Below are 144179 nucleotides of genomic sequence, written 5' to 3' on the forward strand. Positions count from 1 at the left end.
CTAACTCCTTTTTGAATATATTTAGTGAATTGGCCTCAACAACTTTCTGTGATAGAGAATTCCACAGGTTCACCACTCTCTGGGTGTAGAAGTTTCTCCTCATCTTGGTCCGAAATGGCTTACCCCTTATCCTTAGACTGTGAGCCCTGTTTCTGGACTTCCCCAACATTGGGAACATTCTTCCTGCATCTAACCTGTCTAAACCCGTCAGAATTTTAAACGTTTCTATGAGATCCCCTCTCAGTCTTCTGAACTCCAGTGAATACAAGCCCAGTTGATCCAATCTTTCTTGATATGTCAGTCCTGCCATCCCGGGAATCAGTCTGGTGAACCTTCGCTGCACTCCCTCAATAGCAAGAATGTCCTTCCTCAAGTTAGGAGACCAAAACTGTACACAATACTCCAGGTGTGGCCTCAGCAAGGCCCTGTACAACTGTAGTAACACATCCCTGCCCCTGTACTCAAATCCCCTCGCTATGAAGGCCAACATGCCATTTGCTTTCTTAACCGCCTGCTGTACCTGCATGCCAACTTTCAATGACTGATGTACCATGACACCCAGGTCTCGTTGCACCTCCTCTTTTCCTAATCTGTCACCATTCAGATAATAGTCTGTGTCTCTGTTTTTGTCACCAAAGTGGATAACCTCACATTTATCCACATTATACTTCATCTGCCATGCATTTGCCCACTCACCTCACCTATCCAAGCCTCATAGAATCCTCCTCGCAGCTCACACTGCCACCCAACTTAGTGTCATCCGCAAATTTGGAGATACTACATTTAATCCCCTCGTCTAAATCATTAATGTACAGTGTAAACAGTTGGGTCCCAGCACAGAACCTTGCGGTACCCCACTAGTCACTGCCTGCCATTCTGAAAAGTACCCATTTACTCCTACTCTTTGCTTCCTGTCTGCCAACCAGTTCCCAATCCACGTCAGCACACTACCCCCAATCACATGTGCTTTAACTTTGCACATTAATCTCTTGTGTGGGACCTTGTCGAAAGCCTTCTGAAAGTCCAAATACACCACATCAACAGGTTCTCTCTTGTCCACTCTACTGGAAACATCCTCAAAAAATTCCAGAAGATTTGTCAAGCATGACTTCCCTTTCACAAATCCATGCTGACTTGGACCTATCATGTCACCTCTTTCCAAATGCACTGCTATGACATCCTTAATAATTGATTCCATCATTTTACCCACAACCGATGTCAGGCTGACCGGTCTATAATTCCCTGCTTTCTCTCTCTCTCCTTTTTTAAAAAGTGGGGTTACATTGGCTACCCTCCACTCAATAGGAATTGATCCAGAGTCTATGGAATATTAGAAAATGACTGACTGTTTGTTCCCCATTATAAATTCACCTGATTCTGACTTCAAGGGACCCACTTTTGTTTTCACTAATCTTTTTCTCTTCACGTATCTATAGAAGCTTTTTCAGTCAGTTTTTATTTTCCCTGCAAGCTTCCTCTCATACTCTATTTTTCCCCTCCAAATTAGACCCTTTGTTCTCCTCTGCTGAATTATACATTTCTCCCAGTCCTCAGGTTTGCTGCTTTTTCTGGTCAATTTATATGCCTCTTCCTTGGATTTAACACGATCCCTAATTTCCCTTGTTTGCCACGGTTGAGCTACCAATTCCGTTTTATTTTTACTCCAGACAGCGATATACAATTGTTGAAGTTCTGCCATGAAATCTATAAATGTCTGCCATTGCCTATCCATTGTCAACCCTTTAAGTATCATTTGCCAGTCTATCCTAGCCAATTCATGTCTCATACCATCGAATTTACCTTTCCTTCATTTCAAGACTGTTGTCTCTGAATTAACACTGTCAATCTCCATCTTAATAAAGAATTCTGCCATATTAAGGTCACTCTTCCCCAGGGGGCCTCGCACAACAAGATTGCTAATTAGTTCTCTCTCATTACACAACACCCAGTCTAGGATGGCCAGTTCTCCAGTTGGTTCCTCAACATATTGGACTAGAAAGCCATCCCATATACACTCCAGGAAATCCTCCTCCACCGCAATTCATGTGACTGGCCCAGTTAAGTTTCTGGTCAATGATGGCCCCAGGATGTTAATGGTGGGGGATTCGGCGATGATAATGCCATTGAATGTCAAGGGGCGGGAGGCAGTGATTAGATTCTCGCTTTTTGGAGAGGTGGAGAGACGTGAGTCCGGGGTCGGTGAGAGGCCTGCAAAAGGCCGTGAGAGGCGTCGGGAGGTGCGCGGAGAGACGTGAGTCCAGGGTCGGCGAGAGGCCTACAAAAGGCCGTGAGAGGCGTCGGGAGGTGCGTGGAGAGACGTGAGTCCGGGGTCATCGAGCGGCCTACAAAAGGCCCAGCCGGTGCAGCTACAGGGAGAGGGCAAAAAAAAGTAGAAAGAAACAGAAAGGTGACGTCACAGCCAAGGGGGTAAGTGATTGGCTGGAGATTGGTGAGTAGCTTTTCTTTTTCTTTCTTATTTATATCAGTCAGTAACTTTTAACATTGTTGTTGCCAATTTAAGTGTATCTAAGGGTTAAGTCATGGCAGGGGAGCTCGGTCACGTGATATGCCCCTCCTATACCATGTGGGAACTCAGGGAAACTTCCGGTGTCCCTGACGACTACGTGTGCGGGAAGTCTATCCGCCTCCAGCTCCTGACTGACCGCGTTGCAGAATTGGAGCTGAGGGTGCATTCACTCTGGAGCATCCACGATGCTGAGAACGACGTGAGTAGCACGTGTAGCGAGTTGGTCTTACCGCAGGAGAAGGATCCACAGCCAGCTAGGGAATGGAAGACCAGCAGGAAGAGTAGTGCAAGGAAGGTAGTGCAGGGGTCCCCTGTGGTCATCCCCCTGCAAAACAGATACACTGCTTTGAGTGCTGTTGAGGGGGATGACTCATCAGGGGAGGGCAGCAGCAGCCAAGTTCATGGCACCGTGGCTGGCTCTGTTGCACAGGAGGGCAGGAAAAAGAGTGGGAGAGCAATAGTGATAGGGGATTCAATTGTGAGGGGAATAGATAGGCGTTTCTGCGGCCGCAACCGAGACTCCAGGATGGTATGTTGCCTCCCTGGTGCAAGGGTCAAGGATGTCTTGGAGCGGGTGCAGGACATTCTAAAAAGGGAGGGAGAACAGCCAGTTGTCGTGGTGCACATTGGTACCAACGGCATAGGTGAAAAAAGGGATGAGGTCCTACAAAACGAATTTAAGGAGCTAGGAGCTAAATTAAAAAGTAGGACCTCAAAAGTAGTCATCTCGGGATTGCTACCAGTGCCACGTGCTAGTCAGAGTAGGAATCGCAGGATAGCGCAGATGAATACGTGGCTTGAACAGTGGTGCAGCAGGGAGGGATTCAAATTCCTGGGGCATTGGAACTGGTTCTGGGGGAGGTGGGACCAGTACAAACCGGACGGTCGGCACCTGGGCAGGACCGGAACCAATGTCCTAGGGGGAGTGTTTGCTAGTGCTGTTGGGGAGGAGTTAAACTAATATGGCAGGGGGATGGGAACCAATGCAGGGAGACAGAGGGAAACAAAAAGGAGACAAAAGCAAAAGACAGAAAGGAGATGAGGAAAAGTGGAGGGCAGAGAAACCCAAGAAAAAGAACAAAAAGGGCCACTGTACAGCAAAATTTTAAAAGGACAAAGGGTGTTAAAAAAACAAGCCTGAAGGCTTTGTGTCTTAATGCAAGGAGTATCCGTAATAAGGTGAATGAATTAACTGTGCAAATAGATGTTAACAAATATGATGTGATTGGGATTACGGAGACGTGGCTCCAGGATGATCAGGGCTGGGAACTCAACATCCAGGGGTATTCAACATTCAGGAAGGATAGAATAAAAGGAAAAGGAGGTGGGGTAGCATTGCTGGTTAAAGAGGAGATTAATGCAATAGTTATGAAAGACATTAGCTTGGATGATGTGGAATCTATATGGATAGAGCTGCAGAACACCAAAGGGCAAAAAACGTTAGTGGGAGTTGTGTACAGACATCCAAACAGTAGTAGTGATGTTGGGGAGGGCATCAAACAGGAAATTAAGGGTGCATGCAATAAAGGTGCAGCAGTTATAATGGGTGACTTTAATATGCACATAGATTGGGCTAGCCAAACTGGAAGCAATTCGGTGGAGGAGGATTTCCTAGAGTGCATAAGGGATGGTTTTCTAGACCAATATGTCGAGGAACCATCTGAGACTGGGTGTTGTGTAATGAGAGAGGATTAATTAGCAATCTCGTTGTGCGAGGCCCCTTGGGGAAGAGTGACCATAATATGGTAGAATTCTGCATTAGGATGGAGAATGAAACAGTTAATTCAGAGACCATGGTCCAGAAATTAAAGAAGGGTAACTTTGAAGGTATGAGGCGCGAATTGGCTAGGATAGATTGGCGAATGATACTTAAGGGGTTGACTGTGGATGGGCAATGGCAGACATTTAGAGACCGAATGGATGAACTACAACAATTGTACATTCCTGTCTGGCGTAAAAATAAAAAAGGGAAGGTGGCTCAACCGTGGCTATCAAGGGAAATCAGGGATAGTATTAAAGCCAAGGAAGTGGCATACAAATTGGCCAGAAATAGCAGCGAACCCGGGGACTGGGAGAAATTTAGAACTCAGCAGAGGAGGACAAAGGGTTAGATTAGGGCAGGGGAAATGGAGTACGAGAAGAAGCTTGCAGGGAACATTAAGACGGATTGCAAAAGTTTCTATAGATATGTAAAGAGAAAAAGGTTCGTAAAGACAAACGTAGGTCCCCTGCAGTCAGAATCAGGGGAAGTCATAACGGGGAACAAAGAAATGGCAGACCAATTGAACAAGTACTTTGGTTCAATATTCACTAAGGAGGACACAAACAACCTTCCGATATAAAAGGGGTCAGAGGGTCTAGTAAGGAGGAGGAACTAAGGGATATCTTTATTAGTCGGGAAATTGTGTTGGGGAAATTGATAGGATTGAAGGCCGATAAATCCCCAGGGCCTGATGGACTGCATCCCAGTACTTAAGGAGGTGGCCTTGGAAATAGCGGATGCATTGACAGTCATTTTCCAACATTCCATTGACTCTGGATCAGTTCCTATCGAGTGGAGGGTAGCCAATGTAACCCCACTTTTTAAAAAAGGAGGGAGAGAGAAAACGGGTAATTATAGACTGGTTAGCCTGATATCAGTAGTGGGGAAAATGTTGGAATCTATTATTAAGGATGAAATAGCAGCGCATTTGGAAAGTGGTGACAGAATCGGTCCAAATCAGCATGGATTTATGAAAGGGAAATCATGCTTGACGAATCTTCTGGAATTTTTTCTAGTAGAGTGGACAAGGGAGAACCAGTGAATGTGGTGTATTTGGACTTTCAAAAAGCCTTTGACAAGGTACCACATAAGAGATTGGTGTACAAGATCAAGACACATGGTATGTACTGGCGTGGATAGAGAATTGGTTGGCAGGCAGGAAACAGAGAGTTGGGATAAACGGTTCCTTTTCGGAATGGGAGCAGTAACTAGTGGAGTACCGCAGGGGTCAGTGCTGGGACGCCAGCTCTTCACAATACACATTCATGATTTGGATGAAGGAATTGAGGGTAATATCTCCAAGTTTGCAGATGACACTAAACTGGGTGGCGGTGTGAGCTGTGAGGAAGATGCTAAGTGGCTGCAGGGTGATTTAGACAGGTTAGGAGAGTGGGCAAATGCATGGCTGATGCAGTATAATGTGGATAAATGTGAGGTTATCTACTTTGGTGGCAAAAACACGAAGACAGAATATTATCTGAATGGTGACAGATTAGGAAAAGGCGAGGTGCAACGAGACCTGAGTGTCATGGTTCATCAGTCATTGAAAGTTGGCATGCAGGTACAGCAGGCGGTGAAGAAGGCAAATGGCATGTTGGCCTTCATAGCTAGGGGATTTGAGTATATGAGCAGGGAAATCTTACTGCAGTTGTACAGGGCCTTGGTGAGGCCTCACCTGGAATATTGTGTTCAGTTTTGGTCTCCTAATCTGAGGAAAGGCGTTCTTGCTATTGAGGGAGTGCAGCGTAGGTTCACCAGACTGATTCCAGGGATGGCTGGACTGACATATGAGGAGAGACTGGATCAACTGGGCCTTTATACACTGGAGTTTAGAAGGACGAGAGGGGATCTCATAGAAACGTATAAGATTCTGACGGGGCTGGACAGGTTCGATGCAGGAAGAATGTTCCCAATGTTGGGGAAGTCCAGAACCAGGGGACACAGTCTTAGGATAAGGGGTAGGCCATTTAGGACTGAGATGAGGAGAAACTTCTTCACTCAGAGAGTTGTTAGCCTGTGGAATTCCCCGCCGCAAAGAGTTGTTGATGCCAGTTCATTGGATATATTCAAGAGGGAGTTAGATGTGGCCCTTATGGCTAAAGGGATCAAGGGGTATAGAGCGAAAGCGGGAAAGGGGTACTGAGGTGAATGATCAGCCATGATCTTATTGAATGGTGGTGCAGGCTCGAAGGGCCGAATGGCCTACTCCTGCACCTATTTTCTATGTTTCTCTATTTCTATGTAAGAGAACTGGGAAGTGGGCTGGAAATCAGTGTAAACGAGTTCTGATAAGACGGTCGTGGACCTCCCTTGCAGGATCGCGATGGAGTCGCTGCCTCCTCCAACACAGGTGTTGCTGCTCCTGCTCCTCCTCGTCCTCCTGCTATTGCTCCTCCTCCTGAGGTGATGTGGCTATGCCTGGTGCAATAGGTGTAACCTCATGATGGCCAGCTTATGCAGCATGCAGCAGATGACGACAAATAGGGACACCTTCTCAGGCGAGTACTGGAGGACTTCTCCTGGGTGGTCAAGGCAACAGAAGCATTGATTCAGCACTCCGATGGACTGCTCAATGATGTTCCTGGTGGCAGCATGGCTTTCATTGTATGAGTGCTGGGCCGGAGTGGTGGGGTTGCAGAGGGAAGTCATGAGCCAGGTAGATAAAGCGTGGCCCTTGTCTCTGAGCAGCCAACCGCAAGCTTTATTTGGGGGCTGGAAGAGAGCTGGCACACCGGTTTGGCGCAAGATGAAGGCATCGTGGCTGCTGTCAGGATAGCGGGCAATAATTGTGCGTATTTTGCGTGTGTGGTTGCACATCACCTGGACATTCAGTGAGTGGTAGCCTTTGCGGTTTTGGTAGAATCTATTATTAAGTGTACTAAGAAAATAATAATAGGATTGGACAGAGTCAACAGAGATTAATGAAAGGTAAAACTTGCTTGACAAATCTGTTTTGAGTTTTTTGAGGTTGTAACTAACAGAATAGATAGGGGGAACCAGTGGATGTTGTTAAGTCCTGACTCTAATGTACTGACTTACATGAGACACATGCTGAAGTCAAGGTCACTCAGGACCTGCACCTTTAATTCCAGCTCTCCAGTGCTGCACTTGCCTGAGACCTCCCTTTATATACCACAGTGGGACAGGTATGGAGTGTCTCCTGCAAGTGCACCCCTGGTGGTAAGGTATGCTTATTGTTACAGGTCATATCCAGTTACAGTCATGTATAGCATGGTAAGATACAGTTATATACAGTAATGTGAGATACATGACATCACCCTCCCCCAAGGTCTTATTACCTTTATAGATTCAGTCTCCCAGATGGTCTGCGCTTCCGCGTGGAGCGTCTTAGTTGTGGTTCAGTTGTTTGCCTTGGTGCCTGTTTTTCGTTCGGTGTGATTGCTGATATCTTGCCTGGGCTGTCTGTTGAGACTGCCCTTTCCTCAGGTTTTTTCACCTGTCTGTCCACCAGGTGTGGTGTGAGTTCCACATTGTAGTCTGCCTCTGGTTCTTCAGTGTTATCAGTGAATCTACTTTTACTTGGTCTACATGCCTCCGGTAGGTTTGGCCATTGTCCATTTGTACAACCAGTAGCCTGTTTCCCTCTTTGTCTGTTACTGTCCCTGCAAGCCATTTGGGACCCCGGCCACAGTTTAGCACACGTGTGAGAGACCACCTGAAGCCAGCGAGCAGCCTACACATGGCCAGACACAGGTTCTACAATGACAAATGCTGTGTGGGCCAAAGCATACCCGACTTCGTAGCGAAACTTCGGAGGCTGGCTAGATCATGTGAGTTCCCCGATGAACTAAGGAGAGAAGTACTGAGAGACTTTTTTATTGAAGGAATAGGCCACGCAGGCATATTCTGAAAGCTTATAGAGACTAAGAACTTGACTCTAGAGGCAGCAGCACTGGTCGCACAGACGTTCTTGGCAGGCGAAGAAGAAACGAGGCTGATCTATACTTCAGGTACGACAACCAACGAGGCATTGGAATGAGGGGTTCACATTGTGAAACAAACCACTACCCCCACACACAGACAAAGGCAGGAGAGCAGGCCTTCAACAGCAGACAGTGGCACCAGAAGCCATTAAAATCAAGGGCCACATGAACGGCCGATCACATCTCATCAACCCACAATGCGAGCAATCAACAACAGATTGAGAGAAGCTCAAGGGAGATCAGCCAGACGCAGCTCATCCTTCGGAAACAATGGAAATGGTCTGTGTTGGAGATGTGGGGGAAGGCACTCAACCAGGGTGTGTCGATTTCAGCATGCCATTTGCAGAAAGTGCAACTACACAGGCAACCTGGCTCGCATGTGCAGAAAAACAGCAGCTCAGCTGGTATACGAATCGGAAAGGTCAGAAAGCGGACCAGAAGACGGTTGGAACAGTTCACGGGCTGCCGAGGTACAGCGGGTTAACACGATCAATGTCCACTGTTCTTACACCAAGACGCTTCCAATTATGATGAGGGTTCTACACAACGGGATACCCATCAACATGTCATAAAGAGCACATTTGGCGAAACTAATGCCCAGGAGATCGCCCACCGTCACTTTCACCATCTCGCAGACATATCGCCCACAATATCGCTCGCCCAAAAAAACGCCCAGAAAAAGTAGAACTGTTCTGAACGAACGCCAGCGGTGTGGCTGGCATTTTTAAAATCACAGGTCTCTTCATTCCAAAGGTGCCTCAACTTCGGGGGAGTTTGCATTGACTCTCGAGTTCTTCTCAGGTGAAGTGAACATCTCAACAGACATATCTTGAAACTCTGGACTATTGGGGTTTTACTCCAGGTGTATTTTGGTGAGGAAATCATTGCTTCTGATCAATTGCTATTATACTTTCAATGTAATGGGGCCACCAAACAATAACTGTGCTTAAACAACGCTTCAGATGCCTTGACGACTCAGAAGGGGAGCTACAATACAACCCTGAGCAAGTAGGTAAATTCGTGGTTGTGTGCTCTATGCTGCATGACCTGGCTATCATGAGGGGCCAAGAATTGCCAGAAGGCACTGATGCTCCACCTCAGGAGAGAGAGGAAGAGGATGACCAGGGGCTGGACGCTGACCTAGGGCCAGACAATCAGGCTGGCTATGCAACCATGCCCACGACCCTCTCCACGGGCAGGAAAGGGCCCGTGGTGGCTACATAGCTGCAAGACTCTTACTTGAGGAGCTGATATCTGAACAATTTGCCTGAAAGAACGTTGATGTGAGTGACAATTCTGACACACTGCTGTGTGCGTGCAGCTCAGACACCTTGGTGCCAGTTAAAGTTTACATTATTGATGTTAATTTGTATTTAACCCTTTCATGGTAAGGAATCACCAGTGTTTAACGGTCCAGCTATCTGAGACACTGCACAACAAGGTTATGTTCAATAAAAAAAAATTTATACCAACATTGGTCTGAAATCATAAGTATCACAAGCAATAACATCCAACCCCCGCCTCACTTTTTCCACCATTGACATCAATCAAATATTCAACATGTCCAGCAACACAGAATACAAAGGCAAAGCAGGAGGGTGGTCCCCACCCCCCATACATTACAACAAATTGCATACACCCAGACAGAGATATAATATAGCCATCACCTGCGGACATGCACCTCACTTTCTTCCACCCTCCCCTTCTTCTCCCCACCTCTACCCCTTCCCCTCCTCGCTCCATGGCGCCTGACCGAGGAGCTCCTCAGGTGGTGCTACATTGGGGGGGTGTTATGTCTTGAATAAAGAATCTGACTAGATGCTGTAAGCTCAAAGTAATGTGTGACCGTAGTCCTTTATTACAGGTCTCCTGAGTACCTCTCCAGCCTGTGAGGCCTCCTTATGTACAGATTGTGGGATCCCTTGGGGCTCCAGGGGATGAGCCCTCTGGTGGTTAGACAAGGTATTTACAGGTTTACATAGAAACAACACTCACCCCCCCAAAGGCAATAGTGTAACTATTTACAATGTGAGTCAATCTGGGACCTTTCTTTCCCTGGTTGATGGTCTCGGTGCAAATACTGGTTTTGGTGAGTCGTTTGTCGGCCCCTTGCGGGGCTGCTGCGCAGCTGGCCTTGCCGGGCTGCTGGGTGTGGTGAATCCTGCTGGGCTACTGCAGGTGATGGGTTCTGCTTCGTGGTCAACTGCTGGGTCGATTGCCACTTGTGTGTCTTGGGGAGTCGAAAAAGGTAGAGTCTATTGTGGGTTGTTCTGGATAGTCCGTGAATCTGAGTTCGGTTTGGTCCAAGTGTTTTCTGCAGGTGAGTCCATTTGAAAGATGGACCAGAAACACCCTACTTCCCCTGTTGGCCACGACAGTGCTGGGAAGCCACTTGGGACCTTGTCCATAGTTCAACACAAATACAGGATCATTAATCTCAATTTCGCGTGACACATTTGCGTGATCATGATATGTATTCTGTTGAAGCCGCCTGCTCTCTACCTGTTCGTGTAGATCAGGGTGGACTAACGAGAGCCTTGTCTTAAGTGCCCTTTTCATGAGCAGTTCAGCTGGGGGATCCCTAGTGAGCGAGTGGGGTCTTGTGCGGTAACTAAGCAGGACTCGGGATAGGCGAGTCTGCAGTGAGCCTTCAGTTACCCTCTTCAAGCTCTGCTTGATGGTTTACACTGCTCGCTCTGCCTGACCATTGGACGCTGGTTTATATGGGGCAGATGTGACATGTTTGATCCCATTGCGGGTCATGAACTCTTTGAATTCAGCACTGGTAAAGCACAGCCCATTGTCACTCACAAGGGCATCAGGCAGGCCTTGCATGGCAAACATGGCCCACAGGCATTCAATCGTGGCAGCGGATGTGCTTGCCAACTTTATCTCACATTCAATCCATTTGGAGTACACATCTACAACCACAAGGAACATTTTTCCCAAGAATGGGACTGCATAGTCGACATGGATGCTGGACCACGGTTTAGAGGGCCAAGACCATAAACTTAGTGGTGCCTCCCTGGGTGCATTGCTGTGAACATGTATTACATTTGTGCACGCAGGACTCTAAGTCTGCATCGATACCGGGCTATCACACATGGGATCTGGCTATCGCTTTCATCATTCCAATATCTGGGTGGGTACTGTGGAGGTCAACAATGAAAGTGTCCCTGCCCTTTTTTGGCACCACTACCACAGGATGCAGTCTGCCTGTATGGACATTTCATCACTGTGCTGCTGGTACGGCTTTATTTCTTCCTGCATCTCTAATGGGACACTAGACCAACTCCCGGGGAGCGCACAGTTTTTTTTACTAAGGACAGTAAGGGGTCCTGACTCGTCCAGGTTCTAATCTGTCGGGCGGTAACAGGTGATTGCTCACTCTTGAATGCTTCCATTACCATAACTAAATCTGCGGGCTGTGCCATCTCCACCCCTGTGGTGGGCAAGGTAGTCTACTGAGAGCATCGGCACAGTTTTCTGTGCCAAGCCTGTGGCGGATGGCATAGTTGTATGCAGACAACATGAGCACCCATCTCTGAATGCAGGCCGATGCATTCGTATTTATCCATTTACTTTCAGAAAAGAGGGATATCAGTGGCTTATGGTCAGTTTCCAATTCAAATTTGAGCCCAAACAGATATTGATGCATTTTCTTTATCCCATAAACAGACGCTAACGTTTCTTTTTCGATCATGCTGTAGGCCCTCTCAGCCTTAGACAGACTTCTGGATGCAATTTCCCAGATTCATTAGCTTGTTACAATACACACCCGAAACCGTATGACGACACATCACATGCTAGTACCAAACGCTTACATGGATCATACAACACAAATAATTTGTTTGAGCATAACAGTTTCCTAGTTTTCGCAAAGGCATTTTCTTGGCTTTTACCCCATACCCATTCATCTCCTTTACGCAGTAAAGATTGCAGTGGTTCTAACAATGTGCTAAGACCCGGTAAGAAGTTACCAAAGTAGTTCAGGAGTCCTAGAAACGACAGCAGCTCCGTCATGTTTATGTGGTCTCAGTACGTTCTTGATAGCCTCCGTCTTCGAATCGATGGGCCTGATGCCGTCCGCCGCGATTCTTCTCCCCAGGAACTCCATTTCAGGAAAATGCACTTTAACCTGAGCCCCACACGATTAAGCTGACTAAGAACCTCCTCCAGGTTCTGCAGGTGCTCGACGGTGTCCCGGCCTGTAACCAAGATGTCGTCCTAGAAGACCACGGTGCGTGGGACAGACTTCAGCAAGCTTTCCATTTTCCTCTGGAATATAGCCGCGGCTGATCGGATCCCAAACGGGCATCTGTTGTAAATGAAGAGATCTTTGTGCATGTTGATGCAGGTAAGGCCCTTCGATGATTCCTCCAGCTCCTGCATCATGGAGGCTGATGTCAAGTCCAGCTTCGTCAACGTTTTTCCTCCCGCCAGCATCGCAAATAGGTTGTCTGTCTTTGGTAGTGGGTATTGATCCTGCAGGGAGAAACTATTGATAGTTACTTTGTAATCACCACAGATTCTGACGGTGCCATCTTCCTTGAGGACTGGAAGAATCGGACTAGCCCATTCATTGAATTCGATCGGCGAAATGATGCCCTCTCATTCCAGCCTCTCTCTCATCATGTACGGTACCGCTCTCGCCTTGTGATGGATGGATCGCGCCCCCGGAATCAAGTGGACCTGCACTTTTGCTCCTTGGAACTTCCCAATGCCCGGTTCGAACAGCGAGGGGAACTTGCTTAGGACCTGGGCACATGAGGTGTTGTCGACGGACAAGAGCGCTCGGACGTTGTCTCAGTTCCAGTGTATCTTTGCCAGCCAGCTCCTGCCGAACAGCGTGGGGCCATCGCCCAGTACCACCCAGAGTGGTAAATTGTGCACCACTCCATCGTAAGAGACCTTTATGGTAGCACTGTCGATTGCGGGAATCAGTTACTTTATATACGTTCTCAGTTTAGTACGAACTGGAGTCAGGACTGGCCTTGAGGCCTTGCTGCACCACAATTTATCGAAAGTCTTTTTGCTCATTATGGACTGGCTCGCGGCCGTGTCCAGCTCCATTGACACTGGGAGTCCATTCAATTCAACCTTCAGCATTATCAGGGGACACTTTGTGGTAAACGTGTGCACCCAATATACTTCTGCCTCCTCAGTCTGAGGCTCTGGTTCATCATGATCCACCGTGGATCTGTCTTCCTCTGTAACATGGTGGTTTGCAGGATTAGCAGGGTTTGCAGCTCACCTGCACACACATTGGAGGTGTCCCATTGTTCCACAGCTCTTGCAAACGTATCCTTTGAAGCAGCATGAATGGAAATGATGATCACCTCCGTAGCACCAACAAGATATTATTGGCTTTGCATTCACCACCCTTGATGGTGGACTCTGAGACATCTGTGCACACGCAGCTGCAGGCATGTGAGTCCTGCCCTGTACTTTACGATTCGAAAACAACATTACTTTGTTCACAGTACTTGCAGCAGCACTCGTGAGCTGAGAGATTTGTTTGGTATAATCACTGGTGGCGATGAACGCCTGGGTTATCGCAATGGATTTACTCAAGGTTGGGGTCTCTAAAGTCAAAAGTTTGCGAAGTATTACTTCATGCCAATGCCAAGTACAAGGAAGTCCCTGAGCATGTGCTCCAAGTGTCCTTAAAATTCGCAATGTCCTGCAAGGCATCAGCTCGGCAACGTAGCTCGCCACTTCCTGGCTTTCAGACCTCTTGGACATGTAGAACCGATACCTCGCCATCAGAATGCTTTCCTTCGGGTTTAGATGCTCCTGGACCAGTGTGCACAAATCATCGGACAACTTCTCTGTGGGTTTCGCTGGGGGAGCGAGCAGATTTTTCATGAGGCCATACGTTGGTGCCTTGCAAACGATGAGGAGGATCTCCCTTCGTTTGGCAGCATTCGCTTCTCCTTCCAGCTCGTTGGCCACGAAGTATTGGTCGAATCGCTCCACGAAGGTTTCCCAATCATCTCACTCTGTAAATTTCTCCAGGATGCCCACGGTTCTTTGCATTGTTGCAATTGGGTCCATCATCTATATCTCGTCGCCAGTTGTTATGTCTTGAATAAAAAATCTGATCAGATACTGTAAGATCTAAATAATGTGTGATCGTAGTCCTTTATTACAGGTCTCCAGAGTGCCTCTCCAGCCTGTGAGACCTCCCAAAGGAATGTGGGATCCCTTGGGACTCCAGGGGATAAGCCCTCTGGTGGTTAAACAATGTATTTACAGGTTTACATATATAACAGAGGGGGGGATGCAGGCAAATGCGGTCGTTGCACAGGTACGGGAGCGGGGATGCCGAGGGGGCAACATTCACTGATGCAGAAGCAGGATCTTGGTCCTTGCTCTCATCTGTCATTCGCAGTGGTGGTGCGGAACTTAGGGGTGGAGTGCCGCACTTGGGGACTACTGGGAGGCCTGTGCCAGCAGTGTTCCTGGCTATCACAGGAGGGCAGGAAAAAGAGTGGGAGCGCGATAGTGATAGGGGATTCAATGGTGAGGGGAATAGATAGGCGTTTCTGCGGCCGCAACCGAGACTCCAGGATGGTATGTTGCCTCCCTGGTGCAAGGGTCAAGGATGTCTCAGAGCGGGTGCAGGACATTCTGAAATGGGAGGGAGAACAGCCAGTTGTCGTGGTGCACATTGGTACTGACGACATAGGTAAAAAAAGGGATGAGGACCTACGAAACGAATTTAAGGAGCTAGGAGCTAAATTAAAAAGTAGGACTTCAAAAGTAGTAATCTCGGGATTGCTACCAGTGCCACGTACTAGTCAGAGTAGGAATCGCAGGATAGCGCAGATGAATAGGTGGCTTGAGCAGTGGTGCAGCATTTATTTACCACCAAAATAAAACTTTTAGCTCCAAAAAATGGAGCTAAATCAATCCTTACAGTGGCAAATTTCAGGCCTGTTTGTTCACGTTAAATCCTGGAAGGCTCTAGTAATGAGGATTTTTTTTGTGTGTCAGCTATGGCTCAGTTGGTAGTGCTCTCACCTCTGAGTCAGAAGGGTGTGGGTTCAAGTTCCGCTCTGGAGACTTGAGTACAAAATCCTAGGTTGACACTTCAGTGCAGTACTGAGGGAGTGCTGCATTGTTGGAAGTGTCATCTTTTGGATGAGAAGTTAAACTGAGGCACCATCTGCTCTCAGGTGGATGTAAAAGATCCCATGACACTATTTCGAAGAAGAGTTGGGGAGTTATTCTTAGTGTCCTGGAAAATATTTATGCATCAATCAACAGAACAAAAACAGATTATCTGGTCATTATCACATTGCTGTATGTGAGAGCTGGCTGCTGTATTTCCTACAATACAACAGCCCAGAAGAGGCGAGGTCCCAGGGGTAGCACGGGCCTGCCCACACTGTGATATGTGTGTGCACTAGGTCCGTGCAGCAGAGCTGATCTCCAGTCTTCCTGGTTAACCCTTGCCACTGGACCAAGACCGAGCTCTGTGGGGGAAAACAGCCACACACGTTAAAAAATCCATGCACAGGCATCTTCCACCCTTCAAGATTTAGTTCAGGACCTGGAATATTAGGCCCTTCATTGAAACACCTGTGACCTTTTTGGTGTGGAAGCAAGTCATCCTTGACTCAAGGGACTGCCAATGATGATGACAATAAAGGTGCAGCAGTTATAATGGGTGACTTTAATATGCACATAGATTGGGCCAGCCAAACTGGAAGCAATACGGTAGAGGAGGATTTCCTGGAGTGCATAAGGGATGGTTTTCTAGACCAATATGTCGAGGAACCAACTAGGGGGGAGGCCATCTTAGACTGGGTGTTGTGTAATGAGAGAGGATTAATTAACAATCTCATTGTGCGAGGCCCCTTGGGGAAGAGTGACCATAATATGGTGGAATTCTGCATTAGGATGGAGAATGAAACAGTTAATTCAGAGACCATGGTCCAGAACTTAAAGAAGGGTAACTTTGAAGGTATGAGGCGTGAATTGGCTCGGATAGATTGGCGAATGATACTGAAGGGGTTGACTGTGGATGGGCAATGGCAGACATTTAGAGACCGCATGGATGAATTACAACAATTGTACATTCCTGTCTGGCGTAAAAATAAAAAAGGGAAGGTGGCTCAACCGTGGCTATCTAGGGAAATCAGGGATAGTATTAAAGCCAAGGAAGTGGCATACAAATTGGCCAGAAATAGCAGCGAACCTGGGGACTGGGAGAAATTTAGAACTCAGCAGAGGAGGACAAAGGGTTTGATTAGGGCAGGGAAAATGGAGTACGAGAAGAAGCTTGCAGGGAACATTAAGTCGGATTGCAAAAGTTTCTGTAGGTAAGTAAAGAGAAAAAGGTTAGTAAAGACAAACGTAGGTCCCCTGCAGTCAGAATCAGGGGAAGTCATAACGGGGAACAAAGAAATGGCAGACCAATTGAACAAGTACTTTGGTTCAGTATTCACTAAGGAGGACACAAACAACCTTCCGGATATAAAAGGGGTCAGAGGGTCTAGTAAGGAGGAGGAACTGAGGGAAATCTTTATTAGTCGGGAAATTGTGTTGGGGAAATTGATGGGATTGAAGGCCGATAAATCCCCAGGGCCTGATGGACTGCATCCCAGAGTACTTAAGGAGGTGGCCTTGGAAATAGCGGATGCATTGACAGTCATTTTCCAACATTCCATTGACTCTGGATCAGTTCCTATCGAGTGGAGGGTAGCCAATGTAACCCCACTTTTTAAAAAAGGAGGGAGAGAGAAAGCAGGGAATTATAGACCAGTCAGCCTGACCTCAGTAGTGGGTAAAATGATGGAATCAATTATTAAGGATGTCATAGCAGTGCATTTGGAAAATGGTGACATGATAGGTCCAAGTCAGCATGGATTTGTGAAAGGGAGATCATGCTTGACAAATCTTCTGGAATTTTTTGAGGATGTTTCCAGTAAAGTGGACAAAGGGGAACCAGTTGATGTGGTATATTTGGACTTTCAGAAGGCTTTCGACAAGGTCCCACACAGGAGATTAATGTGCAAAGTTAAAGCACATGGGATTGGGGGTAGTGTGCTGACGTGGATTGAGAACTGGTTGTCAGACAGGAAGCAAAGAGTAGGAGTAAATGGGTACTTTTCAGAATGGCAGGCAGTGACTAGTGGGATACCGCAAGGTTCTGTGCTGGGGCCCCAGCTGTTTACATTGTACATTAATGATTTAGACGAGGGGATGAAATGTAGTATCTCCAAATTTGCGGATGACACTAAGTTGGGTGGCAGTGTGAGCTGCGAGGAGGATGCTATGAGGCTGCAGAGTGACTTGGATAGGTTAGGTGAGTGGGCAAATGCATGGCAGATGAAGTATAATGTGGATAAATGTGAGGTTATCCACTTTGGTGGTAAAAACAGAGAGACAGACTATTATCTGAATGGTGACAGATTAGGAAAAGGGGAGGTGCAACGAGACCTGGGTGTCATGGTACATCAGTCATTGAAGGTTGGCATGCAGGTACAGCAGGCGGTTAAGAAAGCAAATGGTATGTTGGCCTTCATAGCGAGGGGATTTGAGTACAGGGGCAGGGAGGTGCTGCTACAGTTGTACAGGGCCTTGGTGAGGCCACACCTGGAGTATTGTGTACAGTTTTGGTCTCCTAACCTGAGGAAGGACATTCTTGCTATTGAGGGAGTGCAGCGAAGGTTCACCAGACTGATTCCTGGGATGGCGGGACTGACCTATCAAGAAAGACTGGATCAACTGGGCTTGTATTCACTGGAGTTCAGAAGAATGAGAGGGGACCTCATAGAAACGTTTAAAATTCTGACGGGGTTAGACAGGTTAGATGCAGGAAGAATGTTCCCAATGTTGGGGAAGTCCAGAACCAGGGGACACAGTCTAAGGATAAGGGTTAAGCCATTTAGGACCGAGATGAGGAGGAATTACTTCACCCAGAGAGTGGTGAACCTGTGGAATTCTCTACCACAGAAAGTTGTTGAAGCCAATTCACTAAATATATTCAAAAAGGAGTTAGATGGAGTCCTTACTACTAGGGGAATCAAGGGGTATGGTGAGAAAGCAGGAATGGGGTACTGAAGTTGCATGTTCAGCCATGAACTCATTGAATGGCGGTGCAGGCTAGAAGGGCCGAATGGCCTACTCCTGCACCTATTTTCTATGTTTTTATGACACCCTTTGTTGAGTGCCTTCCCCCACATCTCCAGCACAGACCGCTTCCATTGTTTCCGAAGGATGAGCTGCGTCTGGCTGATCTTTCTTGAGCTTTTCTCAGTCTGTAGTTGATTGCTCGCATTGTGGGTTGATGAGGTGTGAACGGCCGTTCATGTGGCCTTTGATGGCCTCTGGCGCCACTGACTGCTGTTGAAGGCCTGCTCTCCTGCCTTTGTCTGTGTGTGGGGGTAGCGGCTCGTTTCACGCTGTGAACCCCTTGTTCCGATGTTTCGTTAGTTGTCGTACCCGCAGTACAGATCAACCTCGTTTCTTCTTCTCCTGCCAAGAATGTCTGTACGACCTGTGTTGCAGCCTCTAGAGTCAAGTTCTTGGTCTCAATAAGCGTTCGGAATATGCCTGCGTGGCCTATTCCTTCAATAAAAAAGTCTCTCAGTACTTCTCTCCTTAGTTCATTGGAGAACTCACATAAACTAGCCAACCTCCGAAATTCGGCCACAAAGTCGGGTATGCTCTGGCCAACACAACGTCTGTAGTTGTAGAACCTGTATCTGGCCATGTGTAGGCTGCTCGCTGGCTTTGAGGTGGTATCTCAGTGTGCTCAACTCCTCAAACGACTTGCTTGCTGGTTTCTCGCGTGCCAGCAGGTCCTTCATTAAGGCATATGTTTTCGAGCCACAGCTGGTCAAGATATGGGCTCTTCTCTTGTCTGCCTTATCGTCGCCCAACCAGTCTTTGGTTACAAAGCTTTGCTGGAGCCTTTCTATAAAGTCCTCCCAATTGTCTCCAGTATTGTATTTCTCATCTGAGCCGTTGGTAGCCATTCTGTGGATTCTGTGATCCCATCCTCGTCGCCACTGTAAAGTCCTGACCCTGCAGTACAGACTTACACGCGGCACATGCTGAAGTCATAAGAACATAAGAATTAGGAACAGGAGTAGGCCATCTAGACCCTCGAGCCTGCTCCGCCATTCAACAAGATCATGGCTGATCTGGCCGTGGACTCAACTCCACTTACCCGCCCGTTCCCCATAACCCTTAATTCCCTTATTGGTTAAAAATCTATCTATCTGTGACTTGAATACATTCAATGAGCTAGCCTCAACTGCTTCCTTGGGCAGAGAATTCCACAGATTCACAACCCTCTCGGAGAAGAAATTCCTTCTCAACTCGGTTTTAAATTGGCTCCCCCTTATTTTGAGGCTGTGCCCCCTAGTTCTAGTCTTCCCGACCAGTGGAAACAACCTCTCTGCCTCTATCTTGTCTAACCCTTTCATTATTTTAAATGTTTCTATAAGATCACCCCTCATCCTTCTGAACCCCAACGAGTAAAGACCCAGTCTACTCAATCTATCATCATAAGGTAACCCTCTCATCTCCGGAATCAGCCTAGTGAATCGTCTCTGTACCCCCTCCAAAGCTAATATATCTTTCCTTAAGTAAGGTGAACAAAACTGCACGCAGTACTCTAGGTGCGGCCTTACCAATACCCTATACAGTTGTAGAAGGAGCTCCCTGCTTTTGTACTCCATCCCTCTCGCAATGAAGGCCAACATTCCATTCGCCTTCCTGATTACCTGCTGCACCTGCAAACTAACTTTTTGGGATTCATGCACAAGGACCCCCAGGTCCCTCTGCACCGCAGCATGTTGTAATTTCTCCCCATTCAAATAATATTCCCTTTTACTGCTTTTTTTCCCCAAGGTGGATGACCTCACACTTTCCGACATTGTATTCCAAACCTTAGCCCATTCGTGTAACCTATCTAAATCTCTTTGCAACCACTCTGTGTCCTCTACACAACCCGCTTTCCCACTAATCTTTGTGCCATCTGCAAATTTTGTTACACTACACGCTGTCCCCTCTTCCAGGTCATATATGTATATTGTAAACAGTTGTGGTCCCAGCACCGATCCCTGTGGCACACCACTAACCACCGATTTCCAACCCGAAAAGGACCCATTTATCCCGACTCTCTGCTTTCTGTTAGCCAGCCAATTCTCTATCCATGCTAATACATTTCCTCTGACTCCGCGTACCTTTATCTTCTGCAGTGACCTTTTGTGTGGCACTTTAATGAATGCCTTTTGGAAATCTAAATACACCACATCTATCGGTACACCTCCATCCACCATGCTCGTTATATCCTCAAAGAATTCCAGTAAATTAGTTAAACATGATTTCCCCTTCACAAATCCATGCTGCGTCTGCTTGATTGCACTATTCCTATCTAGATGTCCCGCTATTTCTTCCTTAATGATAGTTTCAAGCATTTTCCCCACTATAGTTGTTAAACTAACTGCCCTATAGTTACCTGCCTTTTGTCTGCCCCCTTTTTGAAACAGGCGTTACATTAGCTGCTTTCCAATCCGCAGGTACCTCTCCAGAGTCCAGAGAATTTTGGTAGATTATAACTAATGCATCTGCTATAACTTCCACCATCTCTTTTAATACCCTGGGATGCATTTCATCAGGACCAGGGGACTTGTCTACCTTGAGTCCCATTAGCCTGTCCAGCACTACCTCCCTAGTGATAGTGATTGTCTCAAGGTCCTCCCTTCCCACATTCCTGTGACCAGCAATTTTTGGCATGGTTTTTGTGTCTTCCACTGTGAAGACCGAAGCAAAATAATTGTTTAAGGTCTCAGCCATTTCCACATTTCCCATTATTAAATCCCCCTTATCATCTTCAAAGGGACCACCATTTACTTTAGTCAATCTTTTCCATTTTATCTATCTGTAAAAGCTTTTACTATCCGTTTTTATGTTTTGCGCAAGTTTACCTTCGTAATCTATCTTTCCTTTCTTTATTGCTTTCTTAGTCATTCTTTGCTGTCGTTTAAAATTTTCCCAATCTTCTATTTTCCCACTAACCTTGGCCACCTTCTACGCATTGGTTTTTAATTTGATAATCTCCTTTATTTTCTTGGTTAACCACGGCTGGTTATCCCTTCTCTTACCGCCCTTCTTTTTCACTGGAATATATTTTTGTTGAGCACTATGAAAGAGCTCCTTAAAAAGTCCTCCACTGTTCCTCAATTGTGCCACCGTTTAGTCTGTGTTTCCAGTCTACTTTAGCCAACTCTGCCCTCATCCCACTGTAGTCCCCTTTGTTTAAGCATAGTATGCTCGTTTGAGACACTACTTCCTCACCCTCAATCTGTATTACAAATTCAACCACACTGATCACTCATTCCGAGAGGATCTTTTACTAGGAGTTCGTTTATTATTCCTGTCTCATTACACAGGACCAGATCTAAGATAGCTTGCTCCCTTGTAGGTTCTGTAACATACTGTTCTAAGAAACAATCCTGTATGCATTCTATGAATTCCTCCTGCAGGCTACCCTGTGCTATTTGATTTGACCAATCGATATGTAGGTTAAAATCCCCCATTATTACTGCTATTCCTTTTTCACATGCCTCCATTATTCCCTTGATTATTGTCCGCCCCACCGTGAAGTTATTATTTGGGGGCCTATAAACTACGCCCACCAGTGACTTTTTCCCCTTACTATCTCTAATCTCCACCCACAATGATTCAACATTTTGTTCATTAGAGCCAATATCGTCTCTCACAACTGACCTGATATCATCCTTTATTAACAGAGCTACCCCACCTCCTTTCCCTTCTTGTCTATCTTTCCGAATCGTCAGATACCCCTGTATGTTTAATTCCCAGTCTTGGCCACCTTGCAACCACGTTTCTGTAATGGCCACCAAATCATACCCATTTGTAATGATTTGTGCCGTCAACTCATTTACTTTATTTCGAATGCTGCATGCGTTTAGGTAGAGTGTTTTAATACTTGTTTTTAAACCATGATTTTTAGTTTTGACCCCTCCTGCAGCCCCTTTATATTCGATGGCCCTTTTTGTTTTTTGCCTTGGGTTTCTCTGCCCTCCACTATTACTCATCTCCTTTCTGTCTTTTGCTTTCGTCTGCTTTTTGTTTCCCTCTGTCTCCCTGCATTGGTTCCCATCCCCCTGCCATATTAGTTTAACTCCTCCCCAACAGCACGAGCAAACACTCCCCCTCAGACATTGGTTCCTGTCCTGCCTAGGTGCAGACTATCCGATTTGTACTGGTCCCACCTCCCCCAGAACCAGTTCCAATGCCCCAGGAATTTGAATCCCTCCCTGCTGCACCACTGCTCAAGCCACTTATTCATCTGAGCTATCCTGCGATTCTTATTCTGACTTGCACGTGGCACTGGTAGCAATCCTGAGATTACTACTTTTGAGGTCCTACATTTTAATTTAGCTCCTAACTCCTTAAATTCGTCTCGTAGGACCTCATCCCTTTTTTTTTACCTAAATCGTTGGTTCCGATGTGCACCACGACAACTGGCTGTTCACCCTCCCTTTTCAGAATGTCCTGCACCCGCTCTGAGATATCCTTGACCCTTGTACAAGGGAGGCATCATACCATCCTGGTGTCTCGGTTGCGGCCGCAGAAACGCCTATCTATTCCCCTTACAATCGAATCCCCAATCACTATCGCTCTCCCACTCTTTTTCCTGCCCTCCTGTGCAGCAGAGCCAGCCATGGTGCCATGAACTTGGCTGCTGCTGCCCTCCCCTGATGAGTCATCCCCCTCAACAGTACTCAAAACAGTGTATCTGTTTTGCAGGGGGATGACCGCAGGGGACCCCTGCACTACCTTCCTTGCACTGCTCTTCCTGAAGGTCTTCCATTCCCTAGCTGGCTGTGGACCCTTCATCTGCGGTAAGACCAACTCGCTACATGTGCTACTCACGTCATTCTCAGCATCGTGGATGCTCCAGAGTGAATCCACCCTCAGCTCCAATTCCGCAACGCGATCTGTCAGGAGCTGGAGGCGGATACACTTCCCGCACACGTACTCATCAGGGACACCGGAAGTGTCCCTGAGTTCCCACATTGTACAGGAGGAGCATATCACGTGACCGAGCTCTCCTGCCATGACTTAACTCTCGTCCTGCACCTTTATTTCACAGCTCTCGAGTGCCACACTTGCCTGATACCTGCCTTTATATACCTATTTGGAACAGGTATGCAGTGTTTCCTGCAAGTGCACCCCAGTGGTAAAGTATGCTTGTGGTTACAGGTGATATCTAGTTCCAGTCATGGTAAGATATAGTCATGTACAGTCGTGAGATACATGACACATTTCATCTTTGCGCTGCTGGTACGGCTTTATCTCTTCCTGCATTACCACTGGGACACTGGACCAGCTCCGGTGAACACACAATTTTTTACTAGGGACAGAACCTGGCTTGTCCAGATTCTAATCTGTCGGGCTGTGATGGGTGATTGCTCACTCTCAAATGCTTCCGTAACCATGACTAAATCTGCACCATTTCCATCCCCGTGGTGGGCAATGGCAGCCTACTGAGAGCATCAGCACAGATTTCTGTGCCTGGCCTGCTGCGGATGGCGTAGTTGTATGCGGACAACGTGAGCGTCCATCTCTGGATGCGGGCCGATGCATTCGTGTTTATCCTCTTACTCTCGGAAAACAAGGATATTAGTGGCTTATGGTCCATTTCCAATTCAAAATTTAGCCCAAACAGATATTGATGCATTTTCTTTACCACACAGACACACGCTAATGCTTCTTTTTCAATGATGCTGTAGGCTCTCTCAGCCTTAGACAGACTTCTGGATGCATAAGCAACCAGTTGTAATTTCCCAGATTCATTAGCTTGTTGCAATACACACCCAATGCCATACGACGACGCATCACATGCTTGTACCAAACGCTTACATGGATCATACAACACAAGCAATTTGTTTGAGCGTAACAATTTTCTAGCTTTTACAAAGGCATTTTGTTGGCTTTTGCCCCATACCCATTCATCTCCTTTATGCAGTAAGGCGTGCAGTGTTTCTAACAGTGTACTGAGACCCGGTAAGAAGTTACCAAAGTAGTTCAGGAGTCCTAGAAACGACCGCAGCTCCTTCACATTCTGTGGTCTCGGTGCATTCTCAATTGTCTCCGTCTTTGAATCGGTGGCCTGATGCCATCCGCCACAATTCTTCTTCCCAGGAACTCCAGTTCAGGTGCCAAGAAAACACACTTCGAGCATTTCAACCTGAACCCCATGCTGTTGAGTCGACTAAGAATGTCCTCCAGGTTCTGCAGATGCGCAACTTTGTCCCGACCTGTAACCAAGATGTCGTCCTGGAAGACCACCGTGCCCGGGACCGACTTCAGTAAGCTTTCCATGTTTCTCTGGAATATCGCCGTGGCTGATTGAATCCCAAACAGACATCTGTTATAAATGAAGAGACCTTTGTGCGTGTTGATGCAGGTGAGGCCCTTCGATGATTCCTCCAGCTCCTGCGTCATGTAGGCCGAGGTCAAGTCCAGCTTCTTGAATGTCTTTCCTCCTGCCAGTGTAGCAAAAAGGTCATCAGCCTTTGGTAGTGGTTATTGATCCTGCAGGGAGAAATGATTGATAGTTACTTTGTAATCACCATAGATTCTGACGGTGCTATCTCCCTTAAGGACTGGAACAATCAAACTGGCCCACTCTTTGAATTCGATCGGCGAAATGATGCCCTCTCATTGCAGCCTGTCCAGCTCGATCCCCACACTTTCTCTCATCATGTACGGTACTGCTCTCTCTTTGTGATGGATGGGTCGCGCCTCCGGAATCAGGTGGATCTGAACTTTTGCTCCTTGGAACTTCCCGATGCCTGGTTCGAACAGCGGGGGGAACTTGTTTAAGACCTGGGCACATGAAGTGTCGTCAGCGGGCGAGAGCGCTCGGATGTCATTCCAGTTCCAGCGTATCTTTCCCAGCCAGCTCCTGCCGAGCAGCGTGGGATCATCGCCCGGTACCACCCAGTGTGGTAGCTTGTGTACGGTTCCATCGTAGGAGACCTTTACAGTAGCACTGCTGATTATGGTAATCAGTTCCTTTGTGTAAGTTCTCAGTTTTGTGCGAATGGGAGTCAAGACTGGCCTTGAGGCCTTGCTGCACCACAATTTTTGGAAAGTCTTTTTGCTCATAATGGACTGGCTTGTGCCCATGTCCCGCTCCATTGACACCAGGAGTCCATTTAATTCAACCGTCAGCATTATCAGGGGATACTTTGTGATAAATGTGTGCACCCCATATATCTCTGCCTCCTTGGTCTGAGGCTCTGGTTCGTCGTGATCCACCGTGGATCTGTCCTCCTCTGCAACATGGTGGTTTGCAGGATTAACAGTGTTTGCAGCTCACCTGCACCCTCGTTGGAGGTGTCCCATTGTTCGATTGCCCTTGCAAACGTACCCTTTGAAGCAGCATGAATGGAAACAATGATCAACTTCGCAGCGCCAACAAGGTGTTGGTGGCCTTGCATTCATCACCCTTGATGGTGGACTCTGAGACATCTGCAGACGTGCGGCTGCAGGCAAGTGGGGCCTGCCCTGTATGTTGGAATTTGAAAACAACATCACCTTGTTCACAGTACTTGTAGCAGCACTCATGTGCTGAGAGATTTGCTTAGTATTGTCACTGGTGGCAATGAATGCCTGGGCTATTGCTATGGTCTTACTCAAGGTTGGGGTCTCGACAGTTAAAAGTTTGTGAAGTATCACTTCATGGCCAATACCAAGTATGAAAAAGTCTCTGAGCATGTGTTCCAAATGTCCTTCAAATTCGCAATGTCCTGCAAGGTGTCTTAGCTCGGCGACATAACTTGCCATTTCCTGGCCTTCAGACCTTTTGTAGGTGCAGAACAGGTACCTTGCCATCAGAATGCTTTCCTTCGGGTTCAGATGCTCCTGGACCAGTGTGCACAAATCATCATATGATTTCTCTGTGGATTTTGCTGCTGCAAGCAGATTGGTGCCCCACAGCTGGTGAGAAGAATCGCCCTTAGTTTGGCAGCATTCACTTCTCCTTCCAGCTCAGTGGCCATGAAGTATTGGTCGAGTCGCTCCACGAAGGTTTCCCAATCATCTCCCTCCGAAAATTTCCCCAGGATGCCCACTGTTCTCTACATTGTTGGATTCATCATCTGTAGCTCGTCACCAGTTGTTGCATATGAATAAAGAGTCTGACTGGATACTGTGAGCTCAAAGTAAAGTGTGAACTTAGTCTTTTAATGCAGGTCTCCAGAGTGCCTCTCCAGCCTGTGAGGCCTCCTTAAGTACCTGTGCTCCCAAGGATTTGTGGGATCCCTTGGGACTCCAGGGGATGGGCCCTCTGGTGGCTGTACAAGGTATATACAAGTTTACATACATAACATAATCCATATGTGAAGTCCAGAAACTAAGCTGTGAGGGGAGTTACCTGTGAGCTCCCGTTACCAGGACAACCTTGCATACACACATTGCTCGGGAAACGGCTGGCAGAGCCACGATAGCACGGTGCCCAGGCAGTAGGATCTGGCACACCTCTTCGACCACAGACAGACTCTTTCACCCCCGTCCCATTCTCCTCTCGGGTCCAACAGTCTGTATGGAGCCAGTGAAATCGCCTGGTCACCTGCTGCTGCTGCTCCGCCTCCTCACACTACAACACGCCATCGCCTCCTGAGCCCACATGCAAGTAGGGTGTGCGCCGACCACAGGAGGCAACACACGCCCAGTGTGCGAGACTTCGATACAGTCGCAGGCAAGTCCTTAGTTCCTGGAACTCAGTGCCCAGCAAACGAAAGGAGTGTAGAAAAGGGATGAAGAGAGGAGCAAAGAACTGCTTACTCCTGCAGGGGAATCAGCAATATGAGCAGTTATACCTGCAATGTAACTGGAGAATTCCTAAAGGAGAATGACTGTCAGGATTGGAAGCTTGAGATAAAGAGCCATATTCTTCTTTTTCTTCCTATCCCACTTCTCCTTTCATTTTTTCATTTTCCTCAGTTGCAGAGCAGCAAACAGAGTGTCAGGATAAATGGTTCATTCTCGAGTTGGCAATCAGTAACTATTGGGATGCCACAGGGATCAGTGCTGAGACCCCAACTATTTACAATCTATATTAACGACTTGGAAGAGGGGACTGAGTGTAACGTAGCCAAGTTTGCTGATATGGGAGGATACAAAGATGGGAGGAAAAGCAATGTATGAGGAGGACACAAAAAACCTGCAAAAGGACATAGACAGACAAAGTGCGAGGTTATGCAATTTGGCAGAAAAAAATCAAAGAGCAAGTTATTATTTAAATGGAGAAAGATTGCAAAGTGCTGCAGTACAGCGGGACCTGGGGGTCCTGGTGCATGAAATACAAAAGGTTAGTATGCAGGTACAGCAAGTGATCAGGAAGGCCAATGGAATCTTGGCCTTTATTGCAAAGGGGATGGAGTATAAAATCAGGGAAGTCTTGCTACAGTTACTCAGGGTATTGGTGAGGCCACACTGGAATACTGCGTACCGTTTTGGTTTCCATATTTAAGAAAGGATATACTTGCTTTGGAGGCAGTTCAGAGAAGATTCACTAGGTTGATTCCGGAGATGAGGGGGTTGACTTATGAGGAAAGGTTGAGTAGGTTGTGCCTCTACTCATTGGAAATCAGAAGAATGAGAGCTGACCTTATCGAAACAAAGAAGATTATGAGGGGGCTTGACAAAGTGGATGCAGAGAGGATGTTTCCACTGATAGGGGAGATTAAAACTAGGGGGCTTAATCTTAGAATAAGGGGCCGCCCATTTAAAACTGAAATGAGGAGGAATTTCTTCTCTCAGAGGATTGTAAATCTGTGGAATTCGCTGCCACAGAGAGCTGTGGAAGCTGGGTTATTGAATAAATTTAAGACAGAGATAGACAGTTTCTTAACCAATAAGGGAATAAGGGGTTGTGAGGAGCGGGCAGGGAAGTGGGCCTGAGTCCATGATTGGATCAGCCATGATCGTATTTGTAAAGTACTTACTCTACAGCATGAAGCCACACGAGGCACATTCCAGGGACAAGGCCACTCTGTGACCTTACCTCTTTATTACAGGACTCCAGAAGTGATGATCCTGCGTGTCTCCCACAAGTTCACCCCCTGTGGTCAAGCTGTGCATCTAAGTTGAGTGTATACAGTAATACAGTGGTGTAGTTACAAACATGACAGTATTAAATGGCGGAGCAGGCTCGAGGGGCCATATGGCCTACACCTGCTCCTATTTATTATGTTCTTATATTCTTATGTACTCTGAGAGTACACCATCATACTGCCTTTGAAATGGACAGCACGTTTGGGATTTGCAGATGTGCTAAATCCCAAACTTGCGATCTGTCGAGTTCCGACTTGACAGCTAATCTGCACCATTGGGGAAAAACTAATTGCTGGCATAGAGTTGTGCTAATTGTTCACAAACTGCCCAACAATTATGCCTGGAAATTTCACAGCTACTGCAAACAGGCACAGGGCTTGTTTACTCATCGTAAGGAATACCTCCTGATGAATCCAAGTAATTTTAGAAGTTATATGAAGCCGGAAATGGAAGCATGTTAGGATTTTTTCCATGAAAAATATTTATTGTCCATGAAAAGTTTGGAAGAAGCGGTTGCTACATTGAGGGTTTTTTTCCATCTATGTGGAGCATAAGCTTAAAAAAATCCATAAAGAAAGTGGAGGAAAGAATAAAAAAATCCTCTTGCATTTAAAAAAGAAAGACTGGCATTTATATAGTGCCTTTCACAACCACCGGATGTCCCAAAGCTTTTACAGCCAATTAAATACTTTTGAAGTGTCATCATCATTGGCAGTCCCTTGAGTCGAGGATGACTTGCTTCCACACCAAAAAGGTCACAGGTGTTTCAATGAAGGGCCTAATATTCCAGGTCCTGAACTAAATCTTGAAGGGTGGAAGATGCCTGTGCATGGATTTTTTAACGTGTGTGGCTGTTATACCCCACAGAGCTCGGTCTTGGTCCAGTGGCAAGGGTTAACCAGGACGACTGGAGATCAGCTCTGCTGCACGGACCTAGTGCACACACATATCACAGTGTGGGCAGGCCCGTGCTACCCCTGGGACCTCGCTTCTTCTGGGCTGTTGTATTGTAGGAAATACAGCAGCCAGCTCTCACATACAGCAATGTGATAATGACCAGATAATCTGTTTTTGTTCTGTTGATTGATGCATAAATATTTTCCAGGACACTAAGAATAACTCCCCAACTCTTCTTCGAAATAGTGTCATGGGATCTTTTACATCCACCTGAGAGCAGATGGTGCCTCAGTTTAACTTCTCATCCGAAAGATGACACTTCCAACAATGCAGCACTCCCTCAGTACTGCACTGAAGTGTCAACCTAGGATTTTGTACTCAAGTCTCCAGAGCGGAACTTGAACCCACACCCTTCTGACTCAGAGGTGAGAGCACTACCAACTGAGCCACAGCTGACACACAAAAAAAATCCTCATTACTAGAGCCTTCCAGGATTTAACGTGCACAAACAGGCCCGAAATTTGCCACTGTAAGGATTGATTTAGCTCCATTTTTTGGAGCTAAAAGTTTTTTTTTGGTGGTGAATAAATTTAAGGCCATTTTGCTAGTTTCGCCAGTGGTGTAACGCTGCCCTTAAAAAATAAGGGCCGATTTTTTTGCGTACCGTTTTAGTGACGTCACTCGGGGTCAAACCCAACAATAACGCCATTTTTTGCGAGTTTCCCCAATAAGGATATTTTTAAGAACAGTGTTAAATACCATTTTTAAAATGCTTGCCTTACCTGGTGGAGTCGGATGGAAATCGGCGATAACGGCACCATCTTGGGAAACGGAGCTAAAAGTTAAAGCTTTGGGAGGGAACAAAACCTATATTTTATATAGAAATGATAAATACTCTCCATTCTGTGTCTTCAGCTCGTTCATTCGCCATGCCAACAGAGGCAGCGTTACGATGTAACCCCCAGGAAACCTATAGTGATTATTTCATTACAGAACCATAGCCAGGGTTGAAGTAAAACCTCTGATTTCTCTGTCCTGTGCCCGTATTTGGGCGGGATCCTATTTATAGCCCAAGGAACCAGCGCGCCGACCCGACCCGACCTGGGAGGCAACACCACCACCGACAGCAGGGAGATGAAATGCAGCAGCCCAAGGAATCAGTATGTTGTCCCAATCCAATATATCCGAGATTCTGCTGCTCACACTGAGCCAATTCTAATAGGCAGCTTCGGTTTTAATTTACTTTTAATTCAAAATTCGGTGATGGATGAAATCAGCCACTCCTTCCAAAATCGTTCTTGTTCATAGGTAGTTTGTGTGTATCTAAACTTTATAGTTATGATATGTTTTTGTAACACGGTGGCCAAAATCTCTGCCAAGTTGCAATTGTGTCTCGCGTTACCCTGGGAACTTAAATGCTTTGAGTGTTGGGCATGCGCAGAAAGGGGTTATTTTTAAAGCAAAATAGATTAGCTCCATCCTTCAAAACGGAGGTATTTATGTGCTATGCCACAATCGAAATCTAGGCCTTATATTTTTGATGTTATTTCAGTCTAAAATAATGGCTGTTAATTGGAAATAACGCCAAATAAAAGAGCTATTTTACAATGTGGAAAGTCTGGCCCCTAGTTTATAAATAATGAGAGACCTTGGGCTCAAGTTTCGGACTCCCGCTAGAACGGTGCACATCGGAGAGGCCCGCCTAATTTGTAGAATAAAAATTGCGGCGAATACTGACCTCGCGATTCTCTGATAGCTGTATCGGCGGCGGCCGGCATCTTCTGTGGGCGGGCCCCGCCCGAAGTCCTCGATGGGGCCCGGCTTCGGCGGCAGCGGCCGGCGTCTTCTGCGTGTGGCCCCCGCCGAGGACTTTGGGCGGGGCCCGGCTTCATCAGCGACAGCGGGGCCCGCCCGCCCCACATCTCGCTGGGGCGGGCCCCACCCGAAGAGACGTCTGCATCAGCGGCAGCCCAGCATCGGCTGCATGCGGGCCCCGCCCAAAGTCCTCGGCGGGACCCCACTTCGTCTTCTTCCTCACCACCCCCCCCCGCCATTCTTCTTCTCCCCCGCGTTCTTCTTCTCCCCCGCGTTCTTCTTCTCCCCTCTCTCTTCTCCCCCCCTCTCTCTTCTCCCCACTCTCTCTTCTCCCCTCCCTCTCTCTTCTCCCCACTCTCTCTTCTCCTCCCTCTCTCTTCTCCCCACTCTCTCTTCTCCCCACTCTCTCTTCTCCCCACTCTCTCTTCTCCCCACTCTCTCTTCTCCCCCCTCTCTCTTCTCCCCCCCCCCTCTCTTGGTACATCAGTCATTGAAGGTTGGCATGCAGGTACAGCAGGCGGTTAAGAAAGCAAATGGCATGTTGGCCTTCATAGCGAGGGGATTTGAATACAGGGGCAGGGAGGTGTTGCTACAGTTGTACAGGGCCTTGGTGAGGCCACACCTGGAGTATTGTGTACAGTTTTGGTCTCCTAACCTGAGGAAGGACTTTCTTGCTATTGAGGAGTGCAGCGAAGGTTCACCAGACTGATTCCCGGGATGGTGGGACTGACCTATCAAGAAAGACTGGATCAACTGGGCTTGTATTCACTGGAGTTCAGAAGAATGAGCGGGGACCTCATAGAAACGTTTAAAATTCTGATGGATTTAGACAGGTTAGATGCAGGAAGAATGTTCCCAATGTTGGGGAAGTCCAGAACCAGGGGTCACAGTCTAAGGATAAGGGGTAAGCCATTTAGGACCGAGATGAGGAGAAACTTCTACACCCAGAGAGTGGTGAACCTGTGGAATTCTCTACCACAGAAAATAGTTGAGGCCAATTCACTAAATATATTCAAAAGGGAGTTAGATGAAGTCCTTACTACTCGGGGGGATCAAGGGGTGTGGCGAGAAAGCAGGAAGGGGGTACTGAAGTTGCATGTTCAGCCATGAACTCATTGAATGGTGGTGCAGGCTAGAAGGGCTGAATGGCCTACTCCTGCACCTATTTTCTATGTTTCTATGTTTCTATGTTTCTCCCCACCCTCTCTTCTCCCCCCTCTCTCTCTTCTCCCCACTCTCTCTTCTCCCCCCCCTCTCTCTCTTCTCCCCCTTCTCTCTCTTCTCCCCCCCTCTCTTCTCCCCACTCTCTCTTCTCCCCCCATCTCTCTTCTCCCCCCCTCTCTTCTCCCCACTCTCTCTTCTCCCCCCCTCTCTCTCTTCTCCCCACCTCTCTCTCTTCTCCCCCCTCTCTTCTCCCCACTCTTTCTTCTCCCCCCCCACTCTCTCTTCTCCCCCCCTCTCTTCTCCCCACTCTCTCTTCTCCCCCCTCTCTCTCTTCTCCCCACCTCTCTCTCTTCTCCCCCCCCTCTCTTCTCCCCACTCTCTCTTCTCCCCCCTCTCTCTCTCCTCCCCCCCTCTCTTCTCCCCCCCTCTCTCTTCTCTCCCCTCTCTCTCTTCTCCCCCCCCCGTCTCTTCACCCCTCCCCTCTTCTCCTCGGTGCTGCAGTAGGTGAGTAGAAATAATTTTTTATTTATTGAGTGATTTTTTATTATTTTTTTTATTTTTCATTTTTAAATTTTTTTGATTGATTTATTGGTTTATTTATTGATTTATTTATCATTTATTATCGATGATGGTTCTTTATTTGTAAAACTGAAGTGTTTAATGTTTGTAAACTTTTCTCCCCCCTTCCCTATCTCTTGTTCCCTACGCCTGATTTCTAAGTGTAGGCAAGATTTTTCTGAGCGTACAAAAATCTACATTTACTCCATTCTAAGTTAGTTTGGAGTAAGTTTTTACTGCCTAAACATGCAAAACAGGCGTAAATGGCTGGACACGCCCCCTTTTGAAAAAAAAATCTGTCCTAAAATGAAACTGTTCTAACTCACTCGGACTGGAGCAAACTAAATGCTGGGAATTGCAATTTCTGAGATACTCCATTCTAAACTAGTTGCTCCAAAAAAATAGAAGCAACACAGGCCGAAGCTTGACCCCCTTATGTTTGCTGATTGGAGCACCGCGCAACAGATTCCAGGCACGCTTCCGTATAGGGTGCAGCCCTGGGATCCGTCGGCTGCTATGCTGCCCTCTACTACACAACGTCTGTCAGCAAGTTCGCGAAGGAGGGTCCCCAACAGCTGAAGTGCACATTCCGTTCAGATGGCAGCAGCGTAATCTGTAGTTATGCCGCAGACTGCAAAATCCAGGCCATTGTTTTAATAAAATGAGTCAATTATTACATTCTTTAATAAGTGCTGACAGCTCATTGACTTGTAACAGCAATTGTTTTTTTTAAAACAGTCAATGCTATAAATAGCTACCAATGCAAAATCAGCATATTCATCACTTAATAAGCCCAGTCAGTCATTCATTCAGTTCATTATTTCAACCAACAACTTCATAATTAATTATTATTTAAAGAGGAGGCAAATTTAAGATCTTGCCCCCCTCAAAAAAAAATTAATAATACAAGGTGAAGTTAAATCTTTAAAAAAAAATTCAAACATGGAAAGAAATGGGTATCAGACTACAACTGGAAAAGCAGAAATGTGGAAGTGGTCAATTGGAAGAAGAGATAAAATGATAAATTGTATGCATTAGAGTGAATAAACTTAAATAAGGTAAGGAAAATGAAGACAGAAAATAACAAACATAATTCACTGCCTTTACCTGAAGCTTTAATAATATTTTGCAGGAATCTGAAGCATATGTAAGAGATAGGAAACATGATGTCACAGTGATTGTGGAACCACGGGTGTCCATACAAGAGGGAAATGAATTAATATTGAAGAGAAATAAGTGTAAAGTGTAAAGGATACAAGCTATCTCCAAAAGGGAAGAGCAGAAATTAAAATAGAAGTAAGGAATAAAATGTACTGTACAAACCCACCAGTGAAAGGAAGGGGGACAACTAGAGGTTTTAAGATGATGAGAGGTTTTGATCGAGCAGATAGAGGAAAAATATTCCGTCTGGCAAGTGGGTCAATAACTGGTGGCCATAGGTTCAGAATCATTGGCAAAACATCTAGATGGGAGATGAAGAGAAAAGTTTTCACTCAGAGTTGTCGGGTTCTGGAATGCTCCACCTATAAAGGTGGTGGAAGCTGATTCCATAAATAATTTAAAAAGGGAGCTGGAGAGGCATTTGAGGATAAGGAACTTACAAGATTACGGACAAAAAGTGGGGATGTGGGACTGAGACTAAACACAACTGCTCCTTCAAAGAGCCAGCACAGGCATGATGGGCCAAATGGCCTCCTTTGTGTAAGTTTCTATGATTCTAAGCAGTTGGAAAAAATAAATCTAAAACATTCAAAAGGGTTATATCTGTAAAATATAATAAATAGAATAATAGAAGCAGTACTAAAAAATAAACCATTTAACGATTATCATCTGGGACCAAATATGGTTTATCTTTATCTGTTTCTAATTTAATAACTTTTGCTGAACGTGGCCCATGGCAAGATATCGAATCAGGCCCACCATATAAATCAAGTTTGAAACCCCTGCATTAGATCAATAGCCATTTGTTAGTTATAAATTAATTGGAATGTTTGTCTGCCTCAAGCAGAATTGCTACTTCTAGTAAACTATGGATGTAGAAATTCACCTGGGCAGTGGCACGGACTGAGCCACCCATTACACACCCAGGTGGCCGATGTAATGCCACCAGTTTTGCACTGCTACCCAAGACAATTTTTTACCTCATCTTGTAGCCTGACTGTTGGTAACCAAATTATTAATCAAAGTCTTAAGGTGAGCACATTGAGTTAAGCAGCAGTTTCCTGAAATGCTTCCGAGGAACATGCATCTGAAGTGATCCTTTTTCCTGCTACAATGTAATGTAAATAGTATTCAACTGACAGAAGAAGCTAGCCGAGCCTGATTTTAACCCATTCAGCTTTAACCCATGCGGGGCTGGATTTTAACAAGCAGGAGCAGTGGGTTTGGGAGCAGGTGGGGCATTAAAACTGGTGAAATTGACAGCATGTTGGGAAGCCGGCTCCAACCCGCCGACTTCTCAATTAGAGCGATATTGACTTTGGGTCCATGGGTTTCCCAAGCTTTCTGGAACTCGCCAGTGAAAGCAAGGTGAGAACACAGCGTTAAATAAGGGGCTGAAGCCATGTCAGGGAAATATGCCAATAAGTAGTCGGTACTGACTACTGCTTTCTTACCTGCTTATAGCAAACGGTTTGTTCACACTACTTGTGTTGAGAGGTTAAACACTTTGGAGGTTTCTTCAACACTTTGGAAATGTGGAGGTCTGATCTGTACTTTGGAGCTCTGTTCTATTGGATCAGCATGGGTGCTGCCTGCGCTGCCTTAGATTGGATGTCAGATGAGGACCAAGATGATCAGCAACAGCTGCAGCAACAGAACCAGCAGCAGCAGAAGCCTGCTGCTCATAGACCAGTAGCTCAGTAGCTCCAGAGAGAGGGGAACAGCAGAGAGGTGCAGCTCACAGTAGGCTATACCCAGCACACAGGGTCTACAGGCATTGGAGAAGCTTACTCTACATGTCTGAAAACCAGGTCTCAGGAGGCTCAGGGTGTCGTGGGAGGTGGTGGCAGATATTTGCAGCATGCTGTAAAAAGACGTGCTGCCAACTTGATGTCATGGCCATGCTTTACCAGTGACTTTCAAAGTTAGCACCACCCTCAAATTTTGGGGATTTGGATTCTTCCAGGTCTCTGCTGGAGATATTTGCTGGATCTCGTCGTCGTAGCACACAAATACACAGAGCTAAGTGATCCTACAACCAATGGATCAGATCAAAGCTCTGCAGTCCTCCACATCCAGTCATGAATGGTGGTGGATAATTAAACAACTAATGAGAGGAGGAGGCTCCATGAACATCACCTTAAAGATGGTGCAGACCAGCTCATGAGTATAAAAGACAAGACTAAAGCGTTTTCAACCATCTTCAGCCAGACGTGCCAAGTGGATGATCCATCTCGACCTCCTTCTGAGGTTGCCACCATCACAGAAACTAGTCCAGCTAATTCTATTCACCCCACGTGCTATCAAGAGACAGCTGAGCGTACTGGATTCAGCAAAGGCTATGAGTCCCAAAACCTCCCGGCTGTTGTGCTGAAGACTTGTGCTCCAGAACTAGCCGCGCCTCTAGCCATGCTGTTCCAGTACAGCTACAACATCTACCTGACAAGATGTAAAATTGCCCAGGTATGTCCTGTCCACAAAAAGCAGGACAAATCCAATCTGACCAATTACCATCCCATCAATCTACTTTCAATCATCAGCAAAGTGATGGAAGGAGTTGTCGACAGTGCGATCAAGTGGCATTTATTCACCAACAACCTGATAACTGATGCTCAGTTTGGGTTCTGCCAGGACAACTCAGCTCCAGACTTCATTCCAACTTAATCCAAACATGGACAAAGGAGCTGAATTCAAGAAGTGAGTTGAGAGTGACTGCGCTTAACATCAAGTCAGTATTTGATAGTATGGTATCAAGGAGCCCTAGTAAAATTGAAATCAATGTTAATCAGGAGGAAAACTCTCCACTGGCTGGAATCATTCCTAGCACAAAGGAAGATGATTGTGGTTGTGGAGGCCAATCAACTCCAGGACATTGCTGCAAGAGTTCCTCAGGGTAGTGTCCTAGGTGCAATAATCTTCAGCTGCCTACTCAACGACCTTCCCTCATCAGAAAATCAGGAGTGAGGATATTCATTGTTGATTGCATAGTGTTCAGTTACATTCACAACTCCTCAGATAATGAAGCAGACACGCCCTCATGCAACAAGACCTCAACAACATCCAGGCTTAAAAGACTGTGCTATATAAATGCAAGTCATTCCTGTCAGCCACAGTGGGTAGCACTCACACCTCTGAGACAGAAGGTTGTGGGTTCAAGTCCCACTTCAGAGATTTGAACACAAAAATGTAGGTTGACACTCCAGTGCAGTAGTGAAGGAGTGCTGCACTGTCGGAGGTGCCATCTTTCAGATGAGACATAAAACTGAGTCTGCTCTCTCAGGTGGATGTAAAAGGTCCCATGGCACTATTTCGAAGATGAGCAGGGGAGTTATCCACGGTATCCTGGTCAATATTTATCCCTCAATTAACATTACGAAAAAACAGATTATCTTGTCATCATCACATTGCTGTTTGTGGGAGCTTGATGTGTGCAAATTGACTGCCGTGTTTCCTACATTACAACAGTGAATACACTTGAAAAAAGTACTTCATTAGCTGTTCCTGCATGCAGTTTTGGTTTCCATATTTACGAAAGGATTTACTTTCTTTGGAGGCAGTTCAGAGAAGGTTAACGAGGTTGATTCTGGGGATGAGCGGGTTGACTTACGAGGAAAGGTTGAGTAGGTTGGGCCTCTACTTATTGGAATTCAGAAGAATGAGGGGTGATCTTATCGAAATGTATAAGATTATGAGGGGGCTTGACAAGGTGGATGCAGAGAAGATGTTTCCACTGATAGGGAAGACTAGAACTAGAGGGCATGATCTTAGATTAAGGGGCTGCCCATTTAAAACAGAGATGAGGAGAAATTTCTTCTCTCAGAGGGTTGTAAATCTGTGGAATTCGCTGCCTCAGAGAGCTGTGGAAGCTAGGACATTGAATAAATTTAAGACAGAAATAGACAGTTTCTTAAATGATAAGGGGATAATGGGTTAGGGGGAGCAAGCGGGGAAGTGGAACTGAGTCCATGATCAGATCAGCCATGATCTTATTGAATGGCGGATCAGGCTCGAGGGACTGTATGGCTTGCTCCTGTTCCTATTTCTTATGTTCTATGTTCATAAAGTGCATTGGGATGTCTGGTGGTCGTGAAATGTGCTATATAAATGCAAGTCTTTCTTTTTAGGCTGATAATTGGCAAAGTAACATTCGCGCCACACAAGTTCCAGGAAATGACCCTCTCCAACACAAGAGTCTAACCACCTCCCCATAGAATTCAATGGCATTACCCTCATTGAATCCCCCACTATCAACATTCTCGGAGTCACCATTGACCAGGCACTTAACTGGATCAGCCACATAAATACTGTGGCTACAAGAGCAGGTCAAAAACTGGGTATTTTGCGGCAAGTGACTCACCATCCTGACTCTGCATAGCCTTTCTACAATCTATAAGGTACAAGTCTGGAGTATTCTCCACTTATCTGGATGAGTGCAGCTCCAACAACATTCAAGAAGTTCGACACCATCCAGTACAAAGCAGCCTGCTTGATTGGCATGCCATCCACCACCTTCAACATTCACTCACTCCACCACCGGTGCACAGTGGCTGTGGTGTGCACTATTTACAAGATACATTGCAGCAAATCACCAAGGCTTCTTTGCCAGCACCTCCCAAACCCATGACCTCTACCACCTAGACGGACAAGAGTGGCAAGTGCATTGGAACATCACCATCTTCAAGTTTCCCATCAGTCACACACCATCCTGATTTGGAAATATATCACCATTCCTTCATCGTCGCTGGGTCAAAATCCTGGAACTCCCTCCCTAACAGCACTGTGGGAGTATCTTTATTACACGGACTGCAGCAGTTCAAAAAGGCAGTTCACCACCACCTTCTCAATGGAAATTAGGAATGGGCAATAAATGCTGGCCTTGCCAACGACACCCGCATCCCGTGAATGAATAAAAAAATGCGTAAGACAGATGAAGGATGCTTTGTTTGCCAGGGCCACCAATTATGTCAACTTTGCCTGCGATGACACCAGTCAGAATGAGTGGGTGCTTGGGTTCGCAATTCTGGCTGGCTTCCCACTGGTGAAGGGTGTTATCGAGTGCACATATGTGGCAATTAAGGCACCCATAGATTACCCAGGAGTGTTCGTCAACCGCAAGTGCTTCCACTCCATCAATGTAAAGCTGGGGAGCAACCACAAAAAGTATGCAGGTATGCACAAGATTCCTGGGCAGCTGCCATAATGCTTTCATCCTGCGGCAGTCCACCATCCCAGATGTAATTGGAAACGGAGTTACCGGCTGGCTGCTCGAAAAGCAAGTATATCTGCTCAGAATGTGGCTGATGACACGTCTCAGAAACCCAAGGAATGAGGTCCAGGAACACTGCAATAAATACCATATATTCACCAGATGTGTCATCCAACAAGCCATCAGCATGCTGAATATATGCTTCAGATCCCTGGGCAGATCTGGAGTCACCCTTCAGTATGCACCAGCCAGGATCGCCAGAATGGTCATGGTGCATTGCGCTCTGCAGAACATTGCCCTGTAGTGAGGTTAGGACCTGCAGAAGGACCAAGGCACAGAGCCAGATTTGGGCAGGAGAAGGAGCCAGATGAGGAGCCACAAGATGATGAGGGCAATGCACAACCAGCAGCATGCATTGCTGCCCGGTATGCCCTGATTATTGCAAGTTTCAATTAGGTTACACTCATGCACTAATTTAAAAAGAACATGCAAAATGCACTTTTGCCACCCCCACCTCCTTACCCCACAATGCTGCTAACACATGGCAATCCTGCATAGAAACATACAAAATAGGTGCAGGAGTAGGCCATTCGGCCATTCGAGTCTGCACCACCATTCAATAAGTTCATGGCTGATCATTCAACTCAGTGCCCTTTTCCCGCTTTCTCTCCATACCCATTGATCCCTTTAGCCGTAAGGCCATATCTAACTCTCTCTTGAATATATCCAATGAACTGGCATCACCAACTCTCTGCAGTAGGGAATTCCACAGGTTAACAACTCTCTGAGTGAAGAAGTTTCTCCTCATCTCAGTCCTAAATGGCTTACCCCTTATTCTTAGACTGTGTCCCCTGGTTCTGGACTTCCCCAACATCGGGAACATTCTTCCCACATCTAACCTGTCCAGTCCCGTCAGAATTTTATATGTTTCTATGAGATCCCCTCTCATCCTTCTAAACTCCAGTGAATACAGGCCCAGTCGATCCAGTCACTCCTCATATGTCAGTCCTGCCATCCCGGGAATCAGTTTGGTGAACCTTCGCTGCACTCCCTTAATAGCAAGAACGTCCTTCCTCAGATTAGGAGACCAAAACTGAACACAATATTCCAGGTGAGGCCTCACCAAGTCCCTGTACAACTGCAGTATGACCTCCCTGCTCCTATACTCAAATCCCCTAGCTATGAAGGCCAACATACCATTTGCCTTCTTCACCGCCTGCTGTACCTGCATACCAACTTTCAATGACTGACATACCATGACACCCAGGTCTCGTTGCACCTCCCCTTTTCCTAATCTGCCGACATTCAAATAATATTCTGCCTTCGTGTTTTTGCCACCAAAGTGGATAATCTCACATTTATCAACATTATCCTGCAGCTGCCAAGCATTTGCCCACTCACCTAACCTGTCCAAGTCAACCTGCAGCCTCTTAGCATCCTCCTCACAGCTCACACTGCCACCTGGCTTAGTTTCATCTGCAAAATTGGAAATATTACACTCAATTCCTTCAACTAATTCCTTCAATTATAAATATATATATACTATTTATAATGTATATTGTAAATAGCTGGGGTCCCAGCACTGAGCCCTGTGGCACCCCACTAATCATTGCCTGCCAATCTGAAAAGGATCCGTTTATCCTGACTCTCTGCTTTCTGTCTGCCAACCAGTTCTCTATACACGTCAGTACATTACCCCCAATACCATGTGCTTTAATTTTGCACACCAATCTCTTGTGTGGGACCTTGTCAAAAGCCTTTTGAAAGTCCAAATACACCACATCCACTGTTCTCGCCTGTCCACTCTACTAGTTACATCCTCAAAAAATTCCAGAAGATTTATCAAGCATGATTTCCCTTTCATAAATTCATGCTGTCTTGGACTGATCTTGTCACTGCTTTCCAAATGTGCTGCTATTTCAACTTTAATAATTGATTCCAACATTTTCCTCACTACTGATGTCAGGCTAACCGGTCTATAATTACCTGTTTTCTCTCTCCCTCCTTTTTTAAAAAGTGGGGTGACATTAGCTACCCTGCAGTCCATAGGAACTGATCCAGAGTCGATAGACTGTCGGAAAATGATCACAAATGCATCCACTATTTCTGGGGCCACTTCCTTAAGTACTCTTAGTTCCCTAAGACTATCACGCCCCAGGGATTTATCGGCCTTCAATCCCATCAATTTCCCGAACACAATTTCCTGCCAAATAAGGATTTCCTTCAGTTCCTCCTTCTCACCAGTCCCTCGGTCCCCGAGTATTTCCGGAAGGTTATTTGTGTCTTCCTTAGTGAAGACAGAACCAAAGTATTTGTTCAACTGGTATGCCATTTCTTTGTTCCCCATTATAAATTCACCTGAATCTGACTGCAAGGGACCTTCGTTTGTCTTCACTAATCTTTTTCTGTTCACCTATCTATCGAAGCTTTTGCAGTCAGTTTTTATGTTCCTGGCAAGCTTCCTCGCATACTCTATTTTCCCCCTCCTAATTAAAACCTTTGCCCTCCTCTGCTGAATTCTAAATTTCTCCCAGTCCTCATGTTTGCTGCTTTTTCTGGCCAATTTATATGCCTCTTCCTTGGATCTAACACTATCCTTAATTTCCCTTGTTAGCCACAGTTGAGCCACCTTCCCCGTTTTATTTTTACTCCAGACAGGGATGTACAATTGTTGAAGTTCCTCCATGTAATTTTAAAATATTTTCCATTGCCTATCCCCCATCAACCCTTTAAGTATCATTTGCCAGTCTATTCTAGCCAATTCACAACTCTTACCATCGAAGTTACCTTTCCTTAAGTTCAGGACCCAAGTCTCTGAATTACCTGTGTCACTCTCCATCTTAATAAAGAATTGTACCATATTATGATCATTCTTCCCCAAGGGACCTCGCACAAAAAGATTGCTAGTTAGTCCTTTCTCATTACACATCACCCAGCCGAGGATGGCCAGCTCTCTAGTTGGTTCCTCAACATATTGGTCCAGAAAACAATCCCTAATACACTCTGGGAAATCCTCCTCCACTGTATTGCTACCAGTTTGGTTAGCCCAATCTATATGTAGATTAAAGTTGCCCATGATAACTGCTGTACCTTCATTGCACGCATCACTAATTTCTTTGATGCTAACCCCAGCCTCACTACTACTGTTTGGTGGTCTGTACACAACTCCCACTAACGTTTTCTGCCCTTTGGTATTCCACAGCTCCACCCATACAGATTCCACATCATCCAAGCTAATGTCCTTCCTTACTATTGCGTTAATTTCCTCTTTAACCAGCAATGCTACCCCACCTCCTTTTCCTTTCTGTCTATCCTTCCTGAATGTTGAATACCCTGGATGTTGAGTTCCCAGCCTTGGTCAACCTGGAGCCATGTCTCTGTGGTGTCAAATATATCATATTCATTAATTGCTGCCTATGCAGTTAATTCATCCACCTTATTATGAATACTCCTCGCATTACGGCGCAGAGCCTTCAGGCTTGTCTTTTTAACACACTTTGCCCCTTTAGAATTTTGCTGTAATGTGGCCCTTTTTGATTTTTGCCTTGGGTTTCTCTGCCCTCCACTTTTACTTTTCTTCTTTCTATCTTTTGCTTCTGCCCCCATTCTACTTCCCTCTGTCTCCCTGAATAGGTTCCCACCCCCTGCCATATAGGTTTAACCCATCCCGAACAGCACTAGCAATTACTTAGGCAAAATTAAGGCACATGGGATTGTGGGTAATGTATTGACGTGGATAGAGAACTGGTTGGCAGACAGGAAGCAAAGAATGGGAAAAAACGGGTCCTTTTCAGAATGGCAGGCAGTGACTAGTGGGGTACAGCAAGGTTCAGTGCTGGGACTCCAGCTATTTACAATATATATTAATGATTTAAATGAAGGAATTGAGTGTAATATCTCCAAGTTTGCAGATGACACTAAGCTGAGTGGCAGTGTGAGCTGTGAGGAGGATGCTAAGAGGCTGCAGGGTGACTTGGACAGGTTTGTTGAGTGGGCAAATGCATGGTACATCAGTATAATGTGGATAAGTATGAGGTTATCCACTTTGATGGCAAAAACACGAAGGCAGATTATTATCTGAATGGTGACAGAATAGTAAAAGGGGAGGTGCAAGAGACCTGGGTGTCATGATACATCAATCATTGCAAGTAGGCATACAGGTACAGCAGGCAGTTAAGAAAGCAAATGGCATGTTGACCTTCATAGCGAGAGGATTTGCATATAGCAGCAGGGATGTCTTGCTGCAGTTGTACAGGGACTTGGTGAGACCACACCTTGAGTACTGTGTGCAGTTTTGGTCTTCTAATCTGAGGAAGGACATTCTTGCTATTGAGGGAGTGCAGCGAAGGTTCACCAGACTGATTCCCGGGATGGCAGGACTGACATATGAAGAAAGACTGGATTGGCTAGGCTTATATTCACTGGAATTTAGAAAAATGAGAGGGGATCTCATAGAAGCATATAAAATTCTGACGGGATTGGATAGGTAAGATGCAGGAAGAATGTTCCCGATGTTGGGGAGGTCCAGAATCCGGGGTCACAGTTGAAGCATAAGGGGTAAGCCATATAGGACCGAGATGAGGAGAAACTTTTTCACTCAGAGAATTGTGAACCTGTGGAATTCTCCACCACAGAAAGTTGTTGAGTCTAGTTCGTTGGATATATTCAAAAGGGAGTTAGATGTGGCCCTTACGGCTAAAGGGATCAGAGGGTGTGGAGAGAAGGCAAGAGTTGGGTACTGAAGTTGTATGATGAGCCATGATCATATTGAATGGTGGTGCAGACTCGAATGGCCTACTCCTGCACCTATTTTCTATGTTTCTATGTTTGTATGTAAAGGCCCATGGATCCCAGGGATGCAAGCGGTTCGGAAGTGTCCCTGGGATCACATGGGCCAGATCCTCCTATCAGAAAGGAGGATTCCTAATATGTTTATGGGGATTTCATTTACGAACGGAATCCCCACCAGCATATGAGGAATCTCCAAGTAATTAAATAATTTATACAAATGGAATAAAAAAAAGTTCCCATTTTCACATACAATTAAAAAAAAATGTTGATAAATATTTTTAATCTGGGCTAAAATTTACATAAACAAATTTTAAATGTTTCTGGATGATATTTCATTTTAAAATGTTTAATTTAACATTTATATTAACACTTATGCTGATGAAAGCAGGCCCTACATCTGCTTTTACCAGGTGTAAGGGTTTTGTAGGCATTTGTTGGGCTGTAGTTAAAGCCCAACTCTGCGCCAGCGAAAGTTTGCTGAAGCACCTCATTGTCAGGCTTGTTGGATCTGCTGCTGCCCCAACAGCAAAGCAACCAACATTAAGAGATCAACTGTAGTCATGGCAGATAGGAGACGAAAGGAGAGAGCCCGTAGGTTCTCAGATGAAGCTCTGATGTATTGGTGTTCGCTATGGAGAGGAGACGGACAGACCCATATCTGTAAACTGGCAGGAGGCCCTCGCCACAAATAGCACAGACTATATGGAGTGAGATTGCAGACCACGTCATGGGCAGCACAGTGGTCCCCAGGACCCACACACAGTGCAGGAAGAAGTTTATCAACCTCACACGAATGGTCAGGGTGAGTGAAGTGTTCAACAAATGCTACATACCACCATCTGCACAACAGTCTTCACGCACTGCTCAATGTACTACACCCCCAGCACTCACCCATCAACAATCTCTACCTCACAAAACTCACACTTACATCTCACACCTTGCACACAATGACAGCTATTCAACTGTGACAGACACCATGGTCATTAGTTATTAGCATTCATGTGATATAAATTTATAAATGGTGTTTGGAATATTTTTGGGGGTTCTCGTGTTTCACCTTTGTACCCAGGAGGATGCTGTGATATGGCATGAGACAGGGTTGGTACGATGGGGAAGTGGTGAGCAACAGGGATCTAGGGTTTAATTAATTGGAATCGCAGACTGATGAGCGGGTCCTGGACAGCCCATCTGGAAGGCCGATTGTCTCGCTGTCTCCACCTGCCCTCCTGTTCCTCCTCCTTGACCTCTTCCTCCTCATCTTCCTCCTCCTTCTCTGCCTCGTCGTTCTCCTGAGGTGATCCCACAATCCCGCAGCCCCCATGACTGTGAGGAAATGTGAGCAGAAGTCTTTAACAAATAATAAGGGACTTCTGCACTTGAAGCAACGCTCCCCATCCCCCCAAAAACGTGATGTAATGTCTATAAACTTCCAATGTTTGTAGCGCCACACTGTGGATGTGGATGTATTGTGTACTGCAATTGCAGAGTTAATCAATAAACAGAACCAGGCAGATTCCGGAGACTTCTGAGAGAGCTGCCTGCCATGTTAGGAAGCTGTGTGTGCTGTGCTTCATGAATATATCACATTTGGCAACGAGGATGGGATTTTTTGGATGATTTACAGCTTAAATTTTGTTGGTGAAGGATTCAGCCAGCTGACAGAGAGACTTTGGAAGTTTCTGTCTTTGGAAAAAAAAAGCTACAAAATCCAAGGTAAAATACATCACTTGGTGTGAACAGCTAGAGATTAAAATGGCAGGTGTATTGGGACATTTGGGAGAATATAGGCACAACCGGGAACGTTTTAAAGCGTATGTGGATCGGCTAGAAATGTATTTCATTGCAAATAACATAATCGAAGTTCCAGACAATGCAGTCCAGAACCAGGCTGTGTTGGAACGTAAGAAAGCAATCTTCTTATCAGAGGTGGTCCGGCATTCTATGATACTCTTGTAAATCTGCTTGTGCCTGACGAGCCAAAGGACACAACGCTTAAAGAGATTTTAATGAAGCTGGAGCAGCACTATAACCCCAAACCGTTAGAAATTGCTGAAAGCTATCGTTTCGGGATTCAGAATCAAAAGGCGGATGAAAGTATCAGTGATTACATCGTAGCATTAAAAAGGCTATCGATGCACTGTAATTTTGAAAACTTTCAAAACCGAGCACTACGGGATCATTTTGTTTGTGGGGTGAAAAATGATGCGATCAGAAGGAAGTTATTGACGCCGGATGACTTGACTTTTGAGATTGCTTGTCAGACAGCGAGGTCGATGGGCATAGCCGAACAATATTTCCGAGAGTTAAATAATGATTACGGTCGTCAGTCAACCGAGGTAAATCACCTGCAGGTTCCAGGTAAAAGACGGGCATGGCCGAAAGTCTCAGAAACTGGAAATTCTAACAGAGCGTTGAAGCCATGCTATAGGTGCCTGGGACAACACATTGCTCAAAGTTGTCCATACGTGAAGGCAGAGCGTTTCTTCTGCAGAAAGACTGGGCATCTTGCGAAGGCATGCCGACTGAAGGGTAAACCAGTTTTTAAAGCTATGAATCCAGCGTTCAAAGCTATGAGTAGAAATCCCAAGAGACTACATAGCATGGGAGAACAACAACAGGATGAAGAGATGTTAGAGTTACACGACATCAGGAGCACGAGGTTAACGGACAGCGATTCAGAAAGCATCAAAATCCACATAGATGTTGCGGGATTCAAGATACCAATGGGAATTGACACGGGTGCATCCGTGAGTGTAGTACCGGAGTCACTATATCGTGACAAATTGCGTGATTTTCAACTGGAGAAATCCAAGATAGAGCTGCGAGGCTACTCGGGAGAGAAAATTCCTGTGGTAGGTCGTATCACCGTACCGGTGAAATTTAAAGATCAATTTCAGAACTTGCCTCTAATAGTAGTGAAAGGAGACAAGTCGGCCTTACTAGGAAGAAATTGGTTGAGCTCACGGAAGCTGGATTGAAGTAAGATTTTCTGTGTAGAAGCGAGATTTTCATCAACGGATGAGGTTATCAAGAAGTATCTGAAGGTGTTCTGCGAAACGGGCAGTCCGATCCAAGGCTTCAAGGCGAGTGTCAGGGTACAGAAGAACGTGAGATCGGTTTACTACAACCCACGTTCCGTACCATATGCACTCAAGGAGAAAGTTGAGCAAGAACTCAAAAGACTAGAGACTGAGAACATTATTTGTAAGATAGATCGATGTAATTGGGCTACACCCATTGTTGTTGTACCTAAGTCCGATGGTAAGGTAAGATTGTGAGGTGATTATAAAGTAACTGTAATCCAGGTTCTAGAGGGTAATATCCCCAATACATTGCCGAATATAGAAGATTTGTTCACAACACTGACAGGTGGTCAGATCTTCTCAAAACTGGATCTTACGAATGCCTACTTACCGCTTGAACGACATAGAAACATAGAAACATAGAAAATAGGTGCAGGAGTAGGCCATTCGGCCCTTCTAGCCTGCACCGCCATTCAATGAGTTCATGGCTGAACATGCAACTTCAGTACCCCATTCCTGCTTTCTCACCATACCCCTTGATTCCCCTAGTAGTAAGGACTTCATCGAACTCCTTTTTGAATATATTTAGTGAATTGGCCTCAACAACTTTCTGTGGTAGAGAATTCCACAGGTTCACCACGCTCTGGGTGAAGAAATTCCTCCTCATCTCGGTCCTAAATGGCTTCCCCCTTATCCTTAGACTGTGTCCCCTGGTTCTGGACTTCCCCAACATTGGGAACATTCTTCCTGCATCTAACCTGTCTAACCCCGTCAGAATTTTAAACGTTTCTATGAGGTCCCCTCTCATTCTTCTGAACTCCAGTGAATACAAGCCCAGTTGATCCAGTCTTTCTTGATAGGTCAGTCCCGCCATCCCGGGAATCAGTCTGGTGAACCTTCGCTGCACTCCCTCAATAGCAAGAATGTCCTTCCTCAGGTTAGGAGACCAAAACTGTACACAATACTCCAGGTGTGGCCTCACCAAGGCCCTGTACAATTGTAGCAACACCTCCCTGCCCTTGTACTCAAATCCCCTCGCTATGAAGGCCAACATGCCATTTGCTTTCTTAACCACCTGCTGTACCTGCATGCCAACCTTCAATGACTGATGTACCATGACACCCAGGTCTCTTTGCACCTGCCCTTTTCCTAATCTGTCACCATTCAGATAATAGTCTGTCTCTCTGTTTTTACCACCAAAGTGGATAACCTCACATTTATCCACATTATACTTCATCTGCCATGCATTTGCCCACTCACCTAACCTATCCAAGTCGCTCTGCAGCCTCATAGAATCCTCCTTGCAGCTCACACTGCCACCCAACTTAGTGTCATCCGCAAATTTGGAGATACTACATTTAATCCCCTCGTCTAAATCATTAATGTACAGTGTAAACAGCTGGGGCCCCAGCACAGAACCTTGCGGTACCCCACTAGTCACTGCCTGCCATTCTGAAAAGTCCCCATTTACTCCTACTCTTTGCTTCCTGTCTGACAACCAGTTCTCAATCCATGTCAGCACACTACCCCCAATCCCATGTGCTTTAACTTTGCACATTAATCTCTTGTGTGGGACCTTGTCGAAAGCCTTCTGAAAGTCCAAATATACCACATCAACTGGTTCTCCCTTGTCCACTCTACTGGAAACATCCTCAAAAAATTCCAGAAGATTTGTCAAGCATGATTTCCCTTTCACAAATCCATGCTGACTTGGACCTATCATATTACCTCTTTCCAAATGCACTGCTATGACATCCTTAATAATTGATTCCATCATTTTACCCACTACCGATGTCAGGCTGACCGGTCTATAATTCCCTGTTTTCTCTCTCCCACCTTTTTTAAAAAGTGGGGTTACATTGGCTACCCTCCACTCCATAGGAACTGATCCAGAGTCAATGGAATGTTGGAAAATGACTGTCAATGCATCCACTATTTCCAAGGCCACCTCCTTAAGTACTCTGGGATGCAGTCCATCAGGCCCTGGGGATTTATCGGCCTTCAATCCCATCAATTTCCCCAACACAATTTCCCGACTAATAAGGATTTCCCTCAGTTCCTCCTCCTTACTAGACCCTCCGACCCCTTTTATATCCGGAAGGTTGTTTGTGTCCTCCTCAGTGAATACCGAACCAAAGTACTTGTTCAATTGGTCCACCATTTCTTTGTTCCCCGTTATGACTTCCCCTGATTCTGACTGCAGGGGACCTACGTTTGTCTTTACTAACCTTTTTCTCTTTACATATCTATAGAAACTTTTGCAATCCGTCTTAATGTTCCCTGCAAGCTTCTTCTCGTACTCCATTTTCCCTGCCCTAATCAAACCCTTTGTCCTCCTCTGCTGAGTTCTAAATTTCTCCCAGTCCCCGGGTTCTCTGCTATTTCTGGCCAATTTGTATGCCACTTCCTTGGCTTTAATGCTATTCCTGATTTCCCTTGATAGCCACGGTTGAGCCACCTTCCCTTTTTTATTTTTACGACAGACAGGAATGTACAATTGTTGTAGTTCATCCATGCGGTCTCTAAATGTCTGCCATTGCCCATCCACAGTCAACCCCTTCAGTATCATTCGCCAATCTATCCTAGCCAATTCACGCCTCATACCTTCAAAGTTACCCTTCTTTAAGTTCTGGACCATGGTCTCTGAATTAACTGTTTCATTCTCCATCCTAATGCAGAATTCCACCATATTATGGTCACTCTTCCCCAAGGGGCCTCGCACAACGAGATTGCTAATTAATCCTCTCTCATTACACAACACCCAGTCTAAGATGGCCTCCCCCCTAGTTGGTTCCTCGACATATTGGTCTAAAAAACCATCCCTTATGCACTCCAGGAAATCCTCCTCTACCGTATTGCTTCCAGTTTGGTTAACCCAATCTATGTGCATATTAAAGTCACCCATTATAACTGCTGCACCTTTATTGCACGCACCCCTAATTTCATGTTTGATGCCCTCCCCAACATCACTACTACTGTTTGGAGGTCTGTACAAAACTCCCACTAACGTTTTTTGTCCTTTGGTATTCTGCAGCTCTACCCATATAGATTCCACATCATCCAAGCTAATGTCCTTCTGAACTATTGCCTTAATTTGCTCCTTAACCAGCAATGCTACCCCACCTCCTTTTCCTTTTATTCTATATTTCCTGAATGTTGAATACCCCTGGATGTTGAGTTCCCAGCCCTGATCATCCTGGAGCCACGTCTCCGTAATCCCAATCACATCATATTTGTTAACATCTATTTGCACAGTTAATTCATCCACTTTATTGCGGATACTCCTTGCATTAAGACACAAAGCCTTCAGGCTTGTTCTTTTAACACCCTTTGTCCTTTTAGAATTTTGCTGTACAGTGGCCCTTTTTGTTCTTTGCTTTGGGTTTCTCTGCCCTCCACTTTTCCTCATCTCCTTTCTGTCTTTTGCTTTTGCCTCCTTTTTGTTTCCCTCTGTCTCCCTGCATTGGTTCCCATCCCCCTGCCATATCAGTTTAAATCCTCCCCAACAGCACTAGCAAACACTCCCCCTAGGACATTGGTTCCGGTCCTGCCCAGGTGCAGACCGTCCGGTTGTACTGGTCCCACCTCCCCCAGAACCGGTTCCAATGCCCCAGGAATTTGAATCCCTCCCTGTTGCACCACTGCTCAAGCCACATATTCATCTGCACTATCCTGCGATTCCTACTCTGACTATCACGTGGCACTGGTAGCAATCCCGAGATTACTACTTTTGCGGTCCTTTTGAGATGAGGAGCCCAAGTCATGTTTGACTATAAATACTCATCTAGGCCTATATCAATTTAATAGGCTACCGTTTGGAGTGTCTTCCGCCCCTGCCATATTCCAAGGGGTGATGAACCAGATTTTGCAAGGTATTGAAGGGGTAGTATGTTATTTGGATGACATACTAATTTCAGCACCAAATAGGCAAATTCATAATAACATATTGAATGAAGTCCTCAAATGGCTAGAGAAGCACAGAGCACGAGTGTCTGCTTGTAAGTGTGAGTTATTTAAAAACTCAGTGGAGTACTTAGGGTACAGAATAGACAAAGATGGTTTACATCCAACCATGGAAAAATTGGATGCGATCAGAAGTGCACCCACTCCCAGGAATGTCACTGAACTTCGTCCATTCTTGGGTCTTTTGAACTATTATGGGAAGTTCCTACCAAATTTGGCTACAGTATTACATCCACTGAATGAACTTTTGAAAAAACAGGTCCATTGGAAGTGGTCAAAAGAATGCGATACAGCATTTAAGGAGTGTAAAAGCAAATTGGTAGAGAGCACCATGTTAGTTCACTATGACATATCTAAGGAGATTAAGCTAGCATGTGATACTTCTCCATATGGAGTTGGGGCAGTGGTCTCTCATATATTAAGTAGTGGGGAGGAGAACCCAATTGCTTTTGCTTCACGCACTCTCAGTGCCAGTGAGAGTAATTATGCGCAAATTGAAAGGGAAGCTTTGGCATTAATTTTTGGGGTCAAGAAGTTTCACAAACACTTGTATGATCGTACGTTTACCATCGTTATGGACCATAAGCCCCTAACAGCAATCCTCCATCCAAAGTCCCCATTTGCAACATTAACTGCAGCCCGAAAGCAGAGATGGGCTTTGATTTTGTCAGCATTTACATATGATATTGAATACAGACGATCAGCTGATCACAGTAATGCTGATGCAATGTCTAGATTGCCTTCCCCATCACAAGTTACACCCGATAGGGAAGAAATGTTTTATTTTTCATACATTGATGAACTGCCAATCATAGCTGAAGAGATTGGTACAGCAATCAAACGTGACCCAGTGATGTCAAAGATGTATGAGTATATTGCAAATGGATGGCCAAACCATATAACAGACAAAGACATACATCCATTCTTCATTCGTAGGAATGAACTATCAATCGATAAAGATTGTATCATGTGGGGTGCAAGAATGGTTATACCAAATAAATTCAGGTCCAAATTATTAGGAGATCTCCATGACCAGAACCTGGGAATGTGCTTGACCAAGAGTTTTGCGCGCAGTTATTTATGGTGGCCAGGTTTTGAAAAAGATATAGAGTACATCGTGAGTCAGTGTACAGCATGTCAATCGGTAAGCAAGCAACCACCATCAGTACCATTAAAGCCATGGAAATGACCTCCCAGGGTGTGGCAAAGGCTACATATTGATTTTGCTGAGTTAGAAGGACAACAATTGTTCATTGTGATTGATAGCCATTCGAAGTGGGTTGAGGTGTTTTCAATGTGGAAAATAACAACAAGTAAAACATGGGACATTTTATGAAAAGTATTTTCTGCAATTTGCCTCCCTGAAGAAATTGTTTCGGATAATGGACCATAATTTCGTTCAGAAGAATTTGCACAATTCACGAGCAAAAATGGTGTGAAACATACCAAGGTTCCACCATTACATTCTGCTTCGAATGGCACAACAGAGCGCACTGTACAAATTGTAAAACAAATGTTAGATCCAAATCCAAGGAAACGACAATTGTCATTGGATCACAAATTGGCTAATTTTTTGATTACATATCAAAATAAACCTCATAGAACTACTGGTAGAACACCAGCAGAGTTGCTTCTCAAACGACAGCCACGAACCAGATTCTCATTGTTAAAGCCAAATTTGGCACACTCCGTAAAGAGACACAATTAAGACAGAAAGTGAATCAGGATAGAGGTAGAGTAAAAGAGAGAAGTGTGAAATTAAACTAGAAGATGAGAGTGAAGAACCATCACCATAGATGGTTAAAGTGGTAACCAGGAAGAGTGGTGAAGATATGTGGTCCTCGCACATATTTGGTAAAGATGTTTGATAATGGACAGGTTAGGTTTGTTCATATTGATCATATTTTAGCTGCAGACATGGAAGGAGTTGAAGGCAGGAATGATTCAATTATTTCTGACTCATCAGATAGTTTTGATACACCAGTAGCAAATCCTAAATTCAATGTACTGGAAACAAATCCAGGAAAGAATCAAAATGAAAGTCTGAGTCTGAGTCAGGAAAACAAAGAGCCTGAAGTTAGAGTGAGTTCAAATGAAAATCAAGGAAATTCCGTGGAGGAAAACGTTCCTCAGGATGAGCCTCGAATGAGTGTGAAATTGACACCATGTTTGGAAGGTTCTGTTTGAGATCGAAGGTAAAGTTAAATTTGTAAATATGGAAAAAAATAAGTTTATATCCTGTGTTATGTATAAACATGAAAGTTATGTATGATGTTTGTGATGATGGCTTCTTCATTAAGGAGGGAGAAGTGTAATGTCTGTAACCTTGTAATGTATGTAGCGCCACACTGTGGATGTGGACGTATTGTGTACTGCAATTGCAGAGTTAATCAATAAACAGAACCAGGCAGATTCCGGAGACTTCCGAGAGAGCTGCCTGCCATGTTAGGAAGCTGTGTGCGCTGTGCTTCGTGAATATATCACACTTGAAATAACTTAAGAGAGCTGTTTCAGTTGCAGGAAGTAGCAAACATCCACTGAAACTTGTTAGATCAGCTGATTGGGGATGGTGCCTTTAAATATCACTGCTACAGCCTGCTTCCTGTTTGGTAGATGACAACTCTCCCTGTCAATGTTCTGCATTGCCATTAAGGTAAATGGCTAAGTCCAGTGTTGGAGATCGAACGTCCAGTGAGCGTTACACACTCATTGATGTCACCTCCCATCTGACCTAAACCCACCCATTTTTGTGGGTTAAAATTACTCCCAATGATCTTGAGGTCAGTTATGCACCCAAAAATGGCTCATAGCGAAATTATCCCTGACATCTGCTCATGATGCCTTGTTGTTCTTGAGCTGTCGGATGGCCTTTTCCACCTCGAGCAGGGATGGAGTCTTGCTGAGATGGTGGCGGGTAGAATGCTGCGGGATGGAGTCGAGGACATTCGTGTTGAAGGCAGAGTCTCGGTTAAGGAGATCTTTGAACTGCTACTTCCAGCGGGCCCTGTTTGCCTCAGTGTCCTTAATGAGTGCCTCTCCGTTCTTGGCCAGCAGTGGGGTGGTACAACGGACATGATCTTCATCGCGCGACAACTACAAGAGAAATGCAGGGAACAGCACCGAACCTTGTACATGGCCTTCTTTGACCTCACAAAGGACTTGGACACTGTCAACCGTGAGGGAATATGCAGCACCCTTCTCTGTTTCGACTGCCCCCAAAGGTTTAAATTAAAAAGTAGGACCTCAAAAGTAGTAATCTCGGGATTGCTACCAGTGCCACGTGATAGTCAGAGTAGGAATCGCAGGATAGCGCAGATGAATACGTGGCTTGAGCAGTGGTGCAGCAGGGAGGGATTCAAATTCCTGGGGCATTGGAACCGGTTCTGGGGGAGGTGGGATCAGTACAAACCGGACAGTCTGCACCTGGGCAGGACCGGAACCAATGTCCGAGGGGGAGTGTTTGCTAGTGCTGTTGGGGAGGATTTAAACTAATATGGCAGGGGGATGGGAACCAATGCAGGGAGACAGAGGGAAACAAAAAGGAGGCAAAAGCAAAAGACAGAAAGGAGATGAGGAAAAGTGGAGGGCAGAGAAACCCAAGGCAAAGAACAAAAAGGGCCACTGTACAGCAAAATTCTAAAAGGACAAAGGGTGTTAAAAAAACAAGCCTGAAGGCTTTGTGTCTTAATGCAAGGAGTATCCGCAATAAGGTGGATGAATTAACTGTGCAAATAGATGTTAACAAATATGATGTGATTGGGATTACGGAGACGTGGCTCCAGGATGATCAGGGCTGGGAACAACATCCAGGGGTATTCAACATTCAGGAAGGATAGAATAAAAGGAAAAGGAGGTGGGGTAGCATTGCTGGTTAAGGAGCAAATTAAGGCAATAGTTCGGAAGGACATTAGCTTGGATGATGTGGAATCGATATGGGTAGAGCTGCAGAATGCCAAAAGGCAAAAAACGTTAGTGGGAGTTGTGTACAGACCTCCAAACAGTAGCAGTGATGTTGGGGAGGGTATCAAACATGAAATTAGAGGTGCGTGCAATAAAGGTGCAGCAGTTATAATGGGTGACTTTAATATGCACATAAATTGGGTCAACCAAACTGGAGGAGGATTTCCTGGAGTGCATAAGGGATGGTTTTTTAGACCAATATGTCGAGGAACCAACTAGGGGGGAGGCCATCTTAGACTGGGTGTTGTGTAATGAGAGAGGATTAATTAGCAATCTCGTTGTGCGAGGCCCCTTGGGGAAGAGTGACCATAATATGGTGGAATTCTGCATTAGGATGGAGAATGAAACAGTTAATTCAGAGACCATGGTCCAGAACTTAAAGAAGGGTAACTTTGAAGGTATGAGGCGTGAATTGGCTAGGATAGATTGGCGAATGATACTGAATGGGTTGACTGTGGATGGGCAATGGCAGACATTTAGAGACCGCATGGATGAACTACAACAATTGTACATTCCTGTCTGGCGTAGAAATAAAAAAGGGAAGGTGGCTCAACCGTGGCTATCAAGGGAAATCAGGGATAGCATTAAAGCCAAGGAAGTGGCATACAAATTGGCCAGAAATAGCAGCGAACCCGGGGACTGGGAGAAATTTGGAACTCAGCAGAGGAGGACAAAGGGTTTGATTAGGGCAGGGAAAATGGAGTACGAGAAGAAGCTTGCAGGGAACATTAAGACGGATTGCAAAAGTTTCTATAGATATGTAAAGAGAAAAAGGTGAGTAAAGACAAACGTAGGTCCCCTGCAGTCAGAATCAGGGGAAGTCATAACGGGGAACAAAGAAATGGTGGACCAATTGAACAAGTACTTTGGTTCGGTATTCACTGAGGAGGACACAAACAACCTTCCGGATACAAAAGGGGTCGGAGGGTCTAGTAAGGAGGAGGAACTGAGGGAAATCATTATTAGTCGGGAAATTGTATTGGGGAAACTGATGGGATTGAAGGCCGATAAATCCCCAGGGCCTGATGGACTGCATCCCAGAGTACTTAAGGAAGTGGCCTTGGAAATAGTGGATGCATTGACAGTCATTTTCCAACATTCCATTGACTCTGGATCAGTTCCTATGGAGTGGAGGGTAGCCAGTGTAACCCCACTTTTTAAAAAAGGAGGGAGAGAGAAAGCAGGGAATTATAGACCGGTCAGCCTGACATCGGTAGTGGGTAAAATGATGGAATCAATTATTAAGGATGTCATAGCAGTGCATTTGGAAAGAGGTAATATGATAGGTCCAAGTCAGCATGGATTTGTGAAAGGGAAATCATGCTTGACAAATCTTCTGGAATTTTTTGAGGATGTTTCCAGTAGAGTGGACAAGGGAGAACCAGTTGATGTGGCATATTTGGACTTTCAGAAGGCTTTCGACAAGGTCCCACACAAGAGATTAATGTGCAAAGTTAAAGCACATGGGATTGCGGGTAGTGTGCTGACATGGATTGAGAACTGGTTGTCAGACAGGAAGCAAAGAGTAGGAGTAAATGGGGACTTTTCAGAATGGCAGGCAGTGACTAGTGGGGTACTGCAAGGTTCTGTGCTGGGGCCCCAGCTGTTTACACTGTACATTAATGATTTAGACGAGGGGATTAAATGTAGTATCTCCAAATTTGCGGATGACACTAAGTTGGGTGGCAGTGTGAGCTGCGAGGAGGATGCTATGAGGCTGCAGAGCGACTTGGATAGGTTAGGTGAGTGGGCAAATGCATGGCAGATGAAGTATAATGTGGATAAATGTGAGGTTATCCACTTTGGTGGTAAAAACAGAGAGACAGACTATTATCTGAATGGTGACAGATTAGGAAAAGGGCAGGTGCAAAGAGACCTGGGTGTCATGGTACATCAGTCATTGAAGGTTGGCATGCAGGTACAGCAGGCGGTTAAGAAAGCAAATGGCATGTTGGCCTTCATCGCGAGGGGATTTGAGTACAAGGGCAGGGAGGTGTTGCTACAATTGTACAGGGCCTTGGTGAGGCCACACCTGGAGTATTGTGTACAGTTTTGGTCTCCTAACCTGAGGAAGGACATTCTTGCTATTGAGGGAGTGCAGCGAAGGTTCACCAGACTGATTCCCGGGATGGCGGGACTGACCTATCAAGAAAGACTGGATCAACTGGGCTTGTATTCACTGGAGTTCAGAAGAATGAGAGGGGACCTCATAGAAACGTTTAAAATTCTGACGGGGTTAGACAGGTTAGATGCAGGAAGAATGTTCCCAATGTTGGGGAAGTCCAGAACCAGGGGACACAGTCTAAGGATAAGGGGGAAGCCATTTAGGACCGAGATGAGGAGAAATTTCTTCACCCAGAGAGTGGTGAACCTGTGGAATTCTCTACCACAGAAAGTTGTTGAGGCCAATTCACTAAATATATTCAAAAAGGAGTTCGATGAAGTCCTTACTACTAGGGGAATCAAGGGGTATGGTGAGAAAGCAGGAATGGGGTACTGAAGTTGCATGTTCAGCCATGAACTCATTGAATGGCGGTGCAGGCTAGAAGGGCCGAATGGCCTACTCCTGCACCTATTTTCTATGTTTCTATGTTTGTCACCATCCTCCATCATCATCATAGGCAGTCCCTCGGAATCGAGGAAAACTTGCTTCCACTCTTAGCATGAGTTCTTAGGTGGCTGTACAATCCAATACAAGAACCACAGTCTCTGTCACAGGTGGGACAGACAGTGGTTGAAGGAAAGGGTGGATGGGGAGTCTGGTTTGCCGCACGCTCCTTCCGCTGCCTGCACTTGATTTCTGTATGCTCTTGGCGATGAGACTCGAGCGGTGTGGCCTCCCCAGCGGAGCTGATCAAGTGTGCAGTTGTAAGGAGAGCTTGGGGTGAGGGTTCGAACCCATACTCCCCTGGGGTTCTGTACGTGCAATTTATAAGGATGGGTGAGTAATGAGGCAGCAGACACAGTGAATAAGAGTACAAAATGGCTAATGTTGTTTATTTAGAATAGTAAACACCAAGATAGAGGGCATAGGAAGAGGTCATAAATAGCAGTAATGGCACAATCTCACTCAACAACATGAAAAATCTTGCAACAGGGAAGGGGAAAATAAGAGGTTAAAACATTCCACTCATACACAACCACACCCCCCACTTCCACCCTTCTTACCAATTCCAATCCTAAATTGAGTGTGTGAGGGGCTTTGGGCTATACACACAATCCTATCAACTCCGGGGTTCTGGGGGTAACTTATTTCAGCTCGGGGTCCCTCTAGGGTGGGTTTTACGTTGTTGGTCGGTTCGGTTTTCCTCCTCGATGTTGCGTCGGTTTCTTCTCTTTGCCTTTCGGTTGGCTCCTAAGCAAAAAGCTGCTGGAGTTAAACACACCTTCCCCAGAGCGAGGGCCCTGTGAAAAACTGACTCAACCTCCAAAATCTGACTCCTACCTCCAAAAACTGACTCTCCAACTGCCAAAAGCTGATTCCCCAACTGCTCCAAAAGCTGACTCCCACTGCTGGTTCTGTAGCTCCTATCTTTGTATCCAATTTAGTTTTGGCCTTTTCGCCCTCAAACTCAGATGGTGGTCCATTGTGTAAGTTTGGGCAGGGATAGCTTTGAATATTTAATCAAAGTTGTCACAGGTACAGGTAGGTGTGAGGACAGGGGTATTGTTTCAGTGCACATTGGTGCCTCAAAGTCTGCTGGTCCATTGTAACAGTTCTGGGAGTCAATCGGTTTGGGCCTCCCCTTTGATGGGCCATTAGGTAGATGATGGTCCACATTCATTAGGGTGAGTCATATTTTCAAACTGGGCCGGGTAGTCCCCATTGGTTGAGGATCTCCCCACTTCAGGCCCAACTCGACCCTTGATTGGCCTGCCAGATTGCACTTTTCCCCCATTGGCCAGTGCCTCTGTCTCGCTTGTGAGCCAGACTCCACAATGTCTGTATCCGCCCACACGTTTCCCAGCCTGCCTGGTCTGAGGATTTTACTTGGCCAAAAATGTTCATTTAAAATGTATAGAACGATCCCATCTTAGTTTTCTTGTCCTTAGGATGTTCCAATAAAAATGCGGCCGTGGATTTTTGAACCTTACACTCCCCCATTAAAACACTCTGCCTCAGGATGTTTTCAAAATGTGAAGCAAAATCTTTTCCCTCTCACAGAGCCAATCTTCCCCAAAACTTACCTAAACCTACGATAAAACATTAAAATACACCAATGGTATTCATACATTTGGAATCAATACACTACTGAAAATGTAGAAATGCTTCTCAATCAATACCCTTCACCAAAATCATAATAGTACATAGTATCACACATCATAGTATTACAGATAGGGAGGCACAGACCTTTTACAAGGTACAGACTTTTCTTTACAGTGCAATACATTCGGCTCATACAATCAGTCCCGTCAAACTGCATAGATTTTGCTAGCCCTCCCTTTTCGTTTGGCCTTTGACTTGGCCTCCTGCATCGCTTTCTCAATTTTTAAACGACGGCCCTTTCTCCTAAGCTGGCAGCGGATCACCAGCAAATCGGCTATGATGATCAGCTGTGCAACTACCAGGGTGTTAGAGAGGATGTGGTCCCAGGCCGGGACCTCTACGTCCAACCCCCAATCCCACCAGGGTCTTGAATTTAAGTCAGCTATCTGGGCTCCCAATTTTACTGGTTTTTTTTGTTGTAGGGTGAAATAATGTTTCTGGCATTTTTGTGCTGCTTTGAACAGATCTGTCAGGTGCTCTGCTAAAAATGGAATGTGGTATCCAAAATGTGCTACATAATTGTCCATGCTATTAATCATTGATGCCCCAGTGTTGAAACCAGTAAAAACATAATTCCAGATCCCTCTTCTGTGTCTTTTCGGTTTGACATTGTCTTTGGATTGTAGACGGTACAGCAAAGTCTTGTTCAAATAGGCAAAATCGAGCTCGTAGAATGCCCTGAACATTTCTCGAAGGAGAGCCTGATAGAGGCGTTCTGTCTCTTTTGGGCATCACTCAGGGAGGTGCACCTCGGTAAGGTTTAGGATACATAAGAACATAAGAACAGAAGAATTAGGAACAGGAGTAGGCCATCTAGCCCCTCGAGCCTGCTCATGGCTGATCTGGCCGTGGACTCAGCTCCACTTACCCGCCCGCTCCCCATAACCCTTAATTCCCTTGTTGGTTAAAAATCTATCTATCTGTGATTTGAATACATTCAATGAGCTAGCCTCAACTGCTTCCTTGGGCAGAGAATTCCACAGATTCACAACCCTCTGGGAGAAGAAATTCCTTCTCAACTCGGTTTTATATTGGCTCCCCCTTATTCTGAGGCTGTGCCCCCCTAGTTCTAGTCTCCCCGACCAGTGGAAACAATCTCTCTGCCGCTATCTTGTCTATCCCTTTCATTATTTTAAATGTTTCTATAAGATCACCCCTCATCCTTCTGAACTCCAACGAGTAAAGACCCAGTCTACTCAATCTATCATCATAAGGTAACCCCCTCATCTCCAGAATCAGCCGAGTGAATTGTCTCTGTACCCCCTCCAAAGCTAGTATATCCTTCCTTAAGTAAGGTGACCAAAACTGCATGCAGTACTCCAGGTGCGACCTCACCAATACCCTGTACAGTTGCAGCAGGACCTCCCTGCTTTTGTACTCCATCCCTCTTGCAATGAAGGCCAACATTCCATTCGCCTTCCTGATTACCTGCTGCACCTGCAAACTAACTTTTTGGGATTCATGCACAAGGACCCCCAGGTCCCTCTGCACCTCAGCATGTTGTAATTTCTCCCCATTCAAATAATATTCCCTTTTACTGTTTTTTTTCCCAAGGTGGATGACCTCACACTTTCCGACATTGTATTCCATCTGCCAAACCTTAGCCCATTCGCTTAACCTATCTAAATCTCTTTGCAGCCTCTCTGTATCCTCTACACAACCCGCTTTCCCACTAATCTTTGTGTCATCTGCAAATTTTGTTACACTACACTCTGTCCCCTCTTCCAGGTCATCGATGTATATTGTAAACAGTTGTGGTCCCAGCACCGATCCCTGTGGCACACCACTAACCAACAATTGCCAACCTGAAAAGGACACATTTATCCCGACTCTCTGCTTTCTGTTAGTTAGCCACTTCTCGATCCATGCTAATACATTTCCTTTGACTCCGCGTACCTTTATCTTCTGCAGTAACCTTATTGAATGCCTTTTGGAAATCCAAATACACAACATCCATCGGTACACCTCTATCCACCATGCTCGTTATATCCTCAAAGAATTCTAGTAAATTAGTTAAACATGATTTACCCTTCATGAATTCATGTTGCGTCTGCTTGATTGCACTATTCCTATCTAGATGTCCCACTATTTCTTCCTTAATGATAGCTTCAAGCATTTTCCCCACTACAGATATTAAACTAATCGGCCAACAGTTACTTTTGCCTGCCCCCTTTTTTAAACAGAGGCGTTACATTAGCTGCTTTCCAATCCGATGGTACCTCCCCAGACGGAGGCCACGGCGTAATGGACCCCCTGGTGTAGCAGCAACCAAAACCAAACTGTTCTCTGGTCCCTGGGTGGTGGTAGGGCATCTGTCCCTGTCAGTTGGTTCGGTCGGGGCTGTGGGCAGGTGCTGTCTGGGGTGTGCGCTTAACTCAGTGGCGTGGATGGAGCTGGGGTGGCTTATTATGCATGCGACCATGCTCCAGTCCCATCCCATCCCCTCCCCTTCATTCCGCCCCTGTAGGGAAAACGCTATGGAGATGCCTGCCAGGCATGTCTTCTCTGATCCCCACATGCACACATACACTCCTAACTCCGCCTCCCACCATTTATCCCAACAGACACTCACTCTCCCCTGGGTGCCCGTGATGGTCCGGTAGGTGCTGTGGTCCAGTCTCTCCCAATCTGCTGTCAGGTTTCCCATGTTCTTGCTCAGCTTCCTGAGCCACCACCATCTTTCCACCGGGATGTGTCCCTTGCAGATCAGGCGAACCCTCTTCCGAACCACTAACCGAACCTGGGATGTGGTCACCTCAATGCTGGGGCAGGAGACTGATGCTTCCCCATACGTGACCCCGGGGTGGCTGGAGTATCTAGTTGAATTGGACCCCAACCACCCTGGCCACCTTCCCCTGTGGGTATATATTGCGGTCCCCTCTACCCCTGGTGTCCCTTCTCCTGTGGTGACAGTCAGTGCCTGCCCCCCCCGAGCATCCAAAAATAATGGCTTCTTCAGTCTCTCCCCGGTAGCCGATGCACATTCTGATGTAGGTGCACAGGAGCAGAATTTTCCTCATCTCTGATTCTTCTTCTGAAAGGCAAAACCTCATTTGATTCAAAAACCCTGAGCCCCCTGGCTCATCCCTCCTTCATTTTCCACTCTGTCTACACCTCACAGTACCCCTGCATGGGTTTAAACTGTGTGTGCCTATCGGTCTGACCGCAAACCGCAATTTTACTGTGGAAGTTAAGGGGTTTCAACTAATAAACACTTGAAACAACAAACAAACCTTACACAAAAGAGGAAGTGAGAGAGAAAATGAAGTCCAGGCTCCCTATCCTATTGGCACAAAAGCCTCATTGTTATACTCCCTACATCGCACAGGCCACCTGAGCCCCACTACACTAGAGAAATCTTTATATATATCTTTACACACCTACTGCTCTCCTTTTTAACCTGCTTGCCACCCTTTCTGGGTGTCTGTGCTAATCCCTGGGACGCTCCTTGGTTTTCCACTTATGCGGGGGAATGTAGGGGGGAGACCACCTCTCCTTTGGCCTCTTGGCCGGACCGACCTCTGCGGCCCCTCTGACTTCCCTGCCAAGGTATCCCCCGAGCTTCAGGTGGTGCTTACTGGGCTGGTACAGCCCCTCACCCACTCCAGGGAAGGTTCACTGCCCTCGGGAACAACGAAAATTCCCCCGGCAGGCTCCTCACTGCTGGGGACTCCCGTATCCTCTGGGGGCTTTGGGTTGTACAAGGGTTCCACCCAAAACCACTCGCAGCTGATACTCTCACAGCGTTTCCTCAGTTCTTCTAGGGACCACTCACCACTGGGACCCGCCGCCACGCTCTCTCCTGCAGACTCTGGACTGTCTGCACCAAAAGCTAGGCTATCCCCGACAGGCTCCTCACTGTCAGTGGCCCCTTCCTCCGGAACAACCCGTTCCCCGTCAGGAGACCTTGGCTGTGGGGTCACGTCCAGTGACTGGCTGCCTGCCCTGCGCGGCCCTTTTCCCCTAGTACCTCTCGGGAAAGTTGTCATGTATCTTACATTATTAGATATAACTGTATCCTAACATGCTATACGTGACTAATAAGATATAACCTGTAACCACCAGCATACCTTACCACCAGGGGTGCACTTGCAAGAGACAGGTATATAAGGACAGGTCTCAGGCAAGTGCAGCATTCCAGAGCTGTAAAATAAAGGTGCAGGTCCAGAGTGACCTTGACTTCACTACATGCCTCGTGTGAATCTGTACTGAGTGGACAGGACTTTACAGTGGCGACGGGTTATGGGATTACAGAATCCACAGAATGGCGAACAACGGATCAGATGAAAAGTACAATGCGGGAGACAATTGGGAGGACTTTATAGAAAGGGTCCAGCAAAGCTTTGTAACCAAAGACTGGTTAGGCGATGATAAGGCAGACAAGAGAAGAGCCCATCTCTTGACCAGCTGTGGCTCGAAAACATACGCTTTAATGAAGGATCTGTTGGCACCTGAGAAACCAGCAAGCAAGTCATTTGAAGAATCGAGCACACTTGTAAGAGACCACCTGAAGCCAGTGAGCAGCCTACACATGGCCAGACACAGGTTCTACAACTACAGATGCTGTGTGGGCCAGAGCATACCCGACTTTGTGGCGGAACTTTGGAGGTTGGCTAGTTTATGTGAGTTCTCTGATGAACTGAGGAGAGAAATGCTAAGCGACTTTTTCATTGAAGGAATAGGCCACACAGGCGTATTCCGAAAGCTCATAGAGACCAAGAACCTGACCTTAGAGGCAGCAGCACTGGTTGCGCAGATATTCTTGGGAGGGGAAGAAGAAACGAGGTTGATTTACAATGCAGGTACGACAACTAACGAAATATCGGAAGAAGAAGTTCACAGCACTAAACAAGCTGCTACCCCCACACACAGACAAAACTGGGAGAACAGGCTCTCGACAGCAGGCAGAAGCATTAAGCTGCTACCCCGACACACAGACAAAACCGGGAGAACAGGCTCTCGATAGCAGGCAGAGGCCATCAAGGACCACAGGAACGGCCGTTCACACCTCATCAACCCACAATGCGAGCAATCAACTACAAACTGAGAGAAGCTCAAGAGAGATCAGCCAGACGCAGCTCATTCTTTGGGAACTCTTTGAACAATGGAACAGGTCTGTGCTGGAGGTGTGGGGGTGGGCACTCTTCAAGGGGATGTCGATTTCAGCAGGCTGTTTGCAGAAATTGTGAATATAGAGGGCATTTGGCCCGCATGTGCAAAAAAAACGACAGCTCGGCTGGCATACGAATCAAATGGGTCGGAAAGCGGACCAGAAGATGGTGGAGACAGTACCCGGGACACCGATGTACAGCGGGTCAACACGACAAATGGCCGCTGCTCCTACAACAGGATGCCTCCTATAATGATGAGGGTCCTACTCAACGGGATATCTGTCAACATGGAGCTGGATACGGGAGCGAGTCAATCTCTCATGGGCGCTCAACAATTTGAACAACTGTGGCCGAATAAAAGAGACAGACCAAAACTCACAAGGCTCGACACCAAACTAAGGACCAATACCAAAGAAATCGTACCAGTCCTCGGCAGCGCCATGCTCTCTGTCACAGGCAAAGGGACAGTGAACCGACTTCCCTTGTGGATTGTCCCTGGAGACCTCCCCAGCACTGCTGGGGAGAAGCTGGCTGGCAAAACTAAACTGGAAATGGGATGATGTCCATGCCATGTCATTAGAGGAACGAACCTCCTGCTCAACAGTTATAAAGCAATTTGAACATCTCTTTCAGCCAGGTGTGGGCACTTTCAAAGGGGCCAAAGTCAAAATCTACATCACACAGGATGCTAGACCAGTCCATCGCAAGGCCAGAGCTGTACCCTATGTGATGAGGGAAAACATTGAACACGAACTAGACAGGCTTCTGCAGGAAGGCATTATATCACCTGTGGAATTTAGCGACTGGGCAAGTCCCATCGTCCCAGTCATGAAGCCTGATGGATCCGTACGAATCTGTGGGGACTACAAATCTACCATAATCAGAGTCTCCCTACAGGACCAGTACCCGCTGCCCAGAGCGGAGGACTTATTTGCCACATTGGCTGGAGGTAAACTTTTCTCAAAATTAGACCTCACATCTGCATATATGACGCAAGAATTGACCGAGGAATCCAAGCTACTCAGCACCATCAACACACATCGAGGTCTTTTCATGCACAATCGATGCCCATTCGGCATCAGGTCGGCAGCTGCCATATTCCAGCGCAACATGGAGAGTCTGCTCAAGTCCATCCCGGGGACGGTTGTATTTCAAGATGACATACTTATCACGGGCAGGGACACCGACTCCCATCTCCGTAATTTGGAGGAAGTACTAAAGCGGTTGGATCGGGTAGGCCTACGAGTCAAGAAATCCAAGTGCCTGTTTCTTGCACCTGAGGTTAAATTTTTGGGCAGAAGGATTGCCGCTGATGGAATCCGCCCAACAGAGTCCAAAACAGAAGCAATTCGCCTGGCATCCAGGCCCCGGAATGTCTCAGAACTGCACGCCTTTCTCGGGCTACTCAATTACTTTGGGAACTTTATGCAGAACTTAAGCACGCTGCTGGAGCCTCTCCATGTGCTACGCAAGAAGGGGTGCAATTGGTTTTGGGGAGACGCCCAGGAACGCGCCTTCAATAAGGCACGCAACCTTCTGTGTTCCAACAGTGTTTTGACTTTCTTTGACCCAGGTAAAAAGCTAGTTCTCACATGCGATGCGTCAGCATATGGGGTCGGGTGCGTTTTGCAACATGTCAATAGTGCGGGCAAATTACAACCCATAGCTTATGCCTCCAGGTCAATTTCGCGGGCGGAGCGCGGGTACGGAATGGTAGAGAATGAGGCGCTCGCGTGCGTGTACGGTGTCAAAAAGATGCACCAATACCTTTTCGGGGCGAAGTTTGCATTAGAAACCAACCACAAGCCCCTCACGTCCCTCCTATCGGAGAGCAAGGTAATAAATGCCAACGCCTCGGCGCGAATTCAATGGTGGGCACTCATGCTGGCATCCTACGACTATACCATAAGGCACAGACCAGGCACAGACAACTGTGCCGACGCGCTCAGCAGGCTACCCCTGGCAACCACGGAAGGGTCTGATGAACAGGACTGTGAGATAGTCATGGCAATCAATGCCTTTGAGTCCACAGGTTCGCTCATGACAGCTCGCCAAATCAGAGCCTGGACGGCCAGTGACCCCACGTTATCCTTAGTAAAAAGATGTGCCCTAACCAGTGACTGGGCAGAGGCTCATGATGCCTGCTCCGAGGAATTAAAACCCTTTCACAGGTGCATGCATGAGCTATCACTTCAAGCAGACTGCCTGATGTGCGGCAGCCAAGTAGTCATGCCTCTGCGAGGCAGAGAGGCATTTGACCGGGAGCACCACCACGAGCACCCAGGGATCGTGCTCATGAAGGCTATAGCCAGGTCCCACGTCTGGTGACCTTGTATTGACGCGGACTTGGAGCTCTGCGTCCGAAGGTGCACCATTTGTGCCCAACTCAGCAATGACCCCAGGGAGGCTCCACTGAGCCCCTGGCCCTTGCCTACCAAACCGTGGTCACGGGTGCACGTAGACTATGCGGGCCCATTCATGGGCAAAATGTTCCTCGTAGTTGTAGATACATTTTCAAAGTGGATCGAATGCACCATTTTAAACTCGAGCATAACCTCCACCACTGTGAAGAGCCTCGCTACCATGTTTGCAACGCACGGAATCCTGGACATATTGGTCAGTGACAATGGTCCCTGCTTCACCAGCGCAGAATTCCAAGACTTTATAATTGACCACGGCATAAATCACGTCAAGACGGCACCGTTCAAGCCGGCCTCCAATGGCCAGGTGGAGAGAGCAGTGCAAATCATTAAACAAGGTTTGCTTAAAATCCAAGGTCCCATGCTGCAGGGTCGTCTGTCGCGACTGCTGCTGGCATACAGATCTCGTCCGCACTCATTGACTGGGATTCCCCCCCGCGCAATTGTTGATGAAAAGGACTTTAAAAACAAGGTTCTCATTAATCCTCCCAGACATGCACAAAATCGTTGAGGCAAAGCGCCGTAAGCTGACTGAGTACCATGACAGAAATTCGAGGGGGAGATGGAATGAGATAGAGGACAAAGTGTTTGTACTAAACTATGGCAGGGGTCCTAAATGGCTTGCAGGGACAGTAACGGGCAAGGAAGGAAACAGGCTACTGGTAGTACAAATGGACAATGGCAAAACCTGCCGGAGGCAAGTAGACCAAGTCAAAAGCAGATTTACCAACAACACTGCGGAACCAGAGGAAGATTACAATGTGGAACTCGCGCCACACCTGGTGTACAGACAGAGGGAACAACCTGAGGAAAGGGCAATCCCAACAGACAGCCCAGGTGAGTCAACAACAATCACACCAATCGAAACAGACAGCCCAGGCGAGATACCAGCAACCACACCCAAAGAAAAACAGACAACAAGGCAAACAACTGAACCACAACTCAGATGCTCCATGCGAGAGTGTAGACCACCTTAGAGACTGAACATATAAAGACAATAAGACCTTGAGGGAGGGTGATGTCATGTATCTTACATTATTTTATATAACTGTATCCTAACATGCTATACATGACTGTAATAAGATATGACCTGTAACCACCAGCATACCTTACCACCAGGGGTGCACTTGCAAGAGACAGGTATATAAGGACAGGTCTCAGGCAAGTGCAGCATTCCAGAGCTGTGAAATAAAGGTGCAGGTCCAGAGTGACCTTGACTTCATTACATGCCTCGTGTGAATCTGTACTGAGGGGACAGGACTTTACAAAAGTAAAACAGGCTGCTAGGGAAGCCCAGGCTGGGGGCCTGGGCTTCCCGTCGGGATTATCCCTCCGGGCTGCCTTTTCCCACGAGGTTTTGCCTTGTTGGGGTTAAACAGTTTACATTGGTTAATGTGAAACCATTTAGCCCGGCGGGGTATCTTGACCGTGTATACCATGGGGCTTGCCTTGTCGACAATGCTGTAAGGCCCCATGTATAGTGGCTCAAAAACTCCCACGCTGGCAAAGTTGCGGACCATGAGCTGGTTCCCCACCTGCCACTCGTGGTGTTTGCTCGGTTCCAGCAGCAATCGGTTGGTCTGATGCTGCTTCCCCATGTTAGTGGCCGCCTGCCAGTGAATCTGCTTGAGGTGCTCCAACAGACTCTTGGTGAAGCGGTCCCTATTCACCTCGATTATCTGAGCTTCCGACAGGACCGGGGCAAGTACATGGGTGGGGGTTCGCATGGCTCTTCCAGTCATGAGCTTGTATGGGGAATACCCCGTGATTTTCGACTGGCTGGCCCGGATCCCCATCAAAACTATGGGCAATCTCTCCACCTACCTCTGTGGGGAATCCCCAGTCTCCTTCCTGAGTTTTTCTTTCAAGGTCCAATTCATACGCTCCACTAGCCCCGAGGACTGGGAGTTGTTGGCGACGTGCCACTTCCCCTCAATCCCCAGCACCTTAAGGGTTGCCTGCATGACCTGTCCCGTGAAGTGGCTCCCCCGGTCGGACTCCACATACTGTGGAAGTCCCCATCTGGAGGACACCCCCCTAACCAATATCCTAGCGGTCTCCGCTGCTGTGGCTGTTTGGCAAGGGAAGGCTTCAACCCACTTTGTGAAAGTGTCCACCAAAAGCAGGCAGTACCGGTACCCTCCCTTAGCCACAGGTATGGGCCCTATGTAATCAATTTGTATCAATTGCCATGGTCCCTCTACCCTCCTTGCGTGTCCTAGAGACACCTTTCTTTTCTGGGGATCTGGATTATTGGTTGCACAGACAAGACAGTTCGCGCAAAATTCCCGAGAGTCTTCCCGGAGCTGGGGCCACCACCCGACCTGTTCCACCCGTTGCCAGGTGACCGCCGGTCCGGGGTGTCCAGCTCCAGGGCCTGCGTGGGCCAGCTGAAGGAACTCCCTCTGGTGCTGCTGGGGCACTATCCACTGCTCTCCTTTAAACAACAACTTCTCTCTAACATGGATGCCTGTGCCTCCGTACGATCCTTCGACCTTTTCTCCCGCAGTCAGCTTGTCCATGACGGACTTGAGGACGGGATCTTGTGCCTGTACCTGCTGGAGGTCCGGGGCCAAAGCCACCCCTGCGCTCCCTTGTGTCCCCTGTCCGCCCCGGATAGCTGCTATAGGGCCTGCCTCGAGCGGGTTCCACTTGGTTCCCGTTCAAGCTCCCTCTTTGGCCAGTTGATCTGCCTTTTGGTTCCCTGCAGCCCTGGGCTCATGTTTGTTATGGGCCTTTACTTTGTGAATGCAAATGTCTGCCCCGGTCCCTACTGCCTGCATGATGTGCTGCAGTAGGGGTTTTATGGCCAGGGACTTACCGTCAGCAGATGTATACCCGCGACGGGACCAGATGGCTAGGTACTCCATGCAGGCATTACAGGTGAACATACTATCTGAACAGATAGTATAGGGCCGTGGGAATTCGTCGGGGTGGGTGACTACATACATGACTGCCGACAGTTCAGCATGCTGGGCGCTCATGGTGTTTGGGAGCTTTATGGCCCTGGCAATGCCTGCCTGGGGATCATAAATCCCACACCCTGTGAGCCTTTCCCCCGCCACCACCGTGCTGGACCCGTCAACATAGATCTCCCAGCCGTGGGGATGGATCCCCGCCCGGAGCCCCATGTCAATGTCCCAGACCCCCTCAATGGAGCAACCGTGGGCTTTCCCGGGATACAGCATGTTGGCTGCCAGTCGGGCTCACAAATTCCTTTTACTCTCAAATCCACCTGTGAAAGCATGAGGGTCCAGCGAGCAATATGTGTGCTGCTCACTGTCCCATCCTTAATTCTCCCATCCAGCAGCATCTGAGTGGGGGTGTGATGAGTGAGGAGGGTGATTGGGGACACTCCTGTGAACACCTGCGACCGCTTCACAGCCCAGTGGGTGGCCAGTTTGAGTAACCCTTCTCAACCTCAGTGAGGACCCTGGAGGAGTAGACCACCGGCCTCAGCTGGCCGTGCCGCTGTTGCATCAGCACAGCACTTAAGCTATCCCCGCTGGCTGCTACCTCCAGGAAAAATTCCTCGCCTTCATCTACCGCTCCCAGGGCCGGAGCTTTCTGCAGGTCTCCCGTGAGGCGGGTAAACGCTGCATCACAGTCCTCATCCCACTCCCACTCCACGCCTTTGTGCAGGAGCCGGAGTAGGGAGGCTGCAATGGCTGCGTAATCCTCGATGAAGTCCCTGCAGTTACCGGTCAGACCCAGGAACGACCTCACCCCTGTAACTGTAGTCGGAGCCAGTAACTCCTGAACTGACCTCCTCTTAGCCTCATCAATGGCTCTCTACCCTGCCCGCACAGTCAGCCCCAGGAATTTTACCTCTGTCTGGCCGATCTGTGCCTTCTTAGGGTTTACTTTAAACTCTCCTCATGCAGCAGTCCCAACAGTTCTGCCAGCAGGGGACCGTGCTCTTCCTCCGAATCGGACAATAGCAGCAGGTCGTCTACATACTGGACTAGCTGTCTGGGTCTGCTGAACTCTTTCAGGCAGTTGACCATACACTGATGAAAAATGCTCGGACTGTTGTGAAAGCCCTGGGGACGACAGTTCCAGGTATACTGCTGTCCTTTGAATGTAAAGGTGAATTTGTACTGGTCCTCCCACCGCAGCGGGATGGACCAGAACCCATTCGAGATGTCCAGCACCGTAAAGACGGCTGCGGACGCGGGGATGGCTGTGACTAGGTTGGCTACGGCTGCCACTGTGGGCGCACAGGCAGGGATATTTTTATTGAGGACTCGGTAGTCCACTGTGGCCCTCCAAGAATTGTCCGTTTTCCTAACCGACCAAAGTGGAGAGTTCACATGTGTGGCTATTGGTTTCAACACTTCCTGTCTGACTGGAGATCCCAATGCGACCTCTAGGTATGCCTCAGCCTCCCTGGGGAAATTATACTGCTTCTGGGGCTTAGACATGGGGTCCCCATCTACTCTGATCTCGACGCCATTTACCCGTCCACAGTCGTGCCTATGCCTGGAAAATGCCGCCAGGTTGGCCCGCACAAAAGCCTGATAGATCATCGGGGTGCCGTCTACCAGAGCGCCGAGATCATGTCCCTCCTTCGGCTTTACAGTGCAGAGGGACCCCTTCCCCTGCTTCCCCTAGATGACTGCTGTACCTTCTCCCTCCCCGGTGTCAGCTGTGCCCCACAGACAGTGGTTCCTCAGGTCGACCAGAATTTTATGGCCGTTGAGGAAATCTGCCCCTGGGATGCCTTTACCCACTCCCTCCCACGGCAGAAGGACACACTTCCACATGGTATCTGCAGTGGTTTGGAGAAGAAGCCCTCGCGTTCTTCTCCAGTGAAGCTGGTTAGACAGTAGGGGATCCCACTGGATAGGGGTGAGGTGGTCAGGCCGTCTACATGAACCAGGGTGCATGAGGCCCCTGTGTCCAGTAGATACTCCCCCCGGACCCCCTCAACCCCCATCATGACACGTGGTCTGTTCCACGCATCATAGGTGACCGGGCAGAGGTACACGGGTTCCTCGGGGTCTAGTCATTGGGGAGGTGTTGGTCTGGGCCTGAGGGACTTCTCCCCCAGTCACGGCTGCGACCTTCCCAGTCTGGGTAAGGAGTGCCTGCAAAACCGCGAGTAGACCTTCGAGTGGGGCGGCAGGGTTGGGCACAGCTGGCTTGGGAGGGCTTGCGGCCGTGGGGACTGGGGCTGAGGTTGGGGCCTGTGGACCTCTCTTTTCCTGCCTCAGATCCCGGCATTCCCTCCTCATGTGCCCTGTCTTCCCGCACCCGTAGCAAACCACCTCTCTGCCTGCCTGCCGATTCCCTTCTTGCCTCCACTCTCTCTTATCAGAGCCGGGGCGGATCTCACACACCTTCCCCTTGGTGGGTTTCTCCCCCCCGATTCTGCCATTGCGAAAAGAGAGGGTCAGCTGCCTCAGCACTGTCTCCTCTGTGGTTTGGGGGTCTCTGAAATCGAACCACACATTGGCCTGGGCACGCAACTCCGGTAGGCTGTTTTCCATCAGTGCACGCAGCCAGCGACCACGCCTGTGTGCATCCAGCTGGGTTCAGTCCAAATTCCCCCCACTGGCTTCCTCATACACTGGCCACAGTCGATCAGCGAACGCCTGGGGGGTCTCCCCGGGTCTCTGGACAGTGGCCTGTACCCGGTCAAACGGACAGGCGTCGTTCAACCCCATGGCCTCCAGGATATCCTCCTGGAGAGCGGCCACTGTTCGCTGACTCCTCTTACTCGCAGTGGAGAGAGCCTGACACAGGGCTGGGTCCAGTGAGAACAGGAGCAGTTTGCTCCGTTCGGCCTCATCGCAATCATTTATGTCTCCTACCTGCTCTACTTCCATAAAGTGGACAGAGCGGTCTCCTTTTCGGGTAAGTTTATTCACATGGGCCACTATCTGCCGCAGCTGGATTGCACTGTGGGGAAGTACGTATTGGTTCTGTAGGGGACCCTCAGCCTGACCCACTGTGGGTGGTCCGAATCTACTCTGCCTGATGGGCCACATTAGGGCTGGTCCTGGAGGTTTAGATTCCAGCATTTCACCCTGCCTCTCCTCCGGGATCCTCAATGGGGCTGTGGGAGAGGGCCTGTCGGATTCTTCCTCCCTATCCTCCTCCCCACAGCCTGTTTCACTATGTTCCCCCTTCCGCACTCCTTTACTGGGTACCTTGCTTTCAGCCCAGCCAAGGGCTTTGCCTCAGCTAGGGCCAGAGCTTTGGTGTCAGGTCGGATGGGGATTCGAGTCTCGGGCACTTCCAGAGCTTTTGCTCCAGCTAGAACAAGGGCTGCTTTGGCTTCAGCCAGAGCCAGGGTGAGCCGATCAATTTGTTCCTGAAAGGAACGATGATCCGCCTCTGCCCTGCTGTGGCACGCCTGAAACGCAGCCTGTAGCTGGAGAGTCTTGCCCTCCTCCAAACTTCCCTGGTTCTGATCCTGGGCAAGTTCCTCCTGCAGTCCCCTGACGTAACCTTTTCCCTCAATTACCTGGGACTGAAGGTACTCCCTGTTGTTGCGATAGCTTTTTCCATCTCTCTCTCGTTCCTACCTCTTCCACTTTAAATCCTGATCCAGCTTTTCCCTTTCTTTGCTGGTCTTTACTAGCTCCTCTCTCTGCTCAGCTAACTCTGTCTGCAGGACATCTACCTGCCTGTACAAGACCTGTATTTGCTTCCTAAAGCAAATCAGCCACACTGCCTTTTCCACTGATCTTTTATGATCTTTACTCTGGGTCCACCTGGCTGTGTCCTCAGGCCGTTCAGCCCTCAGCAGCGCCTGCACCCACTTCCTTGAGCAGTTTATCCTTGCTGTTACATACCTAGCAATCCTACCCTCATTTTATACTCCTCTCCACCAAGGCTGACTGTCTCTTCACCCTCACTCAACGCACGTCCCTTCGTGGTCGCCATTGTAAGGGGAGCTTGGGGTGTGGGTTCGAATCCACACTCCCCTGGGGTTCTGTACATGCGATTTATGAGGATGGGTGAGTAATTAGGCACCAGACACAGTGAATAAGAGTACAAAATGGCTAATGTTGTTTATTTAGATTAGTAAACACCAAGATAGAGGGCATAGGAAGAGGTCATAAATAGTAGTAATGGCACAATCTCACTCAACAACATGAAAAATCTTGCAACAGGGAAGGGGAAAACAAGAGGTTAAAACATTCCACTCACACACAACCACACCTCCCACTTCCACCCTTCCTACCAATTCCGATCCTAAATTGAGTGTGTGAGGGGCTTTGGGCGAAACACACAATCCTATCAACTCCGGGGTTCTGGGGGCACTTATTTCAGCTCGGGGTCCCTCTGGGGTGGGTTTTACGTTGTTGGTCGGTTCGGTTTTTCTCCTCGATGTTGCGTCGGTTTCTTCTCTTTGCCTTTCGGTTGGCTCCTAAGCAAAAAGCTGCTGGAGTTAAGCATACCTTCCCCAGAGCGAGGGCCCTGTGAAAAACTGACTCAACTCCCAAAAGCTGACTCCCACCTCCAAAAACTGACTCTCCAACTGCCAAAAGCTGACTCTCACTGCTCCAAAAGCTGACTCCCACAGCTCCAAAAGCTGACCCCCCACTGCTGGTTCTGTAGCTCCTATCCTTGTATCCAATTTAGTTTTGGCCTTTTCGCCCTCAAACTCAGTTGGTGGTCTATTGTGTAAGTTTGGGCAGGGAGATAGCTTTGAATATTTAATCAGAAGATGTCACAGGTACAGGTAGGTGTGAGGACAGGGGTATTGTTTCAGTGCACATTGGTGCCTCAAAGTCTGCTGGTCCATTGTAACAGTTCTGGGAGTCAATCGGTTTGGGCCTCCCCTTTGATGGGCCATTAGGTAGATGATGGTCCACATTCATTAGGGGTGAGTCATATTTTCAAACTAGGCCGGGTAGTCCCCATTGGTTGAGGATCTCCCCGCTTCAGGCCCAACTCGACCCTTGATTGGCCTGCCAGATTGCACTTTTCCCCCATTGGCCAGTGCCTCTGTCTCGCTTGTGAGCCAGACTCCACAATGTCTGTATCCGCCCACACGTTTCCCAGCCTGCCTGGTCTGAGGATTTTACTTGGCCAAAAATGTTCATTTAAAAAGTATAGAACGATCCCATCTTAGTTTTCTTGTCCTTAGGATGTTCCAATAAAAATGCGTCCGTGGATTTTCGAACCTTACACTCCTTACACAGTGCATCAATGCTGGGGATGTTGGCCTGGACGAGGACGCTAACATTGGTGCGTCTGTCCTCCCAGGGGATTTGTAGGATCTTGCGGAGACATCATTGTTGGTATTTCTCCAGCAACTTGAGGTGTCTACTGTACATGGTCCACATCTCTGAGCCATACAGGAGGGCGTGTATTACTATGGGCTTGTAGACCATGAGCTTGGTGACAGTTTTGAGGGCTTGGTCTTCAAACACTCTTTTCCTCAGGCAGCCGAAGGCTGCACAGGAGGCAGTGTTGTATCTCATTGTTGATAGGAGGCTCCCGAGACAAGGGAAGTGGTCCATGTTGTCCAGGGCCGCGCCGTGGATCTTGATGCCTGAAGGGGCAGTGCTGTGCGGCGAGGACAGGCTGGTGGAGGATCTTTGTCTTACTGATGTTTGGCATAAGGCCTCAGTAAATACGTCGACTATGCCCTGGAGTTCAGCCTCTGTGTGTGCACAGACACAGGCATCATCCGCGTACTGTAGCTCGATGACAGAGTTTGGGATGATCTTGGACCTGGCCTGGAAATGGAGAAGGTTGAACAGGTTCCCACTGGTTCTGTAGTTTAGTTCCACTCCAGCGGGGAGCTTATCGACTGTGAGGTGGAGCATGGCAGCGAGGAAGATTGAGAAGAAGGTTGGGCGATGACGCAACACTGAGAACCCAACACTGCACGATGTGGAAAAAGCCATACAACAGCTAAAAACCAACAAGGCTACGGGAGCGGATGGAATCCCTGCTGAGGCACTGAAGTATGGTGGAGAGGCACTGTTGGCACGAATACATGACCTCATCTCTCTCATCTGGAGGGAGGAGAGTATGCGGGAGATCTTAGAGATGCAGTGATCGTGACCATCTTTAAAAAAGGGGACAAGTCCGACTGCGGCAACTACAGAGGAATCTCCCTGCTATCAGTCACTGGGAAAGTCGTCGCTAGAGTCCTCCTCAACTGTCTTCTCCCTGTGGCCGAGGAGCTCATCCCAGAGTCGCAGTGCGGATTTCATCCTCTCCGGGGCACAATGGACATGATATTTTCAGCGCAACAACTGCAGGAAAAATGCAGGGAACATCGCCAGCCCTTATACATGGCCTTCTTTGACTTTACAAACGCCTTTGACACTGTCAACTGCGAGGGTCTATGGAGCATCCTCCTCCATTTCAGATGCCCCGAAAAATATGTCACCATCCTCTGCCTGCTCCACGACGACATGCAGACCATGATCCTTACCAACGGACCCATCACAGAACCAATCCACTTCTGACCAGGGTCAAGCAGGGCTGCGTCATTGCCCCAACCCTCTTCTCAATCTTCTCAATCTTCCTTGCTGCCATGCTTCACCTCACATCCTCCACCTGTTCCACGATGACACGCAAGCCGTGATTCAGACCAATGGATCCACCACAGACCCAATCCACGTCCGGACCAGGGTCAAGCAGGGCTGCACATCGCACCAACACTCTTCTCGATCTTCCTTGCTGCAGCGCTCTATCTCACTCTCAATAAGCTCCCCGCTGGAATGGAACTAAAATATAGAATCAATGGGAACGTGTTCAACCTTCGCCGCCTCCAGGTTAGATCCAAGGTTGATGTTTGATTCTGCGCACACTCAGCGGCCGAACTCCAAGCCATTGTCAACACCTTCACCGAAGCGTACAAAAGCATGGGCATTACACTAAACATGCATAAGACAAAGGTCCTCCAACCTGACCCCGCCGTACAGCACTCCCCCCCCGCTCCGTCATCAAAATCCACGGTGTGGCCTTGGACAACATGGATCATTTTCCATACCTCGGAAGCCTACTATCAGCAAACACAGACATTGATGACGAAGTTCAAGACTGTCTCCATTGTGCCTGAGGAAGAGAGTGTTTGAAGACCAGGACCTCAAATTTGGCACCAAGCTCATGGTCTACAGGGCTATAGTGACACCTCCCCTCCAAGATGGCTCAGAGACACGGACTATATACAGCAAACATCTCAAAGCGCTGGAGAAGTACCACCAGTGATGCCTCTGCAAGATCCTGCAAATCCACTGGGAGGATAGACGCACCAACATCAGTGTTCTTGCCCAGGCCAACATCCCCAGAATTGAAGCACTGACCACACTCGACCAGCTCTGTTGGGCGGGCCACATCGTCCGCATACTGACACGAGATTCCCTAAACAAGTGCTCTACGTGAAACTCCTACACGCAAGCAAGCCCCAGGTGGGCAGAGGAAATGTTTCAAGGACACTCTCGAAGCCTCCTTGGTAAAGTGCAACATCTCCACCGGCACCTGGGAATCCCTGGCCAAAGACCACCCTAAGTGGAGGAAGAGCATCCGGGAGGGCGCTGAGCACCTCGAGTCTCATCGCTGAGAGCATGCAGAAACCAAGCGCAGACAGAGGAAGGAGCATGCGGCAAACCAGTCCCACCCACCCTTTCCTTCAATGACTGTCTGCCCCACCTGTGACAGAGACAGTAATTCCTGCATTGGACTGTACAGCCACCTGAGAACTCACTTTTAGAGTGGAAGCATGATCCCTGACAGTTTGATTTAATCTTTCAGACAGGAAATATTTCAAAAACCACAAATATCATCTTAAAAGAACACATTTCATTGCTAGATCGGAACCATATGCCTTAGTTAGAGTTTAATGATCCGCATCCAGGCCCTGTGTGAAGAATCTGAGTCCTAAAATGTTTTTTATAATAATGCTTACAATTTATTGATCTAAGCTTTGCTCAACTTAGCCATCACTGCCATTTTAGAGCTAGGATTCCATGCATTTCTGCTATCTATTGACATTGAATAGAGATTGCTTTAGGTTCAATCTCTGATCTGTCAGTCCTATGTATCTATGAACTCCCTTCACGCCTTCATTGCAGACCTATTTCTTGTTTCTGATTCCCCCCACTCCACCTTCAGTGGCTGTTCCTTCAGCCACTATGCCCCTATTCTCTGAATCTCCTTCCTCAGCAATCGTGCATTGTCATGTCCTTTCCTGCTTTCAGAAACGTCCTTGAGATCCTTCTCTTTATTTTGCCTGTCTCACTACTGACCCCTCCTGACTATCTTCCCTTTATCCCTCCCACTCGGTGTCCACATTCTATTCACAGTGCTGTAAAGTATTTTGAGATGTCTCTTTGTACATACTGAGCTCTGTAGAAGTATAAATCGTTGTTTAAGTGAGCTCGTCTCAACTGGGTTAACAGTTGGGACACTACACTGGCTCAGTGTACCTTGGTGAGGGAAGGAAAAGTCCTAATACCGATCTCTTTCCAGTGACCCTTGCCAGTGCCTATGTATAAACATCAGGCAAGAACACAGCCAGGCTTGTTTGATATCCCGTTACCAAATAGTTTTCTGACATTTACTGCATAGTTAATATGGATGTTAACTGTCTCCGCAAGATCCTACAAATCCCCTGTGAGGACAGACACACCAACACAGCGTCCTCGTCCAGGCTAACATCCCCATCATTGAAACACTGACCACACTCGATCAGCTCCGCTGGGCAGGCCACATAGTTCGCATGCCAGACACGAGACTCCCAAAGCAAATGCTGTACTCGGAGCTCCTTCACAGCAAACGAGCCAAAGGTGGGCAGTGGAAACATTACAAGGGCACCCTCAAAGCCTCCCTGATAAAGTGCGACATCCCCATTGATACCTGGGAGTCCCTGGCCAAAGACCGCCCTAAGTGGAGAAAGTGCATCCGGGAGGGCACTGAGCACCTCGAGTCTCAATGCTGAGAGCGTGCAGAAATCAAGCATAGGCAGCAGAAAGAGCATGCAGCAAACCAGTCCCACGCACCCCTTCTCTCAATGACTATCTGTCCCACCTGTGACAGAGTCTGTGGCTCTCGCATTGGACTGTTCAGCCACCAAAGAACTCACTTCAGGAGTGGAAGCAAGTCTTCCTCGATTCCGAGGACTGCCTATGATGATGATGATGATGATGAATATGGATACAAGTGAAGAATGGTGTGGTATGCTAGAGCGGCACCTCAACATGAGTCTGCACTTTTGGGAGAAAATGGGAGAAAAGAGAAAAAATTAGAGGACAAAAGCCATCTTAAGGCTACATTTATGGGGCTCATAGAAGAATGAGAGGGGATCTCATAGAAATGTATAAAATTCTGACGGGACTGGACAGGTTAGATGCAGGAAGAATGTTCCCAATGTTGGGGAAGTCCAGAACAAGGGGACACAGTCTAAGGATAAGGGGTAAGCCATTTAGGACCGAGATGAGGAGGAACTTTTTCACCCAGAGCATTGTGAACCTGTGGAATTCTCTGCCACAGAAAGTTGTGGAGTCCAGTTCGTTGGACATATTCAAAAGGGAGTTAGATGTGGCCCTTACGGCTAAAGGGATCAGGGGGTATGGAGAGAAGGCGGGATGGGGTACTGAGGTTGCATGATCAGCCATGATCATATTGAATGACGCTGCAGGCTTGAAGGGATGAATGGCCTGCTCCTGCACGTATTTTCTATGTTTCTATGTTTCTACGTTTCAATTTTCCCTAGTAAGCTGCGCCCTTTTTTTTGGCGTGCGCCGCTTTTTTGGCATAAATTAAAATAAACAAGTTTCCCCAAAGATTGTGCGCCAGCATAACTCAGTTAGTTACAATTGTTTTAGGTCCTTTTTTTGTGTAACGTGATGTCTGTGAAAGTTTTTCACATTGATGCAAGTTTGGCCAACATACATTTTCCAAGGACAGCGTATGTGCCAAAAAACCTTCGGGGCACTTAAGAAAAAGCAACGCACATTAAAAGATCGGCGCAGAAAGACGCCATTGTTTTTAGGCGAAGTTTCGGAGGGAGTCAAGAACACATTAAATATGCATCATGAAGCTTAATTTTTTCAAACTTAAAACGCAGAAAATGGAAGTTTAATGCAATTCTTTAATTTTTGATTTTTTTCAAAGTGCCACGCCACCACTGAGCGTCTCCAAATCGGGCTCGAGGGTCAGAGCGTCGGCTGGCAGAATAGGTCCCTTGCCCGGACACAGGGGCTTGGGGCTCAGCTTCAAAAGAAGCCCGGGGGAGGTGGGGGTGTGTGGAAGCTGAACTGAAGGGATGAGGACCCTTACTGTATGCAGCAGCATCAAAAGAAGCCTGGGACGAGAGTGGGGGGTGGGGGGGGGGGGCGGTTGGGCAGTTGGGGGTGATGAGGTAGCCAAACTGAAGGTATGAGAATCCTTACACTATGCAGCCGCATCAAAAGAAGCCCGGGGGGATGGGAAGGGGTGGGGACCTGTTTGTTAGCTCCTGTGTCTCGCTGAGGGAATGATTCTGTCGGTTGACCCTCGTGCCTGGTGAGGAGACGTTTGGTCGATGGTGGGATGGTACTTTGAAAAAAAACTAAAATTAAAGAATTGCATTTGACTTCGTTGCCCCAAATGTCCTCATTTGAATGCCTAGCTTCCCAGTTTAAGCAAGCCTATTGCACATGTGCAGACCTGGGTATGGTCCATAGTAGAGTGTCGACCTTGGGGAGAGAGAGCACAAAGAAGCTTGTCTTGCTGTTTTGAGCCTCTTGCAAAAGTGCAATTCAATCATGGGGGCAATACTGACAATGCCATGCCTCATGCAAGCTTTCTGCATGATGGTGCTGCGGAGGAGATGATTGATTTGACTTCATTGCATGAGGAACCTCAGAGCACGTAGGATGATGGGCAATAGATCTTACCCACATCGGGTATATCGAGACAGGCATTCATATCTGCACCTGAGTGATGCAGACTGTTTGAGAAGGCTGCGTTTCCGCAAAGAAGTTGTAACCGAGATCTGTGAGTTAGTAAAAGCAGACCTACAACCTAGAGGCATCAGGAGGACTGCTTTGTCAATTGAAGTGAAGGTTACAGCTGCACTTTCATTCCATGCATCTGGATCATTCCAGGCCACAACTGGGGATGTGAGCACCAATTCTCAACATGCAACACATATCTGCATTCAGCAGGTGACCAGAGGACTGACTACATGAATTTCCCCATGGCCGCCCAGGCAACCCGTGAAAGGGCTGTGGACTTCTCCAGGATTGCTGGCTTCCCAAAGGTACAGGGCTGCATTGATTGTACCCACATCACTTTGAGAGCACCTTTGGAGGATTCCGAGATGTACAGGAACAGAAAAGGCTTCCACTCCATTAATGTACAGCTCATGTGTGATGTCATGCATCACATCATGTCAGTTGACGTGAGATTCCCTGGGAGCACCCATGATGCATTCATCCTACGTGAGAACGCTATATCTACCATGTTTCAGCAACAGCCAGAAGGGCAGAGCTGGCTGCTGGGAGAGAAAGGGTACGGCCTCGCCACCTGGCTCATGATGCCCCTATGTGTAACCCGGACAGAAGCTGACCAGGAATACAACATGTTGCACATTGCGATGCACAGCATAATAGAGGGGACCATCGGCATCTTGAAACAGCGTTTCCAAAGCCTGGATCATTCCAGAGGCTACTTGCAATACTCTGCTGAGATTGTCGGTCAGTTCACTGTTGTGTGCTGCATGCTGCATAATTTAGCCATCATGAGCATCAGCAGTTGGCAGTACAAGACTCACCTGAGGTGAGAGTGGCTGATGATGAGGAGGAAGATGCAGATGATGAAGAGGAGGAGGAGGAGGATGAGGAAGCCAAGAAACTACCTGAACTTGGAGCACGACGGCAGAGGAGGGCGGGCTGTCGTGCTCCTTGAATGATTGCTCGAGCCTTGTGCCAGCAGCTCCTATGTGAAAGCTTTGCTACCTGAAGGCTCAGTGGCAACTATTCCAAATGGACCATGTTTACTGTTTGGACTTATTCCATAATGTTGTGTTGTGTTAATGGAACAAATAATGGAAATGATTCTTCTTTACTTCAAAAAGTTGTGTTAATAATGGAACAAATAATGGAAATGATTCAGTTATAATTTAAAATATATTTTATTCAAAAGTTTAACACTTGTTTATACTTAAATGAACTTTAATAAAAATATTCTTGTATCAAACTTTAAAGTTTTCAGCTTCAGGAGATCCCTGAAAGAAAAAGGGTGGGAATAACAATTTTAGAGCCCCCTGTATGCCAAGGGAGTTACAGGGCAGGAGAAAGAAAAGAAGGGAAGCTTATGGCATATATCAACGGCTAAATACTATAGAATCTTTGGAGGTGTTGGGGTAAAAAGAAGGCTTCTCTTCTTCAAGTTGGATTCCCTGAAATAAGGAATCAACACCTGCCCTTATAATGACCACGGAATCAAACAGACAAAACCCTGGATTCACTTTTACGATCTTTATTTAAGCATATACAGGGAAGCTCACAGTCTTCGCCGCCTAAGGCAGGATCTTCCCCGAGTGATGGTTCTATACACAGTTCTACATTTTCTGAGGTGTGAGGCCCTCGTGTACAACCTTCTATGACCACTGGTTGGCCTACAACTTATCAGCGGAGCTACTGAATGGTTCCACAGCATCTCCATCTCCCAGCTCATGTGGAGCTGACCTCAGTCTATTGGAATGTTGTTCTGCAGTTTTTAACCTTGCTCTGGATTTTTATGCTTGTTCTGCAGTTTTTAAAGATAAGCACACAGGCACGAGCTATGCCCTTTAACCTGATTTCATACCATACCCTTATTTCGGTTTTAAATGGACTTTTTACCCCGTTACAGAGGAATATAGAAAGTTAAGCGGCAAAATTAAAAAGGATATTAGGAATGCTAAGAGAAAGCATGAAAAATTCTTGGCTAGTAAAATTAAGGAAAACCCAAAGCTGTTCTATAAATATATTAAGAGTAAGAGGGTAACTAAAGAAAGGGTAGGGCCTATTGGAGACCATGAGGGTAATCTTTGTGTGGAGGCGGAAGATGTTGGTAAGGTTCTTAATGAATACTTTGCATCTGTTTTCACAAAGGATAGGGGCAATGCAGAAATTGCTATTGAGGAGGTGTGTGATATTCTGGTTAAAATAAACATAGTGAGAGAGGAAGTATTAAGGGGTTTAGCAGCTTTGAATGTAGATAAGTCCCCAGCTCCGGATGAAGTGCATCCCAGGCTGTTGAGCGAAGTAAAAGAGGAAATAGCAGAGGCCTTGACCATCATTTTCCAGTCCTCTTTGGATTTGGGCATGATGCCGGAGGATTGGAGGTCTGCTAATGTAGTACCCGCGTTTAAAAAGGGAGAAAGGGATAGGCTGAGTAATTAGAGGCTTGGCAGCCTAACCTCAGTCATGAGAACATTATTGGAAAAAATCCTGAAAATAAGGATAAATCTAGATTTAGAAAGGCAAGTGCTGACACTAGAGCAGCTGATAAGGAGTGCGAAAGTAGGAGACGGAGGCCCAGAGACCAGCCCAACCAGTTGCAGACAAAGATAGAGGGGTGCGAAATCGAGAGGTGATGTCACAGCCAAGCTGGTAAGTGGTTGGCTGTTCGACTGGTAAGTATAACTCTCTTTCAGACTGACTTTTAGATTGGTTTAATTGGCAGTGAACTACTAAATAGCTGTTTGGTGTTAAAGTAAATTTTAGTAAGTAAATTAATTCAAGGGTTAAGTCATGGCAGTAGAGCTCGGACCCGTGTCATGCTCCTCCTGTGCTATGTGGGAAGTCAGGGACGCTTCCAGTGTCCCTGGCTACTATGTGTGCGGGAAGTGTGTCCAGCTGCAGCTCCTGACAGACCGCATGATGGCACTGAAGCTGCGGATGGACTCACTCTGGAGCATGCGCGATGCTGAGAATGTTGTGGATAGCACATTTAGTGAGTTGGTTACACTGGAGGTAAGGGTTAGGTCAGATAGTGAATGGGTGACCAAGAGGCAAGGTAAGAGCAGGAAGGTAGTGCAGGAGTCCCCTGCGGACATCTCCCTCCAAAACAGATATACCGTTTCGGATAATGTTGGGGGAGATGATTTACCAGGGGAGGGCACCAGAAGCCAGGTTCACGGCACCGTGGGTGGCTCTGCTGCACAGAAGGGTGGTAAAAAGAGTGGGAGAGCTATAGTGATAGGGGACTCTATTGTAAGGGGAATAGATAGGAGTTTCTGCGGCCGCAACCGAGACTCCAGGATGGTATGTTGCCTCCCTGGTGCAAGGGTCAAGGAAGTCTCGGAGCAGCTGCAGAGCATTCTGGAGAGGGAGGGTGAACAGCCAGTTGTCGTGGTACATGTAGGTACCAACGATATGGGTAAGAAGCGGGAAGAGGTCCTACAAGCTGAATTTAGAGAGCTAGGAGTTAAATTAAAAAGTAGGACCTCAAAGGTAGTGATCTCTGGATTGTTACCAGTGCCACGTGCTAATCACAGTAAAGGGAGCGGAGAGTTAGAATAAATACGTGGCTTGAGCAGTGGTGCAAGAGGGAGGGATTCAAATTCCTGGGACAATGGAACCAGTTCTGGGGGAAGTGGGATCTGTACAAAAGGGACGGTCTGCACTTGGGCAGGACTGGAACTGATGTCCGAGGGTTAACATTTGCCAATGCAGTTCGGGAGTGTTTAAACTAATATGGCAGGGGGATGGGAACCTATGCAGCGAGATAGGGCGAAGTAACATGGAGTCAGAAACAGATGGTAGAAAGGTAAAAAGCAATAGTGGAAGGCCGAGTAAACAAAGGCAAGAAACAAAAAGGGCCACACTACATCATAATTCTAAAAGGACAAAGGGTGTTAAAAAAACAAGCCTGAAGGCTTTGTGTCTTAATGCAAGGAGTATCCGTAATAAGGTGGATGAATTAACTGTGCAAATAGATGTTAACAGATATGATGTGATTGGGATTACAGAGACGTGGCTCCAGAATGATCAGGGCTGGGAACACAACATCCAGGGATATTCAACATTCAGGAAGGATAGAATAAAAGGAAAAGGAGGTGGGGTAGCATTGCTGGTTAAAGAGGAGATTAATGCAATAGTTAGGAAGGACATTAGCTTAGATGATGTGGAATCTATATGGGTAGAGCTGCAGAACACCAAAGGGCAAAAAGCGTTAGTGGGAGTTGTGTACAGACCTCCAAACAGTAGCAGTGATGTTGGGGAGGGCATCAAATAGGAAATTAGGTGTGCATGCAATAAAGGTGCAGCAGTTATCATGGGTGACTTTAATATGCATACAGATTGGGCTAACCAAACTGGAAGCAATACGGTGGAGGAGGATTTCCTGCAGTGCATAAGGGATGGTTTTCTAGATTAATATGTCGAGGAACCAACTAGGGGGGAGGCCATCTTAGACTGGGTGTTGTGTAATGAGAGATATTAATTAGCAATCTCGTTGTGCGAGGCCCCTTGGGAAAGAGTGACCATAATATGGTGGAATTCTACATTAGGATGGAGAATGAAACAGTTAATTAAGAGACCATGGTCCAGAACTTAAAGAAGGGTAACTTTGAAGGTATGAGGCGTGAATTGGCTAGGATAGATTGGCGAATGATACTTAAGGGGTTGACTGTGGATGGGCAATGGCAGACATTTAGAGACAGCATGGATGAACGACAACAATTGTACATCCCTGTCTGGCGTAAAAATAAAAAAGGGAAGGTGGCTCAACCGTGGCTATCAAGGGAAATCAGGGATAGTATTAAAGCCAAGAAAGTGGCATACAAATTGGCCAGAAATAGCAGCGAACCCGGGGACTGGGAGAAATTTAGAACTCAGCAGAGGAGGACAAAGGGTTTGATTAGGGCATGGAAAATAGATTACGAGAGGAAGCTTGCAGGGAACATTAAGACGGACTGCAAAAGTTTCGACAGATATGTAAAGAGAAAAAGGTTAGTGAAGACAAACGTAGGTCCTCTGCAGTCAGAATCAGTGGAAATCATAACGGGGAACAAAGAAATGGCAAACCAATTGAACAAGTACTTTGGTTTGGTATTCACTAAGGAGGACACAAACAACCTACCGGATATAAAAGGGGCCAGAGGGTCGAGTAAGGAGGAGAAACTGAGGGAAATTGTGTTGGGGAAATTGATGGGATTGAAGGCCGATAAATCCCCAGGGCCTGATGGACTGCATCCCAGAGTACTTAAGGAGGTGGCCTTGGAAATAGCGGATGCATTGAGAGTCATTTTACAACATTCCATAGACTCTGGATCAGTTCCTATGGAGTGGAGGGTAGCCAATGTAACCCTACTTTTTAAAAAAGGAGGGAGAGTGAAAACAGGGAATTATAGACCAGTCAGCCTAACATCAGTAGTGGGTAAAATGATGGAATCAATTATTAAGGATGTCATAGCAACGCATTTGGAAAGAGGTGACATGATAGATCCAAGTCAGCATGGATTTGTGAAAGGGAAATCATGCTTGACAAATCTTCTGGATTTTTTGAGGATGTTTCCAGTAGAGTGGACAGTGGAGAACCAGTTGATGTGCCATATTTGGACTTTCGGAAGGCTTTCGACAAGGTCCCACACAAGAGATTAATGTGCAAAGTTAAAGCACATGGGATTGGGGGTAGTGTGCTGACGTGGATTGAGAACTGGTTGGCAGACGGGAAGCAAAGAGTAGGAGTAAATGGGTACTTTTCAGAATGGCAGGCAGTGACTAGTGGGGTACCGCAAGGTTCTGTGCTGGGGCCCCAGCTGTTTACATTGTACATTAATGATTTAGACGAGGGGATTAAATATAGTATCTCCAAATTTGCTGATGACACTAAGTTGGGTGGCAGTGTGAGCTGCGAGGAGGATGCTATGAGGCTGCAGAGCGTCTTGGATAGGTTAGGTGAGTGGGCAAATGCATGGCAGATGAAGTATAATGTGGATAAATGTGAGGTTATCCACTTTGGTGGTAAAAACAGAGAGACAGACTATTATCTGAATGGTGACAGATTAGGAAAAGGGGAGGTGCAACGAGACCTGGGTGTCATGGTACATCAGTCATTGAAGGTTGGCATGCAGGTACAGCAGGCGGTTAAGAAAGCAAATGGCATGTTGGCCTTCATAGCGAGGGGATTTGAGTACAGGGGCAGGGAGGTGTTACTATAGTTGTACAGGGCCTTGGTGAGGCCACACCTGGAGTATTGTGTACAGTTTTGGTCTCCTAACTTGAGGAAGGACATTCTTGCTATTGAGGGAGTGCAGCGAATGTTTACCAGACTGATTCCCGGGCTGGCGGGACTGACCTATCAAGAAAGACTGGATCAACTGGGCTTGTATTCACTGGAGTTCAGAAGAATGAGAGGGGATCTCATAGAAACGTTTAAAATTCTGATGGGTTTAGACAGGTTAGATGCAGGAAGAATGTTCCCAATGTTGGGGAAGTGCAGAACCAGGGGTCACAGTCTAAGGGTAAGGGGTAAGCCATTTAGGACCGAGATGAGGAGAAACTTCTTCACCCAGGGAGTGGTGAACCTGTGGAATTCTGTACCACAGAAAGTTGTTGAGGCCAATTCACTAAATATATTCAAAAAGGATTTAGATGTAGTCCTTACTACTAAGAGGATCAAGGGGTTTGGCGAGAAAGCAGGAATGGGGTACTGAAGTTGCATGTTCAGCCATGAACTCATTGAATGGCGGTGCAGGCTAGAAGGGCCGAATGGTCTACTCCTGCACCTATTTTCTATGTTTCTATGATTAATTCGGGACAGTCAGCATGGATTTGTTAAGGGAACATTGTGTTTGGCTAACCTGATTGAATTTTTTGAGGAGGTAACCGAGAGGGTCGATGAGGGCAATTCATACGATGTAGTGTATATGGACTTTAGCAAAGCTTTTGAAAAGGTCCCACATGGTAGATTGGTCACGAAGGTTAAAGCCCATGGGATACAGGGCAAAGTGTCAAGCTGGATCCAAAATTGGCGTAGAGGCAGAAAGCAAAGGGTAATGGTTGATGGATGTTTTTGTGGCTGGAAGGATGTTTCCAGTAGGGTTCCGCAGGGCTCAATACTGGGTGCTTTGCTTTTTGTGGTACAGATCAACGATTTAGATTTGAATATAGAGAGTTTGATTAAGAAGTTTGCAGACGACACTAAAATTGGCTGTGTGGTTGATAATGAAGAGGAAAGTCATGGGCTGCAGGTGGATATCAATCTATTGGTTAGGTGGGCAGAGCAATGGCAAATGGAATTTAAGTCAGAGAAGTGTGAGATAATGCACTTTGGGAGGACTAATAAGGAAGGGTATACACATTAAGCGGTAGGCCACTTAATAGTGTAGATGAACAAAGGGACCTTGGAGTGCTTGTCCACAGATCCATGAAAGTAGCAGGCCAGGTGGATAAGGTGGTTTAGAAGGTATACGGAATGCTTGCCTTTATTGGCTGAGGCATAGAATATAAGAGCAGGGAGGTTATGCTTAAATTGTATAATACTTTGGTTCGGCCACAGCTGGAGTACTGCATGCAGTTCTGATCACCATATTATAGGAAGGACGTGATTGCACTAGAGAGGGTGCTGAGGAAATTTACTAGGATGCTGTCTGGAATGGAGAGTCTTAGTTATGAGGTCAGATTGGATAGGATGGGTTTGTTCTCATTGGAACAGAGAAGGTTGAGAGGACACCTCATTGTGGTGTATAAAGTATTGAGGGGTCTGGATATAGTGGATAGTAAGGACCTATTTCCATTGGTGGAGTGGTCTATTATGAGGGGGCATTGTTTTAAGGTGGTTGGTGGAAGGTTTAGAAGGGATTTGAGATGGGACTTCTTTTTGTAGAGGGTTGTGGGGATCTGGAACTCACTGCCGAGAAGAGTGGTGGATGCAGAAATCCTCACTATATTTAAGAGATGATAATGGGACTTAAAGTGCCGTAACCTGCAGGGTTACAAAATTGGAGCTGGTAATTGGGATTAGACTGGATAACCTCTCGTTGGCCAGTGCAGATATGATGGCAAGTACTACAGGGAATCGACCACGGCCAAGGTGATCTCCTGGACTAGTTTCGATCGCCTGGATGACTCAGAAAGGAATTTTACCAGATTTTTTCCCCCCAAATTAGCCAGGGTTTTTATCTGCTTTTTGCCATTTCCAAGAGAGCACATGGCTCCGGTTGGGGTGGAATTTAGAATGTTTCAGTATGAGGGGTGTCGCAGTTGTGTGGGGCAGACTGGTTGTGCTGCGTGCTCTTTACCTTTCCACCATTGTTCATAGATTTATATGTCCTCACCGCACAGCACTGTCCCCCAGTCATCAAGATCCACAGCGCGGCCCTGAACAACGTGGTCCCTTTCCCATACCTCGGGAGCCTCTTATCAACAAGAGCAGACATTGACGATGAGATTCAACACCGCCTCCAATGCTCCAGTGCAGCCTTCGGCTGCCTGAGGAATAGAGTGTTTGAAGACCAGGCCCTCAAAATTACCACCAAGCTCATGATCTACAGGGCTGTAGTAATAGCCGCCCTCCTGTATGGCTGAGAGACATGGACCATGTACAGTAGACACCACAAGTCGCTGGAGAAATACCACCAACGATGCGTCCGTAAGATCCTACAAATCCCCTGGGAGGACAGACGCACCAACATTCGCATCCTCGACCAGGCCAACATCCCCAACATTGAAGCACTGACTGCACTTGATCAGCTCCGTTGGGCAGGCCACATCGTTTGTGTGCCAGACACGAGACTCCCAAAGCAAGCGCTCTACTCGGAACTCCTTCACGACAAATGAGCCAAAGGTGGGCAGAGGAAACATTACAGGGATAGTCTGAAAGCTTCCCTGAAAAAGTGCAACATTCCCACTGACTCCTGGGAGTCCGTGGCCAAAGACCGCCCTAAGTGGAGGAAGTGCATCCAGGAGGGCGCCGAGCACTTTGAGTCTCATCGCCGAGAGCATGCAAAAATCAAGCGCAGGCAGTGGAAAGAGCATGTGGCAAACCTGTCCCAATTACCCTTTCCCTCAACGTCTATCTGTTCCATCTGTGACACGGACTGTGGTTCTTGTATTGGACTGTTCAGCTACCTAAGGACTCATTTTTAAGAGTGGAAGCAAGTCTTCCTCGATTCCGAGGACTGCCTATGATGATGATGATGATATGTAATCTTTAGGGTTGCTGACTGAGGGCTGTGTGGCTCTTTGTCAGCCATCGCGAACATGATGGGCCAAAATGGCCTCCTTCTGTGCTGTAAATTTCCATATTTCCATGTTCTTAAGATCATTTACAAACTCTAAGATCATTTAAAAACGTTATGTTCACTCACAAACTTTTAAACTTGTAAATTTACATAACTTACAAAAAACTTTTAATTTGAGAACTGTTACAACAGTAATAACAATAATAATAACAACAACAGCAGCAGCAAAGAAATGCTGCACCCATCTCTCCTCCACCTTATTCTAAGACTGCCCGCTGTGCATGGTCTTGTTGACTTCACCCCTGCCCGCAGGCGATGGCGCAGCGTTTCTCGGGTTGGTACCAAGCTTTTCCTTTCGAATATCTCAGGTAATGCGCAATTCTTAATGGGGAGTGGAAGGCGGTAATGTGGAAGGCCCGGCTTGGGTCTCTTCAGAGGCTCGTCTGGGGATTGGAGTGGGAGTGGCAGTTGATTCTGTCAATGGGTGCGGGGTCTGGGCATGTTCCCTTATAGCAACAGCTAAGTCCGACATTCCCTCCCTCATATGCCCTGACAATATCTCAACTACCTCCAACATTCCCTCCCTCATGTTCACCAACAGTAAATTAGCTACCTGTGATATTCCCTCCCTTATTTTCACCAACAGTGTTTCAACTACCTGCAACATTCCCTCCCTCTTGTTCGCTGACAGCGCATCAGCTACCTGCAGCATTCCCGCCTTCATGTTCCTGGACAGTGTTCCCATTTCTCGTGAGAGTGTTGTTACTTCTCCCGACAGACCTGATACCTCATCACCCACTCCACTGATGGGCTACAGGAGTGGTTCGTGTAAGGTTCTCTGCACTCACTGCATCATCTGAACCACATCTGTTAGATCCTGCACCTCAGGAGAGTGCTGTCGAACTCTCCTTCCCCTCCTCACCCTGGGTGTGGCTCACTGCATCGCACTGGGACCTGCAGCCTTGGATGGTGGGGCCTTGGGTATGGCTCGTTGCATCGCACTGGGACCTGCAGCCTCAGACGGTGAGAAACCATGAAATGTCTCACTAACATTCGTACCACTCAGGAAAGGGCCTGGCACTTCAATGGGTGGCACCTGCACCTGCTCTAGCGTGAGTACAACAGTGTGGGCTTCATCCATCACCTCCCCCTCCACCTCTCCCTCACCCCCATGCTCTTGGCCTGGAAGGTAGGATTGGAAGAAGTTCTCTTCAAGCTCGTCCAAGTCTGAATCTTCTTCTGCATCAGCTTCAGCCTTGTCAGGGTTTGCCTCAAGTTCTGCAAAATATAACAGAACAGGCAAATGGTTAGCAACAGAGGAGGGGGCAGGGTGGCACGAGTAGGCACACACAATGCAGGCAGCAGGCTCATTTGAAGGACCCCGATGAATGATAGCACATTGCATCAACTGAGGTGTAGCTGATGGAGACATCCCCATGAACCGAAGCATGGCTAGCCCACGCAGTACTTAACATTTAGAAAAGCCAGACTGTGGAATTTGCAGGTCTAACCCTCTCCCTCGAGTGTGGGCCCAGCTTGTGTAGTGGTGGTTCCTTTTCTCCAGGCAGGACCCATCAAAGCAGCGAACCTCTCTTCCAAGGGTGTCAGTGGATGCAGATTTGTCGGGCCTCCTCCTGTTCGAGTTCTTTCCCTTTTGTTATGTGCCACCTTCCTCTGCAAAGATGAAAATATAACTTTTTAGCGAGGATGTCTTTCTGCTGGATATACAGATGATCACATTTACAATTGTAATTCCATTGCATAAATTAAAATATTACTTACACTAACTACTTGACCAAGGTCCTGCCACTTTTTGCCCTGGCCTCCAGACCTCGGGATGGTCACCATTGCACAGTAAACTTCTGCAAGTTGGTTCCAGCGTTTCTTCATTTCTTTTGGTGAAACCTTTATCTGACCTCTGCTGGTGTCCAGCTTGTGCCATCCGGCCTCAATTACAATAACTAGTGCCTCCACTTCATACTGTAAGAAATTCTTGTTCCTTGAGCCACGTTGCAACTTGTATTGCAGCTCCGACTTTTCCAATGAGAATTAAAGTTCTCACACACAACTGGCTCTTTAAAAATGGCCGAATGCAGACTGGGAGCTGTACTGGGCATGCGCGCCCATAGCAATCACGTCAAAAATGCATGCGCAGAAGTTGGGGCATCATTTTTTCGGCGCAGACATTAGGCTCCACCCCCGAAGCTAAAGGACAGGCTGCGTGCCGCCAAATTCAAAAAATAGAACGGGGAAACTTGCTAATTATTTTTATGGAGTAGTCGGGGCCCAAAAAAACAGGCGTAACTCTTGCAGTATGGCAAATAATGGCATTGGGGAAAATTGAGCCCATGATATGTATCGTTGCTAACACTCATGCAACTATTAAGTGTGCATTGTTGTTATCCACACTAACATATTAGAATCAATCAATTATTTTCCTCAATCAGCACTCATGCAACTATTAAGTGTGCATTGTTGTTATCCACACTAACATATTAGAATCAATCAATTATTTTCCTCAATCAGCACTCATGCAACTATTAAGTGTGCATTGTTGTTATCCACACTAACGTATTAGAATCAATCAATTATTTTCCTCAATCAGCAGAAAAGACACAGAAAGCAGGCCTGTTATTTCCTTCAGTTACCATGGAGTTGAGGCCTCCTTTTAAATTCATAAACTAAAGATTGCAAAAATGTATAATTATTCAAATTTTTGAATTAATTCACAATTGCGATGTAATATTTTGCATTCAATTTAAATTTAGAAGCTACAATTTTTTACTTTTAATATATGAAATGGTTTTAACATAAACATGCCAACTACAAAAAATGACACTTTCTAATGTATGTGTGCTGTATATAATTAAGAGTGACAAAAAGCCATTTTCTGGTTTTTGCTAGACTAGGTGTTAGATTTACTGACCACTCATCAATAATTTATCAGCAGTAGTCCTTTACTCAACAGTAGTCATTCCTTTTCCTTTTAATGCTGAGTGAAATGGCTGCAATTCACCGCAGGCAGTAATTGACATTCTGGTTTTTATATATATGGTTTGGGGTGAATGCATCGTACAAATGAAAATCTCTGAAAACACTGATATTTTAACATTAATTATTAATGAAACCATGTTGCTATTTGGAACCGAGTGTGAATGGCCCACACTTTCTGAAGAAGTAACAAAAAACGGGGAGAAACTTGCTGCTTTGCGCCTCCCGTTACCGCCTGTGGGGGGCGGTAATGGGACGCTAAATGGTTACCGACCAGGTGCGGAAAAATCACCGACGCCCATGTACTTCCCTGGCGTTTTGCGCTGGCGTTAACACTTACCGTCTCAGTCTTTAGCATCCCATTGATCATGACGTCATCCTGTGCGCAGTGCTCCATTACCGCCCCAGATCAGAAATTCACTTTCGCCCCCTGCCTCAGCACCTGCAATCAACAGCAGGTAAAGGAGGCGGTATGCAGTATAAGCGGTATTTAAAGCCATCAACATCCAGCTTATTTATAGTCGGCAAAGTGTGCTGCCTTGTCAGGTTGAGATAGGCAAACAGCCGTTTTCAGTTATTTCAGCGTTTTTTACTTTCAGGAGTCTTCTGCCTCATAAAAATTAATCAGTATCATTCAGGTGAGATATAAAAGTGTTAAACTTCCATATGTCAATAGGGGCTCGATCTCACCTCCGGTATCAATGTCAGAGGCAGCGGAGGCAGGGAGAAAGATTACAAAATGTGGCCAGAGGGAGGAGGGCCAACAGAGCTCTCAACAGGAGGCCTTACCTTCCCAGGCTATTCCAGAAGCACATCTCCTACATCAATTTCACTCAAGAACAGTGTATTTGAAGGCTTTGCTTCATCAAGGATGTGGTCACAGAGCTTTGCTACCTCCTGCAACCAGATTTACAGCCTCAGACAAGGGTGACCACGGCTCTCCTACTGGCAGCCAAGGTCACTGTTGTCTTCAATTTCTACGCCAGCGGAACCTACCAGTCTGCAACAGGAGATCTAACATATCGCAATTTGCCATGCATTGCTGCATCTGTGAGGTCACAGGGGTTCTCTACACAAGGAGAAGGGATTACATTCCCTTCCCCATCACCTGAGAGAAACAGCACGAGCGTGCATGTGGCTTTGCCAAGATAGCAGGCTTCCCCATGGTGAAGGGTGCCATTGACTGCACCCACATCGCTTTGCGGGCACCGCATAACAATCCTGAGATATTCCGTAACCACAAAGGTTACCACTCACTTAATGTGCAGTTGGTTTATGACCACACATAACGAATCTTCACCATCAATGGCCACTATCCTGGAAGCAGTCACAATGCATTCATCCTGCGCAAGAGCGGTGTGCCAGCACTGTTCTAGCCACCGCATCAAACTCGAGGCTGGCTGCTGGGAGACAAGGGCTTTGCATGCTCCACCTGGTTCGTGACTCCTCTCTGCAACCCCAACACTCCTGCCAGCACTCATATAATGACAGCCATGCCACCATCAGGAACATCATTGAGCAGACCATCGGAGTGCTGAAGCAATGGTTCCACTGCCTTGAATGCTTGGGAGGAGTCCTCCAGTACTCACCTGAGTGGGTGTCCATTTACGCCGGCGCCTGCTGCATGTGACACAATTTGGCCATCATGAGGGTGCAGCCATTGACACCAGGCATAGCTGCACCATCTCAGGAGGAGGAAGAGGGAGAGGAGGGAGAAAGAGGAGTAACAGGAGCATGAACAGCAGCGAGGAAGGAAGCAGCCACTCAATCGGTCTTGTGGAAGGGTGGTCCATGACTGCCTCATCAGACTTCGATTCCAATGAATTTGAGGCCACTTCCCGGTTGCTCAACATGCCCCCATCATTCCATCAATTCCTCATTTCATATCACAGTGCAAAGCTGAAATGAGACACAGCACCAAATCTGCTGCATTCCATTAATAAATGTATCCAAATTCAGTAATCACATACAACAACAATATTAACTAAGCACCCTTGTGCACATACTTACTTCCCCTCTATACAGTGCCTTTTGCTAATCTACTGCTCCCACATAGTGTCTTCCCAGTGGCAGCAGCAGGGATAGTAGAAGGCTGCTGAGTATCAGTACCAGAGACTACAGATGGCCTTGCAGGATGCCCTCGACCAGCTCTGGGCCTGGAAGACCTGTCTGTACACTGCACCATCTCAGGATGGGTGGCATCAGTGTGGGCTGGCTAAGTGATAGACAGTGACAAGGGCAATGGCGGAGTGGCAGATTGGCTGTGACACTGTGAGATCTCCGGTTGACTGTGGTGGACCCAGCAATGGTGGCAGCAGTCAGAGTTTGCCTGGCATCAAGCTGAGACTGCATGAGAGCAGTCTGAGGTTTGATGCCACCAACCATTCACTGCATCACAGCACTAAGATTTTGCGTCGCTTCTGCCTGTGCTGCAATGGCTGCTCCACATCGTCCATGACATGTGTCATGAGGTCCGGGTCCCCATGGTTTCTCTGAGAGTCCATCATCCTCTGCAGAGTGGAAATGATGGGCTCCATGGTGTGCGCAGAGCTCAATTTTGGAGGCGGACTCCTCCACGCTCCTTACCATTGCCGATAGGCTCTCAGGTACCCTTTCTATTGCACCTATCTTCTCCAAGTGCATGACCATCACCCTTCTTCTGGATGCCTCCCCATCAAGGTCCTCAACCGAGTACTGTGCAGCAGAACTCGTGCATGAACCCGCCCTCCAGGGAGCTGGCTCCCGAGCTACCCTTTCCCCCTAGCCTTGCTGCAGCCCACTTATCCCCAGTGCATCATCCAGTTCAGACCCCTCTACTAAACCTGCCTCCAAAGATCGCGTAGTGCCAGTATCTGAGGTGGTGCCTGCGGATGAGAGATGCAGTGACGTGGCGCTTTGCTCCTCCTCCTCTTCTCCTGCCTCACTCTCACTGAGCGGTTCAGGGGCAGGCTGGTTATCTGAAAGCATAAAGGCACAAGACTTGCTTTAAGGTGAGGGCATGGGGGCAAGAATGGAGCAAGGAATGCAGACAGAATCAGGAGCTTGAAAGTGAGAAAGGCTGCTAGTGTGAGGGGGAAGTGGGATGAGAGAAAGAGAGGGGATGAAAATACCGTTGTTGTCCCCAAGGGGGTTGGTGTCGTCGATGGCCACAGCGCCCACCACCTGCTACCCAATGAGTCGTAGCACTTGCTCCTCCAGGTCTGTAAGGTGCTGGAGCTGAGTATCACACCGCCTGTTCTCTGCTGCTCCCTCGTATTGTGGGCCATCTTGGATTGCAAGAGAAATGAATGTGTGTGAGTGAGAATGTTGCTATGTGTTTGGGAGATCCAAGTGCCTTTGTAAAAACATCTTGCAGTTTGCCGTCCACTGTTGCGTAAGGAAGGTCACTGAAGCTCCCTATTCAATGAGAGCTAACTACATTTCATTCCCTCTTTCCTGAGTATGCGGCTTTGCTTGGATTGCAGTCTTCCCCTTGGTGCTGTTGTAGTGGAGGGAGTGGTGGTGGAAAGTAGGAGATGCATGCTTACACCATCTGCAGCTTGTAAATCAGAAGAGATTGTGGGATGTGAGAAGTAGGATTAGGTATGAGCGTACCGTTATCTTCGAAGGTTTCAGTCCTGGCGTTGGCCACGGCCTCAACAATGACCGTTCCATTAATAGCTAGCACTGCCTTCTCTATGGGATTATGACATGCAGGTGCGACTGTCCGCGTCTGCTTAGTTTCTGTTGCCTCCGGTTGTGAGCCACCTTCTCCTGCAAGAGAGAGGGAAGTGTGTCAGTGAGTGCCTTGCAATCTCTTTGGGTGATGTGCTTCTCATGATTGAATAGCTAACAGTGTGTACATGCTGTGAGATGTGGATGTGAGGCTTGCAGCACCATATGTGAGGTGAAGCATAGGAATGTTAGTTATGAGTCCTGATTAATAGAGATTGCAGGTAGGTGAGTGATGGGATTGTGGTGCAGTGAACAGTGTGTGAGGCTAGTGGTGCAGTTGGTAGAATATGGCATTTGAATAAGCATTCACTGACCCTGACTACTCATGTGAGAACATAAGAACATAAGAAATAGGAGCAGGAGTAGGCCATTTGGCCCCTCGAGCCTGCTCTGCCATTCAATGAAATCATGGCTGATCTTCTAGCTCAACACTCGCCTGCATTATTCCCATATCCCTTGATTCCCTTAATATCCCAAAATCTGTCGATCTCTGTTTTGAATATACTCAGCGACTGAGCTTCCACAGCACTCTGGGGTTGAGAATTCCAAAGATTCACAACCCACTGAGTGAAAACATTTCTCCTCATCTCAGTCCTAAATGGCCGATCCCTCATTGTGACCCCTGGTTCTAGACTCCACAGCCAGGGGAAACATCCTCCCTGCATCTACCATGTCAAGCCCTGTAAGAATTTTGTATGTTTCAATGAGATCACCTCTTATTCTTCTAAACTCTAGAGAATATAGACCTAGTCTACTCAATCTCTCCTCATAGGACAATCCTCCCATCCCAGGAATCAATCTGGTGAACCATCGTTGGATTCCCTCTATGGAAAGTATATCCTCCCTTAGGTAAGAAGACCAAGACCACACACAAATGTGGTCTAACCAAAGCCCTATATAATTGCAGAAAGACTTTTTGGCCCTGAAATTCATGGTCCCGGGAAGGACCATTACTGCCCGTTTGCGACGGCCATTCAAAATTTAAGGGCCGCCGCTTTGGACTAAACTGGCTATCCCGACATAGATTCAGCCTGGGAGGCTTTGCAGTGCTGTGGGCCACCGCCGACTCTCATGGCGGTGTGGGGCTTGCAGCAGTAGTGATGCGCTAAAAGTGCGCACCGCTGCCACTCCGCCCCCAGACTCATTTTCAGCGTGAAAAAGCCAGTCCTTTAGCTGACAGTGCCGCCGCCAGCATTTAGGGCCGGTGAACAGTGGCAGAGACCTTGGAGCCATGGGAGCGGAGAGAGACAAGAAGGTAAGATCCAAACCTGAGGATGTTCAGTACAGAATCCGCACTCAAGGGGAGAAAGAGAGAGGAAGAGGGAGGGAGAGAGAGAGGGAGAAGGAAGGAAGGGAGAGAGGGAGAGAGAGAGAGGGAGCAAGAGAGGGAGAGGGAAAGAGAAAGAGAGAGGGTGAGAGAAAGAGGGTGAGAGAGAGGGAAGGGAGCAAAAGAAAAAGGAGAAAGAGCTAGAAGTGAGGAAAGGGAATGAGAAAGAGAATGAGAAAATTTGATTGGGAGAGAGAGAAATAGAGAAATAAGAATAGAGAAATAGAAAAGGGGAAACAAACCTAGAGCGAGCGAGAGAAAGAAATAGAGATTCACAGAAAGAAAACTGAAATCTCAATCCAGAGGCTCAGACTGGAAACGTCGCCCCAGCTCAGCATTCCGAGCGGTAACAAATGAGAATCTGTTCCACCTCTGCCACCTCCAGACTAGATCCAAGGTCAACCCATCTACTGTCATTGACCTACAGCACAAAGACGATGATTGCGTCTGCGTACACTTGGAGGTCGAACTCCAAGCCACCGTCAACACCTTCACTGAGGCGTACGAAAACATGCACCTTACACTAATCATCCGTAAGACAAAGGTCCTCCACCAATCTGACCCCGCCACACAACATTGTCCCCCCGGTTATAAAAATCCACTACAAGGCCTTGGACAACATGGACCATTTTCCATACCTCGGCAGCCTACTGTCAGCAAGGCAGACATCGATGACAACATCCAACACCACCTTCTGTGTGTCAGCACAGCCTTCGGTCGCCTGAGGAAGAGAGTTTTTGAAGATCAGGACCTCAAATCTGGCACCAAGCTTATGGTCTACAGGGCAGTAGTGATACCTACCCTCCTATATGGCTCAGAGATGTGGACTATTTCCAGCAGACACCTCAAAGCACTGGAGAAGTACCACCAACACTGCCTGCACAAGATCCTGCAAATCCATTGGGAGGACAGACGCACCAACGTCACTGTTCTCGCTCAGGCCAACATCCCCAGCATCGAAGCACTGACCACGCTCGATCAACTCTGCTGGGTGGACCACATCGTCCGCATGCCTGACACGAGACTCCCAAAGCAAGCGCTCTTCTCGGAGCCTCAACACGGCAAGCAAGCCCCAGGTGGGCAGAGGAAACGCTTCAAGGACACCCTCAAAACCTCCTTGATAAACTACAACATCCCCAACGGCACCTGGGAATCCCTGGCCCAAGACCACTCTAATTGGAGAAAGATTATCTGGGAGGGCGCTGAGCGCCTTCAGTCTCATCACCGAGAGCATGCAGAAATCAAGCGCAGACAGCGGAAGGAGTTTACGGCAACCCAGGCTGCCCACCCACCCTTTCCTTCAACCACTGTCTGCCCCACCTGTGACAGAGACTGTTCAGCCACCTGCGAACTCACTTTTTGAGTGAAAGCAAGTCATCCTCAACTTCGAGGGACTGCCTATGATGATCTTACGCATGCCTAACCTACGACTTTGCCTCAGTGTCTCCCCTGTAGCTGCCTCATGGGTCTGGGAAGGCTGCTGTGTTCCCTGTGTAGAAGCTGCAGATGTCCTTCTAGCATGCTCTCTAGCAGCTTTGAGCCTGGAAGGACTGGCTGGAGACTGGTCAACACCCTCCTGGGAGGGTTCAGTCTGGCTTGGCTCGGGCGAGGCCATGGGTGGAGGCACTGGTGGAGTGACAGATCTGGGGCCAGGAATGCTGCAAGCCGGAGGGAGCGCATCATCTGTATCCTGGCCCAAGGAGCTTGAATAACTCACCAGGGTGGCACAATATCACCACCACCACCACCAATCTGAGGGGTCTCAGGTCGGTGCTGTGACGCCACACCGGCAGGTCACCCGTGGCCCATGGTGGACCCAGCTGCGAAAGCAACACTGAGGTCTCGGGGGGCATCCAGCTGAGACTGCATGTGAGCAACCACAGTCTAAAAGCCACCAGATATGACAGCATTTAGACGCTCCGACGACTCTTGCAGAGCCGCGGTCATCCTCTCCAAAGCCACACCGATTCGCTCGTTCCCTCGCGCCTGTGCTGCAATGGCAGCTGTCACATCACCCTAAGGGTGAATTTCCCGTGGGAATAATGCCCCAAATGATCAGGTTTGAAGGGTTAATAAGACTGGAACACTTTTTGTGGTCAAAAAGCTGAAGTTGGATCCAATGGTCGCCGCAGATTTTGCGGCGCTAATCGGGGAAAAAAGGCCTTAACACTACCAGCTTTCTGGCTGCACTGAATTTTGGCCCCCTTTACTCTTAAACTCCAATACTTTTGTAATAAAGGCTAATATACCATTTGCTTTCCTAATTGCTTGCTTTAACTCCATGATAATTTTCAGTGATTCGTGTACAAGGACACCCAGGTCCCTCTGAACACAAACATTTCCCAATTTTTCACCACTTAAAAAATATGCTGCCTTTCTATTTTTTCTTCCAAAGTGAATAACTTCACATTTCTCCACATTATATTCCATTTGCCATGTTCTTGCCCACTCACTTAGCCTGTCTATATCCCCTTGAAGACTCTTTGCATCTTCCTCACAACTTACATTTTCACCTAGCTTTGTGTCATCAGCAAACTATGATATATTACATTTGGTCCCCTCATCCAAATCATTGATATATATTGTGACTAGCTGAGGACCAAGCACTGATCCTTGTGGCACCCCACAAGTTACAGCCTGCCAACCCGGAAATGTCCAGTTTATTGCTACTCTGTTTTCTGTCCGTTAACCAATCCTCAATCCATGCGAGTATATTACCCCTAATCCCCTGAGCCCGAATTTTGTTTAATAACCTCTTAAGAACATAAGAACATAATAAATAGGAGCAGGAGTAGGCCATTAGTCCCTCGAGCCTGCTCTGCCATTTAATAAGATCATGGCTGATCTGACCTTGGGCTCAGCTCCACTTCCCTACCCGTTCCCCATAACCCTTCACTCCCTTATCGTTCAAAGATTTGACTACCTCCACCTTAAATATATTCAATGACCCAGCCTCCACAGCTCTCTGGGGCAGAGAATTCCACAGATTTATGACCCTCTGTGACAAGAAATTTCTTCTCATCTCAGTTCTAAATGGGTGACCCCTTATTCTTAAGCTATGCCCCTCGAGTGTGGCATCTTATCGAATGCCTTCTGAAAATCCAAATACACCGCATCCACTAGTTCCCCCCCCCCATCTATTCTGCTAGTTACAACTTCAAAAAATTCGAATAGATTTGTCAAACATGATTTCCCTTTCATAAATCTGTGTTGACTCTGCCCAATCTTATTCTTTTCTAAGTGTCATGTTACCACACCTTTGATTATAGATTCTAGCATTTACCCTACTACTGACGTCAGGCTAACTGGTTTCTAGTTCCCGGTTTTCTCTCTCCCTCCTTTCTTAAATAGGGGGGTAACATTTGCTAGCTTTCAATTTGCTGGAACCGTTCTAGAATCTGTGGAATTTTGGAAGATGACAACAAATGCATCCACTATTTCTATAAAAACCTCTTTCAAACCTTAGGATGTAGGCCATCAGATCCAGGGGATTTATCGGCTTTCAGTCCCATTAATTTCTCCAGTACCATTTTTTTACTAATACTTATTTCTTTCAGTTCCTCATTCTCGCTTGATCCTTGGTTCTCCACTATTTTGGCAATTTTTTGTATCTTCTTTTGTGAAGACAGACACAAAGTATTTGTTTAATTTCTCTGCCATTTCCTTATTCCCCATTATAATTTCTCCTGTCTCAGCCTGTAAGGGAACCACATTTACTTTTGCTAATGTTTGTCCTTTTTACATACCTATAGACTGTTTTTATGTATCTCTCTAGTTTACTCTGATATTCTATCTTCCCTTTCTTTATTAATTTCTTGGTCCTCCTTTGCTGAATTCTAAAATATTCCCAATCCTCAGGCTTACTGCTCTATTTGGCAACGTTATAAGCCTCTTCCTTTGATCTAATACTATTTTTAATTTCTCTTGTTAGCCACGGTTGGACCACTGTGGGGTTTTGTGCCTTAAAGGAATGTATATTTGTTGTAAATGATGTATTAATTATTTAAATGCTATTCACTTCTTGTCTACTGCCATACCTTTTAATGTAGTTTCCCAATCTACCGTAGCCAACTCGCCCCTCATATCTATGTAGTTTGCATTGTTTAGCTTTAAGACCCCAGTTTCGGATGCAACAAAATCATTTTCAAACTCAATATAAAATTCTATCATGTTATGGTCACTCTTCCCTAAAGGCCCCTTTACTACAAGCTTATTAATTAATCTTTCATCATTGCACAACACTAGATCTAAAATAGCCTGTTCCCTAGTTGTTTCCTTAACATACTGATCTAGAAAACGATATTGTATACATACATGAGGTTTTGCGGCACTGCATCCAGGACTCGGGACTTGACCCCTGGCACTGACCTCCATAGCTATCTGTTCCCACTGCCTTTTGTCCATGTGTCTGGAGGGCCTCCTGTTGCCCTATGCATACAGGACAGCTTTCCAGCTTTCCAACTCCTACACCAAGACCTCCAGTGCAGTGTCCGAAAAGCTTGGAATCTGCTCTCACCTATGTTGTGCCATTCTTCACTGTTTCCCAGGACAAAATGATTTCCTGCACAATTTCCAGTACATGCTGCAGCCACAATACACCACCCCTTTAAGAAGTGTAGGCTAGCTTTGCTTGGTGCTAAGACACTACGATTTTGGGCTCCCTGCTGATGTATGCAGCCAATGAACAGCATGGTTAGTCTTGGCTGCACACAGAAATCATTATAATGAGCAGGCAACATGGAATTGGCGTGCTGCTTGCATTTCAGTTTATGGATGTGGTTTAATCGAACATTGCATTCGCTGGTCCCATTTTCGGGGTGATCAAATTTAGCCCCTGTACAGTCTTATGCTTCTTACTTTCTGAATTAACAGTTAAGGACCTTTTTTATCAGTGAGGTGTAAAGATGCAGTACTCTCAACCACCCTTTGTTACCTCTAGACTTGACTATTCCAATGCACTCATGGCTGGCCTCCCATGTTTTACCCTATGTAAACTCGAGGTCATCCAAAACTCAGCTGCCCATGTCCTAACTCGCACCAAGTCCCGTTCACCCATCACCTCTGTGCTCGCTGGCCTACTTTGGCTCCCGGTTAAGCAACGCCTCAATTTCAAAATTCTCATCCTTGTTTACAGATCTCTCCTTCTCCCTATATCTAATCTCCTCCAGCCCCACAAGCCCCTGAGATATCTGTGCTCCTCTAATTCTGTCCTCTTGAACATCCCTGATTATAATTGCTCAACCATTGGTGGTCCTCCTTTAAGATGCTCCTTAAAACCTACCTCTTTGACAAGCTTTTGATCAACTGCATGAATTACTCCTTATATGGCTCAGTTTCAAATTTTTTACATAAGAACATAGGAACATAAGAAAGAGAAACAGGAGTAGGCCATATGGCTCCTCGAGCCTGCTCCGCCATTAAATATGATCATGGCTGATCTGATCATGGGCTCAGCTCCACTTCCCCGCCCGCTCCCCATAACCCCTTATTCCCTTATCGTTTAAGAAACTGTCTATTTCTGTCTTAAATTTATTCAATGCCCAGTTTCCACAGCTGTGAGGCAGCGAATTCCACAGATTTACAACCCTCAGAGAAGAAATTTCTCATCATCTCTGTTTTAAATGGGCGGCCCTTATTCTAAGATCATGCCCTCTAGTTCGAGTCTCCCCCATCAGTGGAAATATCCTTTCTGCATCCAACCTGTCAAGCTCCCTCATAATCTTATATGTTTTGATAAAATCACCTCTCATTCTTCTGAATTCCAATGAGTAGAGGCCCAACCTACTCAACCTTTCCTCATAAGTCAACCCCCTCGTCCCCGAAATCAACCTAATGAACCTTCTCTGAACTGCCTCCAAAGCAAGTACGGTATATCCTTTCGGAAATATGGAAACCAAAACGCAGTATTCCAGGTGTGGCCTCACCAATACCTTATATAGCTGTAGTAAGACTTCCCTGCTTTTATACTCCATCCCCTTTGCAATAAAGGCCAAGATACCATTGGCCTTCCTGATCACTTGCTGTATCTGCATACTATCCGTTTGTGTTTCATGCACAAGTACCCCCAGGTCCCGCTGTACTGCGGCACTTTGCAATCTTTCTCCATTTAAATAATAACTTGCTCTTTGATTTTTTTTTGCCAAAGTGCATGACCTCACACTTTCCGACATTATACTCCGTCTGCCAAATTTTTGCCCACTCACTTAGCCTGTCATTGTCCTTTTGCAGATTTTTTGTGTCCTCCTCACACATTGCTTTTGCTCCCATTTTTGTATCATCAGCAAACTTGGCTATGTTACACTCAGTCCCTTCTTCCAAGTCGTTAATATAGATTGTAAATAGTTGGGGTCCCAGCACTGATTTTTTGTTTTATAATACTCCTGTGAAGTATCTTGGGACGATTTACTATGTTAAAGGTACTATATAAATGCAAGTTGTTGTTATTTTATAGCTTGCTACTTGGCAATTATCATTTTAACTGGATGAATTGTTTCTCATGGTCTATACATTCTGTCTCTCCACAGGGCTACCTCAATTTCATGTTGTCATGGCATTTAAAAATTGATGTCTGTGTTATTTATAAAAACATTGCCGTGCTTTTGTAAAACATATTCATCTGTTGTTAAGATCAGTTTAAACTGAGCTGACAGGCAACAGGTCTCATGGAATACATTCAAACCAAGAGTTTTCATCATAGCACAACATCACCAGGGGGCCAATTTTGATCAAGGTCTCCGCCCGCCCAAGTGCCGCCGATGGCCCCGAGGTACCGGACAGTAGTTTGGGTGGGATATTCATTGCCGAGGTCCCTCAAAGGTCGGCAGACGGCAAATGGATGACGTACGCCGCCAATCTGGACAGCAACGGGCGGGAGGTCCCATTCTCGGCGGCACAGGCACTTGCCGCCCAAGTGCCACCGAGGATGGAGTCGGGCCCACGGAGGGTCGAAGAGCTGGAAAAACAATCATCAGTAAAAAAATTAAAAAACTATCGAAAGACCTTCAGGGGACCCCACTCAGGTAAGTCGCTGTGGTTAAAAAATAGAGAAAATGTTCACTAACCTTTTTTTCAGGATCTTCATACTTACCTTCGGAGACAGACCAGCCTCCAGTCAGTGGTCCATCCCCGTTCTGGCGCCGACTCCCGCCACATCAATATGGGAGCTCGGCGGGCGGGAGGTCAGTTGCGCTACTTGGCCATCCGCTGATGTCAGCGGGCGGTTCCCAGCGGTTCGCCCCTCCCGCCCGCTCCAGACCACTTCAAAAGTGGCACTGGGCAGATCTTCCAGAGGAATATCGGTGGCAGTGGGTGGCAGTCGGCGGCAGTGGGCAGTGAGTTGATCAATTTCGGCCGCCTGGGCTATCTTACATATATAGTGGAAAATTCATTACTTGCTAAATGTCTCAATTGTCTTGGTATAGCATCGGATGCTAAATTGGAAATAACTGAGAACACTATTTTTTGACAAATGTCTTGGTACCCACCCAGTTTGTATTTATGGAGCCATGCTGTCTTTTTAAAATTGTATTGAGGTATGCAATATTTTCAGGATTTCAAAAGGCTACTTGATAATCATGCACTGTTGTTCCAAATCAACTCGACAATTTTGGATTGAAATTTTGGTGTAACACATACTTGAATTACTTCATCCGAGATTCATCTTCACATTTTAATCTGATAATGCCTTCATTAAATAGTAGACTGAGGAATTTCATGTGAAGCCATTAAAGCATTTCTTATCACGCAGCATAGATTCAACCCATTCATGTAAATTGTATTGTGGTGATTATGTGACCAATTTTACACATGGACTTTTCTTGACGCAGTTGTAGAGGTATGTCTGATTTTTTAGTGGACGACTGCGCCAAAAAAAGTTGTAAGTTTCGCCACAATAAACTTTAATTTTGGAGCGGCACAGATTGTCCTTAAGCTCTGTGGGTGGAGTTTAAGGTCTGTGCCAAAAACTGAGGTTGTCAGGGTAACGAGGGATACACTGAAGGGCTGAGGCTGGAAAATGAACATACGCCGCTTCTATCCTGGGCCTAAAGGCCCCCCACTCCTGGTGTCGCTGCTATCTCAGGCCGAATGGCGCCCCGCCCCCCCAGTGCCGCTGCGATCCTGCGCAAAATGGACCCCCACCCGTGGATTCGCTGCTATCTCAGGCCGAATAGCCCCCCACCCTCGGTGCCGTTTCTATCTAGGGCCGAAATATACTCTCTCTCAGCTTTTAATCTTTCTGGGGTTTATAGAGCAGGTAGCAAAATTTATGAGCGTACAGTCTGTCATCACACATACACATCTCCAGCTTGCTTTTTATTTAAACAGTTCAAATGTGGAAGAAAAGTAAGCTAAAACATACCTTATCATCATCATTATCATCATAGGCAGTCCCTCGGAATCGAGTAAGACTTGCTTCCACTCCTGAAGTGAGTTCTTTGGTGGCTCAACAGTCCAATACGAGAGCCACAGACTTTGTCACAGGTGGGACAGATAGTCGTTGAGGGAAGGGGTGGATGGGACTGGTTTGCCACACGCTCTTTCCGCTGCCTGCACTTGATTTCTGCATGCTCTCGGCGATGAGACTCGAGGTGCTCAGCGCCCTCCCGGGTGCAGTTCCTCCACTTAAGGTGGTCTTTGGCCAGGGTCTCCCAGGTATCAATGGGGGTGTTGCACTTTATCAGGGAGGCTTTGAGGGTGTCCTTGTAGAGTTTCCGCTGCCCACCTTTGGCTCGTTTGCCATGAAGGAGCTCTGAGTAGAGCACTTGCTTTGGGAGTCTCGTGTCTGGCATGCGGACTATGTGGCCTGCCCAGCGGAGCTGATCGAGTGTGGTCAGTGCTTCGATGCTGGGGATGTTTTACCTGAGTGAGGACGCTAACGTTGGTGCACCTGTCCTCCCAGGGGATTTGTAGGATCTTGCGGAGACATCGTTGGTGATATTTCTCCAGCAACTTGAGGTGTCTACATGGTCCGTGTCTCTGAGCCATACAGGAGGGCAGGTATTACTACAGCCCTGTAGACCATGAGCTTGATGGCAGTTTGGAGGACTTGGTCTTCAAACACTCTCATCCTCAGGCGACCGAAGGCTGTACTGGTGCACTGGAGGCAGTGTTGGATCTCGTCATCGATGCCTGCACTTGTTGATAGGAGGCTCCCGAGATATGGGAAGTGGTCTACGATGTCCAGGGCTGTGCAGTGGATCTTGATGACTGGGGGCCAGTGCTGTGCGGTGAGGACAGGATGGTAGAGGACCATTGTCTTACGGATGTTTAGCGTAAGGCCCATGCTTTCGTACGCCTCAGTAAATACATCGACTATGTCCTGGAGTGCGACCACTGTATGTGCGCAGATGCAGGCATCGTCTGCGTACTGTAGCTCAATGACAGAGGTTGGGGTGGTCTTGGATCTGGTCTGGAGATGGCGCAGGTTGAACAGGTTCCCACTGTTTCTGTAGATTAGTTCCACTCTAACGGGGAACTTGTTGACTGTGAGGTGGAGCATGGCGGCGAGAAAGATTGAGAAGAGGGTATGGGGCGATGACGCAGCCCTGTTTGACCCCGGTCCAGACGTGAATTGGGTCTGTGATGGATCCATTGGTAAGAATCATGGCTGCATGTCATCGTGGAGTAGGCGGAGGATGGTGACGAACTTTTGGAGGCATCCGAAACGGAGGAGGACATTCCATAGGCCCTCGCGGTTGACAGTGTCAAAGGTCTTTGTAAGGTCGAAGAAGGCCATGTATAAGGGCTGGTGCTGTTCCCTGCTTTTTTCCTGTATCTATCGCGCCGCAAAAGCCATGTCCGTTGTGCCCTGTCGGGGACGAAATCCGCACTGTGACCCCAGGAGGAGCTCATCGGCCACGGGAAGAAGACGGTTGAGGAGAACTCTAGCGACGACTTTCCCAGTGGCTGATAGCAGGGAGATTCCTCTGTAGTTGCCGCAGTCAGACTTGTCCCCTTTTTTAAAGATGGTCACGATTACTGCATCTTTGAGATCCCCCGGCATTCTTTCCTCCCTCCAGATGAGAGAGATGAGGTTGTGTATTCGTGCCAGCAGTGCCTCTCCGCCATACTTCAATACTTCAGCAGGGATTCCATCCGCACCCGTAGCCTTGTTATTTTTGAGCTGTCTTATGGCTTTTTCTACCTTGTGCAGTGTTGGGGTCTCACTGAGATAGCATGTCCGCCGGCTTTTCGGGTGCCAGTAAGTCCTTCATGAGCACGTAAGTCTTTGGTCCGCAGCTGGTCAAAAGATGAGCCCTTCGCTTGTCGGCCGCTGCATCCCCCAGCCATTCTTTCGTAACAAAGCTTTGCTGAAGCCTCTCAACAAAATCGTCCCAGTCTTCCCCAACACAGTACCATTCCTCTGTGCTACCAGTGGCCATTCTCATAGGCCGTGAATTCCCGTTTCTCATCGCCAATGTAAAGTCCTTACTCTACTGCATGAAACCACACAAGGCACATTCTGGGGACAAGGTCACTCATTGACCTTAACTCTTTATTCACAGAACTCCACAGACGATGATCCTGCGTGAGACCTCCCTTTTTATACCTGTGTGATCAGGTAAGGAGTGTCTCCCACAAGTTCACCCCTTGTGATCAAGGCGTGCATTTAGTTTGAGTATATACAGTAATACAGTGGTGTTACATTGTGGTTTCATACATGACACTCAGTATATTCAAGTCAGAGGTAGATAAATTTTGGGCAATGAAGGGTATTAAGGGATATGGGGATACTGCAGGAAGGTAGAGTTGCGTTAGAAGATCAGCCATGATCTTGTTGAATGGCAAAGCAGGCTTGAAGGGCCGAATGGCCTACTCCTGCTCCTATTTCTTATGTTCTTATGTTCTGTTGGCTTTAACATACTGAAAATATATATTGGCTGGAATTTTCACATTGCAGAGTGTGCCGGTTTGGGAGCAGGTCGGTGCTTAAAAGTGCTGAAATTGACAGCGTGTCAGGAACTCGTCATCATCCTGTCGACTACCGCATTTAACTGGGGCACATTTCGAAGCGTGCCACGGATCCATTCGGGAGAGGTGGGCGGCCTTATTGAGGTAGTTAACTGCTCATTGAGAGACCCATAAGAGATTTTTTAACATGGGGTTTCATCTTAACTCTGCGCAAGGTATTCTTGCACCTCGGCAACCTCGCTTGTGCAGGGGTGGCGGAGGCTCAGTGGCAATGTGCGAGTTCATTAAGTGACAGCTAAAAAAAATCACAAATACTCACAGTTTACACCTGCTTCTTTGCCTAAGGGAAAAGCTCTTGCTGACACCATTTTGTGCAGAGATTTAACTTTCAGGAGTTTGCAGGTGATTCCTGCAACCTCAGAAGCCACTTTCACCACATTGCAATTCACTTCACTATGTTGCAGAATTGTGCCTCTGATCTCCACTTTACCTGCCATCTATTACATCAGCATGGGTGATACTTACGTTGCATACCTTGGAACTCAGATTGGGACCAAAATGAGCCCCAGCACCAATAACACCACCCACAACAGCAGCAACAGCAGCAGCAGCCTTCTCCTCACTGAGCTGATGCTCCGCAGGAGAGAGGGGATCAGCACAGAACTGCTGTGTGCCAGAGGCAATGCACACAACACAGTTATACAGTCAGAGGATGAGCTTTCTGGACATGACTGAGCAGCAGTGCTTCAGGAGGCTCAAGCTCCTCATTTCAGCTTGTGGCAGACATTTGTAGCAAGCTGGAAGACGACCTGCTGCCCAGAGGACCTGGTGGATATTCCTTACCAGTTGCTGTCAAAGCCACTAACACCCTCAACTTTTTCACCTCAGGTTCCATTTGCGGGATCTTACAGTCGGCCGTTCACAAATGCATCACCCAGGTGACTGATGCCATGTTTCACAAGTCAGCCACTTGTGTACACTTTGCCACTGATGAAACCAGTGTTACTGAGCGGGCGCTCGGCTTTGCGGCTCTGGTTGGCTTCCCACAGGTACAGGGCTTCATCGTATGCACACATGTGGCCATCAAGGCACCCCCACATCACCCAGAATTGTTTGTGAACTGGAAGGGCTTCCATTCCCTCAATGTGTAGCTTATCTCCAACCATAAAAAGATCATCATGCATGTGTGCGTCAGATTCCCAGGGAGCTGTCATGACTCGTTCATCCTGCGCCAGTCCACCCTCGCTCAGCTCTTTGCACTTCTGAACAGACTTACCGGCTGGTTGCTTGGAGACAAGGGGTATCCATTGAAGACATGGATGATTGAACCCTTGAGGAGGACAAGCAATGAGGCTGAGGAGCGCTATAATGAAAGCAAATGTAGACCAGATGTGTCATAGAGCAAGCAATCGGCACGCTGAAGATGGGCATCAGATGCCTTGACAGATTTGGAGGGGCCCTTCAGTACACATCAGCCAGGGTCTCCAGAATCTTTGTCACATGCTGCGCGCTGCACAACATAGTGGAGCAGCGAGGAGTGGAGCTGCAGGAGGAGCAAGGTGCAGAGCGCACAGCCTCTTTGGAGGAGGAGGAGCAGGTGGAACACGAGGAGGATGATCCTAAGGTGGAGATAGCACCAGCAGCAGCACACATTGCTGCCCAGGAGGCCTGGAAAATCCTCATAATGGCCCGATTTGCTTAAGTTACACCAATGCAACCATGTGGCTCCCAGATGTTGTACCAACTTCCCCCGTCCCCAACACTGGCCAAAACCACAAAGCAATCCGAACATGATCAAAACATTCCTGTCACACACATCCATTGCTTGAGTTAAGTAATGTCTCACCATTCACTCCAAGTGACAATGCCACATCCCAGGTAGCAGGCAAAAATGCACAAGACGGGAAAGTAGTGCAAATAAATAAATTTATGTGCATCATTATTAGAACTGAAACACTAACATTTTGACAAACACCCATGTGCATACCCTTGTGCATCTACGATTGTGCCATTTTTATTTTCCGAGTGCTTCTATGAGATGCAACCCATGTGGCTTCAGCGTAGATAGAAGCAGGCTATTCACTTCTCTGCTCTTGCTGCTTCGACACTTTTGGCAGACATCCTCTGGGTTTTTGAGCCTGTGAGGGCCCCACCAAAGACTGCTGCTCCTGCTACTGTGAGGTGCAGACTCGGCCATAGGGATCCTAGGCAGCACGTGGGGCTCTGACTGAGGGAAGAAGGCAATGAGGAAGAAGTGGGAGCACTTTGAGAAGAGTCCCCACTTCCATGTCTCCTCTCACCATCTTCCCTCTCATGTGCCACCCACACTTCCCTGCTAGTCAGGAGCTGGACAGCACCTTGCTGCACATCAGTGGGGCGATGATGCCCAAATCTACGTTCCTATCCCTTCACAAAGATGAGGTCAATAAGAGTCTGTAATCTGTCATTCACAGCAAGCCTGTTCTTGTTCGATTGATGCATTAGCTGTTCCATGGAAAGGATGGCCACCCACATGGAAGAGCACACCATTGCCATCGCCTACCAAATGGTAGTGCTGCTGTTGGAGATGGGCTCCTCCATTCTCTGTACAAGCACGCACATCGCAGCTGGAAAAGCTGCCAGAGCTTCGCGTATTTGTTGCTGCTCCTCTACAATCAAGCTCTTTGTTGATGGTCCCTGAGGTTCAGCATCTACATGCAGCTGAACAGAGCTTGGAGGATTCTGCATTCTCTGGTGAGGAATCTTCACTGCTGTCACTGTCTGCACCATCTGCTCTTGTTCACTTGTGATGTGTGAGACACTAGGTGTTAACACTACTCTATGTCTTGCAGGACCCACTGAGGTATGCGTATCTACACTGGTGCTGGATGTGCGTGGGTCTGGTGATGGTGCACCCTCAAAGGATGGAGCTTCTTCTAAGCAGTTGTCTTTCTCCTCCAGCTGGACAGTCCTCCCTCTGTGCTCTGACTTCCTGGACTAGGACCTCCAGGGAGGCATCTGAGAACCTGGGCACATTCTTCTGGCGCTTTGACTCCATTCTTCTTGGCACCCTCACAAATGTCTTCAATAGTTAAGAATAGCTACCTCTCTCAATCATCTCTAAGGCTCCTCCAGCGACCTTCAACTGTAATGTGTGCAAGGCTCCGTTAAATATAGAAACATAGAAACATAGAAATTAGGTGCAGGAGCAGGCCATTCATCCCTTCAAGCCTGCACCGCCATTCAATAAGATCATGGCTGATAATTCAACCTCAGTACCCCTATCCTGCTTTCTCTCTATACCTCTTGATCCCTTTGGCCATAAGGGCCATATCTAACTCCCTTTTGAATATATCTAACAAACTGGCCTCACCAACTTCTTGCGGCAGAGAATTCCACAGGTTAACCACTCTCTGAGTGAAGAAGTTTCTCCTCATCTCAGTCCTAAATGGCTTACCCCTTATTCTTAGACTTTGACCCCTGGTTCTGGAACTCCCCAGCAATGGGAACATTCTTCCTGCTTCGAACCTGTCCATCCCGTCAGAGCTTTATATGTTTCTATGAGATCCCCTCTCATTCTTCTAAACTCCAGTGGATACAAGCCCAGTTGATCCAGTCTCTCCTCATATGTCAGTCCTGCCATCCCAGGAATCAATCTGGTGAACCTTCGCTGTACTCCCTCAATAGCAAGAATGTCCTTCCTCAGATTAGGAAACCAAAACTGAACACAATATTCCAGTGTGGCCTCACCAAGGCTCTGTACAACTGCAGTAAGACCTCCCTACTCCTATACTCAAATCCTCTAGCTATGAAGGCCAACTTGCCATTTGCCTTCTTCACCGCCTGCTGTTCCTGTATGCCAACTTTCAATGACTGATGTAACATGACACACAAGTCTCTTTGCATCTCCCCTTTTCCTCATCTGTCACCATTCAGATAATATTCTGTCTTCCTGTTTTTGCCACCAAAGTGGATAATCTCACATTTATCCACATTATACTGCATCTGCCATGCATTTGCCCACTCGCCTAACCTGTCCAAGTCACGCTGCAGCCTCTTAGCATCCTCCTCACAGCTCACACTGCCACCCAGCTTAGTGCCATCTGCAAACTTGGAGATATTACATTCAATTCCTTCATCTAAATCATTGATGTATATTGTAAATAGCTGGGGTCCCAGCACTGAACCCTGTGGCACAGCACTGGTCACTGCCTGCCATTCTGAAAAGGACCCGTTTATTCCAACTCTCTGCATCCTGTCTGCCAACCAGTTCTCTATCCACATCAATACATTACCCCCAATACCATGTGCTTTAATTTTGCACACCAGTCTCTTGTGTGCTACCTTGTCAAAAGCCTTTTGAAAGTCTAAGTACACTACATCCACTGGTTCTTCCTTGTACACTCTACTAGTTACATAGAAACATAGAAACATAGAAAATAGGTGCAGGAGCAGGCCATTCAGCCCTTCTAGCCTGCACCGCCATTCAATGAGTTCATGGCTGAACATGAAACTTCAGTACCCCCTTCCTGCTTTCTCGCCATAACCCTTGATCCCCCGAGTAGTAAGGACTTCATCGAACTCCCTTTTGAATATATTTAGTGAATTGGCCTCAACTACTCTCTGTGGTAGAGAATTCCACAGGTTCACCACTCTCTGGGTGAAGAAGTTTCTCCCCATCTCGGTCTTAAATGGCTTACCCCTTATCCTCAGACTGTGACCCCTGGTTCTGGACTTCCCCAACATTGGGAACATTCTTCCTGCATCTAACCTGTCTAAACCCGTCAGAATTTTAAACGTTTCTATGAGGTCCCCTCTCATTCTTCTGAATTCCAGTGAATACAAGCCCAGTTGATCCAGTCTTTCTTGATAGGTCAGTCCCGCCATCCCGGGAATCAGTCTGGTGAATCTTCGCTGCACTCCCTCAATAGCAAGAATGTCCTTCCTCAAGTTAGGAGACCAAAACTGTACACAATACTCCAGGTGTGGCCTCACCAAGGCCCTGTACAACTGTAGCAACACCTCCCTGCCCCTGTATTCAAATCCCCTCGCTATGAAGGCCAACATGCCATTTGCTTTCTTAACCGCCTGCTGTACCTGCATGCTAACCTTCAATGACTGATGTACCATGACACCCAGGTCTCGTTGCACCTTCCCTTTTCCTAATCTGTCACCATTCAGATAATAGTCTGTCTCTCTGTTTTTACCACCAAACTGGATAACCTCACATTTATCCACATTATACTTCATCTGCCATGCATTTGCCCACTCACCTAACCTATCCAAGTCAATCTGCAGCCTAATAGCATCCTCCTAGCAGCTCACACTGCCACCCAACTTAGTGTCATCCGCAAATTTGGAGATACTGCATTGAATCCCCTCGTCTAAATCATTAATGTACAATGTAAACAGCTGGGGCCCCAGCACAGAACCTTGCGGCACCCCACTAGTCACTGCCTGCCATTCTGAAAAGTACCCGTTTACTCCTACTCTTTGCTTCCTGTCTGACAACCAGTTCTCAATCCACGTCAGCACACTACCCCCAATCCCATGTGCTTTAACTTTGCACATTAATCTCTTGTGTGGGACCTTGTCGAAAGCCTTCTGAAAGTCCAAATATACCACATCAACTGGTTCTCCTTTGTCCACTTTACTGGAAACATCCTCAAAAAATTCCAGAAGATTTGTCAAGCATGATTTCCCTTTCACAAATCCATGCTGACTTGGACCTATCATGTCACCATTTTCCAGATGCACTGCTATGACATCCTTAATAATTGATTCCATCATTTTACCCACTACCAATGTCAGGCTGACCGATCTGTAATTCCCTGTTTTCTCTCTCCCTCCTTTTTTAAAAAGTGGGGTTACATTGGCTACCCTCCACTCCATAGGAACTGATCCAGAGTCAATGGAATGTTGGAAAATGACTGTCAATGCATCCGCTATTTCCAAGTCCACCTCCTTAAGTACTCTGGGATGCAGTCCATCAGGCCCTGGGGATTTATCGGCCTTCAATCCCATCAATTTCCCCAACACAATTTCCCAACTAATAAAGATTTCCCTCAGTTCCCCCTCCTTACTAGACCCTCTGACCCCTTTTATATCCGGAAGGTTGTTTGTATCCTCCTTAGTGAATACCGAACCAAAGTACTTGTTCAATTGGTCTGCCATTTCTTTGTTCCCCGTTATGACTTCCCCTGATTCTGACTGCAGGGAACCTACGTTTGTCTTTACTCACCTTTTTCTCTTTACATATCGATAGAAACTTTTGCAATCCACCTTAATGTTCCCTGCAAGCTTCTTCTCGTACTCCATTTTCCCTGCCCTAATCAAACCCTTTGTCCTCCTCTGCTGAGTTCTAAATTTCTCCCAGTCCCCAGGTTCGCTGCTATTTCTGGCCAATTTGTATGCCACTTCCTTGGCTTTAATACTATCCCTGATTTCCCTAGATAGCCACGGTTGAGCCACCTTCCCTTTTTTATTTTTACGCCAGACAGGAATGTACAATTGTTGTAATTCATCCATGCGGTCTCTAAATGTCTGCCATTGCCCATCCACAGTCAACCCCCTAAGTATCATTCGCCAATCTATCCTAGCCAATTCACGCCTCATACCTTCAAAGTTACCCTTCTTTAAGTTCTGGACCATGGTCTCTGAATTTACTGTTTCATTCTCCATCCTAATGCAGAATTCCACCATATTATGGTCACTCTTCCCCAAGGTGCCTCGCACAATGAGATTGCTAATTAATCCTCTCTCATTACACAACACCCAGTCTAAGATGGCCTCCCCCCTAGTTGGTTCCTCAACATATTGGTCTAGAAAACCATCCCTTATGCACTCCAGGAAATCCTCCTCCACTGTATTGCTTCCAGTTTGGCTAGCCCAATCTATGTGAATATTAAAGGCACCCATTATAACTGCTACACCTTTATTGCATGCACCCCTAATTTCCTGTTTCATGCCCTCCCCAACATCCCTATTACTGTTTGGAGGTCTGTACACAACTCCTACTAACGTTTTTTGCCCTTTGGTGTTCTGCAGCTCTACCCATATAGATTCCACATCATCCAAGCTAATGTCTTTCCTAACTATTGCATTAATCTCCTCTTTAACCAACAATGCTACCCCACCTCCTTTTCCTTTTATTCTATCCTTCCTGAATGTTGAATACCCCTGAATGTTGAGTTCCCAGCCCTGATCATCCTGGAGCCACGTCTCCGTAATCCCAATCACATCATATTTATTAACATCTATTTGCACAGTTAATTCATCCACCTTATTGCGGATACTCCTTGCATTAAGACACAAAGCCTTCAGGCTTGTTTTTTTAACACCCTTTGTCCTTTTAGAATTTTGCTGTACAGTGGCCCTTTTTGTTCTTTGCCTTGGGTTTCTCCGCCCTCCACTTTTCCTCATCTCCTTTCTGTCTTTTGCTTTTGCCTCCTTTTTGTTTCCCTCTGTCTCCCTGCATTGGTTCCCATCCTCCTGCCATATTAGTTTAAATCCTCCCCAACAGCACTAGCAAACACTCCCCCTAGGACATTGGTTCCGGTCCTGCCCAGGTGCAGACCGTCCGGTTTGTACTGGTCCCACCTCCCCCAGAACCGGTCCCAATGCCCCAGGAATTTGAATCCCTCCCTGCTGCACCACTGCTCAAGCCACGTATTCATCTGCGCTATCCTGCGATTCCTACTCTGACTATCACGTGGCACTGGTAGCAATCCCGAGATTACTACTTTTGAGGTCCTACTTTTTAATTTAGCTCCTAGCTCCTTAAATTCGTTTCGTAGGACCTCATCCCTTTTTTTACCTATGTCGTTGGTACCAATGTGCACCACGACAACTGGCTGTTCTCCCTCCCATTTCAGAATGTCCTGCACCCACTCCGAGACATCCTTGACCCTTGCACCAGGGAGGCAACATACCATCCTGGAGTCTCGGTCGCGGCCGCAGAAACGCCTATCTATTCCCCTCACCATTGAATCCCCTATCACTATTGCTCTCCCACTCTTTTTCCTGCCCTCCTGTGCAACAGAGCCAGCCACGGTGCCATGAACTTGGCTGCTGCTGCCCTCCCTGATGAGTCATCCCCCTCAACAGTACTCAAAGCAGTGTATCTGTTTTGCAGGGGGATGACCACAGGGGACCCCTGCACTACCTTTCTTGCACTACTCTTCCTGCTGGTCTTCCATTCCCTATCTGGCTGTGGACCCTTTCCCTGCGGTAAGACCAACTCGCTACACGTGATACTCACGTCATTCTCAGCATCGTGGATGCTCCAGAGTGAATCCACCCTCAGCTCCAACTCCGCAACGCGGACAGTCAGGAGCTGGAGGTGGATACACTTCCCGCACACGTAGTCGTCAGGGACACCGGAAGTGTCCCTGAGTTCCCACATGGTACAGGAGGAGCATAACACCCGACCGAGCTCTCCTGCCATGAATTAACACTTAGATACCCTTAAATTGGCAACAACAATGTTAAAAGTTACTGACTAATATAAGAAGATAAAGAAAAACTACTCACCAATCACCAGCCAAAAAATTCTCGAAGATTTGTCAAGCAAGATTTCCCTTTCATAAATCCATGCTGACTTGGACCGATCCTGTCACTGCTTTCCAAATGCGCTGCTATTTCTTCTTTAATAATTGATTCCAACATTTTCCCCACCACCGATGTCAGGCTAACTGATCCAGAGTCAATAGAATATTGGAAAATGATCACCAATGCATCCTGTATTTCTAGTGCCACTTCCTTAAGTACTCTGGGATGCAGACTATCAGGCCCTGGGGATTTATTGGCCTTCAATCCAATCTATTTCACTAACACAATTTCCTGACTAATAAGGATTTCCTTCAGTTCCTCCTTTTCGCTAGACCCTCGAACCCCTAGTATTTCCGGAAGGTTATTTGTGTCTTTCTTTTTTGCTCAATTGGTCTACCATTTCTTTGTTCCCCATTATAAATTCACCTGATTCTGACTGCAAAGGACCTAGGTTGGTCTTCACTAATCTTTTTCTCTTCACATATCTATAAAAGCTTTAGCAGTCAGTTTTTATGTTCCCTGCAAGCTTCCTCTCATACTTTATTTTCCCCCTCCTAATTAGACCCTTTGTCCTCCTCTGCTGAATTCTAAATTTGTCCCAGTCCTCAGGTTTGCTGCTTTTTCTGGCCAATTTATATGCCTCTTCCTTGGATTTAACACTAGCCCTAATTTCCCTTGTTACCACGGTTGAGCTACCTTCCACGTTTTATTTTTATTCCAGTTATGGATGTACAATTGTTGAAATTCATCCATGTAATCTATAAATGTCTGCCATTGCCTATGCACTGTCAACCCTTTAAGTATCATGTGCCAGTCCATCCTAGCCAATTCACGTCTCATACCATCAAAGTTACCTTTCCTTAAGTTCAGGACCCTAGTCTCTGAATTAACACTGTCACTCTCCATCTTAATAAAGAATTCTACCATATGATGGTCACTCTTCCCCAGGGGGCCTCGCAAAACAAGATTGCTAATTAGTCCTCTCTCATTACACAACACCCAGTCTAGGATGGCCAGCTCTCTAGTTGGTTCCTTGACATATTGATGTAGAAAGCCATTCCTAATACACTCCAGGAAATCCTCCTCCACCGCATTGCTGTCAGCTTGGTTAGCCTAATCTATATGTAGATTAAAGTTGCCCATGATAACTGCTGTACCTCTATTGCACACATCCCTAATTTCTTGTTTGATGCCATCCCCAATCTCACTACTACTGTTTGGTGGTCTGTACACAACTCCCACTAACGTTTTCTGCCCTTTGGTATTCCGCAGCTCTACCCATACAGATTCCATATCATCCAAGCTAATGTCCTTTCTTACTATTGCATTAATTTCCTCTTCAACCAGAATGCTACTGCACCTCCTTTTCCTTTCTGTCTTTCCTTCCTGAATGTTGAATATCCCTGGATGTTGAGTTCCCAGCCTTGGTCACCCTGGAGCCATGTCTCCGTAATTCCAATTATATCATAATAGTTAATAGCTGCCTGCACAGTTAATTCATCCACCTCATTATGAGTACTGCTCGCATTGAGGCACAGAGCCTTCAGGCTTGTCTTTTTAACACTCTTTTTCCCTTTAGAATTTTGCTGTAATGTGCCTTGGGTTTCTCTGCCCTCCACTTTTACTATTCTCCTTTCTATCTTTTGCATCTGTCCCCATTTTATTTCCCTCTGTCTCCCTGCATAGGTTCCCAACCTCCTGCCATATTAGTTTAATCCCTCCTCAACAGCACTAGCAAACACTCCCCCTAGGACATTGGTTCCGGTCCTGCCCAGGTGCAGACCGTCCAGTTTGTACTGATCCCACCTCCCCCAGAACCGGTTCCAATGTCCCAGGAATTTGAATCCCTCACTATTGCACCACTCCTCAAGCCACGTATTCATCTGAACTATCCTGCTATTTCTACTCTGACTCGCACGTGGCACTGGTAGCAATCCTGAGATTACTACCTTTGAACTTCTACTTTTTAATTTAACTCCTAGCTCCTTAAATTCAGCTTATAGGACCTCATCCCGCTTTTTATCTATATCGTTAGTACCTATATGCACCACGACAATTGGCTGTTCACCTTCCCCCTCCATAATGCCCTTCAGCCGCTCCAAGACATCCTGACCCTTGCACCAGGGAGGCAACATACCGTCCTGGAGTTTCGGTTGCGACCGCATAAATGCCTTTCTATAACGCATAAACCCTTACAATAGAATCCCCTACCAGTATAGCTCTCCCACTCTTTTTCCTGCCCTCCTGTGCAGCTGAGCCACCCATGGTGCCATGAACTTGGCTGCTGCTGCCTTCCCCTGGTGAGCCATCTCCGTCAACAATATCCAAAGCGGTATATCTGTTTTGGAGGGAGATGACCGCAGGGGACTCCTGCACTGCCTTCCTGCTCCTGTTCTGACTGATGGCTACCCATTCCCTATCTGCCTTTGTAACCTTTACTTGCGGTGTGACCAACTCACTGAACGTGCTATCCATGACATCCTCAGCTTCGCGCATGCTCCAGAGTGAATCCATCCGCAGCGCCAGTGCCGTCATGCGGTTTAACAGGAGCTGCAGCTGGATACACTTCCTGCACACATAGTCGTCAGGGACACTGGAAGCATTCTGATTTCCCACATGGCACAGGAGGAGCATGACATGGGTCTGGGCTCTCCTGCCATGACTTAACCCTTAAAATAACCTAAGTTGGCAACAATGCCAAAAGGTTTTTTATTGACAAGATAAGGAAAAAAGAAAAACTACTCACCAATCAACCAGCCAATCATTTACCCTCTTGGCTGTGTCGTCACACTTAGTTTTCTTTTCCTCCCAGGTCGTGGAGTCAGCACTGGTGGGGAAAGCAAGACAAAGCAACACCTCCCGCTCCCACTTGCCCGAATTCTCCCACTTACCAAACTCTTACCTTAGCTCTCTGAGCTGCTGCTGCACTCCGTGCAGGTCTGCACAAAGCTCTCTCTTTATACTGTTTCTAGTTGACTCACCACTGGCCTGTTTAGGGGATCAGTTTTTACTAGCTGGCCAATTAACTAAGCTAGCTTGCTTGCTTGTCTCTGCTTAAACCAATAAGATTCCGATCTGTTTAATATTTCAATATCTGAGCAGAAAGCATGTCATCGGTAATGCCATCAGACCCACTCCATTTAATTGGGCTGGGAAACCCGCATGCTCTTTAAATTGATCCAATTCAGTTAAAAGCGTAGTGCAGAACTTGCTGTTGGAAACTTCAGGATGGCAACCTGCTACGTGGCCTGCCGCATCCACCCCGACTCTAAGTTGAAAATTCCGGCCATTGATTTTGGTCAGCCACTTTTATCAATTATTGCAATGTTTGCTGGTGTTCTGACTACATTTTCATGTATGTGCTTCTATTTTATTATAACAGCTCCAAACATTTAGACCACAAATCATTTGATTCAACTTTACACAATGTTTGTAAATGAATAAGGCTCATAACAGAAAAACAGATGCAAGTGTATTTTACATTTATTTTAGTGGGATTATCAAAGCCCTCTATTTACTTCATGGGTTATGTACCAGAGCTGTTGTCTACACCAGCGAGTCTTCCCAATCTAATTTCATGTAGGACTCTTTCAGCTAGACAGACAGAGGGATCTTTTATTTCATCATTCTTAGCTGGATTTGAACCAGGCTTCTGGAGGTGAAAATAGTTTATGCTAACTCACTGCATCATCCATCCCCCCACATTTTTATTTGCATTTCCCCTGAATTTCAGCCTATGAGAGATATATTTTAAACTCATTGTTACTCATAGGACTTAAAGCCACAGGTTTAAAACTTATTCTCAGAAATATTAATATTTTACAATAAAATGCTGTATACCGAACTTGTGTGTATATATATATATCTATATAAATATATTATAAAGTGTGACTTGCTGTCTGCAGAATTACATTCAAGTAACAAAGTTGAAGGGGCTATTTTCTGAAGGGGAGAGCCCTGTCCAACCTCTCCAACAATATATAGCAATGTAAACTCGGTATGAAAATATGTCAACTTTTTAAATTCCTAGCCACTGAAATGCATTGAAAATTGAAAATGGAGGGACAGTTTGTTGTGAGCGTTCACCAACTTGTTGTAAACTCTATTTGAAGAGCCAGGGGGCAGTGTGGCATTGGGATTGAGATTCAATTCCCTCATTCCACTCAAATCGTGATCTGCACTGCACTTAGGGGGTAGGTAATTGCAGTATCTCCCTGCCGAGAGAGAGAAAATTGGACAGAAATTTCCTATGTAGGCAGTCACTTGTGTATTTTAGTGGCCAGCTAGAGGGGCACTAGCAGAGGTCTGGATGCTGTCTGATGGCCCAACTACTTGGCAACAGAAATGGGAGCAGAGCTGGGATTAAAGAGATTGAGATTAAGCACATTTTACCAAATTTGAAGAGTCTGGTCCAGCACCTGATTGCCTGGTAATGCAGTTCAGTGCCTCTTTAAATGATACTATCAACACAACATATTCAATACTATACAGTGAGTCCCAAAATACATTTGAAATCTAAATCAACGTGAATTGCATCATCTCACATTTGTTCTATCTAAATTGAAACTTTGGCCCAGGTGAGCATATCCCCCCTTTAATGGTGCTAATGTGTGAGATTGTCAAATGGTGCTATGTTGATAATTACATAATAAAAGTTCTGCATACATACATGTTTCACAATGTTTTATGTTCATGAAATTTAATCACGTGGTGAACCATAGCCCAGTGGCTATGAATCCAAGACAACTATTTTCCTGGCTGCTTTTAATGAGGGCTAACTCTAAGGGCTATAAATTTGGCAGGTTTGCGCCCATTTACCGCTGTTTCACCGCTGTGATGGGGCGGAAAATGTGAATTTTTTTTGGGGTGGTAAACGCGGTGCACAAAATTTAGCGCCCGGGTGGAAAATTCGGCAGCAGTTTTGCGCCGGTCCGTTTTTTCATCATTTTTATGACGATAATCGGCATCCAATGCCCCGCTGTCGCCACAGGCGGGAAATTCACTGATACCGCAATTTTTACCGCCCGTCCAAAAACCCGCCGGGAAAACTCAAGTCTTACCTGCTCGGACCCATGACATACCCGGCACTAATGATACCATCTTGAAAAATGGTGCAGAAGTTCAGTGCATAAAAGAATTTGGAGGGAAGGTTGCGTTAATACATTGAGGTTTTTGTGAGTTTATAGTTCATTTTTATGGCTATTTGAGGACATTTGCTGGCTACCTTTCCTATGCAGCATCAAGTTAGAAGAAGGCTTATTCAAGAGCAGTTTGAGTGTAATCAAAGAGCTCGCAGACGTATGGGGAGGAGACTTACTCCCCACGGGTTTACAAAGAACAGCGCTCATACATGCAGCTGTCTGAAGCACAGTGCGTTTGCAGGCTGTGCTTCCGAAAAGAGGTGGTCACAGCCTACCAACTGGAACAGAACTGCACTGCCTGTCGAGGTGAAGGTGACTGCGGCACTTGCTTCTTATGCCTCCGGCTCCTTTCAGGCATCAGCAGGGGACATATGCTGCATTTCGCAGTTCGCTACATATAGCCGCATTCGCCAGGTGACGACTGCACTGTATGCACACAGGATGGACTTTATAAAGTTCCCAATGACCAGGGAGGTACAGAATGAAAGGGCTATAGGTTTTGCATGAATTACTGGCTTCCCCAAGGTTCACGATGCCATTGATTGTATGCACATCGCCCTGCGAGCACCTATAGAGGAGCCAGAGGTTGACCGAAACCAAAAGGGATTCCACTTGCTGAACGTACAGATCGTGTGCGACCATACTCAGGGCATCATGGCAGTCAATACCCTGTTTCCAGGAGGCATCCACGATGCTTCCATTTTGTATGATATCAGTGTCTCAGACCTGTTTGAGTGTCAGCCACAAGACCAGAACTGCATGCTGGGCGACAAAGGTTAAGGCCTTGCCACCTGGTTGATGACCGCCCTCTGGAACCCTCAGACACAAGCCAAGCATCGCTATAATGACAGCCATATATTGGAGTGCTCAAGCAGCGCTTCCGATGCCTGGACCACTCTGTAGGCAGCCCACACTGCTCCCCTCAGCAGGTTGCTGAGTTCATTGTGGTGTGCCGCATGCCATCATGAGGGGACAGGAATTGCCACTAGGGACTGCAGGACCATCTCAGGAGAGAGGGGAAGAGGAGGAGGAGGACAACGACGAACGGGGAAGATGAGGAGCCTGGCGATGAACCTATGCCACCACCACCACAGGGGAGGCCTCGTGGAGCTTTCGTCACTACAAAGTCTTACATCAGCATCTCATAAATTGACGCTTGACTCAAGCATGTTTCACCGTTGCCTGCCCACTCTATCCCACCATGTTGACTACTCCCCCTCTTATTCTACAAATGAGACACTGCACAAGAATGGTTAAGGTGAACAAAATAATTTATAAAACATTTGTAAAATTATGAAACATTTGTACATTGTTGAAACTTTGTAAACTTTAATTTTGAAGCTTAAATACATTTTTAACTTGAACACAATTTGTAAAACTTTTAAAACTTTTATAAAATAACCAAAACAGGGAAACTACAGCAAATCAGCAACAAAACAACAACAACAACAGCAACACCCACTGCCCCACCTTTCACCCCTTGATCTGAAAGCACCCACCCACCCCGCCCTCGCTTCCTGCTCCTATCACTCCCTACGTTGGGACCAAGACGGTGTGCAGCAAGGCCCGTAGAGCGCTGCTGTTGTTGGGGGAAAGACAATGGAGATGCCATTGGACCCCCTGGACGGCTCTTGCTTGGCATCCCCACGCACAGGTGCTGTCGGTCTGGGTGGTATAACGCTGGGGACTGCAGTGCCAAAGATCGAGACAATTAATTGCTGCAGGACATTGACAGCCTCGGTGTTGTCCCGGATTGCAGCTGCAATCTGCGACGTGTCTGCAGATTGTGTCACAGATTGTGCCGCGATGTTGCCGGAAATGTCACCCAGGGCCTGGAGGAGCTCTCGACCGAGTTCGACGCTCTCCCTTGACAGTCCCACCATATCCAGGTGTGAGTCTGCCTGTCTTTCAGCAGACCGACTTTGCCGACTCAACCTCTGAAGAGAGGGCATAGGGCGTTCAACCTGGGGGTGCGTTGCTGCACACGATTGGACCCACTGCCTCGGCTGAGACAAAGCCTGTAAATGTGGCTTCCTCCGAGGAACTTGTGGCCGCAGCTAAAAGATATGCTGACCGTATCGCCCCCTCCACCCCTCCACCACCCCCACCCCCTCCAGGCCCCTGCCCCCCCGCCCGCAATAGCTTCTTGATGTTGTTCCTCCCATGCAGGGGCCTCCACCTCAGCTTCCTTCTCGACCCACACAAGTTGGGCTGAGGTGGAGGCTTGCATAGAAGGATGTAGCACCTCAGAATCGCCATTTGCAAAATAGAAAATAAGAGACGAGTGGTTAGCAGCAGGGGAGGGGGCAGGGTGACATGAGTAAGGTCACACAGCACAGACTTATTCGAAGGACCATCACTACGGCATTATATGTCGTCGAGAGACACTGCATCACGTTACCCGAACCCTAGTCCACAGACACTGTGTGACATGACCCCAACCCAGCCTGGGGATTTTGCAGGACTTACCCTCATTTCCAACCATGGGTTCAGCACCCGCATGGGGAGTTGACCTCCCGGAGACACTAATTAAGCCAGCTGCACGCTCCTCTAGGTCTGTTGAGGGATGCGTTTGGGGCAGACCACCACCTGTCCGTCGCTGCTCGCGTCGATTGTGCAACAACTTTTTCTGCAAAAATGACCATAGGAATAGTTACCAGAGTGCCCTTCTGCTTATGCAGCACACACAGATAGCCATCAAAGCACTTATACCACAATGTGTGCATTTAATATAGCTATCTATTTAATGGCCCTGGTAGTTGCACGTGGCTCATGAGGAAGACATCGACGTGCAGAAACATCTTTTAAGATGTCAAAAATCAGTTTTAATAATATGTAATGATCATTCATAGAAACATAGAAACATAGAAAATAGGTGCAGGAGCAGGCCATTCGGTCCTTCGAGTCTGCACCACCATGCAATATGATCATGGCTGATCATGCAACTTCAGTACCCCACTCCTGCCTTCTCTCCATACCCCTGATCCCTTTAGCCGTAAGGGCCACATCTAACTCCCTTTTGAATAAATCCAACGAACTGGACTCAACAACTTTCTGTGGTAGAGAATTCCACAGGTTCACAACTCTCTGGGTGAAAAAGTTTCTCCTCATCTCAGTCCTATATGGCATACCCCTAATCCTTAGACTGATCCTTAGACTGTGACCCCTGGTTTAGGACTTCCCCAACATTGGGAACATTCTTCCTGCATCTAACCTATTCAATCCTGTCAGAATTTTATATGCTTCTATGAGATCCCCTCTCATTTTTCTAAATTACAGTGCATATATGCCTAGTCGATCCAGTCTTTCTTCATATGTCAGTCTTGCCATCCCAGGAATCAGTCTGGTGAACCTTCGCTGCACTCCCTCAATAGCAAGAATGTCCTTCCGCAGATTAGTAGACCAAAACTCACACAATGCTCAAGGTGTGGTCTCACCAAAGCCCTGTACAACTGCAGCAAGACCATCCTGCTCCTGTACTCAAATCCTCTCGCTACGAGGGCCAACATGCCATTTGCTTTCTTAACTGCCTGCTGTACCTGCATACCTACCTTCAATGACTGATGTACCATGATACCCAGGTCTCGTTGCACCTCCCCTTTTACTAATCTGTCACCATTTAGATAATAATCTGCCTTCCTGTTTTTGCCACCAAAGTGGATAACCTCACACTTATCCACATCATACTGCATCTGCCATGCATTTGCCCACTCACCTAACCTGTCCAAGTCACCCTGCAGTCTCTTGGCATCCTCCACTCAGCTCACATTGCCACCCAGCTTAATATCATCTGCAAACTTGGAGATATTACATCCAATTCCTTCGTTTAAATCATTAATATATATTGTAAATAGCTGGGGTCCCAGCACTGAACCTTGCGGTACCCCACTGCCATTCTGAAAAGGACCCGTTTATTCTCACTCTTTGCTTCCTGTCTGCCAACCAGGTCTCCATCCACGTCAATACATTACCCCCAATTCCTTGTGCCTTAATTTTGCACACTAATCTTTTGTGTGGGACCTTATCAAAAGCCTTTTGAAAGTCCAAATACACCACATTCACTCTCTTATCCACTCTACTAGTTACATCCTCAAAAAATTCTAGAAGATTTGTCAAGGATGATTTCCCTTTCATAAATCCATGCTGACTTGGACTGATCGTGTCACTGCTTTCCAAATGCGCTGCTATTACATCTTTAATAATTGATTCCAGCATTTTCCCCACTACCGATGTCAGGCTAACCGGTCTATATTTCCCTGTTTTCTCTCTCCCTCCTTTTTTTCAAAAGTGGGGTTACAGTAGCTACCCTCCAATCCATAGGAACTGATCCAGAGTCCATGGACTATTGGAAAATGACCACCAATGCATCTACTATTTCTAGGACCACTTCCTTAAGTACTCTGGGATACAGACTATCAGGCCCTGGGGATTTATCGGCCTTCAATCCCAGTAATTTCACGAACACCATTTCCTGACTAATAAGGATTTCTCTCAGTTACTGCTTCTCGCTAGATCCTCGGTCCCCGAGTATTTTCGGGAGGTTATTCGTGTTTTCCTTAGTGAAAACAGAACCAAAGTATTTGTTCAATTGGTCTACCATTTCCTTGCTCCCCATGATTCTGGGGCATTCACCTGATTCTGACTGCAAAAGACCTACATTAGTCTTCACTAATCTTTTTCTCTTCACATATCTATAGAAGCTTTTTGCAGTCAGTTTTTATATTCCCTGCAAGCTTCCTCTCATACTCTATTTTCCCCCTCCTAATTAAACCCTTAGTCCTCCTCTGCTGAATTCAAAATTTCTCCCAGTCCTCAGGTTTGCTGCTTTTTCTGGCCAATTTATATGCCTCTTCCTTGGATTTAACAGTATCCCTAATTTCCCTTGTTAGCCACAGTTGAGCCACCTTCCCCATTTTATTTTTACTCCAGACAGGGATGTAGTTCATCCATGTGATCTTTAAATGTCTGCCATTGCCTATCTACCGTCAACCCTTTAAGTGTCATTCTCCAGTCTATCCTAGCCAATTCACGTCTCATACCACCTTTCTTTAAGTTCAGGACCCTAGTCTCTGAATTAACTGTGCCACTCTCCATCTTAATGAAGAATTCTACCATATTGTGGTCACTCTTCCCCAAGGGGCCTCGCACGACAAGATTACTAATTAATTCTCTGTCATTACACAAGACCCAGTCTAGGTTGGTTGCTCTTTAGTTGGTTTCTCGACATATTGATCTAGAAAACCATCCCTTATAGACTCCAGGAAATCCTCCTCCACAGTATTGCTACCAGTTTGGTAAGCCCAATATATATGTAGATTAACGTCACCGATGATAACTGCTGTACTTTTATTGCACGCATCCCTAATTTCCTGTTTGATGCCATCCCCAACCTCGCTACTACTGTTTGGTGGTCTGTACACAATTCCCACTAATGTTTTCTGTCTTCCATACTATTGCGTTAATCTCCTCTTTAACCAGTAACACTACCCCACCTCCTTTTCCTTTCTGTCTATTCTTTCTAAATATTGACTACCCCTGGATGTTGAGTTCTCAGCCTTGGTCATCCTGGAGCCATGTCTCTGTAATCCCAATTATATCATATCCGTTAACAGCTATCTGCGCAGTTAATTCATCCACCTTATTACGAATGCATTGAGATTCAGAGCCTTCAGGCTTGTTTTTTTAGCACTCTTTGTCCTTTTAGAATCATGTTGTAATGTGGCCCTTTTTGATTTTTGCCCTTGATTTCTCTGCCCTCCATTCTGACTTTTCACCTTCCTACCTTTTGCTTCTGCCCCCTTTTTACTTCCCTCTGTCTACCTGCATAGATTCCCATCCATCTACAATATTCATTTAAACCCTCCACAACAGCACTCGCAAACACTCCGCCTAGGACATCGGTTCCGGTCCTGCCCAGGTGCAGACCGTTTGGTTTGTATGGTTCCCACCTTCCCCAGAACCGGTTCCAATGTCCCAGTAATTTGAATCCCTCCCCCTAGCACTATTCCTCAAGCCATGTATTCATCTGAAATATCCTGCTATTCCTACTCTGACTAGCATGTGGCACTGGTAGCAATCCTGAGATTACTACCTTTGAGGGCCTACTTTTTAATTTAACTCCTAGCTCCCTAAATTCAGCTTGTAGAACCTCATCCCATTTTTTACCTATATCGTTGGTACCTATATGCACCATGATAGCTGGCTATTCACCCTCCCCCTCCAGAATGCCCTGCAGCCGCTCCAAGACATCCTTGACCCTTGCACCAGGGAAGCAACATATCATCCTGGAGTCTCATTTGCGGCTGCAGAAACGCCTATCTATTCCTCTTACAATAGAATCCCTTATCACTATAGCTATCCCACTCTTTTTCCTGCCCTCCTGTGCAGCAGAGTCACCCCTGGTGCCAAGAACTTGTCTGCTGCTGCATTTCCCTGATGAGCCACCTCCCTCAACAGTATCCAAAACGGTACATCTGTTTTGGAGGGAGGTGACCACAGGGCACCCCTGCACTTCCTTCCTTCCCTTGCTCTTCCTGATGGTCACCCATTCCCTATCTGCCTGTGCAACCTTTACCTGCGATGTGACCAACTCACTAAACATGCTATCCACGACGTCCTCAGCATCGCGGATGCTCCAGAGCGACTCCATGCGCAGCTTCATGGCAAATAAGGTGCGACACTAAGCCTACCTACAGCAACATGTGTCAGGTACAATTTAAGTAATCAAGGAGTGCATGAATAAAAATATGAGCTTACTCTCACGACCCTGCAATGGTCATTCCACATTTTCCTGCATTGCTGGTGGTCCCTGGGAATGCCATCTACTGAGGAGACTTCCCTGGGGGGAGGTTTACTTCGACCCATCACATTTAACTTCCCCCATCTACCCTCAATTGCTGTTATAAGTGCTTCATCACATCAGAATTAAATTTCCTGGCCCTTTGCCTGCTGTGATCACCCTGCTGCACCTTCTCCTGTCTGTGAAAAATAGCAGATTGAGAGCTGGATATACTGCACATGCGCGGGCGTACCCTGACACCTGCGGAAAAAAAAAAATTCGGAAGAAATAAATCGCCATGAGGAGAGGGTCCGTTTTTTTTTCAGATCGCTGAATTCGACTCCGCTGCAAACATTCCATTGGGCAAGGCCGGATGTTACTGCTACCGCTACCACCAGTCACCATTTGCTGAATTTTACGGCCTCGTCATAGCGGTATACCGGCAGCAAAAAAAATCAAAATCCTTGATTACCACCCAAAAAAAGTTCATAGCGCAATTTTTCAAATTTATAGCCCTTATAAGGCACTTCACACTGTGAAGACTGTACCCTTCCCTTCCCTTTCAATTCATTTTAACATTAATCTTGTTCTTCAACCTTCAGATTCAGACCAGCTAAAACCCAGGGAATGAGATTCAAAAATCTATATTAATCTTAATGTGTATCCATTTTTTGCCTGTATCAGTTGTTTAAGACAGCTACCTTCAGAAATCCTGAATCTTTTGGAATAACACAACCTTTTATAATACCTTACCAGACATAGACAATCTCTGTATTAAATACAGATTATTTCCCAATAAAATTAGATGAAGCATGCGATAATTGTTAACATTAGGAATCAACATCATCATATGACAAGGCATCAAGCCCACCAAAACCACAGCTAATAGAAAAAATGAGTAAAACAAAATAGAACCCTACATATTAAAAAACAAATGTAATAGAAAATCTACATTTATCAATTTATTTCTGGTCACATACGCTCTGTACACGTGGAGTTTAATTTCTGGAAAAATCATGGTCTCTTCATTTGTTTCTTTGTGTAAGAAAAATCTTATCTTTTTCACTTCTTCAAAAACCTTTTCTTCATGTCTATCACAAGTTTAACCAATAGGTATATCATCTTTCTTGAATGTCTCTGTCCTTACACCTTCTTCAAGCAGCAAGATTCTTGGTCTCTCTCTTTTGATTGCAAATCAAACTGCTACATCTCCTACATCGCTACAAAATTCTGAAGGGGTTTAACAGGGTAGATGCTGAGAGGTTGTTTCCCCTGGCTGGAGAGTCTAGAACTATGGGTCATAGTCTCAGGATAAGGGGTCGGCCATTTAAGACTAAGATGGAGGAGGAATTTCTTCACGCAGAGGGTGTGAATCTTTGGAATTCTCTACCTGAGAGGGCTGTGGTTGCTGAATCGTTGAGTATATTCAAGGCTGAGATAGATAGGTTTTTGGACTCTAGGGGAATCAAGGGATATGGAGACCGGACAGGAAAGTGGAGTAGAGGTCGGCGATCTGCCATGACCTTACTGAATGGTGAAGCCGTATGGCCTACTCTTGCTCCTAATTCTTTTGTTCTTCGTCAGCGATCACAGGCTTTCTTGTCTCTCTTTATTTTATCACTACTGTGGTCATTGTTTTTATGACCTTTCTTCTCATGTTCGTTCTTCCTCCACCCTACACCTTCACTATATAGAAATCAGAACTCATTACACAATCACATACTCTGATTCTTTCCACAACAGTTCAAAACTAAGGAACTCTTAGCCATTTCTATCTTTCCTTCCTCATGCAATCTTCAAGCTTTTCATAACCAAGCATTGCCACATTAATCACTAGAATCATAGAAACATATAATAGCAAAGCACTGAAGAAGGCCATCTGGCCCACTGAGTCTGTGTCAGCTCTTTTGAAGAGCAATCCAGTTAGTCCCACTCCCACACTTTCCCCACGTCCTTGAAATTCGTGGCATAAATAGTTTTTCCTAATGTTGTCTCTGGTTATTTTGCCAATTACCTTAATTCTGTGTCCCCGGGTTATCAACCCTTCAGCCATTGGAAACACTTTCTCTTTATTTACTCAATTGAAACCCTTCATGCTTTTAAACACCTCAATCAAATCTCCTCGTAACCTTCTCTGCTCGAAGGAAAACAACCCAGCTTCTCCAGTCTATCCACATAATTGTAATCCCTCATCCCTTGAATCTTTCTAGTAAATCTCTTCTGTAACTTCTCCACAGCCGTCATCATTATCATCATGGGCAGTCCCTCAGAGTCGAGGATGACTTGCTTCCACACAAGAAATGAGTTCTCAGGTGACTGAAGAGTCCAATGCGGAACATACAGTCTCGGTTACAGGTGGGGCAAATGGTGGTTGAAGGAGCAGATGCGTGGGGTGCCAGGTTGCGGCGCGCTCCTTCCGCCGTTGAAGCTTGGCTTCAGCTTGCTCTTGGCGAAGACACTCGAGGTGTTCTGCGCCTTCCCGGATGATTTTCCTGCACTTTGGGCGGTTTTGTGCCAGGGATTCCTAGGTGTCGGTGGGGATGTTACATTTTTTCAAGCAGGCTTTGAGGATATCCTTGAAGCATTTCCTCTGCCCACCTGTGGCTTGCTTGCCGTGTCGGAGCTCCGAGTAGAGCGCTTGTTTTGGGAGTCTCGTGTCAGGCATGCAGGCGATGTGGCACTTCCAGCAGAGCTGATCAAGCGTGGTCAGTGCTTCAATGCTGGGGATATTGGCCTGAGCGAGAACACTGACGTTGGTGCGCCTATCCTGCCAATGGATTTGCAGGATCTTGCGGAGGCAGCGTTGGTGGTACTTCTCCAGTGTTTTGAGGTGCCTTCTGTACATAGTCCATGTTTCTGAGCCATATAGGAGGGCGGGTATCACTACTGCTCTGTAGACCATGATCTTGGTGCTGGGTTTGGGATCCTGATCTTCAAACACTCTCTCCCTCGGGCAACTGAAGTCTGCACTGGCACACTGAAGGCGGTATCTGCCCTTGTTGACAGTAGGCTCCTGAGGTATGGAAAATGATCCATGCTGTCCAAGGCCTTGTCCAAAGCCTTCACATCCTTCCTAAAGTGTGGTGCCCAGAATTGGACACAATACTCCAGCTAGGGCCAAACTAGTATTTTATATAGGTTTAGCATAACTTTCCGGCTTTTGTACTCTTTGCCTCTATTTATAAAGCCCAATATCCCATATGCTTTATTAACTGCTTTGTTAACCTGTCCTGCCACCTTCACAGATTTGTGCACAAACACCCCCAGGTCTCTCTCTTCTTGCATCCCCATTAAAATTGTATGGTTTAGCTTGTATTGTCTCTCCTCACTCTTCCTACCAAAATATACTACCTCATACATTACTGTATTGAATTTCATCTGCCATGTGTCTGCCCATTCAACTAGGCTGTCTATGTCTAGCCTATTACTATCTTTATCATTTCATTACTACCCTTTCAAGTGTCGTGTCATCTGCAAATTTAGAAATTGTGCCCTGTACCCCTAAGTCCAAGTCAATAATGTATATTAAAACAGTAGTGCGCCCAGCACTGAACCCTGGAGAACACCACTGTATACCTCACTCCAATCTGAAAATCAGCTATTCACCACAACTCCGGGGGGCTGAAATTGCCCCCTTCGTTAAGGCCCGTTACTGCCTCTTAGAGGTGGTAACGGGGCTGTAAGTCCTTTCCGACTGGGGGCAGGCAGATTGTCCGACCCATGCGGAAGTGCCCTCGTGCCCCATGTTTCCGCCCCACCCGGCACTCCGACCAGTTGACGGGCACGTGCCGCCCCCTTACCACCCAAAAAGGAAATTACCTTGCAGGAGCGGAGCCACGGCCAGTCGGTGCCCCCGACAGCTTCTCCCAGCAGGAAGCTGCCAGTGGCTGGGCGGTGCATCCGCCCTTAAAGGGAGAGCGCACTGCCACGACCAGCATTTTATTTTAATTGTCGGCTGACTCTGCAGCTGGCCCGACAATGGTGGCCACAGTTTGGCCGGGCTCCCAACAGAAAGGCTGCTACCCCTTCTTGGGTACTGGGCCGCTGGCCCGGCTGAAACCCTCCCTGGTGGGCCAGTGGGCTCGACATAGACCTCAAGCATCCCTCCTCCTTTCTTAAAATGTAATATACTACTCTTGCTTAAATGTTAGTTTTCATCAGAAGCCCTTAAGATCTGTTCATTGTTTCAGTGTAGTATGTGATTCCACAGGATCATCTGATTAAAAATCATTCAGATCAAGAGCCTAAGGCACCTTGCCATGCAAGCACAGGAGGTGGAACACCTGACCTTTCACCTCCTCCCTTCCCACCGCGCAGCGCCCCAAACACTCCTTCAATTTAGTATACTGTATTTGCTGCTCATAATGCGGTCTCCTCTATATTGGGGAGACCAACTGCAGATTGGATGATCACTTTGCGGAACACATCCATTCAGTTCACAAGCGTAACCCGGAGCTTCCGGTTGCTTGTCATTTTAATTCTCCACTACATTCCCACTCTGACCTCTCCGTCCTCGGCCTCCTACACTGTTCTAATGAATCTCAATGAAAGCTCAAGGAATAGTACCTGATCTCTCGATTAGGCACTTTACAGCCTTCCAGACACAACATCGAGTTCAACAATTTCAGATGACAACTACTGCTCCCATTTTTTTGGACAGCAGTTGCTGTTAGTGATTCTGCTTTTACTATTTTCTACTCCTCTAGACCCATCTTTTGTATCTTTTATTGTCGTATTACCATCCTTTTTGCCTTGCACCATCATCCCTTTTGTAATTTAGTCACTTCTGCCTCCCACTCTATCACAAACCTTCCCTTTTTAGATATTAAGGGAATCAAGGGTTATGGGGCTAGTACAGGAAAATAGAGTTGAGGTAGAAAATCAATCGTAATCTTATTGAATGGCAGAGCAGACTCAAGGAGCAAAATGGCCTACTCCTGCTCTTATTTCTATGTTCTTACATTCTTTTTATTCTTTCCTCCTCTTCCCCCTTTCCCTGCCCCTGCATTTGCATAAAAGCTGTTACATCTTTAACTTTTTCCAGTTCTGTTGAAAGGTCATTGACCCGAAATGTTAACTTTGTTTCTTTCTCCACACATGCAGCCTGATCTGCTGAGTATCTCCAGCATCCGAAGTATTTTGTTTCTTCATTTTCAGATCAAGGATAGGTTCTAGTTTGGGGGTATGATTATGGAGGTTTACAGGAGGAAGAAGAATTGTCTGACATATTTAGGACTCTAATTTACTTTAGTATTTTAACATTACAAATAAAGTTAAAGCATACAAGACTGTCAGATCTTCTAAAAGTTGTGTATCAGTCAGTATTTGTGAAGCCACAGCATCTGCACAGATCCAAGCATTTTGCATTGACCACTTATATAACTGACAACAGAACACAGATCAGGTAATCAGTTGGCTTCAAAATTCAACGGGTGTCCTTTTTTGAAAAATGAAATAACATTACACACAAAGTCCTGCTACAACTGTACAGGGTATTGGTGAGGCCACACCTGGAGTAAAACATAGAAACATAGAAATTTACAGCGCAGAAGGAGGCCATTTCGGCTCATCGTGTCCGCGCCGGCCGACAAAGAGCCACACGGCCCTTGGTCAGCAGCCCCAAGGTTACATATAAACCCATGAACAATGACGGAAAGGCAAAGAGCACCCAGCCCAACCAGTCCACCTCACACAACTGTGACACCCCTTAGACTGAAAACCTCTACACTCCAACCCAACCGGAGCCATGTGATCTCCTGGGAGAGGCAAAAACCAGATAAAAACTCAAGCCAAGTTAGGGAGGAAAATTCTGGGAAAATTCATCTCCGACCCATCCAGGCGATCGACACTCGCCCAGGAGATCACCCTGGCCGTATTCTATTCCTTGCACTACTTACCATTATATCTGCGCCGTCCAACAAAAGGTCATCTAATCTAATCCCAATTACCAGCTCGAGATCCGTAACCCTGCAGGTTACTGCACTTTAAGTGCCCATCCAACCATCTCTTAAAAGTGGTGAGGGTTTCTGCATTCACCACTCTTCCAGGCAGTAAGTTCCAGATCCCCACAACCCTCTGCGTAAAGAAGCCCCCCTCAAATCTCCTCTAAACCACCTTAAAACTATGCCCCCTCGATATAGACCCCTCCACCAATGGAAATTGACCCTTACAATCCAGGCCCCTCAATATTTTGTACACCTCGATGAGGTCTCCTCTCAACCTTCTCTGTTCCAATGAGAACAAACCCAACCTATCCAATCTGTCCTCATAACTAAGATTCCCCATTCCAGGCAGCATCCTAGTAAATCTCCTCTGCACCCTCTCAAGTGCAATCACGTCCTTCCTATAGTACGGCGACCAGAACTGCATGCAGTACTCCAGCTGTGGCTTAACCAAAGTATTATAGAATTTAAGCATAACCACCCTGTTCTTATATTCTATGTCTCGGCCAATAAAGGTATGCATTCCGTATGCCTTCTTAACCACCTTATCCACCTGGCCTGCTACTTTCAGGGATCTGTGGACAAGCACTCCAAGGTCCCTTTGTTCATCTGCACTACTAAGTGAGTTATTGCTTAATGTGAATACCCTTTCCTTATTAGCCCTCCCAAAGTGCATCACCTCACACTTCTCTGAATTAAATTCCATTTGCCACTGCTCTGCCCACCTGACCAGTAGATTGATATCCTCCTGCAGTCCATGACTTTCCTCTTCATTATCAACCACACAGCCAATTTTAGTGTCGTCTGCAAACTTCTTAATCATACTCCCTATATTCAAATTTAAATCGTTGATATATACCACAAAAAGCAAGGGACCCAGTACTGAGCCCTGTGGAACCCCACTGGAAACATCCTTCCAGTCACAAAAACATCCATCAATCATACCCTTTGCTTCCTACCTCCAAGCCAATTTTGGATGCAACTTTCCACTTTGCCCTCTATCCCATGGGCTTTAAGCTTCATGACCAGTCTACCAGGTGGGACCTTATCAAAAGCCTTGCTAAAGTCCATATATACTACATTGTATGCACTACCCTCTGTTATGTATGTAAACATTGTAACTGTGTAAGGCTTGCCACCAGATGGCGCAACTTTTGGAGGCCCAAGGGTCACCTACACACCTCATGCAAGGGAGTATAAAAGGTTGTCTGCCATGCTGCTTAGCACTCTGGAGTTGTATTAACGAGACGAAGGTCACATCAGTTTTTGCTCACAGTACTCAGTCTTGTTGAGTTCTTCCATACTTAACAATTGGCGACGTGTAACAGATTATGAACATTCACACAGTCATGCTGCCTTTGGTATTTTAGAGAGATTTGTAGAAGGTGATGATTGGGACGCTTTAGTTGAACATCTCGATCAGTACTTTGTGGCCAACGAGCTGGATAAGAACATAAGAACATAAGAATTAGGAACAGGAGTAGGCCATCTAGACTCTCGAGCCTGCTCCGCCATTCAATAAGATCATGGCTGATCTGGCCGTGGACTCAGCTCCACTTACCCGCCCTCTCCCCGTAACCCTTAATTCCTTTATTGGTTAAAAATCTATCGATCTGTGACTTGAATACATTCAATGAACTAGCCTCAATGGCTTCCTTGGGCAGAGAATTTCACAGATTCACAACCCTCTGGGAGAAGAAATTCCTTCTCAACTCAGTTTTAAATTGGCTCCCCCGTATTTTGAGGCTGTGCCCCCTAGTTCTAGCCTCCCCTACCAGTGGAAACAACCTCTCTGCCTCTATCTTGTCTATCCCTTTCATGATTTTAAATGTTTCTATAAGATCACCCCTCATCCTTCTGAATTCCAACGAGTAAAGACCCAGTCGACTCAATCTATCATCATAAGGTAACCCCCTCATCTCCGGAATCAGCCTAGTGAATCATCTCTGTACCCCCTCCAAAGCCAGTATATCCTTCCTTAAGTAAGGTGACCAAAACTGCACGCAGTACTCCAAGTGCGGCCTTACCAATACCCTATACAGTTGCAGCAGGACCTCCCTGCTTTTGTACTCCATCCCTCTCGCAATGAAGGCCAACATTCCATTCGCCTTCCTGATTACCTGCTGCACCTGCAAACTAACTTTTTGGGATTCATGCACAAGGACCGCCAGGTCCCTCTGCATCTCAGCATGCTGTAATTTCTCCCCATTCAAATAATATTCCCTTTCACTGTTTTTTTTCCCAAGGTGGATGACCTCACATTTTCCGACATTGTATTCCATCTGCCAAACCTTAGCCCATTTGCTTAACCTATCCAAATCTCTTTGCAGCCTCTCTGTGCCCTCTACACAACCCACTTTCCCACTAATCTTTGTGTCATCTGCAAATTTTGTTACACTACACTCTGTCCCCTCTTCCAGGTCATCTATGTATATTGTAAACAGTTGTGGTCCCAGCACCGATCCCTGTGGCACACCACTAACCACCGATATCCAACCTGAAAAAGACCCATTTATCCCGACACTCTGCTTTCTGTTAGCCAACCAATTCTCTATCCATGCTAATACATTTCTGCGGACTCTGCGTACCTTTATCTTCTGCAGTAACCTTTTGTGTGGCACCTTATCGAATGCCTTTTGGAAATCTAAATACACCACATCCATCGGTACACCTCTATCCACCATGCTCATTCTATCCTCAAAGAATTCCAGTAAATTAGTTAAACACGATTTCCCCTTCATGAATCCATGCTGCGTCTGCTTAATTGCACTATTCCTATCTAGATGTCCCGCTATTTCTTCCTTAATGATAGTTTAAAGCATTTTCCCCACGACAGATGTTAAACTAACCGGCCTATAGTTACCTGCCTTTTGTCTGCCCCCTTTTTTAAACAGAGGCGTTACATTAGCTGTTTTCCAATCCGCTGGTACCTCCCCAGAGTCCAGAGAATTTTGGTAGATTATAATGAATGCATCTGCTATAACTTCCGCCACCTCTTTTAATACCCTAGGATGCATTTCATCAGGACCAGGGGACTTGTCTACCTTGAGTCCCATTAGCCTGTCCAGCACTACCCCCCTCGTGATAGTGATTGTCTCAAGGTCCTCCCTTCCCACATTCCTGTGACCAGCAATTTTTGGCATGGTTTTTGTGTCTTCCACTGTGAAGACCGAAGCAAAATAATTGTTTAAGGTCTCAGCCATTTCCACATTTCCCATTATTAAATCCCCCTTCTCATCTTCTAAGGGACCAACATTTACTTTAGTCACTCTTTTCCGTTTTATATATCTGTAAAAGCTTTTACTATCTGTTTTTATGTTTTGCGCAAGTTTACCTTTGAAATCTATCTTTCCTTTCTTTATTGCTTTTTTAGTCATTCTTTGCTGTTGTTTAAAATTTTCCCAATCCTCTAGTTTCCCACTAACCTTGGCCACCTTATACGCATTGGTCTTTGATTTGATACTCTTCTTTATTTCCTTGGTTATCCACGGCTGGTTATCCCTTCTCTTACCGCCCTTCTTTTTCACTGGAATATATTTTTGTTGCGCACTATGAAAGAGCTCCTTAAAAGTCCTCCACTGTTCCTTAATTGTGCCACCATTTAGTCTGTGTTTCCAGTCTACTTTAGCCAACTCTGCCCTCATCCCACTGTAGTCCCCTTTGTTTAAGCATAGTAAGCTCGTTTGAGACACTACTTCCTCACCCTCAATCTGTATTACAAATTCAGCCATACTGTGATCACTCATTCCGAGAGGATCTTTTACTAGGAGATCGTTTATTTTTCCTGTCTCATTACACAGGACCAGATCTAAGATAGCTTGCTCCCTTGTAGGTTCTGTTACATACTGTTCTAAGAAACAATCCCGTATGCATTCTATGAATTCCTCCTACAGGCTACCCCGTGCGATTTGATTTGACCAATCGATATGTAGGTTAAAATCCCCCATGACTACTGCCGTTCCTTTTTCACATGCCTCCATTATTCCCTTGATTATAGCCCGCCCCACCATGAAGTTATTATTTGGTGGCCTATAAACTACGCCCACCAGTGACTTTTTCCCCTTACTATTGCTAATCTCCACCCACAATGATTCAACATTTTGCTCATTAGAGCCAATATCGTCTCTCACAACTGCCCTGCTATCATCCTTTATTAACAGAGTTACCCCACCTCCTTTCCCTTCTTGTCTATCTTTCCGAATCGTCAGATGGGGATGATAGTGACCAAGCGCAGGGCGATTCTCCTCACCGTGTGTGGGTCCACAATATACGGCCTCATCAATAATCTGCTAGCACTGGAGAAACCAGCGGAGAAGACATATACAGAGATGTGTACGCTGGTTCTGAACCACCTCAAGCCAAAGGAGAGCATCTTAATGGTCAGGTATCGCTTCTACACGCACCACCGCTCCGAGGGCCAAGACGTGGCCAGTTATGTCGCTGACCCGAGACGCCTTGCGGGAACTTGCAAATTTGCTGGATTTTGGGGGGAAATGCTGTGAGACTTTTTTGTGCTTGGCATTGGCCATGAGATCATTCTTCGCAGCTGCTGTCCGTCGAATCCCTAGACCTGAGCAAGGCCATCACGATAGCCCAGGCATTCATAGCCACGAGCGGTAATACCAGACAGATATCTTCCCAACATCGAAGCTCACCGGCAAGTACTGTGCATAAAATAGCATCTCTAGCAGGCACAACTGCATATGACATGGTCTACATGTCTGCAGCTGCAAGACCGAGGATGACTCAGAGTCTGCCATCGGGCGTGAATGCAAATCCATGAGCACCATGTTGGTGCTGCAGGGGTAATCATCGAGCCCATCAATGTCGATTCAAGCACTACATGTGCAAAGGCTGCGAAATAATGGGGCACCTCCAGCGAATGTGCAAGAGTGCTGCGACTCACCACATGGCAGAGTCGGCAGAGGATGATCAATCCAGCGTGGATCATGCAGGACAAACAAGAAGGCAACTCAACCCAAGGAAGTAATGTATGGAGTACACATCTTCACCACCAAGAGCCGTCCTATCAAATTGAACGGTATTCCGGTACCAATGGAGTTGGACATGGGGGCGAGTCAGTCAATTATGAGCCGGAAGGCTTTTGAGAAACTGTGGGGCAACAAGGCACAAAGGCCCAAACTGAGCCCGATTCAGACAAAGCTGCGCACCTACACCAAAGAGCTCATACCAGTCATTGAAAGTGCAGCAGTTAAGATATCGTATGATGGAGCTGTGCATGATTTATCACTGTGGATTGTACCAGGTGATGGCCCAATGCTATTCGACAGAAGTTGGCTGAGAAAGATTCGATGGAACTGGGACGACATCAAAGCACTATCTTCAGTGGATGATGCCTCATGCGCACAAGTGCTGAGCAAGTTTCCGTCGCTATTTGAACCAGGCATTGGCAACTTCACAGGCGCCAAGGTGCAGATCCATCTAGTCCCCGATGCAAGGCCCATTCATCACAAGGCTCGAGTGGTTCCATATATGATGAGCGAGAAAGTTGAGATCGAACTGGACAGACTTCAACAAGAGGGAATCATATCGCCAGTCGAGTTCAACGAGTGGGTCAGTCTGATTGTTCTGGTGTTGAAAAGCGATGGCACGGTCAGAATCTGTGAAGACTACAAGGTAACGATCAACCGAGTCTCGTTACAAGACCAGTACCCACTACCCAAGGCGGATGACCTGTTCACAAAGTTAGAGGGGGGTGGAGGGAAGTCATTCACCAAATTGGACCTAACCTCCGCCTACATGACACAGGAGCTGGTTGAATCTTCGAAAAGATTGACGTGTATCAACATGCACAAAGGACCACAGATACCCTTTTGGGATTTGCTCGGCTGTGGCCATCTTCCAGAGGAACATGGAGAGTCTGCTGAAATCAGTTCCACGCATGTGTTTCAAGACGGCATCCTGATCACCGGTCGTGACACCACCAAACACCTGCACATTCTGGAAGAGGTTCGAAGTCGACTAGACAGAGTCAGACTCAGCCTGAAATGCTCCAAGTGTGTTTTCCTGGCACCAGAGGTCGAACTTTTGGCGAGAAAGATTGTGGCAGATAGCATCGACCCACGGTCTCAAAGACAGATGTCATCAAGAATGCACCCAGACCACAGAATGCGACAGAGCTGTGTCCGTTCCTGGGATTCCTCAACTATTTTGTTAACTTTCTACCCCAGTTAAGCACTTTGCTGGAACCGTTGCACATGTTGCTGCGTAAGGGTGACGACTGGGTTTGGGGTAAATCTCAAGAGACAGCCTTTGAGAAGGCCAGAAACCTACTTTGTTCTAATAAGTTATTTGTACTGTCTGACCCGTGTAAACGATTAGTGCTAGCTTGTGATGCATCTTTGTACGGGGTCGGCTGTGTGTTACAGCAAACCAATGTATCGGGCAAACTTCCACCATTTGCATACACATCTAGAATTCTGTCTAAGGCTGAAAAAACCGATAGTATGGTCAAGAAAGAGGTGTTAGCATGTGTATATGGAGTTAAGAAAATGCATCAATACCTATTTGGACTTCGTTTTGAGCTTGAAAACGATCACAAACCGCTCATTTCGCTGTTTTCAGAAAGCAAAGGTATAAACACCAATGCTTCGTCCCGCATCCAAAGATGGGCACTAACATTGTCCGCCTATGACTATATTACCCGCCACAGACCAGGTATGGAGAACTGTGCTGATGTCCTCAGTCGGCTACCATTGCTCACTGTCGGGGTGGAAATGGCGCAGCCCGCAGACTTGCTTCTGGTCATGGATGCTTTTGAGAGTGAGGGGTCAACCGTCACTGCTCACCAGATCAGGACCTGGACCAGCAAGGATCCTGTGCTATCACTTGTAAAAAGTTGTGGCCTCAATGGGAGCTGGTCGGCTGTTCCCGGGGAAATGCAAGATGAAATAAAGCCGTTTCACTGACGCAAATGCAGTCCAGTTGGATTGTCTCTTATGGGGTAATCGCGTGGCAGGGAAATATTTATACATGACCTACACAATACCCACCCAGGCATAGTCATGATGAAGGCTATAGCCAGGTCGCAGGTTTGGTGGCCCGGCATTGACTCGGAATTAGAGTCATGTGTACACCAGTGCAACACATGCTCACAATTAAGCAATGCACCAAGGGAGGCTCCATTGAGTCTGTGGTCATGGCCCTCCAAACCGTGGTCCAGGATCCACGTAGATTTTGCTGGCCCCTTTCTCGGAAAGATGTTTTAGTTGTAGTGGATGCTTACTCTAAATGGATTGAATGTGGAATCATGTCATTCAGCACATCCACTTCCACAATTGAAAGCCTCCAAGCTATGTTCGCCACCCATGGCTTGCCCGACGTCCTTCTCAGTGACAATGGACCATGCTGCATCAGCTCGGAATTCAATGAGTTTATGACCCACAATGGCACCCAACATGTCAGGTCTTCCTTGTTTAAGCCCGCATCCAACGGTCAAGCAGAACGGGCAGTCCAAACTATCAAGCAAAGCTTGAAACGCGTGACGGAAGGCTCCTTGCAGACTTGCTTATCTCAGGTTCTGCTCAGCTACCGGATGTGACCCCACTCGCTCACTGGAGTTCCCCCTGCAGAATTGTTAATGAAGAGAGCACTCAAAACCAGGCACTCCCTAGTCCACCCGGATCTTAATGATCATGTGGAAACCAGATGTCACCGGCAAAACATGTACCACGATCGCTCAGCTGTATCACGTGACATTGATGTTAACGACTCTGTGTTTGTCTTTAATTATGGTCATGGTCCTAAATAGATTGCTGGCACTGTCTTGGCCAAGGAGGGGAATAGAGTATTTATAGTCAAACTACTGAATGGACAAATGTGCAGAAAGCATTTGGATCAGACCAAACTGCGGTTCACCGACAACTAGGAACAACCTGAAAAGGACATCACCATCATCGATCCACCAACACACACCCAACCAGCAATCGACCTCGCTGTCAATCAAGAGGATGAACCCACCATTCTCAACAGTCCTGTTAGACCAGCCGCGCCGCAGTGCAGCAATGGTCCAACCAATTCACCCATGCCAGAGTTTGAACTCAGACGATCAACCAGGGAGCGTAGGACTCTGGATCGACTCAACTTGTAAATAATTTGTATCAAAGACTTTGGTGAGGGAGTGATGTTATGTATGTAAACATTGTAACTGTATAAGACTTGTCACCAGAGGGCGCAATTGTTGGAAGCCCAAGGGGCACCTACACACCTTGTGCAAGGGAATATAAAAGATTGTCTGCCATGCTGCTTAGGCACTCTGGAGTTGTATTAAAGAGACTAAGGTCACATCAGTTTTAGCTCACAGTATTCAGTCTTGTGGTGCTCTTCCATACTTAACACCTTCATCGACCCTCTTAGTTACCTCCTCAAAAAATTCAATCCGGTTAGTCAAACATGATCTTCCCTTAACAAACCCTAATTAATCCTTGCCTTTCCAAATGCAGATTTATCCTGACTTTCAGGATTTTTTCTAATAATTTTGAGAGTCGGCTGACAGGTCTATAATTACTTGGCCTATCCCTTTCTCCTTCTTAAACAAGGGTAATCCATTAGCAGTCCTCCAATCCTCCGGCACCATGCCCAGATCCAAAGTGGACTGGAAAATGAAGGTCAAGGCCTCTGCTATTTCCTCCTTTGCTTCACTCAACAGCCTGGGATGCATTTCATCCGGGCCTGAGGACTTATCTACTTTCAAAGCTACTAAAACCCTTAATACTTCCTCTCACCATATTTATTTCATCCAGAATATCACACTCCTCCTTGATAGCATTATCTGCATTACCTCTTTTCTTTGTGAAAACAGATGCAAAATATTCGTTAAGAACCCTTCCAACATCTTCCGCCTCTATATACAGATTACCCTCATGGTCTCTAATGGGCCCTACCCTTTCTTTAATTACCCTCTTACTCTTAATATATTTATAGAACAACTTAGTGTTTTCCTTAATTTTACTGGCCAAGAATTTCTCATGTTCTCTCTTATCATTCCTAATATCCTTTTTAATTT

This window comes from Pristiophorus japonicus, chromosome 2 (assembly GCF_044704955.1).
Source record: "Pristiophorus japonicus isolate sPriJap1 chromosome 2, sPriJap1.hap1, whole genome shotgun sequence".
In the NCBI taxonomy this organism is placed as follows: domain Eukaryota; kingdom Metazoa; phylum Chordata; class Chondrichthyes; family Pristiophoridae; genus Pristiophorus; species Pristiophorus japonicus.